This window comes from Pogoniulus pusillus, chromosome 7 (assembly GCF_015220805.1).
Source record: "Pogoniulus pusillus isolate bPogPus1 chromosome 7, bPogPus1.pri, whole genome shotgun sequence".
In the NCBI taxonomy this organism is placed as follows: Eukaryota; Metazoa; Chordata; class Aves; order Piciformes; family Lybiidae; genus Pogoniulus; species Pogoniulus pusillus.
In genome coordinates this window covers 12,420,623-12,548,878 of record NC_087270.1, presented here as the reverse complement: position 1 = coordinate 12,548,878, position 128,256 = coordinate 12,420,623, and the positions used below count along the sequence as shown (strand labels likewise).

The following is a 128,256-nucleotide window of genomic DNA, read 5'->3' as shown; positions in this document are numbered from 1 at the left end:
TAACGGTCATGGACTTTTAGGAACAAATTGTGGATTCTCTGAAGTTAGATTCTTCAGCTGTACACTGAAAGTCACTCCACTTACAAGCGTTTCCAAAGAGCACAATCAGCCAAATTGCCTGCTGAATGGATCAAAACAGAAGAATAAAAAGCTGCAGAGCAAGTACACAGGGTCAGTAAAAAGCAAAAGAAAACAGGGCAGAGTCAGAGCATTGAAAATGCAAGCATATAAACTGGAGAAAGCAACCAAAAAAAGATATGAACAGTTGTTTTGTGGAATCACAACTATTCCAAGAAGAAAAAAGATGCAAGATATGGTGGAGCTGGAGGATGCAGGTATGCCCAGTGGAAGTTGTTCAGAAAACATTTTGGTTTTTCTGAAAGTCACATATTCACACTTGTACTCTTTACTTGCTTTGGGCTCTGGGCTATGTCCTGAAAATGTTGCCCATTTTGCTAAGTAATTTAGGCTGGGAAGCTTTAATCTTACATTAGCTTCAAATGTGTCCTGCTTTTATGATCTACAAATATGAAAATCTTAAGATTACTAAGTCAAAGAATGTCTCACTGAAAAAAAAGCCACAAATTCTGTCTCTTCCTCCACACCAGACATTAAGACTGGACACACACTTCCCATCGAGCACAACTGAAGAACAACCTTATGTACTGTTGTGATTAGTATGTTACCTTCTCCAGCCCCCAAAACAGTGTGTGTTGTACAACCTCTGTAGGCACCTGTAATTTCGCTCGAGCCTCTCATTTTCATTTCACAGTCAAAAGAGTGAGCGTGCCCTGAAGCACATGTGAATGTACTTTGCACCCGATTCCTCTGGTGATGCTTGCTGTCCGGCTATGTCTCACTAATAGCTCTGGGCACTGAGTAATCCTAGTGTTTTCAAGGATACCACCAGCAGCAGCAGGGAGGTCACTGGGGTGACCACAGAACTAACTGCTTCAAATTACACTTTATGGAACACTCTTAGATTAGGTCCTTACTATGTTTATTTGTCGTTAAAATGAGGCATCCATTTATATGCAGAGCTTACTTATACTGGCACCAGTGCTATTAGCTGCTTTTTTCCCCCCCATTTTTGTGGTGATCATGAGTTGCCTGTGCTTGTTCTTAAATGCTTTTGTTATTGAATTAATATAAGTAAATGTGTTATATTCAATGGGATCTGAACAGATGCTGTTAGTGAATAATACGGTTTATAAAGCCCAAACTACTTAGTGACTCTGCTAACATCACTTCTACATCATTCTTCACTGACCATGGGTTTTATAAAGAGAGAACAGAAGTGTGCAAGTCTTTACTGCATTTACACGTGCAGGAGATGTATCAAAATGGAATCAGGTTTGATCACCACACATGTAAATCTCTCTCTCCGTGGACGAAGTTGTCTTTGCCAGAGACATCATTCCTAGAGAGATTTATGGCCCACATGCAATGAAACTTAAGATACATTTTTCCATTGTAGCATTAACACAAAAGATCAGTGTGTGCATACGTGCACAGAATCTTAAATTATGAAAAGTGCTGCCTCACAAAATCCCTGGCCATGCCCCAGAGCCCTCAGGCTCTGCCCAGATGGATGCCCAAGATGTGTGAGCCACATTCGTATTTAATCAGATCAATGTTGACACCTCCACCAACAAACATGTTTAAGCCTAGGTAGAAGCAAGGTCTCCACTCTGATGCAAGTAGTATCTACCCTTATTGCTAAACCAGACATTTTGTCTCTTCTGGCTATAACACACAGCATCCATTCACCTCTCATGTACCCAGGCACATTTTTAATCTCCTCTGATTAAAAATGCTGATGCCATAAAAATGCATGTTTCCTAAGAAAATATAGATCAGGCGAGAATTTTTGTGGTATGCTTCTCAGACCAAAACCAAACTTTATCTTCTAGCTCTCATTTCACTAATGCTTTCAGTAAACGGCAAAAAGAAAAGGTCACAGTAAGGTCTAGTTTTACTGTGCCACCCAGGAAACTACCATCTCAACAGTAATAGCAGCAAATCTAATTTAAGCCCATTCAGGGGAAACTTATTTCTGTCGGGAGTCATTTTTTTCTTATTTTAATCTTAGCTATTTCTTAAAAAATTTTAAAAAAAAAAGACAGTTAATCTTCTGCCATTCACTTCTCCTTATCCCACTCTTTCTCACTTGCACTATCTATGGCTATCAGAATGCATGTGAGGGCCATTTCTGAAGAGAAATTGAATTTCCATCCCAAGAGGCAGGTCTGGAACATGCTGTCTAGAAGAATAATTCGTTCCGGGAGGAAAGAGTGATCTTTTAAAGTGATTGCATTTACTGTAGGACAGATGATGCAAAATGTTTTTAAAATTTTGCAGAATCACAGAATCATAGAAACATAGAATAGCTCAAGTTAGAAGGGACATTTAAAGATCATCTAGCTTCAACACCCCTGCCATGAGCAGGGACACCTACTAGATCAGGCTGTTCTAAGCCTCATCAAGCTTGGAAGTCAGGGAAAGATGATATTGTATTTTCTTATAATATAAGTATAACAATGTAAAGAGAAATAATAACTAGAGAAGGAAGGAAGGAAAAAAAAAGAAAACAATACAATAACCTTAAGGGAGATGGGGAAGGGGTCAAGCAGTGGCGAAGCAGCAGAAGCAGCAGTAGCCAAAACAGCAGCCGGGGAAGATAGGCAGCAGCAGAAGCCAGCGGGTGAAGGGGGAGAACAAACTGTGCTTCTAGACATTAAGTTCTTGATGCTCCAATGAAATTATATTAATTTATCTATTGTTGCCATTTATGTGGCCTCTCCCTGGAATGTTCATCTCTCCCCTATGTCTGAGCTAGAGGATCAGCTCAAACGGCCACACTTGGTTTTAAACTTTTGCGGCGATGAGGCATCCACAACTTCTCTGGGCAGCGCCTTCCAGTGTCTCACTCCCTCCATAGTGAGATACTAGGTAAGATACTAGGGGTTTGTATTCGTAATTTACATGTCTGTGGATGACTCTAGGCCGTTTTGAACTGCCTGGGATAAAAAGAGAATCGTTTTCAGGAAAGGTAATTAAATCAGCAAGAAGCAACAGCAGTATCCATGGCAAAAGTAGGGGCTCTGATCAGACACGCTGACTCAGGCGAGGCTGCTAGCACTGCACATGATGTGATCTTATCAGCAGATAGGGATCACGCAAACCATCCCATGGTGCAATCTTGTCTACACACGATCAGAAGATGTCTGAGCAGACGTGCTTAGCACCCTGGGAATTATTGTCCTTGCATGCCCCTGTTTGGAAACCCTTGTCTAATCCTTCGTTTTTCAAACTGCACTTTGAATCCCTAGGCATACGGTGTGCACGCTTAGATGCTGGTTACAAATAAGCCACAGATGAAAGGTAAAATCTATGTGCTGCTTGCTATCAGGTGGGAGGCAGCGGGGCTGCCTGCTGCCGCCTGCTCCTCGCCGGGGCCGGGGCCGGGGCCGGGGCCAGCTCCTGCGGGAACTCTAAACCGGCAGGGAGCGGGGCGCGGCGGCCTCTCGGAGCGGCAGCGCCCGGCGGCAGCGCTCCGCCTCCGCGGAGCTCGCTTGGCCTGCGGGAGGTAAGAGTGGGCTTCCGCCGGAACCGGGCGCCCGGCCGCAGACGCCGGGGAGGGCGCCGGGCTCGCTGCTGAGTAAGGGAATGGAACATCTTTCTTACGAGGAGAGACTGAGGGAGCTGGGGCACTTTAGCTTGGAGAAGGGGAGACCTCCTTAATCTTTGTAAGCGTGTAAAGGGTGAGTGCCAAGCGCATGGAGCCTGGCTCTGCTCGGTGATGTCCAGTGGGTGCAAGCTGAGGCAGGATTTTTTTCACTGTGAGGGTGACAGAACAGTGGAACAGGCTGCCCAGAGAACATGTGGAATCTCTCTCTCTGGAGATATCCAAAACCCAACTAGAAGCATTACTACATGATTTGCTATAGGTGATTCTGCTCTGGTGGGGGCTTGGACTGGATGAGCTTTTGAGGTCCCTGGCAGCCCCTGACATTCTGTGATTAAATGATCTGTTTTAAACATCCCTAACCCTATCACACTGAAGTCAAAAGGAACTATGACTTTAATGAGCAAGACTTCAAATTTGGTGTATGCGACAAGTTCCTGACCAGCCTTTAAAGAGGATGTCCCATGTGTTCTTTGCAAGTCTGTCCTTACTTCCAAGCTAAGGCATAACTTTCCAAGTCATTGATTTAGCCTTTGCTTGGGCTTCTTTATCCCAGTAGACCTTTTGAACACTGAAATGTGACTCCCAGCCTTCTGTTATGACCCTCTTAACCACAAACTTTTCCAGTCCCCAGTGTTCACATGAAGGACCAATGCTTCAACTTCCAGGCCACTAGGTTTCACCTTCCTTGATATTTCAGTAACACAAATTTATAGCAATCAAATGAAAAGAACACCTTGAATTTAAAAAACAAACAAACAAACAAACAAACAAAACAAACCAGAAAACAGAAAATTGAATTAGGAGTTATTCAAGAACCTTCTAATATTTTGGTTTTTAAATCTAAGATGTTTTGTTTTTTAAATCTAAGACCTAAACACTTTGTGCCTTGAAAAGGAATGGCAGGAAAAACATTGAGAATCGTAGAGCTGTTGAAGTTGGACAAGACCCTTGAGAAAAGGATGAAAAGGTGCAGGACTTTACACTTGCTCTCATGAAGTTCAACAAGGGCAAGTGAAGAATCCTTCACCTGCACCAGTACAGCTTGACCTGATGGAAAGTAGCTCTGTGGAAAAAGACCTGGGAGTGCTGGTGGACAGGTACTTTACCATGAGCCAGCAATGTGTCCTCATGGCCAAGAATCCAAAGGTTAAAAAGCGTGGCCAGCAGGTGAAAGGAGATTCTCCTCCTGCTCTGCTCTGTCCTGGTGAGGTCACATATGGACTATTGTGTCCAGTTCTGGGCTACTCAGTTCAAGAGGGATAAGGAAGTACTGGAGAAAGTCTGATGGAGAGCCACAAGGATGGTGAATGGACTGAAACATCTCTCTTGTGAAGCGAGGTTGAACCTGGGGCTGGTTACCCTGGATGATCTTGAAGGTATTTTCAACCTGGTTAATTCTGTGATTCTGTGAAAAGAGCAGGCTGAGTGGGAATCTCATCACTATCTAAAGGGTGGAGGTCATGAGGATGGGGCTGGGTTCTTTTCAGTGGTGCCCAATGAGAGGACAAGGGGCAATAGGCACAAACTAGAACAAGGGAGGTTCCACTTAAGGAAAATCTTTCTTTTGAGGGTACTGGAGTGCCACAGACTTCAATGCCATGGGCATCAGAAGAAGAGATGGGGAGAAGACCTGACACAAGCCAATCCATTCCATTTATTGCATTCCAAACATGTGTTTATATACCTTTCATCAGAAGGCTACAAATTGTATTAAACTGCAACTGGTTACATGTACTTGCATTAGAAATCACATACTAATTAGTGTAGACATTCATCATAGTCTCTCAGTAACACGTACATTGTGTCTAAGCAGTCTAAGTCAGCAGAGATAGGCAAAAACCACAGGCTCCAGCCTTACATTTGTTTATATTTGTTACACCATTCTCTAAGGTCATTCCAACCTTCCATTTTATCTCAACTCAGCACTTGTCTCATGCACTCTCGCCTGTCCATGGCTTATGTTCCAGTGTATAATATTCAGACAATTCTATAGAATTACTACATTTAATATTTCTATTCCCAACACTGGAGCACTGAACCAGGCACTGCATTTGTCCCTTAAGCAGGCTCTACTTTGCTTACTTACTGTAGAATGATAGAATCAACCAGGTTGGAAGATACCTCCAAGATCATCCAGTCCAACCTATCCCCCAGCCCTATCCAGTCAACTAAGTGCCTCATCCAGTCTTTCTTGAACACCTCCAGGGACGGTGCCTCCACCACCTCCATTGGCAGCCCATTCCGATGGCAAATCACTCTCTCTGTGAATAACTTCTTCCTAACATCCAGCCTATACCTCCCCCGGCACAACTTGAGACTGTGTCCCCTTGTTCTGTTGCTGATTGCCTGGGAGAAGAGACTGACCCCCACCTGCCTACAACCTCCCTTCAGGTAGTTGTAGACAGCAATGAGGTCACCCCTGAGCCTTCTCTTCAGGCTAAACAACCCCAGCTCCCTCAGCCTCTCCTCACAGGGTTTGTGTTCCAGGCCCCTCATCAGCTTTGTCACTCTTCTCTGGACACATTTCAGTATCTCAACATCTCTCTTGAATTGAGGGGCCCAGAACTGGGCACAGTACTCAAGGTGTGGCCTGACCAGTGTCGTGTACAGGGGAATCAAACTATAGTAAGTTAATTTTGCACCAGATCTGCCATTTTACTGAAAGCTAAGACCATGATGACTAAAGTAGACCATTTCTGTCCCAGATTGTATCAGGCTGGTAAAGTTGCTAATGATTCGCCTTTTAGGCTTGTGAGGTATCTTGCCTATGCTAGTTATCTAGGCTCACTATTCTTAACAATATGGGCCTTTCCAAAGGGCCATGATGACAAAACAATAGAAATATTGGCTGGAGGGGATGTCTGAAGGCCTCTTGACCAGCTTCCTGCCTAGACAAGGACTATTGCCAGCACTATCTCATATCAGCCACAGCTTTGTCTAATTGAATTTTGAGAATCATTTAGAAAGAGGTTTCCCAGCACTTCCATCAAACTTGTGCCAGAGCCACACCAACATCCTGGTAAGCAATACTTTTACATAATATCCAATCTGAACTTTTCAATTCACAATTCATGACCATTGCACCTTGTTATATATAAATCATCTGCCATTGTAAAAAATTATTTTGCCTTACCAGCTTTTGTTCAAAGTGTCCTGGGTTGCTGTTGGATCACAAACTTGCACCCACTTTACCAGATGAAGCAAGCCCAGAACCTTCAGCCTGTGATCATAGGTCATGTACTCAAGATCACTGGATATTGTTGTGGTAGGCCTGATATGCCAAAATAGGCTTATACATGTCCTGGCTTGACCAGACATGTTTCTCAGCTCTCCCTCCTTCTGTTTTGGGGACAAGCAACTGGGGGAAAGAGGACAAAGAACCTGGAGCCATTGAGTCTAAGGACTCTGGCCTGCCCAGACCTGTTTTGCTCCTATGGTAAACAAGGTACACATGCTTAGCTTGTGCCTGCCTTGTGCAAGGCCTATGCTTTTCCCAAATTTGGGTAAAGCAAGCTTATGGTTTCACCTAATGTGGTCAAGCTTGGATAACTGCCATTCTGATTGGCTATTCTGTGTCCAAAGACCCATTAGTCTTAGGTTGTATTGATAAAAGGAATTGAGCAGGTAATGCAACATGCTCTGCTGTTGTACTCATGCTTGCATGACTGCTGTTGTCATTGCTTACTGCCTCAGTGTGTCCTGAATTGCCTGGAAACGCCACTGCCTTGAGTTTACCAGGAACAGGCTCTAAATGCCTTCACACAATTGGCCTCTGTAGCCAGCGTGACATCATGCTAAGACTGCACATTGCAAGACATCCTGCCTACACCTGGAAGTCTCCTGCCAAGACAGGAAGTCCAGAGGAGCCAAGAGACAAGGTCATAGATTGTCTGCCTCCTTTCCCCAGAAGCCTGGGAAGAATCAGAAGCCTCAATGTCTGAGAAGACAGAATTACCTGAAAGCATTTTGGGTACTGTCTGAAGCTGTAGCTAGCCCTGTGAGTCAGGAAATAGTATTTTGTCAGTAAATACTTAAAGCCTCTCGTAATTCACCAATTGCCTTCTGCCATAAGCAGAAAGGTGCTCCTTGAGTCCATCTAGTGGGCAAGCAGTATATTGACTGCAAGTGGTACATTGGCTGCAAGAACCTTCTCTTCCAGTTCAATTAATGTTTATATGTTTTTGCATGATATTTCTAGATCTAGTTATTCCTCTGTATAATGTTTCCATGACTGTGTAAAGAACCCATTATTATTAAAATTAGTGGGTGTGGTGGTGAGAGTTCTGAATAACAAAATTAACAAACAATATTAATTTTGGAAAAATATCATCTCTCATTAATTACCTCTCCATTACAGATGTCTTGGTGATTCTTTGGTTTCTCCTCATCCTCCCATGCACAGAATCTGATGTCTCCTCCCAGGCGGGACCTCACATGCATCAGATGAAGAGGAAAGAAGCTTCCCTTGATCTTCTGACACTGTTTCTCCTGATGTTATTCTTTTAAAATCAAGCACAGGAAACATTTGCACTGTTCTAGAGAGTTCAACACTGTCTGTAGGACCCTTCTTAGAATTTGGTATCCCATGGACAGGAGTGGATGGGGCTCTCTGGGACTCAGCAGCCAGGAGTGGGAAAACTGGAGGGGACTGGAGCAGCCCCAGCTTCAGACATTGAGCATCTCCTTGGTGTGGATTGGGATAAGACAAGGCTGGATCATGATTTTGATGTGTGAGCTAGTGTTGCAATCTGGCTTACTGATGGAACTGGGATTCACAGACACAGCTGTGGGGTGGCTGTGCTAGCCTGTGGGGATGGGTCTGAGTTTAGGCCAGGATGGAAATTGCAGTTAGCCTAAAAGTAGGTCTGCTTGCCCTTACAGGGAGTCCCAGCTTTCTCCACAGCAGCTGCTCCTTCCCAGGCTGATCTTGCATCCTACCAGCCAGGCTCCTGGATCAAGGTGCCCAGGATCCCGACAATATTCATCTGGGAAATGGGCACAGTCCTGCTGCCTTTGCCAGAGAAGGCACTGGGGTTTATGTCTGTAAAACACATGGTTGGGCAGCTCTGATCCTTGCTGAGGCCTCCAGGCACAGCTGTAGTACAAATAATAGCCTGGAATCTTTTCTGGGTGAGGTATTTCCTCAGTGTAGTCAAGGGATTAAACTAATAACACCCAATTTCCCGTTATGCTGATATTAAGGAAAATTACTCTGTGGGAAAACAGAAGGTGATTGGTTTGAGCACATTTTCCTTTGAGAAAGTGTCTTCAGGAGAGTTTTCTTATTTTCTTTTATCACTACAGGTCAACTCTTCCATTAGGTATGTCAGCTGGCTATTGAGGAAAACTTTTTTCTTACATTTTAAGTAGTTTTCCAAAGCAGGGCTGTATTTATTTATTTATTTTAAAATGTTAAGTTAAGGATTTTTTCTTAGTATATAGTTACAGAAAACAGGAGTACACAACCCAGGTTATCCTATTGTGTTGTTTACTTTTCAAGCCTGACTTCACTATCCAGTACAGGCTGGTAAGTGTTTTATCTACAGCTTGTTGCTTGTGACAGTTGTGTAGGATCAATAAGAAAACCCTAACAATATAGATACGGGCTTACTTAAGATGTGAAGAGTATCTTCCCTTGAACACATACAGTAGCACCAGGCAGCCTGGCTCAAGAGAGGATTCAGAGATCATTTGAAAGTCAAACATTTCCTTTTTTAACAGTTTATACAGAACCTGTTCCAATAATTTCTTAAGAAATTTTAAAATGCACGTTCAGGTGACCTGCAAGATGTGGGACCAATAAAGATGCCTTAGCACATTCCAGTGCTAGGTACACTCTTGTTTGAGATTGGAAGGAATCTTCTTTTCATAATCTAACTGGCAAAGGAGTAATTTCCCCCCGAAATGTTTATTATAGTCAGGAAAGGATAATGGCAGCTTATAAAGATATTAACATCCCTTTCCCAACTGACAGGAAAAAGGATGTGTGAGTCTGGCTTCCGTGAAGAGAATATCCTCAATCTCCTTTGCTGAGCTGACAGATATAAACACTTGAATGCTCACAGTCAGAAAAGAAGTTATATGACAGAATCGCAGATTAGTAGGGGGTGTAAGGGACCTCTAGAGATCATCTAGTCCAAACACCCAGCCTAAGGCAAGTTGTACAGGAACATGGCCAGGTGGGTTTTGAAAGTTTCCAGAAGAGAATCCACAACCTCTCCGAACAGCCTTTTTCAATGCTGCGGCACTCTCACAAGCAAGACATTTTTCCTTATGTTTAAGTGAAATCTGTGTTTAAGTTTGTGCCCATTGCCCCTTGTCTTACCACTGATCTTTACTCAAAAGAGCTCAGCCCCATTCTCTTGGTCTCCACCCTTTAGGTATTTACATGCACTGAGGAGATTCATTCTATTCCACAGGTTGAAGAGTCCCAAGTCTCTCAATTTCTCCTCACAGGAGAGATGCTCCACTTGCCTCACCTTTATGGCCTCCATTGGACTCTGCTGTAACTCCCTGTCCCACTTCACACACACACAGTATCACACAGTATCACACAGTATCACCAAGGTTGGAAGAGACCTCATAGATCATCAAGTCCAACCTTTTACCACAGAGCTCAAGGCTAGACCATGGCACCAAGTGCCACATCCAATCCTGCCTTGAACAGCTCCAGGGACAGTGACTCCACCACCTCCCCGGGCAGCCCATTCCAGTGCCCAATGACTCTCTCAGTGAAGAACTTTCTCCTCACCTCGAGCCTAAATTTCCCCTGGCACAGACTGAGGCTGTGTCCTCTCATTCTGGCACTGGCCACCTGAGAGAAGAGAGCAACCTCCTCCTGGCCACAACCACCCCTCAGGTAGTTGTAGACAGCAATAAGGTCACCCCTGAGCCTCCTCTTCTCCAGGCTAAACAATCCCAGCTCCCTCAGCCTCTCCTCATAGGGCTGTGCTCAAGGCCTCTCACCAGCCTCGTCGCCCTTCTCTGGACACGCTCAAGCATCTCAATGTCCCTTCTAAACTGGGGGGCCCAGAACTGAACACAGTACTCAAGGTGTGGTCTAACCAGTGCAGAGTACAGGGGCAGAATGACCTCCCTGCTCCTGCTGACCACACCCTTCCTGATGCAGGCCAGGATGCCACTGGCTCTCTTGGCCACCTGGGCACACTGCTGGCTCATGTTCAGGTGGGTATCGATCAGCATCCCCAGATCCCTCTCTGTCTGGCTGCTCTCCAGCCACTCTGACCCCAGCCTGTATCTCTGCATGGGGTTGTTGCGGCCAAAGTGCAGCACCCACACTTGGAGCTATTGAACCCCATCCCATTGGACTCTGCCCATCTGTCCAGGTGGTCAAGGTCCCGCTGCAGAGCCCTTCTGCCCTCCAACCCAGCCACATCTGCCCCCAGCTTGATGTCATCTGCAAACTTGCTGATGACTGACTCGACACTTGAACTAGGGAGCTGAGGACTGGACCTAGTACTCCAGGTGTGGCCTCACCAGGGCACAGCAGTTTGGGAGAAGAACCTCTTTTGACTTGCTGGCCACACTCAGGGATACCTTTTGCCTTCTTTGCCACCAGGGGAAAGGTATATTGCCTGTGATTGATCTGACTAGGAAGAAAAATTATGTATTTCAAGAACCATGTATCTGAGTATCGCATAAACTTTCCTGGGTAGTTGAGAAAAACTTATGAGTATGCTTTTTTGCATCTAAGTAACTGATTAGGCTGATAACCTGAATTTAGCGTACTTGCTGTCACACTGTTCAGCTACCCTATGACAATCAATGAGTATGTGTGACAGAAATAAAAGGTAAGATTATAGGCTTTCAAAATCAGTTTGAGCTATTCTTCTGCCTTAAAAAAAATCAGATGTGTTTAAGCTTTTAGGTTCCTGTGTTGGTATATTATAATTAAAACACTTTAAATATATATATTTATGGTGACTTTTTATTGATTATTTTGATAACTTTCTCCTCTTAACTGTTACTGTTAACCAAAATGGTCCTCTATAATTCACTAGGTCAACGATTCTGTGTCTGCCAAAGTCAATGCAAAATGTTTCCCTTATCAGGTACCTGAAGATTTAATGCTTTGACATACTGAAATGTCCTGAATGCCTCATTTTGTATCCAGAGACAGAATGCTAACATGGAGAAATCAATGAGGATTTGATGTTTTCTTTCTTACATCTGAAATTTTAGAAAACCAAAAAATAAAAAGTATTAACAATTTGTTATTTTAGAAATGTATTTCTCTTCAGCAAAGCAAAGGCTGTAGCACTGATTTACTAGTATGGAATAAAACCAGCAAGTGGCAGTATTTGACAAAAATCTGAGAGGTAAGTAGGAAACTTTTAGAAGCAAATGGAGATATATGCTATATCTAACTATAAGGAGAACAGTTCTCCTAGCATTCAGAAAGAGAGATACCTTGCTTCCAGCATAAATATGTTATTTTTTTGTTAACTCAGCCCCTCAACTACAGAAATTAGAAGCAGAAATTCCCCATGGACATTTATATGCAGAGTCAATAAAAATGACCCCTAAGCCCTCTTTTATGAAAACTGGCTAAGAATATAAAAATATATCAAAACAATTTGAAGTCTTAGTTATCAGAAAACTTTTCTGCCACCGATTTATAATAGCATAGAATGAATATTTAAATTATAGAATAGTTTAGATTGAAAAGACCTTTGTGATCGAGTCCAACCATAAATCAAACACCTCATACTTTATCAGAGTCCACAGGGTATGAAAAAAAAGTCTATTTTAAAAGAGGCATCAATCTATTAACCAAGAGCCTGGTGGTTACATGTAATTTAAATGGCAAGAATGCCATGTACCATGTTAAGGCTAATTAATGAAATATCTATGTCCTTTTTTCTATCACTCTCAGAATTACAAATGTATAGTGCAGATACTTCCAACACACAGCACAACAGTCTAGCAAGTCTTCAAATGCCCCCAAACTTTTCAGAGTAACTTTTATTTCCTATAGAAAACTATCAGGTTTGACTACATACTTTATTTCTAAAATAAATTGCCATAAAGCACTGAAATGCCACAAAATAAACAGTCATCATATTTTCTTAAATGCTATCAGCCTTTCAGTTGAGTGATATCTCTGTATGACTATGTGTGACTATCTAACCTCAGATGTTCTGCTGTTCCTAGCAGGGGTGCTGCAGGAAGACAGATTTACAACCACCAAGATGCTCTAATGTGAGTGGCATTTCCGGGATGAAAAATTGCTTGTGCCAACACTTGCACTTTGTAGGTCACAAGTGCCTGAGCTTTTCCTGGACCGGGAAGCAAAGTTAGTTTTCAGATTAAGCCATACAGAAGTCCCAATGCTGATTACAAATGCAGAGGTGAAAAACATAGCAGCCACTTGCAGAACTGACATTGATATGATGACTGTTTTTGAATTGTTTCTTCTGTAAACTCTCTTCTACTTCAGGCTGCTGTCCTCTACTGCAAAACAGCTGCTGTGTAGGCACGTGAGTTACCGAGCAGCTTTATGTGTTGAAATAGCAGATTAAGCTCAGCTCTGCAACAGTATTTACAAATGTACCTAATTTAGAAGTATAGCAAAATGGTAAGAGTATTACAGGAATCTCTGTCTACTCTAGAAACTCAGTGATGACACTACTGATGGCAGCATGGTAAACCTTCCCCATATCCAGACACAGACTTAAGCCTGCAGTTTGTCTGCCTCCCGTTCACTAGGAGGTGGAGGTAAATGTTACAGGATCTGGGACTCCTTAAAACAAAAGAAAACAAACAAAAAGCCTTCTAATATTCTGTTAGTCAAGTCTTTGTTAAGATACAAAGTCATGTTTTGCTTTAGAGGAGAGAGTAGCTCAAGAAACATGTAGTCTAATAGTACTTCTGCAGGCAGCCACACATCTGCATATTTTGATTCTGGGTCCAGCACTTGTGGCATATTTCCTACATGAGATGTTTGCTAAGAAAAACCCAAAATTCATTGGCTGACTTCTGTGCTAAACCCAACTTTTCACAGTGGAATTCAGAGGATTACTAGTAGTTAACGTGGCAGCCAAGAATGGCCTCTGGTTTATTCCTTGAAGGCATCCAGGCAACCCTGCAGAAGTGACATGGTTTATTTCTAGGGTGGAATTAGGATGCTGGCACCCATTGTTTTTTAAGAGAACATGTTGTTACACATAATGTGTTAGGTGTGGTCACTGCCATTGTCACCATAAAAATGACAATGTTTTCATCTGGGATAATCATAGCATGAAGAGGGCTGGACTTGACATCCCATAAGAATGACAACACATCTGGGGCAACATTAGAAATCTCGAAGGTAATCTAGCTTTGTTCTTTCATGCAAAATCTGTGTTGAGAAAGTGTTAAGATCACAGCAGCTAAGGCCGCAACCATTACTGTTCTAAGTACAGTCATATTCTGGTGATTTCTGTACACCCTCTTGACAGTGTACAAACACAGAACTGTCAGCTGGACACAACTCAGAGAAAATCCAATGGATTTTCCTAGTTTAGCAGTAAAAGTTGAAGCACTAAGAAGGTGTAGTCCAAGTGCTATGTATGTCTTCCAGTTTCCCTTTTCTTTCCCCCCTCATCTTTTCTCTTTGCTTTCTGTTCTCCTTCCCCTCTTTTTTCCCTTCTCTTTCCTTTTCATCCCCCCCTTCCCCCTCCCCGCCCCGTTTCTTCCCTTTCCCCCCTTCTTTCCGTTTTGTTTTGTTTTGTTTTGTTTTGTTTTGTTTCCTCTTCCCTTTTTCTCTCCATTCATTTTACCTGCCCAACTCCTCTCCCTTCCACTCATTTCCCCTTCCGTTCCCTTTCCTCCCGAGGCGCCCACGCCTGTTCGTCTCAGAGGGTCCCTGCACCCTTCTCCCTTCCCGGGGATGAAGGAGACAGCCGAGGAACAGCAGTAGCCGCCGGGCTGACGCCGGAGCCCAGACTCCACTCCGCGGTCGCTGGGATGCGAGAAGCCCCGTAAAGGCACCGGCCACACGTCCTGGCCCATCCCTCAGCGGCCGGGGCGGGCCCATCTCCGTCCCCTCCTCCAGTTTGCGCTGCGGGGTCGGGATTACCCCGCCGCCGATCAGAGCGGCGGCTGCGGCCGGGGAGTGAAGCGGGAGCGTCGCAGAGCTGCCAGATCCGTTTTCCTCCTCCTCCTGCCCCGCAGCATGGCCCGGCGCGACGCGGGGACCGCCCCCGGCCTCTGCCTCCTGCTGCTGCTGTTCCTCGGCAGCCAGAGGCTTGGCCCCGCCGCCGCGCAGCCCCCGCCGCCTCAGCGCGGGAGCGTGTGGTGCCCCAGCCGCTGCCTTTGCTTCCGCACCACCGTGCGCTGCATGCATCTGATGCTGGAAAGCGTCCCCGCCGTGTCCCCCCAGACCACCATCCTGTGAGTAGCCCCTGTCGGGCAGGGAGAATGGGCGGAGGGCAGAAGAGGGGATGTACCTGGAGTGGGAAGCACTTTGGGTGGCAGTGAAGCCTCAGCCCTTTGTTTGCGGTCGAGGGAGGGGTGTGGGGGGTGTTGCACCCGCTGGTGACTGGGCGGACCGGGGCTACTGCGCCTCAGTGGGGATGGGCTCGCCGCCTCCTACCCGGGCTGAGCTGCCCGTTGGGCCCCGGCTCTGGTCTGCCCCGAGTGGTGGTGCCTGGGTTTGGCGGTGCTCCGATGTGCTCCTGCTCGGCTGCGGCAGCGCCGGAGGCGGGCGGAGTCTGGCCCGTACCCCAGCGTTTCGAGGGGCGCTTGGATGGGGATATTCTGGTCAACATGCGGGCATTGTGTCTCCACCGTAGTCGTGCCTAGGAGGATTTTGCCGCTTCCTTAAATAGCCTGCTTAAAAGCGAATGGAGTTGGCAGGACGATCGTCAGGCATGTGTGTGTAGCACTTTGTGTTTAGTGCAAAGACATACGTGGTAGGGGATGTGAGAGCAAACTGGGGCCCCAGACCCTGGGTTGACTGGAAACGAGCTCGGTTCAAGTTCCTGCAGAGACTTGTGGACGTTATGCCCCAGCATGGTAGGGGTTGGAAAAGACCTCTGAAGATCGTCTAGTCCAGCCTCCTGCTAGAGCAAGATCACTTAAGAGCAAGTCACACAGGAACACATCTAGGCGGGTTTTAAATGCCTCCAGAAATGGAGACTCCTCTCTGGCCAGCCTGTTCCAGTGCTCTGCCACCCTCACGGTGAAGAACTTTTTCACATTTACGTGGAACTTGCAGTGTTCCAGTGCGTGTCCGCTGCCCCTGCCCTGTCGCGGGACACCGCTGAGCAGAGCCTGGCTCCATCCTCCTGACACTCGCTCTTTAGAGATTTAAGTTTTTAAATTAGAATCACAGAATCATAAAACGCATCGGGTTGGAAGAGACCCTTAGAAGTCATCTTATTCAAGATTAAGGCACTAATATGTCAGCTGGAGTGTCCAGCAATTTCCTCTGTAGGGTCTGGTCACTCTTTTGAGTGGGATAGTGTTGGTAATAAAATTCAGTACATTTAATTCATGTTGATTTTTTTGAAACAGTTATCTTCCCAGCTTTATTTGCCTGTGTAAATGCAAGATTCTAAATAACTATCCCGCGGTATTCTGCTTCGGGGCTTACTGTGAGGAATGCATTTGTTCCACTGGCCCGGTTGAATGTTGCTTGGGCAGCCCTGGCACCAGCCCTGTCTTTCCCTTACACACGTGCAGCCGTGGAAGCTGAACAGAGCTCGGCCCTGGGAATTTTCTGCGGGGCCTCCTGTAGTAAATCGATTTGTGACTTTGTCAGGTATTTTCGAAAGGGATTTCTAAAGCCTTGGTGTGTTTCAGCTTCCAAATGTTATTTAATGTGAAGAGTACAGTCATTTACCATTAACTGAGTCCCTCTTAGACAAGAAGTGCAGCCTTCTGGTGGATAGGATTAGCCCTGCTGTACTTGTAAACCTTTCAGGGAACAATGCAGGAAGTGGGTGGTTAATGTTTCTTACATTTGAAACAAAGTACATTTACAGAACACCTTTTGCCTTGGGATTACAGGAACCTGCGTAGAGCTAGTTGTGTGAATCATCTGAACGGTGAAAAATGACAGAAAGAGAAACCCTTTGGAGTATGAAGTCAAGTCTTAATGTCTTGGCTTTGTGTTAGAGGTAGAAGGGCCTGCAAAGAGCAGAAAGTATTAAATTAAACCCTAGCCGGGGTGGAGATCCTTTTTGGTGAGTGTTTATAATCTTGCAGTGAGCCAGAGGAGAATGTATGCACAATGCCAGCATTTATGCTCATCTGTTCCTGCTACTGTATCAAATTGTCTGCTGTTTGGTTTATCATCCTGGTACAGTGCAAGCTACACTGCAGCAGAAGTAGGCGGGGGGGAGGGGGAGGGAGGGGAAGTTAAAAACGTTTTTGCAGTTTGACAAAGAACAGTAATTCTCAAAATAAGCCTGTGGATGACCAGCATTCTTCCAAACATAGTGGTGGCCTTACTTGTCATCTGGTAATAGCTATGCTCCTTTTATCACCAATTGTCTCTAGGGGATTGAAAACAGCCAGGCAGTATGGATCCCAGGGACAAACAACGGTACGATATATTTAGTAATCAGAAGTTTGAAGGTACCACTTATCCTATATGAATTCCCTACCTTTAGCTGCAGGATGTACTTTCAGTGTAATTATTATGTCTGAGGTACATATTGGATTACCAGATGATTTACTTCTCATTTTTACCTTACTGGTATGGAGACCTGCAGGTCTACACAGCAGTGTTGAGCTTCATGGAGGTAGTCCATCACTCACAGGAGGTTTTCTACACTCTAAAATAATTTATTTTTTAAGCCTGAAAACAAGCAGCAGTTATTTCATATCTGGTTTGACTCTCACAGTTTGTCTTTCCTGTGGAGGCTGGCTATTAAATGTATTTTCTTTAGTAGTAGTGTTGATAGCTAGATAATTAAAAACAATGAATTAATTTCAATGGAAATATCTACTTACAAAATCCTGCAGTGTGTTGGTTGTGGGTTGAGTCTGTTTTTGCTGGCATCAGTAAATTCCACATTCTTGTCTGTTTTATTTCTTCTTAGGACAGAGATTGACCAAGGAAAGTACTTTTGTAGGAAACCATCATTGCTAAGTTTTTACTCATTTGTTAAGTGTGTAGCTGTTCTTTGCTGAGCGCAGGTTCTGAAATCTGTCCCACTTTGGAAGCTGTGTTGACTTTGCTCTGCTTCACATATAATTTGTTATATGGAGTAAAGCAGCATAGGGTCCAGACCAACAGTGCAGCCAAATGTTTTTCCCCACATATCAAAAAAAAGTCTATTCCTAATCTCAGTCTCTTTTTTGAAAACTGTTCATAACATTACTGGTTGCTGACCTTGCCAGTGCTACTTCTGGCTGTACATTTTCTCACTCTCCTGCTTTCCCCACCTTCTGGCACTTTCCCCTGCCCTGCTGCAGGCTGGGATCCATGGCTTAGATTTTGGAGGGTGGATTCTGCCAGGATCGAAAGTGCTCATACAGCCTTATATGAGCACGTGGTTTCACTCAAAATGAGATTATTGCCCAGACTCTTGGTAGGACTAGGGCCAGCATCCCCGTCAGCAGATCCTGTGCTGTCTTCCCTTAAGAATGGAGACCCACCTCCAAAGTGGTTTGCAAAACCACTTCATGCCTTAAGTACAGTCCTGGAAGTTTCCTTTCATCTCTGACTAAATATAGAGTGCTCATGTATTCATGGAAATTGCTGAACGTATCACAGTATCATCAAGGTTGGAAGAGACCTCATAGATCATCAAGTCCAACCTTTTACCACAGAGCTCAAGGCTAGACCATGGCACCAAGTGCCACGTCCAATCCTGCCTTGAACAGCTCCAGGGATGGCGACTCCACCACCTTCCTGGGCAGCCCATTCCAGTGTCCAATGACTCTATCAGTGAAGAACTTTCTCCTCACCTCGAGCCTAAATTTCCCCTGGCGCAGCCTGAGGCTGTGTCCTCTCATTCTGGCACTGGCCACCTGAGAGAAGAGAGCAACCTCCTCCTGGCCACAACCACCCCTCAGGTAGTTGTAGACAGCAATAAGGTCACCCCTGAGCCTCCTCTTCTCCAGGCTAAACAATCCCAGCTCCCTCAGCCTCTCCTCATAGGGCTGTGCTCAAGGCCTCTCCCCAGCCTCGTCGCCCTTCTCTGGACACGCTCAAGCATCTCAATGTCCCTTCTAAACTGGGGGGCCCAGAACTGAACACAGTACTCAAGGTGTGGTCTAACCAGTGCAGAGTACAGGGGCAGAATGACCTCCCTGCTCCTGCTGACCACACCCTTCCTGATGCAGGCCAGGATGCCACTGGCTCTCTTGGCCACCTGGGCACACTGCTGGCTCATGTTCAGGCGGGTATCAATCAGCACCCCCAGATCTCTCTCTGTCTGGCTGCTCTCCAGCCACTCCGACCCCAGCCTGTATCTCTGCATAGGGTTGCTGTGGCCAAAGTGCAGCACCCTGCACTTGGAGCTATTGAACCCCATCCCATTGGACTCTGCCCATCTGTCCAGGCGGTCAAGGTTCCGCTGCAGAGCCCTTCTGCCCTCCAACTCAGTCACATCTGCCCCCAGCTTGGTGTCATCTGCAAACGTGCTGATGACTGACTCGATGCCCTCATCCAGATCATCTATGAAGACTGAAATGGTTGAGGAATGTAAAATTCTAGATACAGGACTACTGATGTCTTCTCTTCCCTGAACTGCATCCTGCCTTTCATTTATTTAGGGGATTTTTGTATTCTGCAGCCATTTCTAATTCACCTTGTTTGTGATTCTGACAGAGGTTGTTTGAGTATTGATGCAGTGTGTTGCTATTTGTATCTTGCCTAAAGATGACCAAACTCCAAACTTGTCTCCAGGACTGGTGACACACACTCAGACCAATACTAACATTTGTTCAGAGCTTTTCTTGGCAGCACCTGGATGCTCTCTGTTTTGTTTTGTTTTGTTTTTCCTAACAAGCTGTACAAGCATAGTTGACTTCACTGCAGTTGAATCTCAAAGACTGAGTAAGGATAGAAACAAGTGTTCTGTTTTAAGCAGAAAAACTAAAAATTGGTTAGGTTACTGTGCATACCTATGTATTTATTTGTTTCTAGTTTGTCAAATACTCATCCAAAGGGAAAGGAGAAAGAATTAGCTGTTTAATTCTGTGCTGACTTTCTTGACAGAAAAAAAATATATTTTATATATGTGTATTTTTTTTCATGTCTCTATGAGAATTTTTGTGGAATATGATGTTTGCTTACTATGCCAGTAAGAAGCATTACTGGTGCTTTTCAAGAGCATTTATTTTAATATCATTAAACACACACATACCCCCTACTCCCCAAAAAAACAACCAACCAAACAAAAAAATCAATGGTATAAGTGACACATCTGTTTAGAGTGTACATGAATTGCTAACAAGAGAAGGGTAATGGAAACATAATGGCATTTTGCATTTCACTTTTGATTTGTGATAACATTATGGCTCTTAACAGAGGCATTTAGGGAACAGAAGTGGGTGATACATATAAATTCTGTCAAAGCAGGAGTCTCTGGGCTAACATAGCAGGAGGATACATGCTATGTGCAGATCTGCTGCTTGTGAAGGATGCGTTACCAGTCAGCAAACCACCAGCTCATTGTCATCTGAAAAATGCAGGATCCAATTATATCTTTGAAACCCTTCAAGAAAACTTCCAGTAGATTAAGCAGTTAAGACAGCAAATAAATACATCTTGACACTGTGAAGGGCACAGGATTTTAGTGTGCAGTCTGGACTAAGTAAACTCCACTGCTGAGCATTGGTTTACATATCAGAGGCAGCTGAGACATGACATTGATGTAAGATTTTAGTTAAGGCATAGAGATTTGTATGTAGCAACTGTTCAAAAAAGAACAGATGCTGATGGTTTACTTGAAGTGGGAGTAACTGAATCTCACAGCTGAGCAGCAGACTGTGTTAGATGGCAGTGATGTTTTGCTTGAATTGCCCAAAGCAAGGGCGAAAGCATAAGATTATTTCAATAAAAATTATCTTAAGTCATCCTTCATGGAAATTTGATGACCAGAATTCAATTTGAGATTAAACTACCTACATTTAGGTCTATATACACAGGAGTCTACAGCCACATTTGAAGTTTAAGTGATACTCACTCCCAGTGAGTATCAGTTTAGCCAATACTGCCTGGAGCAGGACTCAGCTCACCTAAAAGGAGACACAGGACTTGGTTCATTGCCTAACTATGGTATCTAGCACCATTTGAATTCCCTTGAGAAAATACTCCCACTGGGCCTGTTTTATGCCTGCTTGCTCCCAACAAATGTCTCAGATAACCTAGGACATCTAAGTCGGCAGAAGGCACCACTGTTAAGACAACTGAATGAGGCTGCTACTCTTTGGGCACTTTATTCATTCTCCAGCATCAGTGTGTTGACTTGTATTTCTGTTGACAATAACAGGAGTTTAAACATTGGTCTGTGAATGTTGATATTTATGCACCTAAACAAAAGCTTACAATATTTTTTTCAGAAGATAGCCTTTCTGTGATATTTTCAAGAGAAAGAGACTACTTGCAAAAATCAAGCTAAGGAGTTACACACAGTGCAGAAAGTGACTGCTAATTCTTGCTACCCGAGACTGTTTCTCTTGAGTACTAACGAATTAAATGGATACTGCAAAAGATAACCAAACCTCCCTAGCAAGGCAATCATGCAGGGTGTGTAGGATGTGAACCCTGCTAAATACCGTTCCCAGGCAATCTGTCTGCTGCTGATGGAAAGAGCCAGGACCAAGGCATGAATGTATTAAAGAGACATTTGCAGAGCTTGCAGAATGTTCTTGGTTGTTATCAATGGGCAGAAGGACCACAACATTGGTACACTGTTTGGCATTTACTGGGAGACATTAGGCAAATCTTCTGAGAGATGCAGCAGAAGGGACAAATGAGTTTCTGTTTCAAGTCGCTAGATGTACTAGAGGGGAAGGTTTTTTGTCATCTCAGCAACAACTTCAGCCTCATTTTTTTTTTTTTTTTTGAGTAATGGCTAAATATGTGGAGCAAAATCATACTCATCATTTCCTGCAAATATCTTACTGTGTATTTAACACATTGTCACCAAGGGAATACACTGTCTTATATTACAGTTAATAAATATAACATTTCTGTTGTTTTGGTTTTTTTCTAAGATGTATTCATGATCTGTAAACACTTAACATTTGAGTGTTGAAATGCTAAATATGTATTTATTTACAGAAGGATGTCTATAGTGAGTAAAAACTAAAGATCTGTTTGACCTAATATCTGTTCTTTGAGAGTGACTGAAAGAGCAGTTTATAAACAGCTAGACAGCATAAAGCAGCATTAAAGATTTTTTTCTGAACTAATTACTATTTCCATATTATGTGTAAATCTTAATGGCTTTTTCATCCACAAATTGTTTAATTTCTTCTTTTCAACTAATTCAGCCTTTACACTGTCAATTTTTTGATGACTGGGAGTACTACACAAACTGCGTGGTGCAAATTGCTCTTTTCTTTTGCTCGAAGCCTGCAAGTTGCTAATTTCACTTGATGTTCCCCATGTTATCTGTGGGAAGAGACAGTGAATACTTGATCCCTCTCTATTGTCTTGATAGCAGCCATGAATTTGTGACCTTTGATCCTAAGAGCCTTCATTCCTATTTTTTTGATGTTAAGGAGCCTTCTCACTGAAAGAATAATATTCTTAAGGTCTTGTCATCTGAATTGCTCCTTCCCCATCCTGCTGTGTTTTGAGGTGTGGGAATGACATATATAGATGGGCAGATCTGGTATGTGGGCAGCATTAGGGGCACCTCTGGTGTTGTTTCCTATTCTTTTCATAAGAATTCTCAACATCGTATTTCTTTCTCTTCAGCTGTTGCTTTCATTAAATTATCACAGGTAGCTTAAGGTCTTCTCCATAAGTAGTAATGATCAGTTCTAGGCCCACTATTTTACTTGGAAAGTTTGGTTTTCTCCATATGCCTTACTTTATGTTAATATGGATTAGAGATACATTTTGATAGCCATTTGTGGACTGTTGACAGGTCTTTTTGCTGTTCTTCCTGGTCAGGCTTTGTTAAAAATAAATCAGTATAAGGAAATCTTTATTCTCTCTGTTTTTATTTGCTCTCTTGCCTATGAGTAAATTGAACAATGAAGAACCCATCACAGCTCTCTGAAAGTGCTGGTGACTTTCCACCACTATGAAAAATTGCCATTTACTACCAACATCTCTTTACATGTTCATCTGAACTGTGTGGGATATTTGCTCACTAGCTGTTTCAAAAAGATTGTCTTCCAGTTCATAACACTGTCAGAACTTAGAATATTTTTTTTCTACTGAAACGTTTTAGAAAGCCATAAATCAGTGGGTTGCTTCATATTGTTGTCTAGGTCCCCACTTCAAAGTCACAGTTATAAACCTTTTTCTGTCTTCCTGATTCTGCTAACACCTTCAAGTGCCTCTCCTAGTACTCAGTTTTTCCAAATAACATCAAAATTAAAAGTGACAAGTTCAATCAAATTTCATCATTAGGGAATTTAAGGGCATGAAAGACACTGAATAAGAACCTTTTGAGTAGCAGAGACAAACAAGGGATTACTCACTGGAAAGATTAAGAAATGGATACTTGGATGTGAGTAAATGTACTCTTTCTCTTCTACTTCCCAAAGAAAGTTGGTGAAAAAATAACAAGGAAGTGCCTGTTCCTTACATCATCAGAAGGTTCTGGATCTGTGGCACAAGGAGAGGGGTGATTGTCTTGTCTGACATTGTAGTAAACACATGCCTAAGAGAAAAGTATGACTAATAAATTTTCCAGCCTCCCCCATTTTTCTGAGTAGCTCTTAGTGATTTCTTTCCCAGGTCAGGTCAATGCTCATTAGGAAATGAGATGGGTATGTCATTAACCAGTGGAAAACTGGGGCATTTAGATATTAAATAAATATCAGGGTGCCCAGGTGTACTTATGGATTGGCTTGTAAGTGAACTAAGTTTAAATTAAAAGATTAGGGAAAAGAAAAAAACCTACAAAGTATAGCCAGTAAATAAGAGCTCAGGGTAAATACAGAAGGAAGCTGTGGAAAGAATACACCATAATGCAGTAGAAGAAATTGCTATGGTAATGTGAAAAAAATCACAGACAACTGTTCAAAAATAATAAATTGAGAAGAGAAATAGTGCATCATGTGTAAAATTGCATAATAATTTATTCTTTTTTAGCTAAAACTGTGCTTTTACAGGAATAGTTGGCGGTGTCTATTGGGTAAAATGTAAATGCTAGATAAATGTTTTCAGGCCACCATTGTGTTTTGAGCACAGAAAAAAAACAAATTGTAAATTTTCACCCATCTTGATTCACTTCTCCAAATGGTACAGTTTCAATTCTTTCTTTTTTGACTGAAATTTCTGAGACATTCAATGCTTATTGTAGTATATTTGCAGAACTTTTACCAAATTAATATATTATTTTATGGTTGAATATTTGGTGCACTCAAGATCTCATTTCACAAATGTGAGCTTGTGCTTTGTATACATGAGCAGTCCCCAGGCTTCTGATTCTTGGCTTGGACATTTGCTGAGTCTCTTTCTAGCAAGCCAAAGTGTTTACAGCCTTATAGGCTAAGACTTCACTTAGTGAAAAGGTCCATTTATAAAGCTGACATTTAAAATCTATATCACACAAGTTAAATATTTATAGTTGCTTGTCTTCCTAGAGAAGTTTATGTATAAAAAAAGGTAACTATTTTAAAAACTTGTGTGTGTCTGTATTTAGATATATATAAATAGAGAGGGCCTGGTAGGGGATGTGGTGGTTGGAGGCTGCCTGGGGTCCAGTGACCATGAAATTATAGAGTTTTCAATACATGGAGAAACCAGGAGGGGCATCAACAGAACCTCCACACTGGAGTTCTGAAGGGCAGACTTCAGCCTATTTAAGGAACTAATTCAGAAAGTTCCTTGGGAAAAAGCCCCTGAAAACAAAGGGGTCCAGGAAGGTTGGAGCTACTCCAAGAAAGAACTCCTGCAGGCACAGGAGCAGCTGTGCCATTGAGCCGGAAGATGAGCCAATGAGAGAGGCAGCCAGGCTGGATGGGCAGGATGCTACTGAAGGAATAAAAGATTAAAAAGAGAGTGTAACACCTTTGGAAAAGAGGGGAGGTGTCCCAGGAAAAGTTCAAGGAAGTTGCTAGGTCTTGTAGAGGAAAAATTAGACAGGCAAAAGCCCACTTGGAGCTCAGGCTGGCCACGGCTGTCAAGGAAGATAAAAAATGTTTCTATAAATATATGAATGGCAAGAGAAGGGCCAAGGACAACCTGCAGTCCTTACTAGATAGAGAGGGGAATATAGTGACAAAGGATGAGGAAAAGGCAGAGGTGCTTAACACCTTCTTTGCCTCAAACTTCACTAGTGGGACAGGTTGTCTCCAGGACAGCTGCACTCCTGAAGTGGCGGATGGAGGCAGGGACCAGTATAGTCCCCTTCTAATCCATGAGGGAGAAGTAAGGGACCTGCTGCGTCATTTGGATCCTCACAAGTCCAATGGAACCAGATGGGATTCATCCTAGGGTGCTGAGAGAGCTGGCAGCTGAGCTGGCCAAGCCACTCTCCATCATTTATCAGCAGTCCTGGCTCACTGGAGAGGTCCCCGAGGACTGGAAGCTGGCCAATGTGATTCCCATCCACAAGAAGGGTCGTAAGGAGGAGCCAGAAAACTACAGACCTGTCAGCCTGACCTCAGTGCCAGGCAAGGTGATGGAACAGGTCCTCTTGATTGCCATCACAAAGCACCTACAGGATGGCCAAGGGATCAGGCCCAGCCAGCATGGGTTTAGGAAGGGCAGGTCCTGTCTCACCAACCTGATCTCCTTTTATGATCAGGCTACCTGCCTGGTGAATGTGGGGAAGGCTGTGGATGTAGTCTACCTGAACTTCAGCAAAGCCTTTGACACTGTCTGCCACAAGAAGCTCCTAGCCAAGCTGGCAGCTCATGGTTTGGACAGATGCACTCTGTGCTGGGTCAAGAACTGGCAGGATGGCAGAGCCCAGAGAGTGGTGGTGAATGGTGCCACATCCAGTTGGCAGCTGTCACTAGTGGTGTTCCCCAAGGATCAGTGCTGGGCCCAGTCCTGTTCAATATCTTTACTGATGATCTGGATGAGGGGATTGAGTCCAGCATCAGTAAGTTTGCAGATGACACCAAGCTAGGAGCAGGTGTTGATCTGTTGGAAGGTAGGAGAGCCCTGCAGAGTGACCTGGACAGGCTGGATAGGTGGGCAGAGGCCAACAGGATGAGATTTAACAAGTCCAAGTGCAGGGTTCTGCACTTTGGCCACAACAACCCCAAGCAGCACTACAGGCTGGGGACAGAGTGGCTGGAGAGCAGCCAGGAGGAAAGGGACCTGGAGGTACTGATAGATAGTAAGCTGAAGATGAGCCAGCAGTGTGCCCAGGTGGGCAGGAGAGCCAATGGCATCCTGGCCTGGATCAGGAACAGTGTGGCCAGTAGGACAAGGGAGGTTATTCTTCCCCTGTACTCAGCACTGGTCAGGCCACACCTTGAGTTCCGTGTCCAGTTCTGGGCCCCTCAATTCAGGAGAGATGTTGAGGTGCTGGAACGTGTCCAGAGAAGGGCGACAAAGCTGGTGAGGGGCCTGGAACACAAACCCTATGAGGAGAGACTGAGGGAGCTGGGGTTGTTTAGCATGGAGAAGAGGAGGCTCAGGGGTGACCTCATTGCTGTCTACAACTACCTGAAGGGAGGCTGTAGCCAGGTGGGGGTTGGCTTCTTCTCCCAGGCAACGAGCAACAGAACAAGGGGACACACTCAAGTTGTGCCGGGGGAAGTATAGGCTGGATGTTAGGAGGAAGTTGTTGCCAGAGAGAGTGATTGGCATTGGAATGGGCTGCCCAGGGAGGTGGTGGAGGCACCATCCCTGGTGGTGTTCAAGAAAAGCCTGGATGAGGCACTTGGTGCCATGGTCTAGTTGACTGGATAGGGCTGGGTGATAGGTTGGACTGGATGATCTTGGAGGACTCTTCCAACCTGGTTGATTCTATGATTCTATGATTCTGCACACACACATGCTATACTTAATGTGTATATGTGTGTGTATATATACACAGTAAAATGGAAACAACTAAGCCAAATTGTCTTTTTCATTTGCTCCATTTGGCTTTGATGAAAAAACAAAAACAAAAATAGCTTTACAGTCTTTATTTTTGAAAATATGGGCAGGGTTTCAAGATGATCCAAAGAGCTGGCTGAGCTGGAATGGAGTGACTCAAATATTTCCTTTTCCTTCCTTTGCTTATCAGACTGCCAAATTTGATTTATTTTTGGTATGCAATTACTACTGTTGCTAAGAAGAGTTAAGTGATTCTTGTAAAAAGAAAACTGAATGAAAAATTGTTGCAAATAACAAAGATTCTCAAACTTTTTGGGAAAGGCTCCTGAGAAAGAAACCACTGCAAGCTTTCATTTTCATGTCTTTTTTTGTTTAAGATTAGGACATTGGAGAGATTGTGCAGTGCCTGGCAGGATTTCTTGAACATTGAAAAAGTTAATGGGATCAGAACTCTGAAGTTTGATACAATGTAGCATTGTGATTTGATCCCCCCCCCCCCAGTGTTTTCCTAAGAAAAATGATGTGCAGATGTATTTAGTTTCAAAATTGATTTTAAGGACACTGACATTGTTCCCTTTTCTCTTGTGCTCTCTTGTTGTTCAGACTTCCAGGTCTTTTATTCTCCTTCCAGATGCCACTCCCCAGATCTTTCAGAAACGTTCTCTTTCAGCATTCTTTCCCCTTAAATCACTTATTACAACAGTCTGCTTATTGCCTGGCTGATCTAAAAAAGGAAAAGAATATGACTTGGTACATAGCGTTACCTTAACTGATGACTGCTTTTGGTAAACAGGATGATGACTGCTGTTCCTTGCATTGTGTTAGCCAGACTGATGGATTTAATAGCCTTTTATTAGCCATATGTCTGCCCACTTCATAGGAGAAAAACTGCAGAATAAGCAAGTCAATGCTTGCTTTGACTTATCTTCCGTCAGTGTGTGGCAGGGCTGGGGCAGCATGAAATTCAGTACTGCCTCCTCAAAAGAGTTGAATTCTGAGGCTTATAGACTCTGTCCAAGGTCCACCATGCTCTACACAGGATAAGTATTTTGTTTTTACATGTGTTTGATCATCTACTTTGGTATAAAATCTTGCTTTGATATCTTATGGTGACTTCTGTTTAATGAGTGATTGTCATGATAATCAGGTAAACTTCATGATCATAGAATCATAGAATCATAGAATCAACCAGGTTGGAAGAGACCTCCAAGATCATCTAGTCCAACCTATCACCCAGCCTTATCCAATCAACTAGACCATGGCACTAAGTGCCTCATCCAGTCTTTTCTTGAAGACCCCCAGGGACGGTGCCTCCACCACCTCCCTGGGCAGCCCATTCCAATGGCAAATCACTCTCTCTGTGAAGAACTTCTTCCTAATATCCAGCCTATACCTACCCTGGCACAACTTGAGACTGTGTCCCCTTGTTCTATTGCTGGTTACCTGAGAGAAGAGGCCACCCCCCAGCTGGCTACAATGTCCCTTCAGGTAGTTGTAGACAGTAATAAGATCACCCCTGAGCCTCCTCTTCTCCAGGCTAAACAGGCCCAGCTCCCATGATAATCAATTTATCATGTTAATCAGATAATTTTGTGATCAGATGAAATCTGTCATTGATCTTCATATCTTTAAAGTGTATCAAAATCAAAGGCTTATAGTATTTTAGTGGCGAATGAGGGAAAAACATACATGGGGCAGAGTGTGGTTTGATGTGCAGATAACTGTAGTGAGCCATTAAAACTCAGAGTAAATACAATTATGTGCCCCATTACATTGTGTACCAAGATAGTGCAAAAAGCTGGAGCAGCAGTGAGATAGTATGGCATATGTGTATTAGAAACACACAGTTGTTTATTGTTGCAAAACTGCCTGTCAAAGCAGGATGCATTTTAAGGACTATTTTGTCATTCTTAGGGTAAATTACAAATTTGGGTAGGATAAATGTTTGGGTTTATGGCATTTTTGTAAACTTTGAGAAATACAACAGGTGAGAGTATTTGAAATTATTTTTTGAAGGCATCAACCGAATCATAAAATTCAGGTCCTAGAATAGGTAGCATTCCCAGTCCCCAGTAAAAAAGATCCAGGCAGTTGTTTTAAAGTACCAGGGAAAGGATAGACCTTCCTAGGACAGGAAGAGCTACAGAACTGCAAGCAGTGCTGGAAGAGCTCTGATTCTGTGAGTCAGTGGTTTGCTTTGGCCAGATTCAAGTCATTAACTTTCTGATTTAATTTTATTAGTCTGGGCAAAGCTTAAGTGTAATAACACCTATGTAGGGGGTAGAATCAGCTAAAGTAAGTCAATTAAATTGTTCACTATGCATGCATGAGGCATGTTTTGTGAGCAGATTGGAGATGTAACTGCTAGAAGTGTAAATAATTGCTACCAGGAAATTATTAAAGGTCTGTAAAGACCTTTCTTAATATAGAAACACCTCCTGTACCTTAATTAAAATAATTTTTAGAAGTCATACTTTCTCATTTTGTTTTGTTGTTTGGTTGTGTGGTTGTTTTTTTTTCCTGAGTGCTCTCTGGATAAGCTAATTCACCTGAAATTTCTAAAATATTGAAACAAGTCAAAACATCTTTGTTGATTCAGTGAATGACAGTTTTGAAAACTTAGAAAATCTGATCTTCTCCTTATGATGTAAGTATTTTCTGCAATGTTTTATACTGTGCTGGCTTCGTGTTCTTTCATTATACATTTAGGATACATCTTGCATGTGAAGAATTGCATAGAAGTAGTAGAAACAGGAGAAATACTTTCTAAAATGTAAAAATAGTCTAAGACATAGTACTCATTGGAGATTTCCAGTTGAACAGTTTGGCAAAGTAATTTTAAGTGGCAGTAAGCAATATAACAATAAAACAATATTAACCAGCATTCAGTGTCAATCCTCAGAGCAGTCATATCTGTTTAAAAGAGTTCTGTCTAGCAGTGGATGTAAGACAACAATCTTTTGAAGAAATTTGTGGTATGCCAAAGACTTTGGATAATAGAGGGGGAGTTTTCCATTTTTTAATGAGCTTGTAGTATGGACAACACCTAGAGAGCAGAGATAAGAGCTAGGTAAATAACTTGTGCACAGCCCTCCCACGCAAGTGTGTTCTGTAGGTGATTTCTGTAACTCCATGTCATGTGTTTATCATCCCACGATGATTAAAGCAAGAATAAGAACTGGTTGTGCTTTGGCACTCGCCATTCAACAATATCAAATTGAATTCAAACTAGTTTGTCTTTTCAGTGTTGGTAAAATTTTGAATTCCCAAAATATATATGAAACTAGTAATACCTGTGCAACTCAGATGCTTCAGGTAACAGTTTTTCATTACTTCTCATGTACATATTTTCTGCAGATAGCCATGAGGAATTGTTTTGTAGTAGTATTAGTACCCAGCATGTACCTGTCTTGCTTGTCAGATATTGTGTATGACAGAATTTGTATTCTGGTTGGTCGTTGGTTTTGTTTTGGTTTGGGTGGGGTTTTTTTTTCAGCCACAATGCCCTTCCCAAACTATTTTCCTATGTTTTTAGCAAAATATATATCTCACTATTGGTCTATTATAATAAATACATCTTAGCTAAAGTAGAATTTGCATTTATATGATCCTTAAATATTAAAGTATCTATTATTTACATACTGTTTTTTGAGGGCTGATATTTCATTTTTCAGGAGCCAGTCTCTTGGACAGGATAAACAAAGGAAAACCAGCTTTTGAAACAAGCTGATGATTAGAGTGGAATTAATTAATATTTTTTTTTTAAGTTTGAACTTTGGAGAAAATTGGACATTATGGTAGATGCCTGTAAAAGAAAATATGTAAGAAATTTCCAGTGGCATTAGGATTTAAAAAACTTTGTGAATGCCTTTAAATTTTGTTTTGTTTTCTCTTAGTGTCCCTCTCATTCCGTAAGTCTGTTCTAACTGTGTAGTAAGAAAGCTTTGTTGAATGCAAGATAAAATATCTATTCAATTTAGCTTTCTCTTTAGCTTTGTGGTTTGAACTTGGGAAGAATTTTTCCTTCCAGAGACCAGAGCCAAGTGTATAATCTCTTAGGAGGGGTTTCAGTCATGACAGTACTGTAGTAGTCTGATGTAACATCTACTGTAACATCTGATGCCTGAGGAAGTTTCACCCACAGAAGTTTATGCACTTAAGAATTAAGTGCTCAGCTTAAGGCTCGCACTCCTAAGCTTCTTAAAGTCTACTTAAGTATGTCTTTATTTATGGGAACCCCAGACATAAATTAGCATTTTTATGCCTCTAGATCAGAGGGTGTGTTTGTACTACTGGTCAGTCCTAGGGCAATAATAATTTAGCTGTGGGTCCAAGAAGATTCATTTCCAGGCGAACTTAGAACTTGGTGCATAATATTTGTGAAAAAGATTTTTTTCCCCTGGCTTTATAAGCCATATATATGACAGTATTGTTAGTCAAGCAGAGTACTAGTAGTTAATACATTTCCAAGACACATATTTCTGGGTAGAAGAAACATTCTAACAATCTATTATTCAAAGCTGAAAAGTAATTAATAGATATATCTGCTTATTGAAGCTAAGATATTTAAAACTTTTGGCTACAGGAAGTGAACTCCTTTTTGGCGACTCCTATTTGTGCTGCACACTGTAGGAAATGTGAATGTACTTAGGTCTGTTTAGTATAGTTAATGTTTTATTTCAGTTTCATGTTTTAATTTACACAACAGAAATTACACCCCTTTGCAGTTAAAAAACGCAACCCAGAGCACCCTGTGAGCGGCTCTTGGGTTTCTTTTCACTACTGGGTGCAAACAGTAGTGGCTCTCTTCAGCCTTCAGTTGTCTCAGTTCTCAGCTGAAACTTTGACTTGAATTGTAGTCTGTGGTGTCAGAAGACTTTTAAATGCAGCTGCTGATACTTCCTAGCAGAAGGGGACACTGGAATGGGCTGCCCGGGGAGGTGGTGGAGTCGCCGTCCCTGGCGCACTTCAAGGCAAGGTTGGACGTGGCACTTGGTGCCATGGTCTAGCCTAGAGCTCTGTGGTAAAGGGTTGGACTTGATGATCTGTGAGGTCTCTTCCAACCCTGATGATACTATGATACTATACTATAAGTCCCCTTGGGTTTTCCCTCCTTGCTGGGCTACTTAGCCCCCCACTCCATGCTTCCCTAGGCACACTTCTGCCTGGCAGCAAAAGCAAGTGTCTTTTTTTTTTTTTTTTGGAAATGTTTAGAATTTTTACTTTCCTGAATTATTTTCTTAATTAATCTCCCATGTATTGAGTTGTATGCTAGATACTTATTTTAAATCATATACAACCTCTTAGGAAAAGTAGTTAATTTAATATGTTAGAAATATTGCTTTTTTTTTTTCATTCTGCTTTAAAAAAAACCTGAATCAAATGTTTAGAATTTTTTCCATTTTCATGTATACGTGTTGCTGAAAACATTTTCCTTTCTGTTTGAACACTAAACCCCTTCAGAGTCCATGTTAGCTTTAATATATTACTGGGAAGCCTGTGAAATTCTTTTTCATGTGGCACAAATAGTATTTACATGGCCTGAGTCATAGCTATTTTGTGACTGATAAGGGGTGAAAACAAGAATGTGATTTGAAATGTGTTCAAAATGGAAAAATCAGATTGAATTATTACTTTTAAAATGACATTAAACTGTGATGACTGAAGTTGTACAGAACTGTCTTGTACTCAGAAATTAACTTGTTGGCCTTGGGCACAGCATGTTAAGTGTGTAAAAAATATTTTCCATCTAAAAGTGCTTATTGCTTCTTTCTCGTATTTTTAGTACTTTGTTAATGTGATGAACTTATTACAGAGATATTGAAAAGTGCTTTCTAATTAATTGTTGACTTAATACTGCCAATATTAGAACTACTAGGGAGAGGGTACCTGACTTAAAGCAAAACTGATATTCAGGAGACTGAGGACATGGGAATTTTAAATAGATACCCCCCCAGGACTAGTAACATTTGCCTGGAAATTTCAGACGTATCTGCAGTTTACAGCAATCCAGTTTTTAAAGTGTTGTGGGTTTAGTTTTGTTTTTGTTTTGTTTTGGTTTGGTTTTTTTTAATTAATCTGGTCAATCCAGAGTTACTTTGAGTAGAGAGAAAAGAAATGTACAGGGAAAGAAGCCATAGACCATTTATTTAGTTCAATCCTAATTCCAGCGTATGAGGTAAAATGAGAAGGATTTTGATTGAGTCAACATTTGTAGAAAATTATAATAATAAATATTGTGGTTTGTATTTTAAAATATTTTATTCTCTTAAAAATCTTCTGCAAGGTAACTTTTCCCCTAATGAGTAGGAAGCAGGAGTAAGAAATGAGGAGTAGCTCTAAAATGGCTTTAATTGTTTTTTGATTATAATGTTGACATTAATGTTAGGATGGACATAGCAAGAAGAAAATGCGAGAAATGATCTCTGTTCCCTGAGATTCCCTCCACTGAAAGTCATTCAGTTGAGTAATATAAAGTTGAATGTCTTTTTTCTAGTAGCCATTGCTAGTTGTAAGCAGAAAACAGATTCTCTTCTCCCAAGAGACAAGAACCCACAGATGGCTGTGCTGAGGCTGTCTGCACTGATGAGGAACGAGGAGATAAATACTGGAGGAGTCCTAACAGCCCCGTCACTCACAGTGCTTGTTCTGAGTCTGCTTTGCCAGGAGCAGGAGGAGCTGGAGGCAGAGCAAGAAGATAGCTAATTTATCTGCTCTGGCAGCCGGTTATTAACCTCAGGAAGCAGAGAATACGATTCCAAGTGCTGCAGCCCTTTCGGTGGGATGATCTGTTGTGGGAAGCTTTCTGTGATTTTCCATTAGGTAGAAGGAAGAGCTGTGGCATTTGTCTGAAACCAGGAAGCTTGTCTGCAGCTAAGTGATAGAGTACCTGCACTTCTGTTTGCATGCCTTTGCGTGGGACAGTAGTGCTTTCCATATTAATTGCAAAATGTGCTTGATGTTCCAGAAAAACAAATATCCAGATCAGTCAGTTCTAACACTCTAACACCACTTTTGAGTCTCTTTGAATCTAATAAGACAATCTCTGTACTGGGGACTGCGCAACAGTTGGAAATTCATTCTGACAGAATCAGCTTAGTAGGGGGGGAAGAGTGATGCACAGATTTGCAGTGAATAAAGGCACTTGAATCAAATTTAGATGTTACTTTTAGATGCACTAATTCCTTTAATTTTCCACATCCTTTGGCTTAGTGTTGATCTTGTACTGCAAAATTCGTTTTCAAACTGAAGGAGACAAAATGGGCATTCTTACTAAAGTCATTGTTGAAGATGCTAAACAACCCCAGCTCACTCAGTCTCTCCTCTTAGGGTTTCTGTTCCAGGCCCCTCACCAGCTTTGTTGCCCTTCTCTGAACATGTTCCAGCACCTCAACATCTCTCCTGAATTGAGGGGCCCAGAACTGGACACAGGACTCAAGGTGTGGCCTGACCAGTGCTGAGTACAGGGGAAGAATAACCTCCCTTGTCCTACTGGCCACACTGTTCCTGATGCAGGCCAGGATGCCATTGGCTCTCTTGGCCACCTGGGCACACTGCTGGCTCATCTTTAGCCTACTATCTATCAGTACCCCCAGGTCCCTTTCCTCCTGACTGCTCTCCAGCCACTCTGTCCCCAGCCTGTAGTGCTGCTTGGGGTTGTTGTGGCCAAAGTGCAGAACCCTGCACTTGGCCTTGTTAAATGTCATCTCGTTGGCCTCTGCCCACCCATCCAGCCTGTTCAGGTCCCTCTGCAGGGCTCTCCTACCTTCCAACAGATCAACACCCGCTCCTAGCTTGGTGTCATCTGCAAACTTACTGATGCTGGACTCAATCCTCTTGTCCAGATCATCAATAAAGATATTGAACAGGACTGGGCCCAGCACTGATCCTTGGGGAACACCACTAGTGACTGCCTGCCAACTGGATGTGGCATCATTCACCACCACTCTCTGAGCTCTGCCATGCAGCCAGTTCTTGACCCAGCACAGAGTGAATCTGTCCAAGCCATGAGCTGCCAGCTTGGCTCGGAGCTTCCTGTGGCAGACAGTGTCAAAGGCTTTGCTGAAGTTCAGGTAGACTACATCCACAGCCTTCCCCACATTCACCAGGCAGGTAGCCTGATCATAAAAGGAGATCAGGTTGGTGAGACAGGACCTGCCCTTCCTAAACCCATGCTGGCTGGGCCTGATCCCTTGGCCATCCTGTAGGTGCTTTGTGATGGCAATCAAGAGGACCTGTTCCATCACCTTGCCTGGCACTGAGGTCAGGCTGACAGGTCTGTAGTTTTCTGGCTCCTCCCTACGACCCTTCTTGTGGATGGGAATCACATTGGCCAGCTTCCAGTCTTCAGGGACCTCTCCAGTGAGCCAGGACTGCTGATAAATGATGGATAGTGGCTTGGCCAGCTCAGCTGCCAGCTCTCTCAGCACCCTAGGGTGGATCCCATCCGGTCCCATGGACTTGTGAGGATCCAAATGACGCAGCAGGTCCCTTACTGCTTCCTCATGGATTAGAAGGGGACTGTACTGGTCCCTGCCTCCATCCACCACTTCAGGAGTGCAGCTGTCCTGGAGACAACCTGTCCCACTCGTGAAGATTGAGACAAAGAAGGTGTTAAGCACCTCTGCCTTTTCCTCGTCCTTTGTCACTATATTCCCCTCTCTATCTAATAAGGACTGGAGGTTGTCCTTGGCCCTTCTATTGCCATTCATATATTTATAGAAACATTTTTTATTTTCCTTGGCAGCTGTGGCCAGCCTGAGCTCCAAGTGGGCTTTTGCCTGTCTAATTTTTCCTCTACAAGACCTAGCAACTTCCTTGAACTTTTCCTGGGACACCTCCCCTCTTTTCCAAAGGTGTTACACTCTCTTTTTAATCTTTAATTCCTTCAGCACCTCCCTGCCCATCCAGTCTGGCTGCCTCCCTCGTTGGCTGTCTTCTGGCTCAATGACACTGCCTGCTCCTGTGCCTGCAGGAGTTCTTTCTTGGAGTAGGTCCAACCTTCCTGGACCCCTTTGTTTTCAGGGGCTTTTTCCCAAGGAACTTTCTGAATTAGTTCCTTAAATAGGCTGAAGTCTGCCCTTCAGAAGTCCAACCAGGATATCAGTCTTGTTGGCCTTCCCCTTAATTCTCACCCATAATGACTCAACTTGATCATCCTTGATTTCCACCTCCATGACATCCAGAGCATCCCTAATATACAGAGCCACTCCCCCGCCCTTTCTCCCTTGTCTGTCTCTCCTGAAGAGTCGGTAGCATTGATTACAGCACTCCAATCATGTGAGCCATCCCACCACATTTCAGTGATGGTGACAATATCATAGTTTTCCTCCAGCACCAAAGCTTCCAGCTCCTCTTGTTTGTTACCCATACTGCGTGCGTTAGTGTACATGCACTTCAGCTGGGCTGCTGCTTTTACCCCTAGCTCTAGCCTACCATCCTCAAGTTCCTTTGATTTATCTCTGGTGCTGTCGTGTTTAACCCCCTCCCCCTTCCATTCTAGTTTAAAGCCCTCTCAACAAGCCCAGCCAGCTCATGTGCCAGGGTCCTTCTCCCCTTCTGTGTCAGTTGTATCCCACCTGTTGCTTGCAGACCTGTGGCAAGATGAAGTTCCCCAAGATCAAAGAATCCAAAGTTATGTTGGAGGCACCAACCTCTGAGCCACTTGTTCATCAAATACACTTTTCTATTCCTCTCTGTATTCCAACCTGTGACTAAGGGTATAGATGAAAAGACTACCTGTGCCCCTGCACCCTCAACTTCTTTCCCCAGTGTCGTAAAGTCCCTTTTGATAGCTTTTTGCCCTCTGTTATTAACCTCATCATTCCCTGCCTGTATAACTAATAAGGGATAGTAACCAGAGGGCTGCACTACAGTAGGCAGCCTCCTGGTAACATCCCTGACCAGGGCTCCAGGGAGGCAGCAGACCTCCCTGTGGAAGGGGTCTGGCCGGCCTATGGGGCCCTCTGTTCCCTGCAGAAGGGAGTCACCAATAACAATTACCCTCCTCTTTTTCTTCTGGGTACTTGTTCTGATGCGAGGGGGCAACTGATTTGTCTCAGTTGCCCTCCCAGCCGGTGATGCTTCTGCCTGCTCCAAGACCACCTCATCCTCAACCTCTAGTGCCCTATATCTGTTGTGTAAGGGCAGCTGAGGATGTGAAGATGGCTGGAAGGATTTACCCTGGCCCCTTCTGGCCGGCATCCTCTGCCTGCATCCATTCTCCTTGGTTGCTTAGTTCATCTCTGTCTGTCAAGGGGGACTGCAGAGCATGGTGCTCTCTTTTACATTCCCTTTCAGCCTTGAGGCGTTCCACCTCTCCCTTGAGTTCAGCCACCAGGTTAAGCAGACTATTAATCTGCTCACACCTAATGCAGCCAATGCCTGTGTCTCCATTGACTTCGAGTGCCAGGCTCCAACACTCCTCACATCCAGTCGCCTGGACACCTGCATTCCTACAGGTGGGCTCTGTTTGGGTGCCCACAGTTTTACAAGTATTGTACAACTTGGACCTAGTTTGCACCATGCTGTAGTTGAAAGTGGGGCTTGGTTTTATTTATTTAAAGTGGTGACCTTCTCTTTGTTTGTTCAAAAAGTGACCTTTTTTTTTTTTCACAAGGCAGTAGTTGAAGTAGCATTAAAGTGCCATTGACATCAACCAGTTACTATAGTGACTTGATTATATAACCTCTTTTGTGCAGTTTTCATGCTCTACTCTGTTTGAATGTTTTTACTATGCTGATGGCTGTTTTTCATTTCCTGCAGGGATGACCTTGAATAAAAAAAAAGAATAAGAATAAAGTAGACATATGCAATATTGTCTTGCTGGCATCTGCACATCTTTTGTTCTGTGTTGAGAAATGTAGCACTTTGGCGTCTACGGTATAGGTTAGTTCTGCTGAGTAGAAATTAATCTTCAATGGTTAGAAAAAGCCCAGTGGTTTACTCTTATGTTGTTCTTTTGAATTTGCCAATGGCAGAATGATCCAGTTATGACAATTCCTACCTTTATAAAAACATCTGAAGAGAGCTAAATGAAGGATTAATGTAAAGGTCACTCTTTAATTGAAATTATTAATTTAACCTATAAGAGCCCATAGATCTACAAAGTAATATTTATCTAATAAAATGCACCCTCTTTCTTTTAAAGGAAACTTAGATTAATTACTGCTTTTGTCCAGGGTTAGCATATGTCACACAGCTGAAGGAATTGTTTGGTTTCTGTTTTGTCAATCTTTGTGGCCAATCAGCATTTCTTAACTAGCCTTATGGATAAATAAGACTGCATTGTTTTCCACGTATGCATCTTTTTCTGACTTCTTAAATCTCTCAGTATCAGGAAGTTGGAACAAGGAGATATGCACCCTTTGAATGTTGGAGGGGTTTTTTGAAGTGTCCATAATTCCTGCTGATTCGTACCCAATCAAAGCCACCTCCTCCTTTAATTTATCAGATGATAGTTTAAAAGTTGATATTATGATAGTGTTTACAGCCACATGTAGAGGGAGAGTTTTAGCTTTGCATGGTTTTACTGGGTCTTTTAAAAGCTTCTACTTTTGATGAAGGGGGTTGGGCACTGCATTGTACTTTTGTGATCCACACTTAGCATTAAAGATCCTTTCAGGATTTATGATACTTAAGACAGTGGAATTGTGGAATAATTTTGGTTGGAAAACACCTTCAAGATCATCAAATCCACCCATTCTCTAACTCTACCAAGTCTGGTACTAAGTCGTGTCCCTCAGCATCATATCTGTGGTTTTTAAACACCTCCAGGGAAGGGGGTTCAGCCACCTCTCTGGGGAACCTGTTCCGTTCTTTGGGAGCCCTTTCAGTCAGGAAGTTTTTTCTAATATCCAACCTAAACCTCCTCTGGTGCAACTTCAGGCCATTTTCTCCCATCCTATCATTTGTTCCTCGGGAGAAGAGACCAACCCCCAGCATGCTCCAGCCTCCTTTCAAGGAGTTGTAGAGATTGAGAAGTCTCCCTTGAGTCTTCATTTTTGCGGAGTAAACAACCCTAGCTCTCTTAGCCAATTTTCACAAGATGTGTTCTCCAGACTATTCATCATCTTTGTTACTCTTCTCTGGACACAATGCAGCGTGTCAATATTTTTTCATGTAGTGAGAACCTCATAGTGGGGTTATTATGACCCAGGTGCAAGACTTGGCACTTGGCCTTGTTGAACCTCATACAATTGGCATTAGCCCACTGATCCAGCCTATCCAGGCTGTTTTTGGTGCTAAATTTGACACCATTTACTGTTAATATGGACAATCTTAAGAGTGGAAACAAATGGATAAAGTAAGTTTAAATACAAAATTTATTAGGAACATTGTTGTCCACCCAAAAAGTATCTGCAGCAGAGTTCTCCCTCGCTTTGTCAGAGGCAAGGTGATGTACCAATATTGTATTTTTTTATGTCATGTATCTAGATCTTACAGATTTTTAGAAAACCTCTTTACCTAACAGTGCATAGGAAGCCTGCTAAGCAACTGTGTATGTGTGCCCCCTTTGCTGTGTACTGCTTGGCATGTATCCTAACTCATCACTTTTGAGATGCTGTGGAACCCTGGCTGTTCCCATATGCTGGAATGTGACTCTCAGGAGCATACAATTGCTAAATAGTCAGCATGCTCCCTGGCACATTCTTGGCCCATGCAGCCTGGCACTGCTGAACGTTTCCCGGTTGTGTTCCATGAATTAGCACAGAGCAGATGACATGGGGCCCAGAAAATAATCTGAAGAGTATGGAGTTTACTAAACTTCATTGCCATGTTGTTTTCTTTGTGCCATTCAGGGGAGACATAATGCTTCAGAGCAACGAGTTTAGTTTTGGTGAAGGTCTGTAGGGATGAAGTGTTAAACTGTTATTGCATAGAGGGATGCAAAAAGGAGGGAAGTGGAAACCGTTGAAATTTACAGTCTTATTGCAAATTGACAGACACATTTTCGGGCTTTATGTAGAAATCAAAGTTCATTTCCATTGTGATGACTCTTAGTTTTTTACTTATGTATGTACATGTGGCAGTGTTTGAGAGCTAAGAGGTAACACTTAGCCAATTGTTTTGGGAGGTCAGGCAGAGAGTCAGCAGGCACAAACTAAACCACAGGAGGGTTCGCATGAACATAAAGAAAAACTTGTTAACTTGGAGAGTGCTGGAGCACTGGACCAAGTTGCCCAGACACGTTGTGTAATCTCCTTCTCTGGAGAGATTCCAAATCTGCATGGACATGCTCCTGTGCAGCCTGATCTAGGTGACTCTGCTCTGTCGTGGAGGTGGATAGATGATCTCCAGAGATCCCTTACAGCCTCCACCGTTCTGTGATTTTCTGAAGCTGTTTAGGTATAGAACCACAAGTTAAGTGCATTCAGTACAGCAAAAGTAGCAGTAGCATAGTCTTCCCTTAAAGTGTTAATATATTGTCTAGATATTAAGCACAAGTATTTTTACTGTGAGACACATAACGAAGGAGATAGTCTTAATTAAGTGTTAAGTATACTGGATTTTTATTTGGATAACTGAATGCATAACATTTAGGTTTGGATTATTAGGCAAATGTTACTACAGTACTCTGAAGTTGCGTGCCATCATCATAGCTATTTATATTACTTAGTTGTTTAACTTCTTATTTAGATGTTAGGAGGGGGACAATGACAACCAGAAACTAGGGTGGACCTCCTCAATCTACTGTTTTAATCTTTTGATGCACTCTGGGCTGACAGTGGAGGTCAGGTTTGCGGAGCATCCAGCCAGGGAGCAGTCAGCTTGTGAGAGCAAAACAAGGAACAGTGATAAAGGTGAAAGAGAAATGAATAGGCAGGCTACAGGCTTTTGTGAGCAAAAAGTCATGTGGTCGCATGGTTGGGCAGCAACTAATCTGAATAAAAATGAGATAAGAGACATCATCATGGTGACTAACCACACAGTTTTTCTACTACACAAAATACCTTTAAGATCTGGATCATATGGCCTCCTTGAGCTACCCTTACTCATTTTCCAGTCTAACACACTCCTCATTCCTGCCTTTCACTCTCAGAGGGGATGCTTCCTTGCACTCCAGTTACTCTTAGGCTCTCACTTTGAGCTCGTGTTCTGTCCGTTGAAATGTTCTAAGCTGGGTATGAGGTCTCTACCCTAGAAGGATGACATTTCAAACCTGAGAAATGGTGCTTTTGCTTAGTATGGGATATTTTATTTTCTGCAGTAGTGACTGAGGCTTTTAACATTTTCTTTCTACACCTACTGAAAGATTAATTGGCTATGACAGAACTGGTAGCTGTCTCATTCTTCCCTGTCTCATTGCTGTTCCATTAATTATTGCCACTTTTCAGGAATTTATTAGCTCGGGCTTGTTTCTAATCTCGGACATCTTCCAGCATAATTGCAGGCACTCAAATATGCCAAGATCTGTGAACTCCATTAGTTTATTTTTTTTCTTCTACCAACCTTGAATTAAATATATTTAAAATCTTATTTATTACTTTAAATATGTAATACTTTAAAGTACAGTACTGCCCAAGCCTACTTGCTACAACCTTTCAGTTCAATAGCTAGTCGTTGTTTGTCATTTTTCCGTCCAGTAGAACACTTTGTTTACAGAGATTTTCTCTGAATCATATTTTTCTGATCTGTTTATGTGAATGGCCTGTATCAAACCCCTTAAACTAATGTCTGCAATATATATTCTATTTCCTTTATCCAGTTGGCTTTATTACCCTGTTGCATAAGGAAATTATGACAGTTTGACAGAATTTCTTCTTGAGAAATCTGTAGTGGTTATGACTTAACATTTCTCTTCTGTGTACAAGAAATACCTTTTGAAGTAGAACTATCTTAATTTAGCAAACAAAAGAGATTGTGCATTTTTTATTTTAGACCCCCTACTCTTTATTTTGGATGATTTTGTGGTGGAAAATTAATGAAAAGAGTTAACAATTAGAAGTAGCACTTCCTTTGGAGAAAGAGCTCTTTGAAGGAATGAACCAACAATGTAATCTTGTATTTTGCTAAAATAAATAGCATTTCTTCCTCCAATTTTAATGTAATTGTAGCACTAATTTGTTCATATATATATATAAATGAATCTTTATAAATATGTTTCATGTACAGTTATGATGACAACAATACATTTTACCTGCAGATACCAAATACACTGAGCTCTAGAGAAAAACTGTGCTGTGTTTTATTATGCCTCTTTTTTAATGTCTTTGTGCAGAATGAAAACCAAAGGGTAGAGTTTGAAACGTGATGTATTATTTAGTATTGGAAACTTCATATGGGAAGGGCAATAGTGTCAGGAGTTGGGATATAATATCGCTACATGCAGTGACAGTAAAATAATATAAATTACTGTAATCGATGTTGCTAAACCCTGGTTCTGCTAGGGAGTTACTGCAGAATGGATCTGACACATTAGATGGTGCTCGTTTTGATGCTGACTCAAGAGGATTGGCTTCTTCATTGCATTCATGAAAGTTACATGTACAATGCTTTTGCTCACTGTAGGGAATAGGCTTGCTTTTCATATGCATGAATGCGTATTCTTTTATATCTGAAAAGACATTCTGCATTCTGTCTATGCCTGATTTAGGGATAGATTTTTTAAAAATTATGGTACTTCAAAAAAAAAAATCAAATTGAGAAGTTCAGTGTTGTTTCAGGAGCTAAATATTGCCAATGGTATTTTGAGGCTCCTGAAAAATGAGTCATGTGTCAGTACTCCATTCATTGATTCTGGATTTTTGCGCTTTTGATTATTGTAATAAAAGTTAAAGTGATTACTTGAAACACAGTTAACTTTCAGATAATCTAGATGTGCTAGTTTGAAGCAAGCTGGAATGTTTTGGTACAAGAACTAGATAACGGGCAGTGAAATGAAAACAATTGATGTCAACTTCTCTCACAGTCTCGCTGAGAACTCTGGGAAGAAGAAAGACTTTTTCTCCATTTTGTTTCTCACTCTTGCTTTTGCCTTAGACCTGGTCACATCTCATTAACCCTGCTCCCACTAACCTTGCTCCCTAACCTCTTGGCCGCACCTCTCTTCTTCCTGAGAACTGGGGTAAGGTTGAGAGGGCTGGGGGAGGTGTTGGGGTGGTTTGAGAGCCCCTCCTGGGGACTCAGGTTTCTGGGAGGGGAGTTGTGCTTTTGTATTGTTTATCCTTTGTATATTTCTGTATATAATTGTATATAACTGTATATATTGTAAATAGCTGCTTGTAAATTCTGCTAGCTGTAAATAAATTGCTTCATCTATATTCCCAGGGTCTGTCTGAGTTAGCTGGGGCAAATTCAAAAGTGTGGGGGGGCGGGGTAACCCCCAAACCATCACACTAGAAAAAGCTCCAATTTGTGCTCCTAAATCTGGAAATCCTCAGTTCAGCTGGGGATTGAATGAGGGGGCTGTCCTGCACGTCTACAGGCAGTTTCACTACACATCTAAATAAGGGATAGCAGTTTGCATCCCTCATTTATTCCAGTCACAGGTCAAATATTTTGGTGGACTGTAATGCAAGCAGAACCACATGTTTAATCCTTTCCTTGCAATAAACATCCTAAAGCACTTATGCAGAAAACAGTCCTTCTACAGTCATCATTCCAAAGCTGAATAAGCCCTGATTCGTGAAGAATGATGCTTAAGTATGCTCTTTTCAAAAGACTTAAGGCAACTATGCCCCCTCATTATGTACATCCTCAGCCACTCAGGTTTTAGGGGATTAGCAAGCAGATGACTTTTTGTCTGCTTTTCCATACTGAACACCAAACTGCAGAGAGATTTCTTGATAACATATTATCTGCTAAAGTGCAGTGCGTATTTGTGTTTTAATTAGGACTGGTGCAAAGATTGAAATTGTGACATATTTATGTCCTTCTTTTTGAAAGTAATTGATGAATGTGTGTTCTTGGAAAGACAGTGCAGTAGATGTGATCAGAGTCCTTCAGGATTATCACAGATCATACAATTATTTTGACTGGGAAAGATCTTTGACATCAGTAACTCCAACCATTACCTAGCTCTACCGTGTCTGGGGCTAAACATGTCCCTCAGCACCACATCTCTGCCTCTTTGAAATGCATCCAAGGATGGAGATTCAACCACCTTCCTGGAGAGAAATTCCAGTGTGTAAGAACCCTATCAGTCAAGAAATTTCTCCTAAAATACAACTTGAACCTCCTCTGGTGCAACTTGAGGTCATTAGCTCTCAGCCTATTTCTTGTTACTTGAGTAAAGAGACTGACACTTGCCTGACTTCAGCTTCCTTTCAGTGAGTTGTAGGGAGAGAAGATCTTCCCTCAGCCTCCTCTTGTCCAGACTAAACAGCACCAGTTCCTCAGCTGCTCCTTAGAAGTCCTGTTCTTCAGACACTTCAACAGGTTCTCTCTTCTCTGGAGTACTGACTTTCTGTTTGCTTCCCTTCTGTTTCCTTGCCAGAGACTGTAATGTCCTCGTGTCTTTGTTCTGCTCCTAGGGAAGAAAACACACCTGCTGCCCTCCTTTTCACTGGGTTCTGACCTTTGCTCGTAGTCTCATCTGTGTGGCCTCCCCGGCAATCCATTTAGTTTGCTAACCAGTCAGAAAACTATTTCCTGGGTTTTTTTGCATGGTTTTATTGCTGATCCTGACAGTTCATTAAAGGGCAAGTGTCAGGAGGATGGAGCCAGACTTTTCTCAGTGGTGTCTATGGACATTACAAGGGGATGAAAACTGAAACGCAGGAGGTTTCAAATAAACATAAGGAAACATTTCTTCACTTTGAGGATGGCAAAGCCCTGGACCAGGTTGCCCAGAGAAGCTGTGGAGTCTCCATCTCTGGAGACAGTCAAGGTCCACCTAGACACCTTCCTGTGTGATTTACTCGAGGTTATCCCGCTCTAGAAGGGAAGGGGTGATTTGGATGATCTTCAGAGGTCACTTTCTGGTTTCTGAGCCTCTGGGAATATGTCATATTATGCAAGCAAGTCAGATGTCCATGCAAGTTGGAGCCAGGGGAGGACAAGATACGGGCATAGGTGAGAAATTCTGCTGTCTTTCAGCAGCAGAGAGGCATGAGACTGGCATGGCTGTGGCATTTCCCCATTTGTGCTGCTCCCACCTTGCTCATTCTGCAGAACCTTGCTTGAGAAATTGGTTTCCTTAGTTGTTGGTGAAGTTCTCATTAAACTCCAAGTATCTAACAGGAAATGGAAGATAGTAAAACCTGGTAAAAAACTTAGAGAAAGTTAAACTAAAGAACAAAGCAGATAGCTCCAGGCAGCTGGATTTACAGATTTTGAAAGCAGGACCGCATTAAGTGCTTAAGTCTCCTTATCCAAAACGAGAGTGATGCTGCAGCTTAGAAGTTTTGAAAGCTGTCCCTTTTTCTCCTGAGGTTTTATCTGATGTAATTTTTTTCTATATTTGTTTATTTCCAAATATTTTCCTTTGCTGTATTATTTACAAGCAGCTTTTAAAATATGGAGACACTTCAATAAGTGATGTGCAGCCCACTACAAGTTGCTACACTTTATTACCACAGGTTCAACTTAAATACAGCCTTCTGCATTGACTGCTGAGGCTAAATGTGTCAAAAACGTGTTTTCTTTGGTCAAAAGCTATGGTGCATGGACAGAGGTGGTAACAAAAGACCTGCACTTAGTTTAATTTTTTCATATGAAAAAATACACCTGTTTTTTAAAATGATGTAATTCTTCCTTCTTTATTTTACAGAGACCTAAGATTTAATAGGATTAAAGAAATCCAACCTGGAGAGTTTAGGCGGCTTAAAAACCTGAACACACTGTAAGTTCTTTTGCAGTTCTAAGGCCCTTTTCCCTTTAAGATTTAATATGATTAATTTGTGCATGTGCCAAATCTGCTCACTCGTCACAGGTAAGCAGTCTCACTAATTAGAGCTGTAGTATTTACACAGGTGAGGGAAGTAGGGGTTAGTATTCGAATGCAAAAGCAGGTGGATGTCTGTTAAAGTAAAAAAGGAAATTATTTGTATCCTAATGTTTTATTAATATACTTTAATTGGAGGTATGAAAAATATAGGCTTTTACTGTATTTTTTTTTCCAAATTCTGCTAAATGACTGTGGTAAAATAGCACATAATTGACCATGGAGTTGATACAGAAGTGGTCAAAGGCTCAGATGTGTAAATATGCTGCAGTTACAAAATTTTAACAAACTAATGTTTTGAACTGTCCTGTTCTAATCTGTTCTCCAGAAATGGCAGAAGTCAGAAGGTTTTGTTCCTACTGAGCTGCAGTATCAGTGAGCTTTGGAACATTGTTATTTATTGATCCCACAAGCACAAAAAAAAAATGCATTGAGACATCTTGTACTGTATATCCACAATAGAGGAAATGATAAAAAAAATTGTCCCAATCTGTGCTGCCAAGATGTTGTACTAACTATCCCTACTTCCAGTCACAAAGGTGACTGGAAGATCATACCTCCGTTTGCAGTTGATACTCAGTTGTGAATTAGTTTGTTAGGTGTCCAGACTCAAAATTCAGCTGTCCCAAATAAAAGCAGGATTCATTAAGTTTGGATTCTCGTAATAAAACCACTGCATGAGGGATGAGTGCGATCTTGTGACTACAGACAGTTGTATTCCTCTGTGATGTAAAGCATTCAGTACCCAGAGTATTGCTAAGAGGCACCTGGGAAAAGTCATTTTAATGTACCTGCTAATGACAAATCTTTGTTATTGATTTTACCGGTTTCAAACTGATGTATGGACTTCAGAAAAAGTGTTTTTTTCCCCTTTATCTCCATCTTGGATGGCTACAAAAACCCATATTATTTCACATTCTAGAGTTATGTGGGTTTTGTTTTGTTTTCCCAGAGTTTTCTCCTGCAAGTTAGTGATTGAACACTTTTTTTTTTAAGTTTTCTTTTTAATACCATATTATACCTGCTGTTACACCTTTTTTCCTCCTGCTGTTCCTTTTTATTAAGATAAATGACATTTTATCTCTTTTTGTAGGCTTCTAAACAACAATCAAATCAAAAGAATACCAAGTGGGGCATTTGAAGACCTTGAAAATCTGAAATATCTGTAAGTTAGATGAATGTCACTTTTTCCATCAATATGCAACTGAGCTCCTTCACTGAGAAATTGTTGTCATCTGAGATTATGTTTTAATGTGACTCACTAAATTGCTTTGAAAATTTGTGAAATTAATGTATATGAGGATGAACAAGTTTCTATAAGTAGATGCTTGGAGATTTGCTAATACAAACCCATGATATCTGTAGGCAGTAGATTTTAAAGAACTTTTTAGTTGCTGTTTACTGTATGCAACTTGAGGGATAATTTCGAATGAGATATGTTGAAAGATGTGGGAAGTCATCTTTTTAAAGGTTCACTGAAACCTTCATTACAGGTAATTTTTGCGTTTTGTAAAGTGGTTTGAAGCAGCTAGTTCAGCACTTGTGTCTGTAGAAGCTTGTGTAACTGCTCCTAAATTGTTGACTGACAGTAGTATAAATTTTTAAGAAAAAAAAAAAAATCAAGCCAAACACAAAATGAAGAAGTATGTATGTGATCAGCCATAAGTTCTGTCTTCAGGCACCTCATATATTTATATGACAAACTCCGCCCAATTTTAAGAAACATGTCATAGTGTGAGAATTAACTAAATAAACAAGGTATCAAAAATGTTATTTGCATCTGTATAAAAGACTAAAGATGAATAGTAAGTTGCCATATATTCTCAGCTGCAGTCTTTGGAGTCCATCTTATATGCTGTCAGAAAAGTTTCACTCCATTGTTCTGCTGTATTGGTCATCACTTGAATATTGTGCAGAAACAAACAGTCACTTTAAGATATTGTTGTTTTGGAAACAATACAGAAGATTAATTTTCCATCTTGTTTTCAGTAATGCAGCATGGATAGCTCTAAGAAGGTGGGAGAAGGAAGGAAAATAAAAATCACATAAATCTATGCAAACACATTACCTGTTTTCCAAGCTTATATTTCCTGGTTCCGCTTTCATGTATATTATTTTTCAGTAATAAAAAAAAAAACCTATGTACAATATGAGGAAAAAGAATAGTGTACAGACAATCCTCAATGAATTGTTAAAATCCATAATGATTGTATTCATTACAAGATGTGTTTATATGGTGGATCTGGTAGTGCAGTGCATAAGGTCTATTCATTCAGGATGGTTAAGCTTCTTTCCACAGTCAGCAACTGTGCAAAAATACTACTTAGTTCTTACTACTCCTTTGTTTCCACATGCTTGCCTTTGCCTACCTGTAGTAGACCTTAGACAAAACTCAACTATCCACTCTGTTCAGTTCAATAAATGAGTGAAAAGAGATAATGGAACTGTGATATGTTCTTATATATATACACGTAGTGACGTTTATTTGTATTTAGGCTGGTTAAGAGGAGAATGTTTTTCCTTTACCTCTTGTTCCTGGAAAATTTTGAATGTAACATTGAATGTGGTATTTCATTCAGATAGAGAGAGCTCTTCTTTAAAGACATCCACCATTTTGTTAGAATAAACTTTGAAAAGATCTTTTAGCCTATTTTAACAGCTGTGATAAAAATATTTAGCTGTAAACTGTACAGCCTGAAAGATAAAAAAATGTTGATACTGGTTAATACAGAAGGCTTAAAGGTGCCAAATAAATACAGCACAGGTGTGAAAATGTCAGCTAAGTACATGCTAACCATATTCTGTGCAACAAAGGGAAGAAACCAGAACATTTCTCCCAGTAGTATCAACTGAAATAGAAATTAAGGGGGAGAGACTGTCCAAAATTTTAAGATGTTGTTCAGAATGTGGTATTAGAAAGCCAAAGGATCTGGATTATTCAAGATTTTGTATGGCTTGATCCAATGGATATTTGCAAACTCAACTTGTATTGTCAAGTTCCATAAAATGATGTCTTTTGTCCATGATCGTACTTGGGTTCTTATGAGAACTCAAGTGCTGGAGTGTAGATGGTTCTGAAAATTTGCTGAGTACTGCTAGTAGAATGTATCATGGAATGTTAGGAATTGGAAGGGACCTCCAGAGACTTAGCATTTCTCTGTGGCTTTGATTTAGCAAAATATTTCAGTAAATCTCAATACAAAATTCATAACTATTCACAAATATTAATGTATATCTATTTATAAAAAATTTGTAACTATATAGTTCTACAGAAAGTACATAAGTATAAAACATAATTCAGTCTCTTTATTTAAAAAAACCTCACACACCAGTGTCTGAGAATAGATGCTAAGGTCCATTCCTGTATCTCTGCTGAAGCTTTGTTTTTTCCTTCTCTGACAAAACTTTCCCAGTGAGCCCTAGACATTTCAAATGCTGCTTTGTACTCTTTCTATCTGAAATACAGATATGTTTTCAGAATTGTTTGTCTGAATAAGAAATTTCAACAGACTACTGATAATTTCTAACTTTTCTGTGCATGAAAAATAGTTGCAAAGGGTGGTCTTTACATTTCAAAATGAAATTTATGCACATGATCTTTGAAGATTATTTATTATGAATACCTGTTATCTTGTTCTTTATGTAGCTGAAATTTGGCAGTTCTGTCAGCAGTGTTGTGGGAAATTGCTGTGTGCTGTTTGTGGTAATAGTTTGTCTTAAATTTATATGCTAAGAGTTGGAAAGAAACAAATGTAATTGTTACTGTTTTACTGTGAAACTGAGAGGATGCTTATTTTTTCTGCCTTTTTGTCTTTCTGTCTGTCTGTCTTTATACTGGCAGTGTTGTTGTATAGTACTGATTAAAAATGCATCAGTAGTTTGGACCCCATCCATAGTATAGTTTGTTTCTGCTCTTCTGCATAATTTTGTGGGTCTCATATTCCCCCTTCTGAAAGGATACTGCAAATACACTGTCTAAAGTCAACTTTAAAAGCTGTTTACATATGAGCAAAATAATTGGTAGCAGGTTTGTATCTGTTATTTCTGATACAAAATATGTTAATATATATCTCTGTGCCCATGTGATGTATATGGGATATAAAATATTTTTAATTGACTTCTTGTGAGTTATTTGGTTTACTGACTAGAGATGGTACTACACAAAGGCAACAGAGAAAAGCTTCCCAACTCTATAATGTATTGATGAAGGCAGATTTGTGGAAGCTTAGTAAGATCCTTGATCTTGAAAGTCAACAGTGTGTTCTTGAGGAGAGAATTGGGAATTGAAGGTAGACGCAAACTACCATTTTAACATGCAGACTACTAAAAGATTTGGAATCAGTACTTGAAAAGAATAGGTTAAAAAGAAAGAATTTATGGTAGAGATACAGAAAAATATAAAATAGGATTGTCAACAACATTGATACATGTTCACTTAGTAAGAAATGGAGAAATAAGGAAACAGAAGGGATAACATTACAATAAACACACGATAAAGGGAAATTAAGACTGTATGAAATGTATTTGTTCTGCAAATACTAAAAAGGAACATGCAGGTTTTGTTTTACATTTAGTGAATGAAGTAATAGTGGTTGAAGATACATCTTAGGTTTGCCAAAGTTCTGAGTTGCTGACCTCGCAGTTCCAGAAATGGGATTAGGTCACGTTTCCTTCTGTCGCTTTGGTCAGTGTTCCTGTCATGGTCATTGTCCTTTGAACACCTCCAGTGATTCCAGACCTCATTTCTTTGTTTACTGCTTCCACCGTCTCCTCTATCTTTCTGCATAAATCATCTTTTGTCATGTTATTCCACTGTTTATTCATTCTTTGTAAGATTCTAGTGATTCCTTTCTGTAAGAGGTAAATAAAATATCTTGTTTTTTCCCTGATTATTCTCTAAATCTGTTGTCAGCTAATGTAACTGAGATACACTTTGAGAATTTAAAGGCTATTGCAGTGTTCACAGAGTGTAATTGGTTGGGCACAGTAGCGTTTTAGAAAGACAACATTTTTTATGAGTGCTACTGTTTTGCATTTTGTATTCTGTCACTTTCTCTTCATTAGGCAAATATGTATATATTTTTCTTTCTGTTACTGTCCTCAAAGAAACATCTACACAATTAAATAGAAGTCTAGTTAGCAGATTTGTCATAGGATGTATGCTTTCATAGCAGTGGGGTTGCTGGGGTTTCTCTGTGAAGTGGAAACGTGATGGACTGAGGTAATTTGTGTCTTACAGCTGAGAGCATTCTAATCAGAATGGAAAAAATAGCATTTTAAAGACAAATCATGAATAAAATTCCACCATAATAGCTTGGGAAGAGCTCCAAAAAGGGATATGAAAGGCTTCTCCCTTCCCTGCAGTATGTGGTAAAAAGTCTGCAAAACTGCAAAGTCATTATCCCAGCCTTCTTTTAACCCACCTTTGTTTTTCACTGCCTTATTTTGTCTGCAGAGAGTAAATAAATGTTAGAGTAGTGATTCTGTTAAAACTTAATCTGAATTAATTCTTTCTTTTTTTTTTTTAATTGAATAAAATTGCTCAAATGCCCACAAGAGATATTTATTAAAGGTTGGTTATTAAAATAATCTTAGCCCACTCTTGTTTCACTGCTCCCATCAGAAACTTGGTACACAGAAGAATAAGAGGAATTTCCAAATTGCCAGGTTGAAGGTATTAAGAAAGATGAAAAACACTTTAGCAGTTCAGTCCTTCTAATTTTCTAAGGGCTGAGAAGAAATGGTAGATTTAAATTTCTCACTGGAAAATATAATATTATCCAGAGGGGAGAATTAAGGAGAGACAAAATTGTAATGACTATGATCCTTGAATTAGTCAAAACAAGTATTATTTTTTCCAAATGTAATAAAACCCAATTCCATATCTCTCTCTTTTCAAATTATTTTAGAAGTTTTTGCAATAATTTCACGTGACAGTGTTTTTTTCCTGTTTAATGTGTTCATGTTTTTTAGTATTTTAAAAACCTCAGAATTAGTTACTTCATTGTTAACTCCATTATTGAAGGAAATCTGCTTTTTTTTTTCATATATATATATATATGTTAATTAAACATCTGAGTCTCTGTATGTGTTGGAATCTCAGCAAGAAATGCTTTGGAAAATTGTATTTAGACTCAAGGGAAGGATACCACTCCATACTGTCCCCCAAAACTGTCATCAGCTGAATATCAAAGACACAATTTTTTTCCTTGTTAGGTCCTATTGTGGAATGTTGCCTGTTGTCAAGTCAATGCAAAAACTGCCACCAGCACCAGAAGAGCCAGTATTTAAACTTTTACATCAAAAGAAGTATGCAGTATTTCTAGTCACAGAATCATAGAATATTAAGGATTGGAAAGGACCTTGAAAGATTATCTAGTTCAACCCTCTGCCAGAGAAGAGTCACCTAGAGTAAGTTACACAGGAAGACGTCCAGACAGGTTTTGAATGTCACCAGAGAACACGACTCCACAACCTCTCTGGGCAGCCTATTCTAGTGTTCTGTCATCACCACAGTGAAAAAGGTTTTCCTTTGGGTTACTTGGAACGTCCTGTGCTGCAGCTTGCATGCACTGCCCTTTGTCCTGTCATTGGACATCACTGGGAAGAGCCTGGCTCTGTCTTCCTGACACTAGCACTTCACATCTTCATAAACATGAATGAGCTCACCTCTCAGTCTCCCCTTCTCCAAGCTAAAGAGACCGAGCTCCCTTAGCCTTTCCTCGTAAGGGAGATGGTCCACTCCCTTAATCATCTTTGTGGCTCTACACTGGACTCTTTCAAGCAGTTCCCTTGAACCAAAGGGTCCAGAACTGGGCGCAGTATTCCGTATGTTGCCACAGCAGAGTAGAGGAGGAGGAAGCTACTGAACACTTTAACAGCAGAAAAGCCAAACCCACTACTAATGCCTTCTAATAAAGCCATTTGTGGTGCAAAGTCTCTTCATCCCATTTTCATAGAATTCCATGCCTTGTTAACTGAATTTGGAATCATCTGTCAAATAATTGTGAGTAAGTTCTTAACCACAAACCTGTTCCTAACCAAACATGAAAAAAGGGATTGACTGACACTGAACCACAGAAGTATTTTCATTTCCTACCTTTTCTAGAAACTGGAGTCATCAATTAAATGGCGATTTTCTTTTTCTCCAACAGCCTCTCACTAAGCCATCCTTGCTGTTAAAAGCATGATGAGCAGGAGCACATACATTAATCCATGCTGATTTATTTTAACTCTATAGAAAAGGTGCAGACAACATATGTGAAAACAGAGGTATTCTGCATATGTTTATTCTTTTTATATTAGAGACAGTGGGGACCTAGTGTCCCTCTTCTCCATCATATTCTGTGGATGTAATACCAATGTTCTATCTTTTTTGGCTTTTTTTTTGGTAAATATTCAAAAGATAATACCATTGAAGTTACAACAATTCTCACTTTGTCCTCCAAGTCCAGTCAAAAGACTTATTCCATCAAAATTTCAGTATTTGCACCAGTATTCAGATGAGATATTTTAAATAAAGCAAGAAACCCAAAGGCATTCTCATATGTTCTGGCAGCAGAATTCCTGATACAATTCTGTCCCACTGAGTTTAATTTATTTTGATTTTTGATGAGCCCATCAAGAAGCCAAGGGGCAAAGAAAAGAGTAAGTAACAGCAGTGAGCACTGGGAAGCCCCAGGCCATCCAGGTGACAGCCTACAAGGCTCCAGACTTTTGTCTTTCCTGATGAACATTTTGGAATGAAATCTCAAGGACAAAGTATTTTTATGTGTATATGTTTAGGTTTTGTTTTGTGGTTTTTTTTTTCCTAATATGTAGTTGAAAAACTGTCTTCATGTGTCAACTTAATTCTTCTTTTCCACCTTCATGTAGCTCTTGTTTGTGTACTAATATTACTGATTGTTTCTTGTTTCAGCTATTTGTACAAGAATGAAATCCAGTCAATTGACAGGCAAGCATTTAAAGGACTTGCCTCTCTAGAACAACTGTAAGTGCCTTTTCTCTTCTGTGCTGTCATCTCCATGGTTCCCTGCAGAGGAAAAGTGCACGCCTTGATCCACATATCCTGCCTGCATGCTCTGCATGACTACACTCCCTGGGTTGTTAGGCAGAGAACCCCATAATCATTTGCATGTGAAAACCCACAATTTATCTCTTGTGTCAAATTCCTCGTTTCTGTGTTTGTCTTTTACTTGTGGTTTGCATTCCCAGTGTCCCTCTACATTGTTATATAGCTTTGATGAAGAAGAAGCATTGTTGTGGGAAGTGGTGGAAATGAATGTGTATTACTCGAGCAAGATTCTAATTTAATTTCTGTAGGTTTTATGGCATTGCAATTTCTTTGACTGCAGCACTTATTTCATTTTATGCAGTATAACTAAAGCTGAATGAATCTGCTGAAGTTTAACCCAGTTTTGTTATAATTTAAAACAAGAAGAAGTTTTAAAAGTAAAAAACCCTTACTATTATTGGTGTGTTAATCATTTCCCTAAACAGATGTTTAAAAGCAAAATTCATTGTAGATATTTCAGTCTTATGGGAAGACCGATTAAAGTCATGTACCTTTTCCTGTATGACAACTGAAGAATAATTTCCATTAGAAAAGAATGAAAAATGCACTCCTTAGTGTAACAAAAACTGATGGTGTTGATTCAGTGAAGTTTAAGTATATTTTGTTCTATATTCAAAGAGCATTCATAGTACAAATGTTTAGAAAAAGAGTTATAAATTCATAACTGTTACACAATTTGATTGCTGAGTAGCAGTGCTAGACCAAAAAGTTTCGGAGCTTGCAAATTTTGAAGGCTGAACATTTTTCTTCTAGCATATTTTTTTACTCCTAACAATTTTTAGTGTGTTAAAATGTTTCTCTATCTACCAGTTTCCTTATTACTATAAACAGCTAGTGGATACTGGGGGACACGGTGTATATCTAAAATAGAGTAACACTTCAGAGAGGTACAAAATCATAGAAGTTTATTTTAGAGGGCAATAGATGCTTTTTGAAGGAAGAGCTTCCACATAAAATGAAAGTAATAATTATAAAACATATATAAATATGTAATTTATTTCCTTAATGTCTTTCTCTTCCTCCTACTCTAGAAATGATTACTGCAGCATATTGACAGCAACTGGTAGGGCTTACTTGCATGCTAATAGCAATACTTATTTTCTTTGTGGAATTTAAAATATTGAGCCCTATTTATTGAATTAGCAATGCATCCAAAATGATACTCTTCATCTTACTGCAAGCCTGATATGCTGCAAGTGCCAGCATTTACCCTTTCTTTTCCTTTTATTTCCTGTTGATCTATTTTATGACTGAAAAACATAGAATCGGTTCAGTTGGAAAAGACCTCTAGATCATTGAGTCCAACCGTTGACCTAACACCACCATGGCCACTTCAGAATTTCAATGCCTTCTGATAGTACTTTTCCCTAGTTATGGTTAAGCCTCTCTGCCTGCAGTAATACCATGGTAATCAGCTTAAGCTCAAACCAGAGACATCAGCATTGTTCTAGATTAAGTTTTACACAGGGTTTGAGTCTGGTCTCTGGTTGAAAAGTACAAAAATTAAACCTGGCACAGTCACTGCTCAGTGGCTGCCTTTGTATCATGGCACCAGTTGCCACAAGCAGCACCTACCTACAGCTAGTCTGGAGCCTGCTGGATGGGGGTTACTGCCCTCTTGGGTGCACATCAAAAAGCTTACTTCTTTTAGAGCCCTTCTGGACAGATCTTAAAAATGATTTGCCAAGTGGGAAAACAGGAGCACCAGATGCCAGTGGCAAGCCTGGAAATGAATTTACTGGAGTAGAACTCATTGAGATTTGTAGTTTAGGAAAGATTTGTTGTTTATACGTCATTAGCATAAAAACAGGTTCTGGCTCTACAGGGTCTGTTTTATCACATCGTCTTTGGAGAAATAGTCTGTTCACAAGACCAAAGTTAGTCTTTGTAAACAAGACCTGTAATTTCAGTCTGGGACAGTACTAACTATTCAGCAGACATTTCTGCACTTGAGTCTTCAATGGCCTCAAGTTATCAAATAGACTTTGCTACTGAATGCATTGACTCAGCCAAGTGCTCATCTCAAGGCTCGGCAGAGGTCTTAGTGCATCTCAGAGAAAGACTTGATTTGTAGTAATTTCTTCTGCCCCAGTGAACCATAATGGGGCTGGTAGTTGCTTTTTAAAAATAACCTGAACAGCAAAGCAAGCACTTTTCTGATTTGGTTTGTTTCTTTCTTTTTTTTTTTTTTTTTTTTTTTTTTTTTGGGTGTTTTTTTTTTTTTTTTGGGTTTGTTTATTTTGTTTTTTATTTGGTTGTTGTGGGAGGATTTTTTTTGTGTTTGTTTGTTTTTCTGTTGTCTTTTGAGAGACACTGCAAATATAGTACCATTTAGGAGGCCTATTGCATATATAAGGGAAGAAAAGCCTTATTATTTACTATGGCTGTTAAGAATCCTGAAACCTTTGCATCAGAATTCTTAGCTGCTGATGTAGTAGAAATATCCTTTTCTTTGGAAATTTCTGCCAAGGGAATAAGATCTATGAATCAGATCTTGAGACTCACTTGTGCTGGAGTAAATTCTGAAAAAAAATTGGCAGTTTTAGGTGTTCAGACACACTGAGCCACACATATTTCGTCACGTAAGTCATCAGTCATGCCAGGGCACAAAGGGAGAAAGTCAGCTGAGGAAAATGAGATGCTTAGTACCAGTTTAGACCCTGTTAAATCTGCAAGACATATGTTTGAGTCTGGCAAATGAGACACAAAGCTGCTGGAAACTTGCTTTTGTTTTGAAGCAACAGCCTGAAGGAAACAAAAGCCGCATGGATATGCTTGTGCTTAGACAACTGCTAGATGCCTTTATATGCCTGTGCTTAGACAACTGTATCCCACCTGAAATATGTCACAGGTTTGCTATAACTAGATCTTAAGATCAAGGTCCAAATGCAGTCTGTTTCCAGATGTGTGTACATCGCTTCTCTTCCAGATATCTACTCCCATTTTTCACATCTCAGCTTACAAACTGTGTGTGTCAGGGACAAAAAAAAATATTCTTTGCAGTTCTTAACTGGCAAGTTTCCCACATGCCAAAATAGTTATTTAAATCTGTTTAGTTAATCTTAGTCAAATACTAATGATGTGCTTTTTTCTTTTAACTTTCATATTAACATACTAATTTTCCTCTTTGGAAGCTGTTATTAGAGTAACACTGGAGTTTGTGTACAAACATGTACATTATTTGGGGGAAATAAGTAGAAAAAACATCCTGCACATAGCAATGCAACTTGCCATATTAATTTTATTTTCCCCAATCCAATTTTCAGTAGCTTTGAAATGCGATTTTTTTAAAGTTACATGTTATGAGGAATTTCTGGTTCTTGCATAACCATGTGAGCTGGTACGCACATTTAACGCAGCAGAAGCGGATTAAATTTTCATTGCCGTTAAAAATACATATGGTGAGGAATAATGAAAGAGAGTTCATTAATAAACAACCAGGCCCAAAAGGAATGAAAGAGGCCTTAAGAAGTACAGCCTTATTCTGAAATAAGGTCAGCTGGGGACAAAAAACTTAGGTGACTGGAAAAAGATATTTATTTTAGAAGTCTTTAAAAAGATTCCATAATCATAGAATCACAGAATCAACCAGGTTGGAAGAGACCTCCAAGATCATCCAGTCCAACCTAGCACCCTGCCCTATCTAATCAAACAGACCATGGCACTAAGTGCCTCATCCAGTCTTTTCTTGAAGACCCCCAGGGACGGTGCCTCCACCACCTCCCTGGGCAGCCCATTCCAATGGGAAATCACTCTCTCTGGCAAGAACTTCTTCCTAACATCCAGCCTATACCTGCCCTGGCACAACTTGATACCGTGTCCCCTTGTTCTATTGCTGGTTACCTGGGAGAAGAGGCCACCCCCCACCTGGCTACAATGTCCCTTCAGGTAGTTGTAGACAGTAATAAGATCACCCCTGAGCCTCCTCTTCTCCAGGCTGCACACCCCCAGCTCCCTCAACCTCTCCTCATAGGATTTGTGCTCCAGGCCCCTCACCAGCTTTGTTGCCCTTCTCTGGACATGTTCCAGCACCTCAACATCTCTCTTGAATTGAGGGGCCCAGAACTGGACACAGTACTCAAGGTGTGGCCTGACCAGTGCTGAGTACAGGGGAAGAATAACCTCCCTTGTCCTACTGGCCACACTGTTCCTGATGCAGGCCAGGATGCCATTGGCTCTCTTGCCCACCTGGGCACACTGCTGGCTCTCCTTAGGCATTCTCTTCCAATATTCTATATAGTTACTGTATATTCTTAACCACTTAAACTTGTGTGTTGAGCCTGTTTCTTCTTGTTGTACCCCTGGGCAGGGAAAACTCTTTGATAAGTGTGTGAAAAATATGTTTGTTCATTCTTTCAAATAAAGAGAATAGCAAGCATGCTACTGAAATATTCAGAACGTAGATTATTCCCAAATAACATGTTTTAAGTACTCACCCAAAGACATAGAAAAATATTAGAACTGAACAATTGGCATGTAAGATAAAACTAGTCATCTACAAAAATATTATGCTACAGAAGACAGTATCTTAAATCTAGTGCTGTGAAAAATGCTAATTGAACTGAATTTCACTGTGAATATTCATCCTTCAAGATTAATAAAAACAAAGAAAAAGTCTTTACCATGCTTATTCAATCAAGTCTTTATCTTTCTCTTGATGTGTTTGTTTTGGACTATTTTCCCTCTAAATATTTCCTCTCCTTCTGTTAATCCTTGCTAGTGAATTAAAAAAGAAACAAGGGTATTTAAAAATCATCTTGCATGCTTTCCCCTTAGATTTCCATTATGCAAGTCTTTTGTATCAAGTTCATTACATCATGTTACTATTTTAAAGAGAATTTTATACTCTGAGCAGTATATCTGTAAAGATGTTTCAGTGTGAGATTATTTCCTGAATATGATTACCTTTAAAGTGAATTTCCAGACCAAGAAATTCTCATATTAATTAGAATATTAAAAATACTTTCAGAAAGTATTTATGTGGTACATAGAATAAAAGAACGTGATAAGTGATAACATGTGATTAAATTGTAGGTTGTAAAGATGAGGACTTTTGATTCTTTGTATTGTAGACTTACAATGCAATCTTGTTTCTACACCTATTTTTCTTTAGTCTTACACTTGTTGCTGATCACTTTGTCCACACATTTAACACCTTGTTCTATTCCTAAGTTGCCTGACAAGTTGTCCAGAACTTCTTTTTTTTTCTTTTTTTGAGTAATAAAGACCTGCAAAACCCAACTGACTTGTCATATGAAGTAGTTGGACTTTGTGATTATTTTTTTTAGCTACTTTAGGTAGCATGATTTTTGATGAGGTACAGCCAGCTAACTGTTATAACAAGTTTCAGTGCCTATTCTAATTGTGTCTGTGGTGATTTGAAGTTATAAACATGGCTAGGTTTCTACCATAAGTATGTTTTAATTAGACTGATTAACTGTGTTGGAAAAACTAGATGAGTTTCCAAGTACATGAAGTATTATTTATATCTTTAATTATAGTAACCTTGAATACTAAACAGCAGCCTTGAGCTGCTGCTTTGCATTTAATTGTACATCACTTAAACCACCTGCGAGAGGTGTTCTTGCTTTTCCTTTCTTTGCTAATCTCACCTCTGATCCATGGACACGAAGGAGTTCTATGATTCAATGTGCCTGCTTTTCCTAGCATCACAGAATGGCAGAGATTTGAAAAGATCTCTCAAGGTCATTATTCCAATCCCCCTGCTACAGCGGGATCACCTAGAGGAGGAACACATCCAGACAGGTTTTGATTACCTCCAGAGACAGACTGCACAACCTCTCAGCCCAGCCAGAGGTCTATTGTTCTAGTAAGAGGTATACTGTTGCCTACAAATCCTTGCCTTGTTATTGCCCAAAGATGTACAAGAGATTAATTTACTGAGAAGATAATGAGATCTGTTTGCAAAGTACCCATGAATCACAACAAGGCAAATAGAATTAACAAGTGAAAAAGGGAAAGAAATCCTTGTTGCTCCAAGAAGAAGTAGTTGTATGTAATGTTTTTCCAAAATCAAAGTTGCTTCAGAAGAAGTAATGAACTCTATAGAGTTGTGCCTGATGTTTCCCTTTGTGTTATTTTACTTCATCAATCCCCACCTTGCCTTACACCCTCCCAAGTGATATTGGAGAAGTGGGTGAGCAGAACCTTGTTTCCTGGCAAGCTGTGCCTGCCTACTTCATGGCCAGGCCCTACCCGTGGAGCAGATACCAGCCCAGTTCTGCTGGTCCTTCCTTAGGACTGAACCTTATTGAAATTTCTCTTCAATCTGTTTCAAATGAGCCTCCAAGGAAATATCTGTGTCTAAGAAGTCTGTTGTTGATGGTTTTTTGGGGGTTTTTTTGTGTGTTTTTGTTGGTTTTTTTTTTAATTTGGACCAAATGGGCCTATATTTTCAAAAGGGAAATGAGGACTGGCAGGCTCGGAGTCAGAGAATTATAGAATTACTTTGATTGGAAAAGACCTTAAAGATTATTGAGTCCAAACATTATCTAACTCTACCAAGTCTGGTGCTAAACCGTGTCCCTCAGCGCCACATCCCTTGTGTCTTTGAAAGGCCACCAGGGATGGCAATTCAACCACCTCCATAGGGAGCCTCTTCTAGTCTTTGAGAACCCTTTTAGTGAAGAAGATTTTCCTGGTCTCCTAACTTAACTTCCTCTGGTGCATTTCTTCTCATCCTATCACTTGTTACTTGGGAGAAGAGATCAACCTCCACCTGGCTCCAGCTTCCTTTCAGCAAAGTGTAGAGAATGAGAAAGTCTCCCCTCAGCCTTCTTTTCTCCAGACTAAACAACCCCAGGTCGCTCCGCATGATTGCACACTTCTCATTTCCTTATGCAAGCAGGGCTCTTTGCTCACTGTGGCCCGTGGCCATGTGTTGCTCTGGCAATGAGCAAACTCGACCTCCTATGTGCCTGATCACATCCCATGCTGATTTATTGGCTTTTTCTCTGGTCCTCACTCACTGCTCCCTGGCATCGCTTGCTGGCTCCTGCTCAGGCTGTGCTGCTGCTGGCAGGGGAGCTGGGACACTGCCAGGCACGGGCCTGACTCCCCACCCTGCTCTGCTTCCAGGCCTCGCTGCAGTGGCTCTGCTGGAACCACAGCTGCTTCTTGCTTCCCTCTCTCTGTGCTCTGTGACAACCTCTCAGCTCAGGTCAAGCAGTAGGGCATGGGCAGTACTTCAGCACAAGGCACATCCCGTCTTTTTTTGTATTTCATGCTGAAGGATTGCATTTTTATTTGCTGTTTGTTTGTGTGTTGGGGGTTTTGGGGTTTTTTTGTGGGTTTTTTTTTTTTTAGTTTAGGTTTTGGTGGGGTTTTTAGGAGGTTTTGGGGTCTGAGATTTTCTCTTTGTTTTTAAGTGATGGGTTTTTTCTTTCTTTATCCCTCAGTGATTTCTATATGTGCATGTTCTCCAGATGTTCCTGAAGTTGTTAGAGGTCAAACAGAAAAACTTGAGGAGTTTTGGCTAAATTTGGATATATTCAGTAATCAAAGTCTATAAATAATTTTCATAGTTCCTTGTGCAAGTCATATTGATTACTTTTTATTTTCTCATCTACACAGTCGTGGAGAACACAGCATAGCTAACACTGGAATCATCCTGCTTTTGCACTCCATTGTCCCAGCAGTTACAGATTAATAATCTGGTTAATTAATCTTGTTTCGTTAGACTTTGTCAGTTTTACAGGATTAACAACTGTGTAACATTTACCATACACAGGCATCAACAGAGCATCAAACAGAGCACTGCTCTGGTGGTTAACTGAACATGAGTTGCTGGGAAGCCCTTTGTCTAAAAGGAGTGTGGTCAAACTTGGTTTTGGTTTGCAGATCTGTTTGTCTTTAGAGCTTCTGACAGTTCATAGCTTTAAATGCCAGTATTCATTGGACCAGAGGAGGTTACTTCTCAACATCTTTTGGAATTTCCATGCAGCGTGATAAACAATGGGAACAGTTGCCCACTAAACATGTTTGGAAAATGTTTTCTGAAAAAAATGCAATGTTTTCATGTAAAAAATAAATTTTGAAGTATTTTTTTCGCCCATATATGTTTATTCAGTCAGTATTATTTTGATTAATATTTTCCATCACAATCAAAACTGGACTTGGAAAAATTGTACTCAAAGTAGCATATCCAAAATCTTCATAAAGTAAGGGGTTTAAAACAATTATCTGCTCCCCCCCACTATCTACAGACACACACAGATACTATATAGTAATCTTCGACTGCTCTGGTAAAAATCATAGAGTCATATCATAGAATCAGACAGGTTGGAAGAGACCTCCAAGATCATCTAGTCCAACCTGTCACCCAGCCTTGTCCAGTCAACTAGACCGTGGCACTAAGTGCCTCATCCAGTCTTTTTCTGAACACTTCCAGGGATGGTGACTCCACCACCTCCCTGGGCAGCCCATTCCAGTGGTAAATCACTCTCTCTGTTAAGCTTCTACATCACTATCACCATTTACATGTGTAAAACAGTGTGTAAACAATAACAAATACTTTATAATATTTTATCTTCATTAAGAAAACTGTTCAGCATTTTTTTTCTCTTTAAAATATTTTCAGGTATCTGCACTTTAATCAAATAGAAACGTTGGAACCTGAATCCTTTACCCATCTTCCAAAACTTGAAAGGCTGTAAGTTTGTTTTTCTTGGAGTAAGCTTCAGATGTCAGTTTACTTCTTTGAATTAAAGTGAATGTTTGAAACAGGAAAATGGTATTTTTATCATTCCCACAGATTATTTCTAATCTAATTTTTTTTCATTGTAAATACAGCATATTTTTTTCCAAGAAACTTTGGTCAGGCTGACCTTAGAGTCAGGCAGAAGTGATCATTGCCTGTGATACATTTTTGTGTTGCAAAACTAATTCCCAAAGAGCTGTGATCAAGGCTTGGCCTAAAATAACTGTAATAAATGAAGAAACATAAGATTATGCTTTTTTTTTTTTTAGATTTCTCATTGAAATGCCTATGACCCCCATTGTTTTGGTACCTTTGTCTTTTTATGGCTTCTTTTTGCTTTGTATGGACATGTAAAATACAAATTTGAGGCCACTTAAATCAGTCACTGAATTCCTGAAAAATGTTGTTTGCTTCTTTTTTCTTCATTATTTTGTAAAACAACTTTTTCCTTAAAGGATTTTCAGAAGAATGTAAATTGAATCAGTGTGCCTCAAAATATGAATTGTTACATGAATATTTCTGTGCTTTTTAACAGATTTTTGCATAACAACAGAATAGCTCATTTGATTCCTGGAACATTTAGTGACTTAGAATCTATGAAGCGACTGTAAGTAAATTGAATTATTATTGTGCTAATGAAAGTTTAGTTATTTCTGTAATATTTATTTTCCCTGCAACTGCTTTTCATTGTGTAACTGGTTTAAATGTTCAATATTTTTTTCCTAAGCTGTGTTCTAGTTGTTCATGTACACAGATTGAGGCCACTGCTTCATATCCTACTGTCATTAATGACTGGCTAAAATCTTTTGTTTCCCATTTTGCAGTTATTTGTAATCATAAGGTCCAGTATCTGATTATGTCAGTATTTCCTTTTAGTTGTTTTACTTGTTCCTATCTGATGATAAAATCGTAGTTACAAAAAGGTGCTTGATGATTTAAGAGTACAAGTATTATTTTCTAAAGCAATTCCACAAGACAGTTCTCCTTGAAATGCCATTACCTTGGAAAATTAGAGGCTTCTTAGTCCCACAGTAGCATCTAGAAACTTGAACTCAGTAAGAGTACTCTAGTGAGGTGACTTTCTAAGGGTTATGTGTTGCTCACTTTGGATCTTCAACATTCTAGGATAAACATTTCTTAAGTTATCCAAGACAGCCATTTTGTGAAAGGCAGTCATGCATTCATACCCCCCTTTCTGGGTGGTCTGCTGAGGGTGTGCTTTACTGAGAAAAGTGATTGTAAAGGACATAACAGGAATGCAATCCTACTTGTTTAGGACAGTTGTGAAACCATGCCTTTAACTGTGGAGGAAGGGCAGAATGAAATAAGTTTGGATGCTATATGCACCTTCCAACAGTAGCTGCTTCACTCCTATCTCCCTTAATTTCTCATGGAGTTCAGGCAAAAAGAAAGGGATACTTACAGAATCATAGAATTGAATTGTTTTGGTTGGAAAAGACCTTTAATATGGTCGAGTGCAACTGTCAACCTAACTCCACCATGCCCATTAAATCATGTCCCAAAGCACCATGTTTACACTTCTTCATGTATCACACAGTATCACACCCACAGTATTATCTAGATAAAGAGGAATTTTAATAGTGGCTATTAGTGGAGAAGGACAGTGGGCTGAACTGACCAGGTCCTCTAACTGAGAACAGTTTATCCCTAATTTCAGATTTAAAATCTGCCAGTAACATCAGACATTTGTGCAGTAGCTTTAAAAACAGTTTTCCTTGTTATTGCCTATTTTTTGTAAGAGAAGAGGGAAAAATTGTGTTTAGACACTTATTCAATAGGTTAAAAAAATAATTAATAGGCAAAATGATAAAAAGTTTGCTACTTGCAAACATACACCAAACTGAGATTGTTTTGTCACTCGCAAACATGCACCAGACTGAGGTTGTTTTGTCACTTGCAAACATACACCAAACTGAGGTTGTTTTGTCACGCAATTTTATTTCCAATATCCCTAAAGATAGATTTAATAGCACATATTTTTATATTTAATATTTTCTTTTCCTACAGGGCCCTCCTCCAGAAAGTGCAGTGCTCCACCTAATAATAGGGCCCTTCACTACTGGAAAGTCAACAATTTATGAGTTCTCATTATCTGCAATAGGCAGGTACCTATGAAGTTACTGACCCACTGAACTCAAAGAGAGTTTAGTGCTTGAATAAAACTGTGGTCCTTTGTCTTAGTTGCCTGATCAGCAAAAATTGAAAGTTGTAAAAATGTCTGGTCAGCTACACGGCTAAGCATTAAAAAAAACCCAAAATTGTGGGGAGAATGGTGTCAGTTCCTTATTTAAGCAAAATTTGTTTAACGTAAAAAAAGAAAGACTTAATTCTGAATGCTGGGGTTAAAAAAGTAATGCTGTTGAAGTGTGTTGCTACACTGAACACAGTCCTACCTGTGCAATAAAAATAATACTTTTTTTTTTTCCTAGTAAAGCTTACCAGAACACATACGAGCAACTTGTGTTCCACATTGTCTGTTGTCTGTATTCGTAGATAAAGGCATTGATTCAAGCAAATCCTCAAAGATAACTAACAGATGTTGTGGCCTCTGCTTGTCTCGTGCAGGCGTTTGGATTCTAACGCTCTTCACTGTGATTGTGAAATCCTGTGGCTGGCAGAGCTGCTGAAAAGGTATGCGGAGTCGGGTAATGCTCAAGCAGCAGCTACCTGTGAGTATCCACGGAGGATCCAGGGAAGATCAGTGGCCACGATAACACCAGAAGAACTTAACTGTGGTGGGTTTGCCACTTCCTGATGATTTCTTCAGTGTGTGAAATATACTTAACTTTTGATTGTTTGGTTTTTGGTTGGTTGGTTTTGGAATTGTGGTGGTTTTTTTTTCAATTGCTGTTAGAATCTGGTTTTGTCTTCTCTTCAAAAACAACAACTGTCTCTGGTCAATATTGGTCATTTTCAGAAATCTCCCTCTGTTCCTTCTCAGTTTTTGTCATCTCCTGACAGAACTCATTGATTATTTTAACCCCTCAACCTATCTTTAGTGAAACAACTATACTCATATTTGAAATTTCTCCTTGAGGAAACTAATGTAATTATCTAAAAAAGTTTATTTTTCGTTTTTTATATTTCAGTTTGGATCATAAAAGGATTGTCAGCTAGCATGCTGTTATGTTAATATCACTTGGTGTCTTTATTCTCTTCTATCCAAAGGAAAGGGAAGAAAGAAACTATACAGAATTGGTCCCAAGATTGCAGATCTTATTACTGTAACTGAGGTTGGGTCACTGGGTTTCTTTTTCAATCAGCTGTACTAACAAGGAGTGAGTGCACTGCACAGGCACTGATATCATCTGTTGCCAAACAATTAATGGATAAGCACTTTTTTTTATGATCCTTTTGTTCATCTGTATTCCCTCAGCCTGGGTCTGGCTCCATAGGCACCCTGGGACTCAGCATCACGTTTATGCTGTTCCAAAATCAAAATGTGGATTTCTCATCAAGCTATGGGCATCTGCCCTAGCCACTTAATGAGGCCAAGTTACAATGCAATCATCCTTTTGGTTATGTGTTGGGTGTAATATAAGAGTTATCACCACAAGCATCTACAAAAATCTTGAGAAAAATGACAAAAAGGGTATTTCATAGAATCATAGAATGGTTTAGGTTGAAACCTTAAAGATCTTCTGATTCTAACCTCACTGGGCCTCAAAGTGGTAGAGGTGGGACTGATTGATCTCCTCCCCCAGCAACTTTAATGCAAGATTTGCAGGACTTTGTGCAAAGACTGGGTGCAAGAATAATTCAAGTGGGACCCTACTATTTCTCTGCACACTGTAAGGAGCCTGAACATGTAAATGTCAGGAAGGAAGCTGGACAAATTATTCTGTTAGGAGGCAGGTTGAGCACTGATACTTATCTAGCGGAAGTTATTTTAAATGGCCTTGTGCTTGCTGCTTTAATGTTTTTCCTTCATAAGCAAATTGAGCCTTTGTGCAAATAAATAAAACATCTATTTTATATCCTGATACAAATTTGCACAATATATGTCCAGACTTCTAAAAGGTCCTAAGGAACAAAGGCCTTGTGGGAAAAGTGTGTTTAATCCTGATTAAGCATAGAAATATTTAAAGTTCAAACATTTGTGGAAAATGGTATATGGAAATTTTTGTTATTTACCATTCTTCAGCAGTTTTAAAACAAGTAAGAGCTCCTTTCACATTTTGTTGTTGATACAGAGAGGCCAAGGATTACATCAGAGCCTCAGGATGTGGACGTTACCTCAGGGAATACAGTGTACTTTACTTGCAGAGCTGAAGGCAATCCTAAACCAGAAATTATCTGGCTTCGAAACAAGTAAGTTTGAAAGAGGAAGAGAGAAACCTGATGTAACTATGTTTGTCTTGGTGTGTGTGCATTTCTGAGTGCATGTCCACATGCATTACATGCTAATAAATGGAATAGCTGCAGCAGAAATATACTGTAATTAAAAGTATATAAACCAAGAATGACTCAGGTCTGATTCAGTAGTAGTTATAAACACTTAAACTTGAGAAAATAATATGACTATTGGTAAGATTTTCAGCTGATATACCTGCAGAGTTTCTCACACCTGTAAAACTAAAGTAAGTACCGGGCAAATCAACATGGACATGTTGCATGTGCAGTTTGTGGGTTAGCTAATGTTTGCATACATTTCAAGGCAGAGTGAAAGCTACACATGTAAAGCACTCTAGCTAGGTAAGAGTTAGGTTTCTTCCTTGAGCTCCAGCTCCTCAGAGGCAGTTTTCCTCTGAGGTGTTGCTCCGTTCCAGGAGAGGAACATCAGTTCCCGGGCTTGCCAGGCCAGTACATGGCGGCAGGCAGGTGCTTATGAGATTGTAGGTAATTCAGTTTGAAGAGGTTCTTGGGAGGTCTCTAGCACAGGCTTCTCAACAAAGCAGAATCATTCTATGTTGCACTATGGGTGTAGCACAAGCTCTCAGGATAAATCTGCTCTATTGCTTCTCCTCACTGCTTAGAGGATGGAGGGAATGGCCTATAAAGGATGAGTGTCTTTCAGCAGCCCAAGAGCCAGCCTGCTGCAGAGTAGCTACTCACGCTTTGCCCAGAGCCTGTCTCCTTCCAGTAGCACTGGGCACAGTGCAGCTGAACCCCTTCAATTGATATGAATTTACAATGGGGAAAAAAATTGTGAGTTTACCACTGACTTGATCAGATTTTCCTTAATAATGCTCTTATAAAAATGGGGAACCTGATCTGGAAAATACATTCCCTCACATTTTATATTAGCAAATGAACCATTTTAGATTGTTAGTTGCTGATAAAATGGAACAATGTGTTGTGGTTCTGTAGGTTTCTGCTGATGTCAGTGAGAAGCCCATGTGAAGCAAGGGAACAGCGTTTATGGAGTATGTCAAGAACAGAGCCTTAAACTTGGATGGTTTAATTATTTCGTTAAAATTTTCTTTGGCTTGTACATTTTATCATAAACAATTTATTCAGAATACACATATGAAAGAGTTTTAAGGAGAAATTTGAGCTTGGAGTGTGGCATTATTGACTCAGGCTTCCTTCCTGGCTGCATAGGTGAGAGCAAAGTTCTTTGCAAGGTAGTTGAATGTGTCAAGATTTCAGTCAAAAGCCATTGACCTGTCAAGTAGTATGTTGGATAGATCAACAGCCAGGCTGAGTTTTGTACACAGGGAGTGAGATGTCATCCCTCCTCTGCTTTCTTTGTCATGTAGTCAGGGATGGAGTGAGAAACAGTTCCTTTAATAAAACCTCCTCACCATTCTTAGTGTCATAGAATTGCATCCATCATATAGCCAAACAGAAAGAGATCTGGGGGTGCTGATTGATACCCGCCTGAACATGAGCCAGCAGTGTGCCCAGGTGGCCAAGAGAGCCAGTGGCATCCTGGCCTGCATCAGGAATGGTGTGGTCAGCAGGAGCAGGGAGGTCATTCTGCCCCTGTACTCTGCACTGGTTAGACCACACCTTGAGTACTGTGTTCAGTTCTGGGCCCCCCAGTTTAGGAAGGACATTGAGATGCTTGAGCATGTCCAGAGAAGGGCGATGAGGTTGGTGAGAGGCCTTGAGCACAAGCCCTACGAGGAGAGGCTGAGGGAGCTGGGATTGTTTAGCCTGGAGAAGAGGAGGCTCAGGGGTGACCTTATTGCTGTCTACAACTACCTGAGGGGTGGTTGTGGCCAGGAGGAGGTTGCTGTCTTCCCTCAGGTGGCCAGTGCCAGAATGAGAGGACACAGCCTCAGGCTGCGCCAGGGGAAATTTAGGCTTGAGGTGAGGAGAAAGTTCTTCACTGAGAGAGTCATTGGACACTGGAATGGGTTGCCTGGGGAGGTGGTGGAGTCGCCGTCCCTGGGACTGTTCAAGGCAGGATTGGACGTGGCACTTGGTGCTGTGGTCTAGCCTTGAGCTCTGTGGTAAAGGGTTGGACTTGATGATCTATGAGGTCTCTTCCAACCCTGATGATACTGTGATACTGTTATAGCCTAAATATTTGATCTTATTTTTCAAGCCAGTAGACATTATAATCAGGTCTGTTAGTGTTCATTGAGCAATCCAGACAGAGGTTGGCACAGGGATAGTTTTGTAACAGCTAACACCTCTCCTAATAGAAAGTATCTTGAGTGTTGAATTTGCATGATGTGCTTCCAGTGGAAACAAAATGATCTGCCAGTTAGAACAACCTTAAAGGGAAGTCAGAACAGCTATGTGTACTTTGCTCGCTATTTTCCCTGTAGGCTTTGTGATAAATAGGAGCATGATTCATGTTGGGAGGAAACAAAGGGGGGGGATGTTCCTCTGGGATGGAGAATTAGCTTGGGAACTGGCGCTTGCACTGGTGGGGTCAGAGTCAGGAGGACACACAAAGAAGACACCCAGAGGGGACTGGATGAGCGAGAACAGCCCAGATGACGCAGGCACATGAAAGATCTCTGGCATAGCAAGAATTTCAGTGACTTTTTTACATACTTGATACATATGCATAAACTGAGTGCATAAATGGGAGAGGATGCTATATGCAGCAATTAATTTTTTTGTTTCCTTCTTCTTCTTCAGAGAAAGCTAAAAGTTCTATTATTTTACTTATCACCATAATTCCCCCCCCCAAGTTTTGAACAATATGGTTTGGATTTTATTATTTGACAGTTTTCTGTGCTTGTGATTTAAAGGTTTAACTCCAGCAGATTCTTTTCTTCACAGTAATGAGCTCAGTATGAAAGAAGATTCCCGTCTAAACTTGCTAGATGATGGTACATTAATGATTCAGAATACTCAAGAAACAGACCAAGGCATTTACCAGTGCATGGCAAAAAATGTAGCTGGAGAAGTGAAAACTCAGGAAGTTACTCTTAGATACTTTGAGTCACCAGGTAACAAATGTCAAGTCTGAATTTTGCATTCATTTTTGAGAATTAGATGGCATAAAATGTTAATATGAATTTGTTTATCTTTGCTTAGAAGTACAAAAACCTTTTGAAACAGAGTTTGAATTGCTTTGACTCCTCTGTGCTCTTTACATTTAGATTTCTTGGGTGTCTAAAGATCATGAGGTTGTAATATTCTTAGAACAAAAATACAGACAAGCCAGTTAAACAGTATTTTTATTGTAGCATGCAACTCTACCTGCTGCCCGTTTTTTTAATTAGAAACTTTGCTGTGAGAAGATTTTGTTTTGACACTCAGCATCAGGTAAACTTAAAATGTCATGCAAAGCACAATTGTAGTTGGGAAAAGTTGCTAAAATCAGTTGCTTAAAAAAGGTTGCTTGGTCAATTTTGTCTTTTTGTGTGTTTGTGGCAAATTTTAGCCAGTTTATTGTCTGTGTCTTGGTGTCAAGGCTTCTGAAGAGATATTTGTGAAGATCAACAGATGAGAAGGAAATGTTTGAAAATTGTTTTAATGTGAGTGCAAAAAAAACCAGCACAATTTGATGACTTTTTTTTTTTTAATCTATTGATATTTATAAATGTCTGGAGCTAGCTAGCTAGATTAGGCTTAAAATTTGAACCAAGATTAGAAGTCTGTTGGAACAGAACCTCTCAAGATTTCAAAAGCTATTGCAATATTTAACTATGTGAACTAAAGGTCATATTTAGGCATTGCTCTCTTCTCACAGCCCGGCCAAGTTTTGTGATTCACCCACAAAATACTGAAGTACTAGTTGGAGAGAGTGTAACCTTGGAGTGTAGTGCAACTGGGCACCCTCAGCCACGAATTACCTGGACCAAAGGTGACAGAACCCCTTTACCAAGTGACCCTCGTGTCACAATAACTCCATCAGGAGGTCTTTACATACAGAATGTGAAGCAGGAGGACAGCGGCGAATATACCTGTTTCGCAACTAACAGCATAGATAATATCCATGCAACTGCATACATCATAGTCCAAGGTGAGTGATGTTGAGCTGTGTGTGGCATGCTGTAAAATACATTGGAAAAAGTATTTTTCTAGTTTCTGTGATTTTGGCCCTTTTTTTTCTGAACTGTCAGAGGTGAACTAACACCATAGATGTTTTAATTACATTACTGTAGTGTAGCACATAGGAAGGTTGCTGTGCATTTCACTCAGAGTAAGATGTCATTGAGGTCTTTTCCAGTCTGTGATTCTAAGGTTATCAAGTTTGACCATCAACCTAACACCACCATGGCCGTGAAACCATGTCCCAAAGTGTCTACACATTTTCAAACACCTTCACAGATGGTGACTCCACCACCTCCCTGGGCAGCCTTTTCCAATGCCTGACAAGTATTATTATTATACTGATTATCTGAAAGTTAACTTTCATTGATTGTGCTCAGAACTTAATCACTGCTGTTTCAAAATGTTAATTTCTTCTGTGCTGTTTTCTTCACCTGTAGGAATAAGTATGCACTGTCAAATTAATGGAGGGTTATCTTTTTTCTTTAACAGCAGAGACATTAGAATTTGTGCCCAGAGTATTAAAAAAGGAGTTTCACATACAGATCTCTGCAAACTTTCTTTTGTAAACACTTCAGTGGATATGAGATGTTTTCTGTTGAATTTCATGGAGCTATTGCTCTGCCAGCTGAGGCATTAGCATGGCTTTTCTAAAAAAAACAAAAGTCAAAGTGCTCTAATTTATGTGATCACAATAATTTTGGCATTGTATGTCAATAGTATGAATGTAAAGTATTGTAACAACAGCATATCAAAGCCTCCTATATCCACAGAGAATATTTTTTCACAAATGCTTCCATGCTGGAACTTCCATTTGCAAAACATTTTGAGTAAACATTAAATTTAAATTTGGTTCTGTTCTCAGGATAAGATCTCTAATTGGCTAACAGTCCAGGTTGCAAATGCTTTGTTAATGAGCTCCGTTTGTAAAGCTATGCAAAACTACATGTCCATGTGGTTTATTCATTTGTTATTCACTAATGGATGATTTTGGTTTGTGAGCTGAACAGATTATTTCTCAGACTGACAATTCTATTATTGGAAGTGGATTCCAGAAAATGCCTCATACACCATTCACTGCTTTCCTTTTGTGTAAAGAAAACAAGCAGCTCGAGAGATTCTTGACTACACTGCATTTTCTTCACAGTTCAGCTTTTTGAGGGAAAGAGAAGAAGGTGTTATAAATCCAAGGAACAATCAGTGTTTGATTACTTTTGGTTGGATTGATGGCACTAGATCCCAGAGGCCTTTGCTGAAATCAGGATCACGTTGTGAAGGAGATGTTCCTTTTTCATAAGTGGCTACCCTAACTCTTTATAAAGGTCACAATATAAAAGAGTCATATTTACTTGTTGTCTTTTCCTATCAGTATGAGCTATTCAAGTCACACAGGAAATGGTATATAATTTCAGACAGTGATACATTTTTCAGATGATTTTTTTTACCCCATATATTTTCTCTTTTGTAGCTCTACCTCAGTTTACTGTCACTCCTCAAGACAAAACAGTGATTGAGGGACAAACTGTTGACTTTCCTTGTGAAGCACAAGGCTATCCCCAGCCTGTTATTGCTTGGACTAAAGGGGGTAAGTGTGTTCTCTTTGTGCTTTCGAGCTACTAGTACAGTTTAGCTGTCATTTTGAAATCACTCATGCATTGAAAGGAATTGCATGGATTTATTTAGATGTTTCAGTCTGAAGGAAACAGGGCTCATCAATTCCTGCTCAAGCTGGAAAAGGCAGGGTGTCCCACAGAAGCTACCTGCTGGAGTGTTTCTGGTTATTCCATAAAAAAGAGTTACCATAGTAGATTCCTAATAATAAATATTTAAGAAATATGAGGCAAATGACATGTGGCAATATCTTCTGCTGTTTTACTGCAGAAGAAATGTAGCTGGCTGTCATTAACTGAAGATCTGAAGTCAGGTGGGATGTGCTTTACTTCAGAAACCATAACATTCCAAACTGGAACTGGCATCAGTATGACTGCGTTTGTGTCACTTAATGCACATTGAGAGGAACACTGAGGTGCACTCTGCTGACTGGCCATAACAGGTTATGGCTGTAAAGGCACTAAGCCAAAATCCAGCAAAAAGAAATACTGTAGTGAATATTTTATCAGCAAGTAAATATTCCAGATGAATCAAGTGAAATAGCTCTAGCAGGCAAATAACTCTTAGGAAATTCTAAATTATGGTAGGTAGAGCAGATTTCTAACAAACTCTTGACCATTTTGGTGCTGATAATGCCCCTGTTTTTCTGTCTACCAAGATTGCTCCAATCAAATGAAAGATCCAGAAAGGAAGAAAGGGATACAGCCACTGATGTGCTTTTTCTTTAATTTTAATTATATTCTATTTTTTCAGGGCTGTATATATTTGGCTGTGAATTCTCAAGATGCCTTAGGCACATAGGAATTGTCTTGCACACATGGCAGTAGTATGACATGAAGAGTAATACCCATTGGTGTTCTTATGACCACTTCCCACTTGAATGCTTTATCACAAGCTACAAACAGAGAAGAGATTAGGATTATGACTGTGTGCACATGCATGTGTCATTTGCTTTTTGCATGAAGTAAAAGTTTTGAGCTCTTTTTTTCTTTTAAGAGACAACTTTTCCCAGTGTTTTATCAAATCTAAACTCTTCTGCATTTCCCTTTTTCTGACACGAAGAGGCTGTGTTCTGCATTACTGTAAAGAGCAAATACTGTTGTTTTGTGTTTCAGGAGGCCAGTTGTCTGTTGACAGAAGACATTTAGTTCTTTCCTCTGGAACCCTGAGGATTTCCAGAGTTGCTCTGCATGACCAGGGACAGTATGAATGCCAGGCTGTTAACATCATTGGATCTCAGCGAATTGTCGTGTACCTGACCGTACAGCCTAGAGGTATGGTCTCCATTTACAGCTGTTGATGAAAAAGAAAAAGGTTTAAGCTCATATTGAAATACGCAATACTGAGTTTGATTTTCTTTTCTCCCTGAAATGTAAGATTGAGAATTGATTCTTTTTGATGGCACAAAAGTTCATATGAAGTAGTTTATCTTCATTTAAAAGTAAAAAAAAAACCTTTTGAGATAGATCTTAAATAGTGCCTGGGTTTTTTCTTCAGGACTTTTGGTGCATTTTACACTGACTGTATGTTGTTGGTTTTGAATTCTAAGTGTTCTATTAGGCTTTTTTTTTAGTATTGGCAGTTATTACAAATTGAGTATGTGGCACATTGTGCCCTGCTAGTCTCCAAGTGACTTGGGATGAAGTCTGTGTGAGCTTACAACTAAACAAGGTCTGTTTTGATGAAAGTTTGTTAGAATGAAGCAGTGTCTTTTGTTGTTTAACAAGCACAGAATCATAGAATCATTTTGGAAAAGATCTTTAAAGTCATCAAGTCCAACTATCAGCCCAACACCACCATGCCCACTAAACCATGCCCTGAAGTGAACTTGCTGTTCAGGATATTGCTAGCATTTCACATTTCATATATTTCTATCTATTTTAAATTCTAGGTGATTTTTTATAAATAATGTGGATTATTCATAATGTGATGGTTTGGCTGTTACCCGCCCCCCACACTTTAGAAGTCACCCAGACTAGTCTCAGCCGGCTCTGGGAATATAAGTGAAGCTATTTATTTACAGCTAACACAATATACAAGCAAATATTTGCAGTATATACAGTTATATACAGAAATATACAAGGTAAAAGTAATACAGAAGCACAACTCCCCTCCTCCCCTCCCAGAAACCTGAGTCCCCAGGAGGGGCTCTCAAGCACCCCTGCACCTTCCCCCTGCCCCTCTCAACCTTACCCCAGTCCTAAGGAAGAATAGAGGTTCAGCCAAGAGGTTAAGAAGCAAAGGTGAGTGGCAGGTGAGGTTAGGGAGCTGCAGCTCAGTCAGAAGCCCAAAGCAGAGTGCCACAAAATGACGAGAGTGTTATCTAATATTTTTTTGTTTCTTCTTCAGCAAGACTCTGAGGGGAGTAGACATCACCATTGTTTTCCTTTCACAGCCTATGATCTAGTTCCTCTCACCAAAACATTCTAGCTGGCTTCAAACTAGCACACATAAATACCATGTATGGATGTTTATCAATGTTTGTACAGAGTATTATTCCTATGGAGCAGTCAATCTTCTGTAAAAGAAGTTTATCGGATTTACTTTTACTAGTAAAGAATGCAGGTGTGTTTTAAGGATTTACTTTTACTAGTAAAGAATGCAGGTGTGTTTTAAGGATTTACTTTTACTAGTAAAGAATGCAGGTGTGTTTTAAGGATGACACTGTTCCTGTGCTTGGGAGTCTTACAAAACTGTGCTCTTAAATAAACAGTGTTATTAATATAATGTGTGCTCTCTCCCTGGAGGTGTTCAGGGCTAGGTTGGATGAGGCCTTGAGTGATCTGTTCCAGTGGGAGGTGTCTCTGCTTGTGGCAGGGGCTTGTAACTAGATGATCCTTAAGGTTGCTTCCAACCTGAACCATTCTATGAGTCTATGTCCAGAAACACAGCATTTTACTTTGCAACATGAGAATGACCTTCAGAATGAGAAGTCATTCCTTACAATTAAAATATGCTCACATAGGAAAGAATACAACACACCTCCATTTTTCTTAAGCTTATCTGTGAGTACACTCTTAAGCTACTTCTAGAATTAATTGGAATCATATTTATATTTGTAATCTAGTTATGTATTTTGGTATTTAAATAATTTCAAGAAGATTAAATATTCAATTCAAAGCATTTATTGTCAGTGACCTCATTTTAAATAGTATTGTAGTGAAAGAGCCTCAGAAAGCTTCCAAAGCTTAGATGCTTGTCAGAAAAAAATCCCGTTGTGTTTTTTTTTTTGCTTAAGAGTAATTCCGAGAGATTGATTTGTGAAAATGGAGATTTTTTTCCCCATTTTTTTTAAAATTGCTGACTCAAATACCATAAAATAAAACTAAATTAAAAAAAAAATTAACTATAGTCTTCTAGCTGTGTTATGCTTTTCTAAATTTGAGGAATATTTGATGATTTTTTATGTAACTCAGATCGCAAAATCCAGTCACCAAAAGTAAGACTGAAGGTTGCATGTGCAGCCTGAAATTGGAGCTCCCTCCATACATTCCACTGCAAGTGCTATTTTCAGTTGTGCAACAGAAAACTTTTTTCTCTGGGCTCCTAACAAAAGGGCTGTTCATCTGAGGAATGTCTACTCAGTGGTCACTGTGGCTGAATATGTATTCATTAGTTCAGATTAATAGTCCAGGTCTGTTTGCTGGCAAGATATGGTTCGCATCCACAAAACCAGACTGTCTTACCTCCCAGTGTTGGATGATTGCCTCTGGGTGCCTTATCTGAATTGTTTTCTGGTCACTGACAACCACTGTGTACAAATGAAGCTGAGTCTGGAGAAGTTGTCTGATGAGAAGTGGCTGAGTGAACTGCAGTTGTTCAGTATAGAGAAAAGGAGGCTGAGGGGAGACCTTTCTCTCTACAACTTCCTCAAAGGAGGTGGGAATGAGGTGGTGTTGGTCTCTTCTCTCTATTAAAAGATGGTAGGATATGGGGAAATGGCCTCAGGTTGCACCAGAGGAGGTTTAGATTGGATATGAGAAGAAACTGCTTGATTGAAAACGTTTTCAAAGACTGGAACAGGCTCCCCAGGGAAGTGGTTGAATCCCTATCCCTGGAAGTGTTTCAAAGGGGCAGAGTTGTGGTGTTGAGGGACATGGTTTAGCACCACACAGAATGACAGAATTGCCTAGATTGGAAAAGACTGTTGTGTGCAATCATTAACCTACCACTGACAAGTCCTTGACTAAGTCATATCCTTAAGCACTACATCTACATGACTCTTAAATACCTTCAGGGATGGGGACTCCACTCCTGTTCGGGCCAAGCCATTCCAATGCCTGATAACCCTCTAAGTAAAGAAATTCTTCCTAATATCGGGCCACTTGAGGCTGTTTCCTCACATTCTATGTCTTATCATTTGTTACAAGGGAGATGAAGCTGACCCTCACCACTCTTCATCCTCCTTTCAGGGAGCTATAGAGAATGACAAGATCTGTCCTCATCCTCCTGTTCTCCAGACTGAACAACCTCGGTTCTCTCAGCTGTTCCTCAGACGACATGTACTCTAAGCTCTTCAACAGATTTGTTGCCCTTATTTTAACATGCTCCAGTACCACAGTGTCTTGGTTAGAGTTAGATAATGGTTGGACTCAATGATCCTAAAGGTCTTTTCCAAATGAAGCAATTTAATGATTCTAATTCAATGTGAGAGTCAGATTTCATTGGTAATATAAATGAATGTTGCTTGCCCAAGTAGAATCATAGAATCAACCAGGTTGGAAGAGACCTCCAAGATTATACAGTCCAACCTATCCCCCAGCCCTATCCAGTCAACTAGACCATGGCACCAAGTGCCTCATCCAGTCTTTTCTTGAAGACCTCTAGGGACGGTGCCTCCACCACCTCCCTGGGCAGCCCATTCCAATGCCAATCACTCTCTCTGGCAAGAACTTCCTCCTCACATCCAGGCTATACTTCCCCTGGCAGAACTTGAGACTGTGTTCTATTGCTGATTGCCTGGGAGAAGAGACTAACCCCCACCTGGCTACAATCTCCCTTCAGGTAGTTGTAGATATCAATGAGGTCACCCTTGAGCCTCCTCTTCTCCATGATAAACAACCCCAGCTCCCTCAGTCTCTCCTCATAGGGTTTGTGTTCCAGGCCCCTCACCAGCTTTGTTGCCCTTCTCTGGACATGCTCCAGTACCTCAACATCTTTCTTGAATTGAGGGGCCCAGAACTGGACACAATATTCAAGGTGTGGCCTGACCAGTGCTGAGTACAGGAGAAGAATAACCTCCCTTGTCCTACTGGCCACACTGTTCCTGATGCAGGCCAGGATGCCATTGGCTCTCTTGGCCACCTGGGCACACTGCTGGCTCATCTTTAGCCTACTATCTATCAGTACCTCCAGGTCCCTTTCCTCCTGGCTGCTTTCCAGCCACTCTGTCCCCAGCCTGTAGTGCTACTTGGGGTTGTAGTGGCCAAAGTGCAGAACCCTGCACTTGGACTTGTTAAATCTCATCCCATTGGCCTCTGCCCACCTATCCAGCCTGTCCAGGTCACTCTGCAGGGCTCTCCTACCTTCCAACAGATCAACACCTGCTCCTAGCTTGGTGTCATCTGCAAACTTACTGATGCTGGACTCAATCCCCTCATCCAGATCATCAGTAAAGATATTGAACAGGACTGGGCCCAGCACTGATCCTTGGGGAACACCACCAGTGACTGCCTGCCAACTGGATGTGGCACCATTCACCACCACTCTCTAGGCTCTGCCATGCAGCCTGTTCTTGACCCAGCACAGAGTGAATTTGTCCAAGCCATGAGCTGCCAGCTTGGCTAGGAGCTTCTCGTGGCAGGCAGTGTCAAAGGCTTTGCTGTAGTCCAGGTAGACTACATCCACAGCCTTCCCCACATTCACCAGGCAGGTAACCTGATCATAAAAGGAGATCAGGTTGGTGAGACAGGACCTGCCCTTCCTAAACCCATGCTGGCTGGGCCTGATCCCTTGGCCATCCTGTAGGTGCTTTGTGATGGCAATCAAGAGGACCTGTTCCATGACCTTGCCTGGCACTGAGGTCAGGCTCACAGGTCTGTAGTTTTCTGGCTCCTCCCTACGACCCTTCTTGTGGATGGGAATCACATTGGCCAGCTTCCAGTCTTTGGGGACCTCTCCAGTGAGCCAGGACTGCTGATAAATGATGGAGAGTGGCTTGGCCAGCTCAGCTGCCAGCTCTCTCAGCACCCTAGGATGGATCCCATCTGGTCCCATGGACTTGTGAGGATCCAAATGACGCAGCAGGTCCCTTACTTCTTCCTCATGGATTAGAGGGGGACTGTACTGATCCCTGACTCCATCCACCACTTCAGGAGTCCAGCTGTCCTGGAGACAACCTGTCCCACTAGTGAAGATTGAGGCAAAGAAGGTGTTAAGCACCTCTGCCTTTTCCTCATCCTTTGTCACTATATCCCCCTCTCTATCTAACAAGGACTGGAGGTTGTCCTTGGCCCTTCTCTTGCCATTCATATATTTAAAGAAACATTTTTTATTTTCCTTGACAGCCGTGGCCAGCCTGAGCTCCAGATGGGCTTCTGCCTCTCTGACTTTTTTTCTACAAGGCCTTGCAACTTCCTTGAACTTTTCCTGGGACACTTCACCTCTTTTCCAAAGGTGATATTCCAAAGGTCTTTTTAATCTTTAATTCCTTCAGCAGCTCCCTGCCCATCCAGCCTGGCTGCCTCTCTCATTGGCTCATCTTCGGGCTCAATGGCACTTTTCTGCAAAAACATAGTGTCCTTCCACTCTCTCCAAAATACAGGTATTTTACAGCAGAACTGTAATTCTTAATCTCTTCATAATCTTGTATGTGCTGCGTATGTCTGAGTGATGGGTATCAATCTGGATTTCAAGGAAATTACTATTAAAAATGCATTCATTTTCTTTGCAGTACATTTAGGTAACTGTGTGCCCTGTGTCCTTAAACCTGAGGGTGATTTTTTGGTGGTTTAAGGCATAGGGCATTGTATTTTTTTAAGACATACAATGTTGTATTTCTGGACATAGACTCATTGGTGTCAGAGCAGGCTCTGTAAAGGCTTAGCATCTTAGCAAGTTTGCCTGGGGGGAATTACAGTTGAATGAGCTTTGGAAAGTTTTGGTTTTATTGTCTAAGAAATCTCTGTTGTTTATCTTAAAAAAAAAATAAAAGTGAAGTGTCCAAAAATTAACAAAAGTTGATAGGATCTTCGTTCCAGTGTCTTTGTTCAGATTTGGCAATTTGCTGGTTTTGTTTTGATCATGCAGGGACTGGAACAATGCTGAGACATCAATATGATGCATAAGTCGAACCTTTATTGCAGCTAAAAGTGATGCTTATATCAAGCTGTATTCTTTCAGCATACAACATTTTTAATTCTGATAGGTTGCATAACAGAGTATGGGTTGTCCACATGCCCTAGGAGCAAATTTGACTGGCTGGCCCCCTTAGTCCTCTCGCACAGCAAACTCTCTGCCAACTTCTTCAAGGTTGTTTTCCTCGATGCTGCACTCCTTATCTCACTTCCTTCTCTATGTCCTAATGTTACCCCTTATGTTCTCTTACTTCAGATCACTCAGCGCTGCCTAACCCCAACAGCAATTCATAGGTATTTTTCCAGAGCTTTTAATTTATGGAACTTAAGTAGTTTTGGCAACTATTATAAGCCTGTTCTGTGGAGGTTGAGAGTACTTAAAAATCAGACATCAGAAAGAAGGAATTTTGTCTCCAAGAAAAATTTATAAGTAGCTAAAAACTTGCAGACAAATGCAGTTATAGATTAAGAAATGTTGGGTAACTGAAAAAAATGTAACAGTGCTGACCTCCCTCTAGATCACTTTTGGACACCTTCTGTTTCATACTTTATCAATGTATCTTTTATTGTTTGTTTTTTTCAGTGACTCCTGTATTTGCCAGTGTTCCCAGTGACATGACAGTGGAGGTTGGCACAAACGTCCAGATCCCATGCAGTGCTCAAGGAGAGCCAGAGCCAGTAATTACTTGGAACAAGGTACTGGATATTTGTTTGGTTGTTGCAGAAATGGCCTTTTCATCCCTGCAGAACTAGCTATGACTATGTAACTGACAGAGTTTCTGGTAGGTTAATGGGTTGCTAATATTGATCTTCAGTTTTCCTGCTTACCATCTTCTGTTCAGTTGTTGAGCATTAGAGAGAGTATTTCAATGTACCTTAAGTAGAATCACACATGAAGAACTGATACATACAAAGCTCTTGAAGTCTTTAGTAGTTAATTGATTTGGAATAAAATCAGATCTGTATGTACTTAAGAGGTGCTTATATTCTGGGGTCTTACTTTTTTTGTGATGAGAGTCTATAGCTGTTAAAATACTTAGATTTATGATGGCTACTTTTAAAATAAATAAATACACTGTACAGTATAGGACTACATGCAACTCCTCCTGTCAACTTAGCAGTCTGTCAGGTTTTTGTATAATTTTCCTTAAATCTACTTGGCTATTACATTGGCATATATAATATAAAATGTAAAAATAAAAGAGGAAATGGATACAAAAGTTCAGGTTTGTAAACTAAAGAGTGTTTAGAAGAACTAAACATTGTGCTTTGCTGCAGGACGGAGTACAGGTAACTGAGAGTGGAAAATTTCATGTTAGTCCAGAGGGATTTCTTACCATTCGGGATGTTGGAACAGCTGATGAAGGTCGATATGAATGTGTTGCCCGGAATACCATAGGATACTCCTCTGTTAGTATGGTGCTTAGTGTTAATGGTAAGGTGAATGAAGCAAATATGTGAATTAGGTTATTATTTTTGTTCTAATTACTCAATCTCTTAGCTACAAGAAAGGTTAATCAAATATTAAATTATTGCTTTTATTCTTCTCCCATAATACTCTTTATTTTTCCTTTCTTCACATGATTGAGGCAGCTGTCTGCACACAAGTAAGGTGGGACATCAGCCAGAATGTTTCTAAGACTTAAGCACTGAGCTCCAGTTAGTCATACTACTTCTCTCTTGAGATGCTATTTTGACATTCCAGATTTTGTTAGCAGAATACAGAGTCTAATCTTTAGGGATAACTTGATGTGAAGTCCTGTGGCATCTTTAAATGGGCATTTACAGCACTTGGTTGAAAATTGGGCTGCAGCCGTTGTGAAAGAATTCAGGAAAGTCATAATGAATGAGAAAACAAAGAAAAGGGGAATATTATTCTAATTATTTGAAAGTTATATTGGCCAATAATAGTTACTAATGTGTAATGATTGCTAATAGAGCATCCAAAGAGGCTAAGGAATTAACTTTCCTACATACATTGACCCTGATGCTTTTCTGTCTGATTAAGCTGCTGACTTTTCAGACTCATTTTGAATGCAACTATTAAGAAAATGGATTTTTCATCTTTCAGTAAGAAATATGACACAATATTTTTATATCACTGAAAAATTAGTATTGAGCAGTGATTTCTTTAATGTATTGGATATTTTTCCCAAGTGTTATGTCTGTATTACTAAATTAATAAAATCAGTGATTTTTCTAATGTATTGCTTACCATGATATCAATCACAAGGTATCAATAGAACTAAGATGTTTCCTAGCTTAGGTTGCTTTTCGTAGAGTGTTTGTCTATCACCCTCTCCATCAAAAATAATATTTCTTCAATCTGTAAAGATGGTTTCTGAGAGAAAAATTGGAAGACTGGGAATCATTCAGTGATAAAGTTTCATCTGTGAATATTAAGCCTACAAATGAAAGAAAGTCGATAAATCTTGGTCACTTTAGAGGTGCATAGAAGAAACCAAACAACAACAATAATAATAGTAATTATTATTATTATTAAAATTTATTAGACAGATCAAATCAATAAGAGCTCTGATAAATAAAATCATAAATTTAACTATAATCTCAATGGAAACCAGTTTCATTTTCTTTGGTGCATCAACTGCTCATTCTCATCTACTGAAATGTAAACTACAGAACTTGCTGCTCACTCATCTGCAGTATTTAACTGTGATGTTTTCTTGTAAACTGTAGCATCAATAAAAGTATAGTTAGTGAAACTGTCCTTGATTAAACTACATGCAGTTCGGATCTCTAAACGATGTTTCCTCTTAAAACTAATGGCATCTCAACTACTGTTTGTCTGTGATTGCTATGTAAATGAAGTTGTCAGAGAAGCAAGGAGGACAAGTGGATAGACTCTAGGTACTGTATGGGTAGTGTTAATAGTCACATAGCCATAAATGCCAAAAAACTTGTCTGACAACATTTCTTTTAAGCAAACTTAGTGTTTTATGTATGTTCCTATATATAAATATCTTAACATTGGGACTGAATAAAGGAAATTGTATAGAAAATCTGGAGCAGGGAGCAGGTTTTGCTGGCTTTATTTGATGGTGTTTTAAAGATGGTTTTCTTCTGCCACTTTCTTCTGTCCTTTAATGTTTTGTAAACATCTGTGGATTAAGTGTAGTCCAGGATGTCTGTGGGTTATGTTTTCAATGCTCGAAAGAACTGTCATTCCACACCACTATCCCCCTCTGCCAAGTTACTGTATGAAAGGCTCGCAAGGAGCTTCATCTTTTAATAGTTATCAGCCTGAAAAGAGAGCCATTGGCAGCAAATAGTCTAAACAAAAAATAAAGTACAGTATATTTTACATCAGACCAAAATTTCTGATTCAGCCCATGTGTACCACTAATCAGAAAGATAACCGCAAAACATAGGTGAAGATCAAGATTGCATCTATTTTAGATAGCTCTAGCGAGGGGAACCAACAACTGCTTTTGAAAACTGCAGTTTTAAGGTAGTTCATGGCATGCAACCACTCACTGAAACAGCTGAGCATAACTGATCACTAAATGCTATTTCTCCTTAAAATGTGTTGGTTGTCTGATGATGCTTCTGTATGAGGATGTCAAGTGAATGGGGCAAGTGGTAATTACGGCAGCTGAGGGACTATTGCTGTTAAGCACCGTGGAAAGGATCATCTGGTTTTGGATGCTTGGAGTTTGTTGTCAGCAGCCCAAGGCAGCTGGCCTCAGGGCAGAGAAAGGACCTTCAGCTCCATTTATAGAGTGCCAGGGACTGTTTTATTTGACAGTATAGATGGTTAAATTTGATTATGCAAGTCTAGACTCATAGACACAACCTAAGCTGGCAGTTATGAAGGCATAATGAAATATCACCTAGAAAAGACATCCTCCCCCCTCCAAAAAAAAGTCATAAAAAGCCTGCAATCAATGTTTTTTATGTCCACTGATTTTGGACATTTGCTGATTTTATTCCACTATATTTGCTTTGGACTTTTCCCCTCCTTTAGCCTTCTCCCTGTGTGACTTTTCCAATCTAAACATACTCTGGAAATTGTTAGCCGTTGCCCCTGGATCTGGTAGTTCTTGGTTTTGACTGGAAGGAAGGTTATTAACCTTAGATACATTGTATAAACATACAGCTGCAAGTGTAAAAAATCAAATGAATAGGACTATGCATTAGTGAATTCCCAGGATTTTGCAGAGCTGTTAAATAGCTTTTAAGCCTATGATTTTTTTTTTTCACTCAGTGTTAAAAGAGATAGCTCATTGGAAAGTAGAAAACAAAGTCATCATGAAAATAAATAAAATATTTGTAGACCTTTTAAATTATTGTGTGCTGCTTGCGAGATGAAGGTCAGTAGTGGAACAGTGTTAATTTACAGAAGCTGTGCAGCAGTCTGTGGATTTCTCTTAAGTTTTTGTGAGTCGTTTTTTGTGTATGTGAAATCTCTCTTAAGTTTTATGGTGCATATGTTCTAAAAAGGCAAACTAATCCTGTCAGTATTTTCCACTTGTAACACTTTCCTCTAAACTCTTTAATTTCTTCCACCTAATTAAGTACCAATTCATTACTAACTGAAATTGAAGGGAATACTTGCAAGCTGTTGTTAGCAACACCAGAAAGCTGTTGTGTGTTAGCAACATCACAACAGGGGAAAAAAAAAATCAAAACAACCTGGGGGTAGTTTTTATTTGAAACTATAATTAACGGACAGTTGCACACTGTGTGAATTTACCTTCATTGTGTTTATTCTGGTTTCATAGGATTATAAGCAAGCTTACTTTTATGTTAACTCATTTGAAATGAGTTTTGTTCTGCTGTAATATTCTTTGATAGAATTTCAAAATGGTTAAGGAATTTGTACATGCATGAACTACTGCTTAAAGAACAGAAGTTTACTTTATACAACTGAAATGATGTCGTGTCTAGACTCTGTTTTATAGAAATATCTTTTTGTGTGTGGACATTTTTGCAATAACATGTGGATTCCTCTTTCTACAGTCCCTAATGTCAGCCGAAATGGAGATCCTTTTGTACAAACATCGATTGTGGAAGCAATTGCGACTGTGGACAGAGCAATAAATTCAACACGTACGCATCTGTTTGACAGGTATCCCTTTCTTCTTCATTTTCTTTTTCCTATTGAGAAGTCAAACTTAATCATGTGTATGCTGGAAATAATGGAGGATTTATTAAGCAAGAAGCCATTTTGTTCTTGAAGTGACATTGTTTACATCTGATTAGTTCTGGGAGTACTAACAGGGAAACATGTAAGGATTCCTGTGGTTCAGACACTCCTGTTGAGATCTGTATGTACTGCATCATTTTTTCTGTTGAGATGATGTGTATTAAAAGACTACTAAATATTTAATTGCTAGTAAATGTTTGTCTTACTATTTCATTAAATCTATTATTTTTTGTTTGCCTTCCATTTTGAGATGAGTAACCCAGGTACGTATTACTCCTGTTGCTGACTGTGTACATGATGTATGTACTACTGTTATTTTGTAACTCCTGTGTACACTTACTATTTTTTTCAAATTATCTGTCAGTCGTCCTCGTTCTCCAAATGATTTGCTAGCCTTATTTCGATACCCAAGGGATCCATACACTGTTGAACAAGCAAGAGCTGGGGAAATATTTGAAAGGACATTACAGCTTATTCAAGATCATGTACAAGATGGTCTGATGGTTGACCTGAATGGAACAAGTCAGTACTGTTTCTTTATTTTTAATGTGTTGAAGTGTATTTGCCTTCTTAAGTCATTATACTTCAAGAGAGATTTGTTTTCTGAGTCTGGGTCCCAGTTGTAGAACTCTATTACATTGAGAGCTGTGGAGTATTTGACTTTGCAGAATTTTACCAATTATATGTTTGCCCAATTCAGTCCTTGGTTTGTGCATGGCCTGGTTTGTTTGAGCCTTTTGAGCAAAGTGGCTTTATTTTTCCTTATGCTGAGATACTAAGGAAAAAAAACACATGCACGTTCTTTTACTGGTCAAGTTTGAGATAATGGAAGTGTGTAGTACATCCTGTTTGCTAACTCCCTCTGTGTCAGTTAATTAGGACCATTGTTTCATAGCGGAACAGGCTTTTCTGTTAGGTATTAAAATTAATCAGTATTTTGTTCAAGTTTCTTTAACTGAAACCATTAAGTGTCAGTGTGCCTTGGCAAGGATAAAAAATTGATAGAGCAAGAGGGGTTTGCATACTTTACAAGCCAAGGTTTCTGCAAGTACAACAGTACTCAGTCGTTTGCCACAGATTTTACTGTGTGTCAAACTAACCAAATTGGTTCAGTTAATACTGCTATGATGTAATGAGAAATACAACTTCTGCTTATTTTTATGAATAGCAGAAAAATGTGAGGTTTAATGTTACAGCATTTTAGTTATTGAAGTCCAAGTTCAAATTCATGAAGTCCAGCTGGAGCATATACAACTAGTGCGTAAAAATGTGTGTGTACAGGATAGAGACATAGGAGGCAATGATAGAGTTTTAGCAGAGTATTTGAAACTTGGGATGTTGTTGTGGAGGCAGGAATTAATGTGTGGCCGAGTCGGGAATTTTATACAAAAATAGTTATTTTATTTTCCCCAAAACCTGCCCCCAAAACTATATATACAAAGATTAATTTAGTTTAGTTAGCAGATTCAGTCGCATGAGAATTATCTACAGGGATACCATCAATAATCTGACTATTTTGGAAGTCAGAAGTTGGAAAAGGCTTTAGCTATTAATTAATAGCGGGTTTCTTACTAATAAAGTTGAGCCAAAATAACTCACGATCAGGCTGGCTTCCTGGTGAGGTTTGTCTCTCTCTTTCTCCTGCAGAAGCTGTCGGAGAGTCGTTAAGAGGTATTCAGCTCTTACAAAGGTGTCAGTGGGGAAACAATCCTTTGAAGCTTTCTGTATTCACCTTAAGCGAGTGAGGGGGGGGAGTCTCTGGCAGACACGAACGTCCAGGCAGTAACCAAGTCCAAGGCGGAAACCCCCAAAGGCGGGAAGCCCCCCAGTTTATACCCTTGCTAGACAAAGGGCAGAGTTACCACACCTTAGGCGCGAAAGCGCACAGCCAATCCCGGCTCGATCCCAGCATGGGCACTGCACGGGGCACTCCTCGTGCGGGCAGCACCCCTTTGCTCACCCCCTTCACGCGGGGCGGGGAACCAGGCGGCTTTCCCCCTCCCATTCAAGCCACGGAGAGAGAGGAATTTAGGGGTACACAGGACTTCCAGGACAGATGTAGCCAAGAGCTACACTGGAAATCTAGAGGAAATATTTTTACTTACTATATTCTTTTTGATGTTTATAATTCAGTATTTATTGAAACTTCCAAAAACTAACTCTGACTGTGAACTAGGCAAGTCTTTAGAAGACCAAAGACTGCAGGCTTTGTGGAGCTCTCTAACATCTTCTAGTAAAAGAAGCTGGTTACTCATTATTAGAGCTGAGTAAATAATTTGTGATGAACAGTTGTTTGCCACAAAAACTTACTCAAAATTATTTGAAAGCTTGTGTTTTCTAAGAGCAACCTGATTCAATGTGGTTCTGTGATTAGGTGCATATGCAAGCATATTGTATATAATACTGCATGATAATATATAGTAATACAGTGCATGTGAGAGAATTGCTTGACTGTTTCTCACTAAGACTTGTAATAGTGTGATTCAGTCACTTAAAGTTTACCAAAAATTGACATTAAAGCATACATATACAAATTAATGAACATAAAAAAGGAGTTTTCTGTGGTACTGGAAGTTCTGTTCACAACCACAGCTTGCTTCTCAGCCCTCCAAAATCCATTGAAACCTGGCTTTTAGGGAAACTTGAATAATAAAAGAACTCAGTTTTCATTGAAATAGCCTAATACCTAGATTTTAATACTCATGTTTGTTCTTATTTGGTTTTATTTCAAAATGCAGAGCCAAATGGAAGGTGTTATTTAGCACTTCTGCATTGAGAACAGTTTAAAAAAGTGGCAATTTCCCATTCAGAAACTTTTTTTCTTAATGTTAAATCTTGGAATATTCCAAGTCAAGACTATGAAGCCAAATTCTCTTCTGCAGTGCCAGAATGGATAACAAGGGAAATTACCACAAATTACTGCTTGGGAAGTTCAAATTAGATGTTAGGAAACAATTTTTCCCCAGGAGGCCAGTGCAGCAACGGAACAACCTGTCTAGAAAGACTGAGGAGTCTCAGTCTTTGAAGGTTTTCAAGCCTGCTGGACAGGGATACAACTTTGCTGAGCAGTGCTGAAGATAGAGGAGCTTGATCTGAATAAGAGGTCCCTTCTAAAAGATGTTTCTAAGACTCTGTGAAACAAATAAAGAAAGAAATTATGTGAATTGAAGTAGCTGTCTTCTGAACTCTGGAAATGCCCAGTACCCAAGCTTTTAGAAAGCAGAGCCAGTTAGCACCTATCGATCCAGGGAGACTGGCATTTATAGCAGCTTCAACTGTGCTCAGAAAGGCATTAGGGCAATCTGATCAATAGATGAGACTTTGCCGCCCACTGGAACTTGTAAACAGAGAAGCTGAATCTTTTATTTCAAACTGGTGATGAAGGTTATTCCACCCAAAACATTCACTGTTGAGCTTTGCTCACAACTTGATTTCAAAAATGTGGGTGGCAACCAGAATAACAGACAAATGTTTAAGTGAAGGGTGCATGAGTAATGATCATAAGAACTCTATGATGAACGAAGATGGTTTAAAAAAGAGTGTTTTTTATAGAGAACATATGTTTTGTGCATGTAGTTTAAAATTAAACTGCCTTAGTAGCCAGCTTATTAAAACACATTATCAATGTCTTCAAAGGATGTGTTTTGCTACCTTACCCAGTGACACTTGCTAGTTTAACTCTGTGGTTTATTTTTCATTTTCCTGATCTGGAGTATTCCATAAATTAATTCATGTATGTCTACAGGAACAGGTTGGGTTTGCCCTAAGGCAATCACTGGGTTTCTAATATCTTTTCTTTGACTTTTAAACCATTGGAGTGCACATAGCCCGAGGCTGAGAAAACATAGATCCCTCAGCTGAGCACGTGTCCTGTCCCAGTTGAACAGCTATGAGCAATCCACTCCCTTTCAAGGGAAAGACAAAGAGGGGCTTTAGGTGGTTTGTTTGAAACTGGCCTGCATTGTAGAAATGGGCAGAGAGCCAGTATGTCTAACACACATCTATGTACTGAATGCAGATAAAGGTCAGTGTCTTTGCAGACAGACTGAGCCTGAGGTGAGGACTAAAAGGAGCAATTAGCCTGCACAGACCTCTTGCAAAACAGCATTCAGTTGATATTCTTGAATGGTAGGAACCCTGTGAGTCTGTCAAATGCAGTATTATCTCATTTTTTCCTTCTGCCTTTATTCTGCACGTTAAGTTTTACTGCTGACTGCAAGCTTTCCAGGTCAAGAACCATTGTGTATGATGCTTCATAGTTGGCTAAAAGTACATATACACTACCAATTATTCTACCTCCTGGACTCTCTCCTGAATCCTAGAACCTTGCTCATCCACACAATGCTTTGAGTCAAGCATAGTGAGTTAAACAGAATCTCCTAGTTCTCGCCATGTAGAGTGGTTTGTGTGAGTTGTAGTATGGTCTTGAACAGCATGAATTATTTTCAAATTAAGTTAAAAATGTGGTCTAGGGCCATATTCAGTCCAGGAGCACAAAGTAAAGCTTTTCTGAAAGAAACTTTTCCTACTGCTTAGTGCATACCATAGAGGCATGTCTTTCTCAGCATCAAAAATTTCACTCTACAAACACATTTCTGCTGATCTGCACAAGTTGTTCATGTGGGTCGTCAACTCAATTGTGAGTTTTTTTCTTCTGAAATGAAGCCCAAATGTTTTTAATAAAAGTTCACTTTTAGAGGAACTTCTAGTAGGCACAGCCTGAATGTTCTGATAGTTGCAATCACCTAACACTGTATTAGAAGACCCTGTGGTCTTCAATCCTTCTACATGCCATACCACAGCAAAGATCAAGCAGCACATAGCCCCAGTTTCTAGTTATAAAAACATGATTTTAATGAAAGATGGTATATGTTTTGTTTATATTATTTTATTTGTGAACTGAGAAAAAAATACAGAAGAACTTTAAGTATGTTGTAGTCCCAGAGGTGAATCATATAGATTGCAAAAGAAACCTCTGCCAAGTGTTATTCAAACACCATTTTTCTTTAGAAACTAGCTTTGGGTAATGTAAATGTAAGTTACTCCATTTGTCCTAGATATCACTTCTCTGTTCAGGTATATTGCCTGTGGATATTTTCCTTTGTGTTTTTTGTTGTCTTTTTTTCCCCCTTAAAATTCTGCAATTGTCACTGTAATAAAGCAAACCAAAGCAGTCATGTTCAGTGAATTACCAAGCCTCAGAAGAAAAAGTCTCAAAATCCATGTAAAAGCTGATGGCAATTTTTAAAATGTTTTTACTAAAATGGACACATTTTTCCATTTGGATATAAGGCTTTTATTTCTGAAAATACCTCTGCTTCCTTAAGTGCCCAATTAAATAATGAATCACAGAATCACAGAGTGTTAGAGCTTGGAAGAGGCCTCCAGAGATCACCCAGTCCAAGCCCTTGCCAAAAGCAGGATCACCTAGGGTAGTCCAAACAGGAACACATCTAGGCATGTTTTGAAAGTCTCCAGAGAAAAACTTCACAACCCCTGTGGGTAGCCTGTTCCAGTGCTCCATCACCCTCACTATAAAGAAGTTCCTCCTCATGTTGAGGTGAAACCTTCTATGTTCAACCTTGTATCGATTGTTCCTTGTCTTATTACTGTGCACCACCCAAAAGAGATTGGCCCCATCCACTTGGCACCCACCCCTCAGATATTTGTACACATTGATCAGATCCCCTCTCAGTCTTCTCTTTTTGTAAAAGTTGTGCTTGAACTGGCATTTTACCAAGCTCTTTCCTCACCTAAGACTGATGGTTGCTCAAATGCCCTAATGGTCTAATATACATAACATGATTATTATTGTTCTTTATAAACAAAAGGAATATTTTATTATATTGCATTTGTCAATTGATTAAATTTATTCATGATCCATGGGGACCAAGAGTCTGATTTTTTCTCTCTCTCTCTCTTCTGGTTTTAGGTTATCATTATAATGACCTTGTATCTCCACAGTACTTGAACCTGATAGCTAATCTTTCAGGCTGTACAGCACATCGACGAGTGAATAACTGCTCAGATATGTGCTTCCACCAGAAGTATAGGACACATGATGGAACATGCAACAACCTCCAGCATCCCATGTGGGGAGCTTCTCTGACAGCCTTCGAACGACTGCTGAAGTCTGTCTACGAAAATGGATTTAACTTGCCCCGGGGAATTGAACCCAGGAGGCTCTCGAATGGCTATAGTCTCCCAATGCCTCGCTTGGTTTCAACTACTCTGATCGGAACGGAAACAATAACTCCTGATGACCAGTACACTCACATGCTCATGCAGTGGGGTCAGTTTCTTGACCACGACCTTGACCTCACTGTAGCTGCCCTAAGCGAGGCCAGGTTTTCAGATGGTCAGCATTGCAGTTCAGTTTGTACAAATGATCCTCCATGCTTTTCAATCATGATACCACCAAATGACCCCAGAGTTCGGAATGGTGCGCGCTGCATGTTTTTTGTACGCTCCAGTCCAGTTTGTGGAAGTGGCATGACCTCTCTCCTGATGAATTCTGTATACCCACGAGAACAGATCAACCAGCTGACTTCATACATCGATGCTTCCAATGTGTATGGCAGTTCGGACCATGAAGCACTGGAGATCAGAGACTTGGCAAGTCAAAAGGGTCTTCTGAGACAGGGCATTGTACAGCGATCTGGCAAACCCCTTCTTCCATTCGCTACTGGCCCACCAACGGAATGTATGAGAGATGAAAATGAGAGCCCCATTCCCTGCTTTTTAGCTGGTGATCAGCGTTCTAACGAACAGCTGGGTCTTACCAGCATCCATACGCTGTGGTTTAGAGAACACAACAGAATTGCCACAGAGCTACTGAAACTCAATCCTCACTGGGATGGTGACACAATATATCACGAAACACGCAAAATTGTTGGTGCAGAAATGCAGCACATAACATTTAGCCACTGGCTACCTAAGATCTTTGGAGAGGTAGGCATGAAGATGCTTGGCGAATATAAGGGTTATGATCCCAGTGTTAATTCTGGCATAACTAATGAGTTTGCAACTGCCGCTTTTAGGTTTGGTCACACACTCATTAATCCTTTTCTGTACCGACTGGATGAAAACTTTGAACCTATTCCACAAGGCCATCTACCTCTTCATAAGGCATTCTTCTCTCCATTTCGGATTGTAAATGAAGGCGGCATTGATCCACTTCTAAGGGGATTGTTTGGTGTTGCTGGTAAGATGCGTGTCCCATCACAATTACTCAATACAGAGTTAACAGAAAGACTCTTCTCCATGGCACGTACTGTGGCTTTAGATCTGGCAGCTATGAATATTCAGAGAGGCAGAGATCATGGAATTCCTCCCTACCATGATTTTAGAGTTTACTGTAACCTTTCTTCAGCTCAGACTTTTGAAGATCTGAAAAATGAAATTAAGAATCCTGAAATCAGGGAGAAACTTAGCAGGTGAGCCTGAGGTGAAGAAAACCATTCAACTATCTGCATGTGCATGCAAAATTAGTAGTCTTATCTAGAACACAATGCTTGTTGAGAAAGCGGTGAAAGGATTTTTAAAAGAAACATCCATCTGTACCAGCAAATAGATGTGGAAAACTCTCATGTGCAGATAATTGCTCAACTTCTAGATCTCTGCGAACCAAAAGAAATTAACATATGCCATATCTTTCCATAAAATAATTAATTTGAAATGTCTGGTTTTATAAATGCTGTCAAATATGCATGTTATTTCAATGTAAGGTCAGATTTAATGGCTGTCTCATGCAAGGATTTCTGTGTTCTGTTCCATCCATTCTGTACCTGAAAACAAATGGGAATATCGTTCAGTGTATTTTCATGTAGACATCCTTCACTACCAGTAATTGTAGAATCCTAGAATTCCTCTGTTCTTGAAAGCTTCAGGGTTTGGAAATAAGTCTTCATCTACCTGTCAGCTCAAATTTATCTACACAAAATCAAAGACAGCCATGATAAAAAAAGTGTATAGAGGTGTAGGGAAGAGAAGTTAGTTTGAACGAAACAGTTCTGAGAAATCAGAAGGAAGCTACTGGGAGAAAGGAAATTCTGGGGAATACCTTCAGGCCCCTATGATGTTTCAGACACGTACAACCTGCATTGCAGGATTTCTTGCATATGCACTCACAAATTGTCCACAAAAGATGAAGTACCATCACTGTCATTTTAACTCTTGAGTGGTTCATATCTCTCTTTTTTTTTTTTTTTTTTTTTTTTGGAAGAATCTTGCAAAATGTTGGTTTCAGTCTAGAAAGTGTCCCCAGCAGCTGTGCTCTCATTCTTTCTTTTTTCATATGAGATTTTAATTCAGCATAAACCAAAACATTTGGCATGTTTCCGAATCTAAAAACCTTGTCTGTGGACACCTAGTGAGGTTATCAAAGACATTTAAATGAAGCATTTGAGTAACTGAAGTGGTACATGTTGGTTATTTTGTAAATGCATAATAATTTCTATTAAATAGTTGTGGTTTTCTGTTTACAGGTTGTATGGTTCCCCACTGAACATAGACCTTTTTCCTGCTCTCATGGTAGAAGATTTAGTTCCAGGAAGCCGACTGGGGCCTACTTTGATGTGTCTGTTAAGCACACAGTTTAGGCGTATTCGGGATGGAGACAGGTAAATTGACATAGCATGGCAGACAAGATTAATTTTAAATTGAAAATGGTTAATGACAGTGCAATGCCTGTTTGTTACAGCATACTTTCAACAGTCATTTAGAATCTGAAAATCAACTTTTCTTTTCAGCTTCATCAGAATTTGTGACCTAGCATCCCGGTTTTTTTGCATGGCATGAGGTTGAAAAGACCTAAGCTGATTAGCCTCATCCTAGTGAAAGGGAAACATAGGAAGAACTAGGAACAGTGATGTCTAATGTTGTTTGCTTTATGTAAATTATAAAATTGCTGATTAAGATAGTATAGAGGCCTTTTTTCTTATATAAAATCTGTTTAAAAAATAAGCTGTGAAACATGAAGCTGTCCTGTCTGGAGGCAGAGGGAGTGAAGAGAGGAATGTAAGCAGTATAAGCTTACACATATGTATTTGTTTCACAACAAAATAATGATAATACTTTTTACTGTATGTGTTTTCATTTTTCCAGCAAAATCTTGTTTCCCCTTTTTTTGTTTATTTCATTTTGGCTCGGTGGGGCTGTTGTTGTTTGTTTCTTTTTTCTGTTTAGGGACTGTAGGAAAACATTCAATATTTAGGAAATGGGGTTTTGCTATCCACAGAATGCAAATGTTTTGAAGCAACGTGTGAACAAATATTGAATATTATTAGATGTCATGAGAGCAACTCTCACTTTGCAAAGCCTTTAATATGAGCAGAGGATCAAAGCTGCCAGCACCATGCAAAACAAATATGCCTGTGCAGGGAAAAGAAGTGATGCTTGAAGCGAGGCTAACTACATGTCAAGATGGAAATTTCAGAATCTCTTGTTTTGATCCCAGTACTTGGGAATTCATTGCCCAGTGTCTAATGCCTTATTAAAATAATATTTATAATAATTATATTGTTAATAATTCTTCTAAGTCTAGTATAAGATTGTTACTGATTTTTTTCATAAAGCCTAAAGATCCTCCTACTTGGTTTTGGTTGAAATAGGTGGGAAAATGTACTTATGTAGAATTAAAATTTCACTGTTTTGTGAGATGTAAACAATATCACAGTGAACAACTCTTACATGTTAGAATAGTGTAAAATGTTTTCAAATCCTGGACAATAATTTAAAATATTTTCTTTTCCAAGGAAATAAAACATTTCAGGCTTACTTTTTAAAGTAATGTATTATTTGTGTTTTCTACTGATAAGAGCATTTAGCCCTTTATGTAAGAAAAATAAATTAAAAGTGCAGTATTTCCTCCTTGAAAATAATGAATTAACTGAGCATATATTAATGAGTTTCTGAACTAGCATAGTCAATAAAATAGTTCAATGGAAAAACATTTTCTTAGTAAATTAAACCATCTCACTTATCTTGGTAATGATCTAGATGTAGATTGACCATTCTTCTAATCTCAGACATTCTATCAACATTTTTTTCTTAGCCATAGGAAAGTTGCCTGGAGAAAGAAATATATGGTGACTTAAGTCTCTACCTTAAAAGAACCCTGAACTTGATAGTCTATGTCCATTTTCAATGTCCAAAGATATCCAAGACTTTGAAACAGAACTAGAAGAGAAATCAAAGGATTTGTTGAAGATTTTAGTGCTTTCAGAGTGTCAACATGACAAGGAGTAAGCCTGAAGTGACAGCAAGCCCTTAGATTTTGTCATCTAAATCACACCCTCAGATACAATGTGTGAAATTGAGAACAGAATTTATGGAAAAACTAATTTCATTATAAATACAATATTGCATGTTCTTTCTTTCTAAGACTATACATTTTGATTTTTCAATAGCAAACTTGTCTTTTCTGTGAGATTACAGGTTATGGTATGAGAACCCAGGTGTGTTCACACCTGCTCAGCTCACTCAGATCAAGCAGACATCTCTCGCCAGAGTTTTGTGTGACAATGGTGACAACATAACCAGAGTACAACATGATGTCTTTAAGGTGGCTGAATTCCCACATGGATATAGTAGCTGTGAAGATATTCCTAAACTGGACCTCAGGATGTGGCAAGATTGCTGTGAAGGTCTGTGCATTAATAATAGGCTTTGTTTAGTGTCTGTTCTTTTTAAAATGGAAGGCCCTGCACCTGGGTTGGAGCAATCTCAAGCACAAATATAGGCCAGGGCAGATGTGGCTTAAGAGCACTACTGAGGAGAAGGACTTGAGGGTGTTGCCTGTCAGAGGTCAGAGACTGGTGCGACGAGAGATCGGGGCACTGAGAGGCAACTCTGTGGCTGCTGTGCAGCAGTGCGTTTTATTAGGGTGATGCAGCGATTTTTGTAGCCCCAAAAAGGGGTGTACACAACTAACTTGGCTTGAGATTGGTACAAGTGGAAGGTACAGATTGGCTCCAAGTTAAGCGTAAGGCAGAGATAGGTTGTGTCCACCCCAGGGGCCGGCAGATTCCACCCCCTGACAGCTGTGCGTGGGTTGCTCATAGTTCTCAGCCTAGGCCCCTGGGAGCCTGTAAGGCTCCAAGGACACTTCCCATCACAGGGTTTGATGTTTACATTCCATACCTTGTTGCAGGAGAAAGCTACCCGCAGTTGCCTGCTGAAAAAATCAGCATAAGCCAGCAATGTATGCTTGAAGATCAGATGGCCAGACAGCAAACTTCTCTGTAAAACTGTAATTATCTACTTGTCAAACAAATTACTAACTAGAAAAAAAATGCTCTTATTAGAGAGGCTAATGATACAATTGGTTGACAATTATTAGAATCTTATAATTTAGTAAGCTAGAAAGCTAGTAAAAACTTAGCTTTTCAAAAACAGTAGGATTGCTTATGAAAAGTATCCAGATCTGAGGTCTTCATTTTTTCTACTGCTAATTCTCTTGACTACTGCTGAGCAGGCTTTTGGTATTCTGTCAAAACAGATGCACAAATAAAGAACCAGTGTGCTGTATTTCTTACACTAGTGTCCATTTAACTCTATTGATGAGATGTAATTGTCCCTGTTGACAGAGAGTCTTCTGGAGATGAAGCTCAGAACTTCAGGTATTAGCCAAGTTTGGGCTTTTCTTCTAGGTTAAACAGATTCATTAAACAGTATTTACCAGGTTTGGCATTTCCAAACAGGTGGCAATACCTTATAAAACTCCAGATATGGCTGACACATTATGATTTTAATGCAAAGTCTTTCAGAGTCTCTTCAAAATAACCCTGACCTGCCAGAAACATTGAGAGAAAAATGGAATTATTACTCTTCAAATGCTTTACCATAAAGAAATAAATCATATTCTTCCAGTTCAAAGTTCATTTTGCCATGGTTCATGAAGCTTGACAGTTTACAAATACATTCATTTATTGATTTGGAAAGATTGTAAAGCTGTTCTGAGAAGTTATGAGTTGATTCTGTAAATGTTATGTTATCACTGAGCCTTCTAGAGCAGATGTTATCTTTGGAAGGTCTTTAGAGTATTCAGACTTTCTACATGCCAGCTTGTGTTTTCATTCAAGAATATTACTACAAGAGAGAACTACTGGATGTAGTGCAGTTAGACAACTGCCAAGCAAAAGAAAGGGTTCTTTTAAAAATTGCCTATCTGTATCCCCTCTTTCTGAACTCTTTTGAAGTCTGTGTAGAGCTTAATGGAGAAAAAACTAAGTATGCATGGCTCAAACTGTTTTCTTGCATGGATGACTGCACATGATGTGTTCTGTGTGAATTCAGGTTTAAGCAATTACTTTAAAAAAGTTGTTTCATTCTGTGGCACTGAAGAGTCACACTACTCCTTGGTGGGGAGCATACTCAGCGTACATTCTGGGACAACATTTACTTTAAGCTAGATAAATTCTGGATTTTTTTTTTCTTTAAGTTTATTCTTGGGTGTTTAGGTTTTTGGGGGCTTCTGTTTGTTTTGTTTGGATTGTCTTGTTTTAATTCAAGTGATTCTCCACATTTCAAGTACTTCTGGTTATTCTGTAACTAAAGTTATCCTTGGTTAGAATTTAGACTACAGAGTACTGTTCATTGCAATTTATGTATGTTTAATAAGTCACCCCTATGTCCATCTGTTTCAGCCTGGTTAAAAAACACATCTGTTTTTGCTATCCTTCCTGTTTTGTTCAGTTCAAAATACTTTTCCATGAAGAGAAATGAAAAATTCTTAGTTACAAAAATCTGTTACTCAGATTTCTCAAGTACAGCTAGTATTTATTTCTTATAAAGCAGAACATTATTCCATTTTATAATAACAATACCAGATTATTTTAGATTTCAATAAACTAATTTTACAACATAATTATTAGATTATGGTGGGGAAAAAATGGCATTCCACTGAGGTACATAAGTTTTCCTTCTGTTTTCCTTCACTTTCTACCTCTCTTTGTCTTGTCAGACATTTTGAGGACTTACTGCAAATGTATTGTAGCTCTTTATTTGAGCAAAGAGTATCCAAGCTTCAGAATTTCCAGAAAAGAAACTTTGGTGCCTTTTTCTTGTGTGGGAAAAAAAACAAAAACAAAACCTACACAAACAAAACAACTTAAGACTTCTTCTTATTTTACCTAAATGCTCAGTGTACATTTCAGTGATTAATGGGCTGCCCAGGGAGGTGGTGGAGGCACCGTCCCTGGGGGTCTTCAAGAAAAGACTGGTTGAGTCACTTAGTGCCATGGTCTAGTTGACTGGATAGGGCTGGGTGATAGGTTGGACTGGATGATCTTGGAGGTCTCTTCCAATCTGGTTGATTCTATGATTGTACTATGATTGTACTTCTACTGACAATGTATCACAGTTCTGAATCCAAAACACGCAAATGTGTGATGGTTTGGGTGTTACCTGCCCCTCCCCCCCCCCACTTAAGAAAATCACTTAGACTAGACTCAGCTGGATGAAAGTTAAGGAATGAAGCTATATTTACACCTTAGCACAATTTACAAGCATATGTATATATATACACATATATAGTTATATACAAGTTAAAAGTAATACAGAAACACAGTACCTCTCCCAGAAATCAGAGTCCCCAGGAGGGCACCCGACCCAATCCCCCCTCCCCCCTCCCTCTTTCCCTCCCTTCAGAAATAACCAGATCAACCCACATATATCTCACATGATAAATCTGGAGATCTGAGGCGAGATGTCAGAAAGAGGAAAAGGCGGCTAGAGGAGAAAGAGTTAGGGCAGATTACAGTTAAGGCAGATACAGCCACAGAGACCAGACCACCAGAAAGCAGGAACAGAAGTGAGAGCTAACTGAGCAGTGTGTGAGAAGTGACTTATCTATATTTTGCCTAGTAGCATTTCTGAGCAGGAGAATGAGTGATATAGGGTACTGCTGTTTTTTTTTCCTTTCCTCTCGCAGCTGAGGACTTAATTTCTCTGAGTAAAATATTCCAGTTAGCCTGAAACCAGCACAAAATGATAAACCCCTCTTCCCTAAGTTGTAAGCATATTGTTATGATAATGCCAAATAATGAACTATGTTAAAAAAATGGAAAAAAAAATGAAAACAAACTAGAAAATAGACACAAAGACATGGCTCAAATACAATCCTCCAAATATGTAAATTCAAATTGTTTTCCATTTTGAGTCTTTAAGTTTCACATCTTCCTCCTCCTTTTTTTTTTTTTTTTTAATTAATAAAACAAACAAACAAAAATATTTCAAATAACAGAATAGTGGAGGTTGGAAGGGACCTCTGAAGATCATCCAGTCCATCTCTCTTAGAGTAGTTTCACCTAGATCAAATTTCACAGGATGTATGTCCATACAGGTTTTCTAAGTCTCCAGAGGAGACTCCACCACCTCTCTGGGCAGCCTATTCCAGTGCTCCAGCAGTCACAAAGGAAAGAAGCTTTTCCTTGTGATTTGATGAAGTGTCTCTAGTTTGTCTGCATTGCCCTTTATACTATCGTTTGGCACAGCTGAAAAGACCTCAAAAATGATGGAGGGTGGCTTAACAGTAGCATTCTGCCAGCTCCACTTGTGTGTACATTCCATTGTGGCCCATAGATTGCCAAATTTCTGTGGATTTTCACTCTGCCTGAAATGATTTTTTTATCTTTGATATTTATATTCAAAAATGTGTATAGTTTTTATCTGCAACCCTTTCTAACTAGTCCTGTTTAATTTTTCTGCTGAGGAGGTGAGATTTGCTTTGCTTGATGTGAAGAAGCTAGTAGTTCTCCTTTATCTTCTTGCAGTCCATCCAAAACCTATTCAGATCACAAAGACACAATTCAATGTAAAAAGTCTTTAGGCTACTATTAGCTGTTCCTTAGCAATTTGTATAGTTATGTTTTGTAAATTATTTGAATATTTGCTTTTCTCAGTGTCTGAGCTTTCTAGTTTTGGTAGTATCAGACTGAATTTCAAGATGAACCACAGAGAACATCTTTATTAGTAGTATTCTCCAGCACATCAGCTAAGAGGTGGCAGTCTGTGTTGCCTCTTTTACTTGCTATCATAGGTGCCACCCAGATGTTTAAATAATGTTTGTGGAAAATGCATCTATTCTAATCTGAGAAGATTACTACTGAATTTTAGACCAACACATTGCAGTTTTTGCTGCTATTTAATTTATCATTTACTGGAAAGTCTTATTCAACAGAAAAAATGAGGAGGTGTGATGTAATAGCCTATTTAGCAATAAAAAAGTTATTATGAGTTAAAGCTTCTTTTTTGAGTGAAAAGTCTTTTTCCTATGTTGTGTAATTTTTAAGTAGCTGCCTTGTGAAAACATCTACTAAAAAAAAATCAACTTTTTAGATGTTTTCACTGCTCCTCCTCCCTTTTACTGCTCCCACTGGCATGATTAGAAGTTCTTAGCTACATATCGATGTTTACTATAAGAGTAACTTAATTCACTGTGATAAATCTTAGAGAACAAAGGTAGTGTCAAATAGAAGCAATAGCTATAGCAATGTGCTTTTCTTCACATTCCCTAAATCTCTCAAGTTGTTTTCATGTAAGGTACTGTTAGCGTAGTTCTCCTTGACTTAGATTTTGAAAGGTGATTCAGTGGGAATGAAGAGTGCTTAATAGCTGTAAATATCAGGGGATTTTCTATCCAGTTTACCTTGTGGGAAATGGGATTTTCTGAAGATGTGAACAAGATTTCCACATAGAGATGATTTGTCTTCACAGTATCACAGTATCATCAGGGTTGGAAGAGACCTCACAGATCAAGTCCAACCCTTTACCACAGAGCTCAAGGCTAGACCATGGCACCAAGTGCCACGTCCAACCTTGCCTTGAACAGCCCCAGGGATGGCGACTCCACCACCTCCCCGGGCAGCCCATTCCAGTGTCCAATGACTCTCTCAGTGAAGAACTTTCTCCTCACCTCCAGCCTAAATCTCCCCTGGCGCAGCCTGAGGCTGTGTCCTCTCGTTCTGACGCTGGCCACCTGAGAGAAGAGAGCAACCTCCTCCTGGCCACAACCGCCCCTCAGGTAGTTGTAGACAGCAATAAGGTCACCCCTGAGCCTCCTCTTCTCCAGGCTAAACAATCCCAGCTCCCTCAGCCTCTCCTCATAGGGCTGTGCTCAAGGCCTCTCACCAGCCTCGTCGCCCTTCTCTGGACACGCTCAAGCATCTCAATGTCCCTTCTAAACTGGGGGGCCCAGAACTGAACACAGTACTCAAGGTGTGGTCTAACCAGTGCAAAGTACAGGGGCAGAACAACCTCCCTGCTCCCGCTGACCACACCATTCCTGATGCAGGCCAGGATGCCACTGGCTCTCTTGGCCACCTGGGCACACTGCTGGCAGTGTAACAGTACCTGGCTTCTAATAGCAAAGATCCATAGAGAAAAAGTATTCTTTAGGTCGCTTTAAAATTTTCAACTTCTGTGCAGAAAATGAGTTGAACTGGGTATAGGTAATATGGGGAAATTCTGGGCAGGCTGAAAAAAAAGCAGAATTTTTTGTTCATTTTTCTTGTCTACTACTACCGGTAAGGTATTCTTCAGTTTAGAAGAACCCAGACCAAACCCAGATAAACTTCCTGGTTTTTTCTTTCTGAAATCTATAGCATCCTGTCCTGCACCCCTCAGCAGTGCCAATCTTGTCCTTGTGCCTGAAACAGAAACCAAGCCCAGCTTGTTCATTTAACAAGTTGATGTATTAGAGTCTTTGAAAAATACAGAAATGTTGGGTCCGTGTACTTGAAGCTGCCACTGAACATGTGGTTCTCATATTTACCAGCCTGAGGTGATAAAACTTTCCCAGGATTTCTGACCTTTGTTTCTAAAAACCAGCCTAGGAATAAAAGCACAATAGACCATTGTATTATGGTACCAAAACAACAAAAGAAAAGGTAAAATTACCTTAGCAGTTACTAAATAAAAGAGGAGAGCAGACTTTTTTTTCACAAATTGCTTCCAGGAGAAAATAATTTTTTTGTGATGCTTAAGAAAGCTTTAAGCAGCAGTTTGCTTTAAGAAGAAAATTCCTCTGACCAAAACTAGTTCCTCCTGCAGTGGCCTTTCAGAGTGTGACAACCCCTTTTCTCATCATGCTAAATACAGAAGTGTCTAAAGGTGATCAAAAATGCCTTCAGTGCCAAGCATCTCACAGACTGTTTTTTTTTGTCAGATTGGTGGAGTGGTTTTTTTTGTTTGTTTGTTTGTTTGCTTTTTTTCCCTATGGATATTAATTGGTTGTGTTTTTGTTTTTCTATTGTTATTTAATTGATATTAAACTTTGAACAAAATAGTTTTTTTCCTCCTAACAGGGAAATTGTGGTAGTTGAGTTTAAGGAAAAGTTCAATATACTGAAAAGTAGCCAAGCCTTTTTATTTGTGTGTTTGTTTGTAGAATCACAGTGCAACTTTGTTTGTTTCTCATGTTACTCAGTTCAACAACGTTTTGTTTCTCTTTTGTTGACTTGAAAATTGTGCAGTCATTTGTGCTAATACTTCAGAGGTTTGATCTAGCTACTACTAAATGCCAGGAAAACACGTCATAAAATGTTACCTACTTTCTGAATGGAATCGTTGTGATGCAAGTTAAGGAAAACATTAGGTGTGCTAGTTTGAAGCAAGCTAGAATGTTTTGGTGAGAGAAAGTAGATAATTGGCTGTGAAAGGAAAACAGTGGTGATGTCTCCTTCCCTCAGAGTCTCGCTGAAGAAGAATGTAAACATTAGATAACACTCTAGCCATTTTTTTGTCTTCACTCTCGGGCTGGGCTTTGGCTGAGCTACATCTCCCTAACCTCACCTTTGCTTCTTAACCTCTTGGCTGCACCTCTATTCTTCCTTAGGACTGGGGTAAGGTTGAGAGGGGCAGGGGGAAGGTGCAGGGGTGCTTGAGAGCCCCTCCTGGGGACTCAGCCTTCTGGGAGGGGAGTTGTGCTTCTGTATTATTTTTACCTTGTATATTTTTGTATATTTCTGTATATATTGTAAATATCTGCTTGTACATTGTGTTAGCTGTAAACAAATAGCTTCATTTATATTCCCAGAACTGGCTGAGTCTAGTTTGGGTACCTTCTAAAGTGGAGGGGGACGGGGAAAACCCAAACCACCACATTAGGGGAAATTGCTTCTTCCCCTTTTCAGTTGCTTTCATGGCTCATTCTGCTAATAGCAGACATCGCTGGGATATGTCCATGGGATTCTGCGTTTCAGCTTTTCCTTCTGTTTTCTTAGCAGACTCTTTGTTGAACATGCTGTTGGTTCCTGCTGTAGCTTGGCCTGTTACAACTTTTTGGTTTGAGAATTTCACTCTGTGGTGGAAAGTGTGTCGGGGTCTAAGTGCCTGGTGATACCTTCAAATCCCTTGAATCTTGAAGTTTGTCTGAAAATATTCTCCAGGATTTAATTAAAGGTTCTCTTTCAGATCCCGAGATAGATGAGTAGGCAATAGGCTGTCTTTTCTATCATTGTTTTCCTCCATATGTAACTACCTCATTCCAAAAAGAATTCAAAGCTAAGAGAGTGGAAATTTCTGAAGTGAAATGAATAGTTAAAGCATCAGTGGTATATTTATGAAATTAATTTTTGTTCCTTTGTTCTTTACCAAAAAAAGTGTCTGCAAATAGTCAAATTCTCTCCATCCAACTGGCTTAAATGTTGTATTGCTGAGACAGGTTCAGCTCTAATCAAACTGATTCAAGAGGCTGAATGTATGAACTGCCTTTGCCAATGCAGAAGACACTGTAAAACTACCTTAATATTATAACTTCTGAATTATGCTGTGGTTTATAATGTGTAATTTCTTATTTCAGACTGTAGAACTAGAGGACAGTTCAATGCTTTTTCATATCACTTTCGGGGAAGACGTTCTCTTGATTACAGCTTTCAGGAGGACAAGCCAATGAAGAAAGTGAAAATGTCCAAAGCAATAAGGTGAGATTTTTATTTTAAAAAAAGAAAAAAGTTATGAAAAAAAGCCATTTGTTTTCAAATTTGAGTGCAAATGAATGATTTCTTTGTGAGCACATATGTCTTCTCTGAGATGACCAGGTAAAGTCTACTCACTCTGGCAAGGAAAGTTACTAGACAGGTATGTGTAAAGGTAAATTTATTTCAGAAGCTTCAAATACTCATGCAGATATTATGATGCTAAAGGAGTGCCACCGTTGTATTTCACTTAATTGATAAGAAGCTGTCCTCAAGTAACAGAATCTCTGCACGTTAAGGATTTCAAACAGGAGAATACAGTAGCCAGATATCAACAACAGGACAAGAAAGATTCCTTTAAAGTAATACTTGAAGAAGGATGTTTCATCTGCCTTTGCAAGTGAAGTCTTAGAAGTTTTTAAATTATGAAAGAGCAATTCACTTCTTAAAGATGCTAGTTCCAAAATTCTGAAACTGCACAAGAGTTAAATTCCATAAAAATAAAATCAAGAAAAAGTAAATGCTGCTATCTGAGAAGCAGCCCATTTCCATTAATGTGCTGTTTGACCTTGTTTCAGAAAAGCTCTAAAACCTACGCCAGGCCTGTTAATAATTGGGACTATGGAAAAGTAGATTGACAATACTTTATTTATAAATAAAGAAAGATAAAGCAAACTCAGTCCTTTAACGTTCTCGCACTCCTTGTATTTAAATTGCATTCATGATGAGAAGGTATTTTTTTCTTTTTTTTTCCCCATCTCATTTTCAATAACTTGAGCAGGTGGGGAAGTTAAACAAGCAGCTGGTTTACTTGAATTTTGGCATGTTATGTTATCTAGAGTTCTTTTTCTTTAATTTAGATGAAAAACTATGGGAAACTAAGTAGCTTGAACACTTGCCAGCAAGTGCTGGCTTAATTTTTTCAGAATTATTTTTTTTTTGTATGAGAAAGGATTTCATTTCAGTTCATTCTTTGGGCATTGCTTAGTTCTGAAGAAAGCAGGAATGCTTGTATGAATTCCAAGGATCTTAATGTAATAAGTGGCTGCATAATTAGTGTTATCCTTGGGTTTGAATACAAGCTTTCTTAAGTGGTGCCAAATGGTGTCTTATTAGTTGTGGACAGCTCCTTTGATAACTGTTTCCTGTCCACAGATTGAACTTATTAACACAACCTAATGTTGTACAGTTCTTAGCAGATATGAGCTAGAAAATGCTCATTGACAAAAAGAATAGATTTTGTGTATTAGTATTGCTTCCAAATGTTAGTTAAATTGGGAAACAGGAATATGTTAATATCTGAAAGTTTACAAAACCATTTTTTTTCTTTTTTTGAAGTCATACTTCTTTCAACATGTTTTGCTAATGAACATGTAGAGGGAGAAACCAGCAATCTGAACATGAAATGTGATTATCTGCTTTCACATCAGAGGTTCAAGAGGTTTCCCACTGACTTCAAAGTGATGCTTTACAGTGTCACTTGTGACAACCTTGTGTGTGTCCTGCTGTATGAAATGCATACATTATTCTTCTAAGTAGAAGAAATTCCCCATTGCTCCTGATGTAAACAGTAATCTACGGCTCACCAGGCCCAAGTTTGTCCTCATCACCAGTGGGTCTTTGTATGCTGTGGTAGTAAACACACTTGTTGGTTGTTTTTCTTTTAAATTTGTTGATAATCTTTCTAAAACATCTGTCCATGTAAAAATTACTTAGCTAAATATCCTGTCTTGGCACATATTTTTTGCAGTGCTGTGAAACAGCGTAAATTTTTTCTCAACACCACATCAGCAGCTAATGAAAATCAAAATGTACTAGCAGTGAATGACTTCAAAGAATTTGTTTTGGAAATGCAAAAAACTATTTCAAGCCTCAGAAACCAGGTAAGGTGCTACGCTGAATAGTTAGTAATTGTAGATTTAATTTGTAACGTTTTCCTAACATCACTGCCCTCATTTTTAGTAGACATCCACTTCACTCCAAACCCACTACCACACTGTATCTCAAATAAAACACAACACAGAACATGGTGTGTTCTTACTCTTTATTTCTATTATTCTTTTGAAATCATATTGAAACGTTCCCATAATTAGACTCTCTTGACAAGCCTGAAGGCTTGTGTAACCATTATGTACTAAATGTGAAAGTGGTCTTGCTCTATAAACTTGCAAGAGGACACAGCCTCAGGCTGTGCCAGGGGAGATTTAGGCTGGAGGTGAGGAGAAAGTTCTTCACTGAGAGAGTCATTGGACACTGGAATGGGCTGCCCGGGGAGGTGGTGGAGTCGCCGTCCCTGGGGCACTTCAAGGCAAGGTTGGACGTGGCACTTGGTGCCATGGTCTAGCCTTGAGCTCTGTGGTAAAGGGTTGGACTTGATGATCTGTGAGGTCTCTTCCAACCCTGATGATACTGTGATACTGTGATAATAACATCTTTTTTCCCCCATCTGAACTGGGTAGTAGGATCTATGTAAAACTATGATTAGAATCTAGACTTTGTAAGAAGTGACGTGACAGATTACATTTGTAAGGTCCAGATTTATAGTTGCAAATCATATATTTAGTTGCATAGTAATTTGATTTGATCATTGGTATTATTTAATCATTCATTTTGACAGTGGAAGAACTATGTTAAGACTTCCTACATTTCAGTAAGTTCTTCCATCTTTTTGGACAGAAAAGTGTCTGAGGGCTTTTTCAAAATTGTACCTTCCTAACTGTTGTTTCAAAAAGCACAAAATCAACAAGGTAAACTAATTGTATTACTGCTTCTCTATTTTTTTTTTTGTTGATGATCATTAAGGAAAACATAGATAATTGAAAATTCAATCAAACATTTTTAATTAAGTTGGGGTTTGTTTTTTTCTCATCTCCTTTTCATTCTAAGTGTTTTGAGAGTTTAGAAGCTAACTGGCTTCGCTTTGTATGTTCCAGTTGTATATTCCAACAGCAGGAGAGATCTGTGATTAGTTGTCATTTGAAAGGCTGTTTCCGTGTGTATTACCTCTTTCAAGTCTTTTAGCATTGTGAAAACGAAGCAGCAAGAAGGAAAACACAGATAATACTGGTCATTGATTATGTAGCATAAAAGGAAGAACAAAAGGCCTTTCACCAATATTTTTTTCTGTTTTTTATTCAGCTGTTCATATATTTTTTATGTTTTTAGATAAAAAAACTTGAATTGCGCCTCAGTAAAACTGATTGCACTGATGAAGAGGGTAAATCACATTCCAGCAATGAAACCTGGAAAAGGGACCCTTGTACTGTGTGTGAATGCAAAGTAAGTTTATGGATATCCACTTTCAAATCATGTTGGATTCTGCTTCTAAACTAGCACTTCCGGTTTTGTGCCTGCTAATTTCTGGGTAATAGCTGCTAATTGTTGGGGTTTTTTAATGGATATCTTGTTAAAAAAAAAATAAATGCACTGTTCAGATATCCGTGCCCTTGACATTGGTTTTCAGTCCAACCTTTATGTACTTGTATTTCCATTTTCATTGCTGGCAAAATGAACTGCTAAGTGAGAGACTTCATGACAAAGCCTGCTAAAATGCATTAAAAAACATAAGTAAAAGCTCATCTAACTTGGTACTAGATTTAAACTTTCTCCTTGTCATGGTGAACTTTCCAAAAAGGTAGTAAAAGAAATATGTCAGTACTTGATATCCTAGAGTTTCATTCCTGAAGGTTAGCTAAAATGGCATACTGGTCCATTGAAGATGGTAGAGTACAAAGAGACTTCTCAATATAAGTATATGCAGCTGCCATGGACCCAGCTAGGTTGAGGACCGTGAGGGAATACAAGAAAGAGATAGACCCTTGGAGTCAGCCCCTGCCATCCCAGAGACCAACCCAACAGACAAATGGAGTTTGTCATTCAAAGAACTCCCTGTCCTCTCTCCACCAAACTTGGTGACTTAGAGAATAGTGGGCAATGGGAACAAATTGCTGCTTGGCCCAACCGGCACTGCAGACATTTCATCCTGGCAGCTGCCCCACCTTCACACGTGTGCAGTGCTCTATAGGGGGAAATGAAGGATGGCAAGGATGATGGTTCAACCAGCTTGAAGGTGTTGCTGACATTTAATCATTCTACAATCTGCTTCAAAACATTTTTACTGAAGAATAACAGATGGGTCACTGTCATAGGTGACTCACTTCTGAAGGGGGCAGTGGATGGATGGGCAAAGGATAATTGTATGAGATTCAACAGGGTCAAGTGCTAGGTCCTGCACTTACATCAAAGTAACTGAAGTGGCCAGGAAGGTGACCTCTGAGAAAGATGTGAGGGTGTTGCTCAACACCCAGCTGAGTATGAGCCAGCAGTGTGCTTGGGTGGCCAAGAAGGCCAACAGCATCCTGGCTTGTATCAGGAATAGTGTGACAGCAGGACCAGTGAAGTAATTGTCCCCCTGTACTCAGCAGTGGTAATGCCACACCTTGAGTACTGGGTTAAGTTTTGGGCCTCTCACTACAAGAAAAACATTGAGATGTTGGAGTGGGTCCAGAGAAGGGCAACAAAGTTGGTTAAAGGTCTGGAACCAGTTTTTTGAGAAGCAGCTGAGGGAACTGGGGCTGTTTAATCTGGAGAAAAGGAGGCCGAGAGGAAATCTTACTGCTCTCTACAACTCTCTGAAAGGAGTTACTTCTCCCAAGTAACAAATGGTTGGATGAGAGGAAATGTCTTCAAGTTGCACCACAGGACGTTTAGGTTGCATATTAGAAAAAACTTACTGACTGAAAGGGTTCTCAAAGTCTGGAACAGGCTCCCCAGGGAGGTGGCTGAATCCCCGTCCCTGAAGGTGTTTCAGAGACACAAAGATGTGGAGCTGAGGGACATGGTTTAGCATTAGACTTGATAGAGTTACATAATGTTTGGACTTGATGATCCTAAAAGTCTGATCCAGCCAAAACAATTTTATGGTTCTAAAAATGTGTCTCTATTTTGGAACATGTAGCTAACTGTGTTCTGGGTTTGTTATTGTTTTTCCTGACACAGGTTGGCCAGGTTACTTGTTTTGTGGAATCCTGCCTGCCGCCTGACTGCGAAACACCTGTGAAGGTTGAAGGAGAATGCTGTTCAGTCTGCTTAAAACAAAATATTACTAAAGAGAAGCCATAAGCCTGCTTTTTATGAATTTAGGGTGCACACTCCTCAAAAATAATATCAGTGCCTACTGATGGCAAAACCAGGTAACTCCAGTCTTAACAGCAGCAAGAAATCAAGATTTACAGTATTCTAATGGTGCTGTAGCAGTATAACATAATGTATAATTTTATTCTCTGCCCATGAAGGTAACCATAATGCAAAAATTAACAAAAGGGAAATTAGCAAACAGGTCAAAGTTAGTTATGTGTTGAACTTCTCAGGTTAGACAAACTCAAAACTGGTGCTACTTTAAAAAAACGCTGTCAGGTAGTTTTAGGTACCCAAAATGACTGGGCTTTTAAGCCTTACTTTAAAATGAACACTTTGTTTACTGTCTCTAATTAGGAACATGAAGAGTTTACTGTCCCTTTTCAGGATTGGTCTGACTTGATATTTAGCAATTTGTTGTGTAGATGCAGGGAAAAGTCACTGTGCCCATAGCAATGTCTAGAGGGCCAGTTTCTATAAACACCAATGTGTGGAAGTTCTGTTGAATCACACTATCATTTCTGCACCTGGACCAGCAGAGAAGTCAGGAGAACTACATGACACCTTTCAACATCCTTTCATTAATTCAAAGAGCAAAATTAATAAAAAATTTCAAACCAAAGAAGTAAGGAAACTTATGACTTAGTAAGGAAATATAAATAAATGGAATTGGAAAATACAAAGAGCAACTGGATGGCTATTACAGGTGTACTTGACAGTGTTCCTCATTCTAGAAAAACATATAGGACAGAGTAGCATTTCATCTGAAATGGAACATAAGAACTTTTTGTCAAACATATATAATTGCTTGGCAACTTTGTTGTTGTTCATTTATTTTTAAGTCATTGTGACATGACTATCCAGTTTCCTTCCAGCCAGTTTTAAAGTGTGCTTCTCTTGAGCTCAGAGGAGCTCAAATATTTGTATGGCCCTGTTTTGAAAATGTGAACAGATGTCACGTGCCATTTTGTATACAATTCCTACTGATTCCTTGTGCATATTGTCCATGGACATATATTTCTGATTATATTGTAGCACTCTTTGTTGGAAAAAAAAAAAAGAAAAAACCCCAAACAATCAAAATGAAGCATCATGATTAATTGTGGGTTGACTACTTTTTCTGACAAGGTTTTTTTTTTTCCAGTTTCATCTAATGCATATATATTTTTACCTCAATATTTTTGTCATTCATGTTAAAAGTGGTTTGCAAATGGACTTTTATCTCCCATGTAATAAATGTTTAACATTATAGAGTATAGGTCTACACTAGTATTTCAAAGTTATGTACTTTTTAGAAGACAAACTCCATTTGACCAGGAATTACATTCAGTGAAGGACAACTATCATACCTCATTTTACAGTTTGTTTGTTTGTTTTGTGCTTACATAAAATTGGGTCTTTCCCTGAATACTTAATATGTTACAATTTATTGCTCTGTCCTTGAAACCTAAATCAGGACTATCTAGAACTAGGGCTCTTCTTTGATTACACAGTCCGCTGACTTCTGAAGTTATTGTTCAAATTTAGGGAACAGAGATTTGGATATCGAAGAAATCTACACAAAATTAAGCATTCTTATATTAAACATTTCAGGTGATGCAAACAGACTGAATACTTAATTATTGCATGGTAGATCAAATACTTGTCTAATAACTAACCTTGCAGCAACAATATGTGTTCCACTGTAATATTCTGGCACGTAATTTCTCTGATTAATAACAGCAATAATTTCTAATTTGAATAAACTGATACCATGACACACTTTCAAACTTTGCATTTTTAAAGCTTACTCCAGAAACTTATTTCATACTATGGTAGGAGCAATATGTACACGAGTGGTGTGTTAAAGGTGTGTGGTAGAGGTACATATGGAATTATGATTTATATTTTTAAGAATATTTTAATTGGTTTTATGTACAGTGTTCTGATTCTTGTAATTTCTTTGTTAATACTTTTAGAAATGGTGTGTGGCAAGCATATTTGAGTATCATATGGTTCCTAGAGATTGTCATTCCTGTACTTCTTTGATACTCTGGTGTTTTGCTGACTTCCCTTAAGAGTCCAAGCCACATGTCTCATCCTGTAATTCCAACTCTGATGGAAATCCTTTTGACCTATAGCAGGAGTTCCTCATAGAGGAAGGATTGCAAAGCTAGCCCAAATATAATTGAATTGTCTAACCAGTTAACTAAAGCAGCAATACACACAGCACGTTACTGCTTGCATTCTTTGATTCCAGTTTTCTATTAAATACACTTTCTGACAGTCTGCGAGAGCTGGGGCTTCTCAGCCCGGAGAAGGCTTTGAGGAGATCTTGTAATAGCTTTCCAGTATCTGAAGGGAGCCTACAGGAGGGCTGGTAAGGGACTACTTACAAGGTCTTGTAATGACAGGACAAAGAGTAATGGGTTTAAACTGGAAGATGGGAGATTGAAACTAGATGTTGGGAAGATCTTTACAGTGAGGGGGGTGAGACACTGCAACAGGTTGCCCAGGGAGACTGTGGATGCTCCCTCCCTGGAGGTGTTCAAGGTTGGATAAGGCTTTGAGCAACATGTTCTAGTGGGAGGTGTCCCTGCCTATTGTGAGGGCTTGGAACTAGATGATCTTTGAGGTCCCTTCCAACCTAAAGCATTCTGTAATTCTATGAGTCAAGATTTCTGCTTCTAGGAGAAGAAAGTTTCCATTTATACATTATAAAATAGTACCTTATATCTGATGTTCCTTTTCTCCATTCTCCTGAGTAAAATGTGAGGTTTCCTTCATTGTTCACTGTTTATTTGTGTGGTATATAAAATGGGCCTGTGAGTCTGGATATGCTTAAGCAAGTGTAATATTAAGTGATTTTCAGCCATCCATCTTGTTGCAAACCATTCAGGAAGAACAGGTCTTTATCCATAGTTTAAAATGTAATCAGTCATAGGTTGTATTAACTTAGTTTTCTTGCAGTGCCCACAGAATCAGCATTGTTTTTAACACATCTGAAGCAGTGGCCAATGGCTAGGTGACCATTTCCTCGGTATCCACTCTGAGAATATTGCTGTAATATGTTGCAAGTTTTACATATTTATTTTCTTTTTGAATGTTACCTAAAACAAAGCCTTTGCTGTTTCTACTTTAAACAGTAAATTTACCAAAGAACTGTTTGCACTGTATAATGAATGCTTTTCAGTTAAAATAAAATGGGCCACATTTCCAAGTATATTTCAAGTGATTTCTTCTTCATGCACGCATTGTTTAGATAATTTGCCAAAGATTCTATCAAAAATCTGTATTACCTTTTGCAGGATTGTCATGGTCAAGTCTCCATTTATGAGAACTAAGCATTGTGCTAGCAAATCATGTAGATTCAGCAAGCTCTTAGATACTACAACACACTCAGTTGAATTCACTGATCTTATCTAGGTGATGGGGGAAAATGCACATAGACTCAGAATGACTATTTAAAAGCAGACATATTTTTTAGCACAAACGTATATTTGTAAGCTGAACAGATTTTTCCCATTTTTATGGGAATGTCATAGCACAGACATCCTGTTCTTACACCACTTCATGCAATCTCAGCTCAAAATGAGCTTTCTCTGCAGAAGAGAGCTTATTTAGCTCTTTTTGTATCTCTATAACAGATTATGAATTACTGCTGCATACATCATGAGTTACTGTTATCCTTTGCTAAGGTAATGAGTCAGTTCCTTTGTTAGATGCACATGACATTCTTCTGTTTCTTCACCACTGCATAGGGTAAAGCATTTTGTGACATGATATTATTTCAGTTTGTATACTTCTAAGCTTCCTCACAGGAAAGTTGGAAGTTCAACTACTTGAAAAGAAATTGTAGCACGGCGGGTGTTGATCTCTTCTTCCAAGGAACAAGTGATAAGACAAGAAGAAATGCCCTTGAGTTGCATTAGGGGAGGTTTAGGTTGAATATCAGAAGAAAATTCTTGACTGAAAAGGTTCTCAAAGACTGGAACAGGTTCCCCAGAGAGGTGGTTGTATCACCATCCCTGGAGGTGTTGAAAAGGCAAGGGACACAGTTTAGCACCAGACTTGGTAGAGTTAGATAATGGTTGGACTTAATGATCTTAAAGGTCTTTTTCAACTGAAATGCTTCCATAATTCTAAGTTATAGATGGACTCCACAGAGATAAGAATCATTGTCAGGTTCCAGCTAACTCTGGGTCACTATGGTTTGAGTAAGGCAAATCTAGAAAATCAGAACTGCAGGAGGTTCATTTATGTGTTTTCTAGTAGGCTGCCGAAATATCCTACTGCTCGTCCCAAATTTTGATGAGTATTCAGATACTACTCCATCAAATTCTAGGGCAATCAGATTACTTTTTAATCCAAATTCAGATAATTCATGATAGATGTCTTTCTAGTAACTTGGATAAGTAATACAATCTTCTTGTGAGAGACTAAATTCCTACATTTCAAGGCCTAATCTAATAATCTCCTAATATTTACTTTTCAACAATTTGGAGTGGTTTTTTTTTTTGTTTGTTTGGTTTTGTTTTTTTGTTGTTGGTTGTGGGGTTTTTATTTATTTTAGTCTTTTTCACCATGAGACTAAAACAGGCAGAAAGTTGGAGAGAAGGTTTGGGTTTTGTATATAACATTGTGTCTGAACAAGACAAAAGCTAGGGTTCAATATGGAAAATCACCAAGAAGTTTGATAATATTTATTTTAAAAAAAGAAGGCCACAAAGTTTAGACATTTAGAACAAAAGTCTTGGACTGATACTGACATATTTTGAGAAAGAATCAGTTATATTTGAAGCAACCTGAGTAAATTGACTTTATTTCTTTTGAGTGATTACAGGTAAGAATCATTTGGCCACAGTGGGACACCTTGAGTACTGTGTCCAGTTCTGGGCTCCTCAATTCAAGAAGGATGTTGAGGTGCTGGAACATGTCCAGAGAAGGGCAACAAAGCTGGTGAGGGGCCTGGAGCACAAATCCTATGAGGAGAGGTTGAGGGAGCTGGGGTTGTTTAGCCTGGAGAAGAGGAGGCTCAGGGGTGATCTTATTGCTGTCTACAACTACCTGAAGGGACATTGTAGCCAGGTGGGGGGTGGCCTCTTCTCCCAGGTAACCAGCAATAGAACAAAGGGACACAGGCTCAAGTTGTGCCAGGGTAGGTATAGGCTGGATATTAGGAAGAAGTTCTTCACAGAGAGAGTGATTTCCCATTGGAATGGGCTGCCCAGGGAGGTGGTGGAGGCACCGTCCCTGGGAGTCTTCAAGAAAAGCCTGGATGAGGCACTTAGTGCCATGGTCTAGTTGATTGGATAGGGCTGGGTGCTAGGTTGGACTGGATGATCTTGGAGGTCTCTTCCAACCTGGTTGATTCTATGATTCTATGATTGAGAATGACCTCCCATAGGCAGTAACTTTCTTTTGTAAAATAGTATTTTGCTGCCAGAGTGTATATCATTATATGATCTGAAATACTTTTCCTGATATTATTTTTAGTTCCCTACTAATTTAATATGTTTCCTCTGTAGTACTTATCAAATCAGTAATTTTGGCAGTGAGATTTTTCAACATCTTGGGACTGTTCCATGGCTTTAGGTTGGAAACTAAAAGTATCAAAAGCTGGTACATTTGAGTAATTTTCTCAATCTTTCTGCATTATTATGTTGTCATATTGTTAAAATATATTAAATGTTCTCCATGCGTAGGATAATACAATTATGAAATTACCAGTAGATAGAAAGATGTTATTGATGGTCACTCATCTGCAATATGGGGTTCAGAGATGTACATTTCAAGTCTCACTGCAAGAAAAAAAATGAGATCTGATATGACAGATCTCATTGTTAGAATATGTTAGCAAAAATACCAATATGAGCATTTGCATACATCTTATTAATGGAGCAAAGCTGGAAATGGGTAGGTTCAGACTGGATGTGAGGAGGAAGTTCTTCACCATGACAGTAGTGAGACCCTGGAATGGGTTGCCCAGGGAGGTGGTTGAGGCCCCATCCCTGGAGGTGTTTAAGGCCAGACTGGATGAGGCTGTGGGCAGCCTGATCTAGGGTAGAGTGTCCCTGCCCATGGAAGGGGGGGTGCAACTAGATCATCTTTGAGGTCCCTTCCAACCCTGACTGATTCTATCACCTCTGCTAGAAGGCAAGTCACTCGTACTGTGGAACACATTCTTCTTGCTACACTTGAGAAGCAAGTGTGACAGCTTTCATAGATAGAGAATAATCCCAGCTGTTGAAGAAATATCTGAGCTGTTTTATTCAAGGGTTTCCTTTCCCTCTGGGAGAAATTAAGTTATTTTGCAACCTATGCTTTCATTTAAAACTTCAAATGCTGTCACAGAAAAGGAGGAGAAAAATGTATTTTTAAATAAAGCTTTGTAGAAAGGACCTTCTTAAATGCAGTGCAGCAGACTGGAGGCATTGTAGGAGTGGAATAAATGTTTTCTTTGCCCTGAAATAGCTTGGCATGATCGCATACAGCCTCACTTGTTTCCAGACTGTTCTCTTATACTGAGAGTATTTAAAGATTGCCATGGGATTATTTGGATTTTCTTCTATATCAACATTCAATTTGGGCAATAACAAACAATAATTGCCTTGAGGCCAGAAAATGCCAGCTTGTTTCTGGTGCTGGCAAATGTTGGTATGGATTTTTAAACTGTCATCTTACATTCTTTTTTTTTTTTCCCTGACTACTGAATCTTAGCTGGGGTGAGTATAATTTTGTATAATTTTCATTGACATTGGTACAGGTTTCATTAAATCTGTTTTCATTTCAACCTGTGAGTGTCCTTTTCCCAGTTCGCTCTTCTTTGCTGGGGAAGGGTCATCAGGTGATAGAGGAACTACTGAGGTTTAGCCCCAAGTATGGGCTAAACATAGTCAAAAGTAAAGGAAAACTGAAGGCTGAGTTGCTGTAGTGAGGAGGGTTTTTTACCAAAGGAAAAAGGCTGTTGACCACCACTGCTGGTTCCTGTCCCTGTCTGCTACTGTTGCTCTTGATGTGCTACTTAAAAAGTATGAAAGCTTCAAGAGAAGGCTTTGATTGGAAAGTCAGGATTTACACCATAGTAACATACTGTGCAGGTTGTGTGTTTCTAGTGATAGTCTGGTCTTTGCCTTTCAGGGCATAGGCTTTTCTTGTATTGTGTAGTTCTGAGTTTAAAACAGGAATAGCCCACAGCTATAAAAGAGTAGAAAAAAATATAGGTAGAGAAAATGAAGCTTAAAGAGTTTGGGCCACGTAACTGTGGTCAGGATATCTGCATGTTTTAGTGTTAGGTTTGCGTCACTGGAAAATAAATGTCTGGTTGACTTTTTGAACAGCCCTGGTTTTCATTTTTGAGAAACTTTCTAGTTCTGGTGAGCAAGAGCTTGCCAGCTCTGTAAAACTATTTAGACATAGATGGGAACTGGAGTTCATTCAGCCCTTGGTGTCTGAGACTGACAGTGGAAGTAAATAGCAGTCTTGGTGGGCTTTGTGATAACTGTTTGCAAGGATGTAGAAGAAATTATCACTTTCTTCTGTTTAGTATTACTGACAATGTATTTACTTCTCTGGTAAAAACCTTGCAAGTCATTGTACTTCTAGAAACATGCATGCATCATATGACTAAGAGCACCTTATTTAAAAAAAAAAAAAAGTGGTTTTTTGGAACATTTTTGCATTGGAACATTTGTTATCTTGAACGCTTGTATATACACAGAAAAGTTCCTTGCGTAGTGTTATTCACAGTTAATTACTATAAATGGTCAAAATGAACAAGATATATTAGAATAAAGAAAATATAAATATCACAACAAGCTCACATTTATAAACCAAAGATTGAGTGGTTGACTGCATACCAGTACAATGCAGACTTTATGGAAAATGTCATAGGGCTACTTTCACAAACTCTTGCAAAGCAAATGAAGAGTGGTTCTGAATCTGGTCTGAGGAAAGCTGACAGTAGTGGCTATGGCAGCTCATTTCAGCTGGTTTACAATCATGTTCTTTAATTTTCTTGAGGCATTATGGGAAAGTCAAGCTTTTAGTTAAAAGCATTTTAGTAAGGTATGATCTTACAAGTGTTGTAGAAACTCTTTCCCTCCATTGGCCATAATTTTCTCTTTAGCCTTCCTATCTTCATCCAGCCGGGTGTCTTTTTTCGTTCTGAAATCCCATAAAAATCCATTAACAGGAGATAAAGGACATGACTGGAAATTTGCCTCCATTAAGCAGGTGTGGTAATGTCATCAACATTGCATGGCCAGTCCTGGGAAGGACCCTCGTTGGGTCTGGATTTTGCCCTAAATGATCCAATGAATATTCTCATAGTTCTGTGTTTTCTGTTAAGAGGAAGAAGCAATTTGTTATCCAAGATACAAGATCAGGAGATTTCAGTTATGTCAGTCTACTCCATGCCAATACAACAGCACTGAACAATATATTTTATTGGGAAGAAATACTGTCATCTCTATCATCCCAGACCTGCATCCTGTCTCTTGCTTCTTCCCATATATCCAGTACAACAGCCTCAATTAAGCAGATGTTACAGTTACAGATGTAGTTCCAGAATGCAGAAGTATCCCAATAGCCACTTGGGAACAATATACTTACAAATCTTTCCTAATTGGCCTGCTAGGAATAGTATCTGTAGTAGGTTCTGCAGGAACTTTGAACACCGGCGAGGAACAGCCTCTACCTGGATGGTGCTTGCTTTGGCTTCTTTTGAAGGTCAGAAGAGGCCACTGGGGTCCAGCCAGAGACCCAGGGGAGGGAGCGGGGCTGGCTGCTGCCGCCTGCTCCTCGCCAGAGCTGGGGCGGGGCCAGCTCCTGCGGGAACTTTAAACTGGCAGGGAGCAGCGTGCGGCAGCCTTTCGGAGCGGCAGCGACCAGCGGCAGCGCTCCGCCTGAACAGAGCTGGCTTGGGCTTCATTGAGCGGTAAGACTGGACTTCATCTTTATTCACAACCTTGATGAAGACATAGAGTGCCTTATCAGTAAGATCACAGACGACTCTGACTTAGGTGGCAGTGTCGGTCATAAGGGTAAGGAGGGACTTGGATAGATTGGATCCATGGGCCAATGTTAATGGCATGAGCTTCAACAAGGTCCCGCACTTGGACCACAGCCACAACAACCCCAAGCAATGCTACAGGCTTGAGGAAGTGTAGCTGGAAAGTTGTCTAGCTGGAAGGTTATCATTGACAAGCAACTGAATATGAGTAAGCAGTGGGCCCAGGTGGCAAGGAAAGACAATGGCATCCTGGCTTAGAATAGAAATGCTGTATCCAGCAGGAGTAGGGATGTGATTGTCCCCTTTTACTTGGCTCTGGTGAGGCCACATTTAGAGTATTGTGTTTGGTTTTGGGTACCCCATTACAAGAGGGATGTGGAGGTGCTGGAGACAGTGCAGAGGAGGGCAATGGAGCTGGTGAAGGGCCTGGAGAATAAATCTTAGGAGGAGTGACTGAAGGAGCTGGGGATGATTAGTTTGAAAAAGAGGAAGCTGAAGGGAGACCTCATTGTTGTCTACAGCTACCTGAAAGGATGTTATGGAGAGGTTGGTGCTGGTCTCCTCTTACAGGTAAGTAGTGATAGAACAAGAGAGAATGGCCTCAAGCTGCAACTGCTGTGTTTAGACTAGATATTAAGGATTTTTTTTTCCCAGTAAAAGTGGTCAGGCATTGGAATGGGCTGCCCAGGGAGGTGATTGAGTCACCAACCCTGGATGTGTTTAGAAGTTGTTTGGATGTAGTGCCTGGGGATATAGTTCAGGGTGCACTTTGTAGAGTAGTATTATTGGTTGGACGTGGTGATCCTGAGCATCTTTTCCAACCCGAATCTTTCTGTGAATTTAAGGACAGAATTTCACTAAAGGAATTTATTTCATAGTTGTTTTCATGCAATTGTTTTGGCTGGTAAAGACCTGTAAGATTGAGTCCACCCATCAACCATTTGTCACTTTGTAATAACAATCTTGCTGAAATTTTCCTAGAAAGAGCTTCCTTCCTTCCTTCCTTCCTTCCTTCCTTCCTTCCTTCCTTCCTTCCTTCCTTCCTTCCTTCCTTCCTTCCTTCCTTCCTTCCTTCCTTCCTTCCTTCCTTCCTTCCTTCCTTCCTTCCTTCCTTCCTTCCTTCCTTCCTTCCTTCCTTCCTTCCTTCCTTCCTTCCTTCCTGTTGTTATTGCATGCAGTCCAGTCCTGTGAGTGCCTTGCTACAAATGAAATTGAAATCCATGTAAAAGCTAACTTACAGCTTTTTGGCCAGATTTTGGGATCTCATTCACTTTAGAGAATATCCATAATGCTCCCAGCAGATACAGTGAATACTCCTAGGCAACTTGCCAAGCTGTCAGGATGCTGGCTGCTATCTCAGATCTGTTTGCACATTTTGGTCTTCAGTGAAGATTCCCAAAACTTGTTACATCAGTCTTGGCACAGCACAACGAGGAAACATGCACTGGATCATGGCTTACATGGACACAGTTTTCTCTCAGGCCCTCAATAAAATCTCTGGCAATCAGGCAGAAAAACCATACTTCCTTTTCTTCTTGTAAACCTGAGAGCAGATTAGTTAAAATATCTCTATGGAATACATGAATTTCTAGCTGTAGGCAAGAAGGAAACTTCCACTGAGTATGGTATTCCTTTACTGCGTGAATTTTGTGTTAATTATGAAATGTTTTGTGTTAATTATGAAATGTTTTGTGTTGTGGTGAATTTAAGTCTCTGCAGTGGTTTCATATACTCTAGTTACTCTAGTCCTGTGGTGCGTATGATGTTTCTTATGCCTGTCTAGTGACATCTATAGTCCTCCTGTCTCTCTTGCACCTATAACAAAGGTATCAAAATTAAATCTAAGAGGAAAACAGCATTGGTGATAGCACAGGACTGTTTTAATGAGGGAGATAAAACCAGCTTTTGCCAAACTGCCATCATCAGGCAACCAAATGAAGCAACAAATCTCAGTAATTTTGAAGGAAATAGTTGGAAAATTAAAGGAAAGGGTTGTTTCAAGTGGTTTGAATATAATGAAGTTTTGGAGGAAAAGTGTTAATGAGCATTGATAACTTTATTCAGTTTCTCAAAGGGTGGAGTAAACTAAAGATTTTTTTTTTTTTTAGTTCATGGCAAAATTTCCTCAAAATGTGTGGAGTGCACAAAAAAACCCTCCAAACATTCAATTCTTGGAAATTAGCAAGTTTTCTGTATACACCACACTTCATATTAATTTAATACTGATATTTTAATCAGAATCTAGAAAGTTCCATTCCTTGAGTGGAATAACATAGTGTAAGAATTATCAGAAGTATTTCAAAAGGGAGAGAGCCTAAGTTGCTATTAGTATGTTAGTAAATGTTAAGCTCCTTTGTGAATTATATAGAAATGGAAACATTAATTAGGAGTCTTGTTCCTAGTACCTGATATGAAGGGTTTCTGGGGTTGGTTGTTTGTTTGTTTGAATTGTTTTTACAGAGATCCATATTTTAGTTGACTCAGTAACTGGCTTTTTATATTCTCTCTAACAATTCCTGGGATAAGCCTTGTGTCTTTTTAGGACCATGGAGTACAGATCTCCAAGATGTCCAGAGTGGCCAGGAGTAGAAGAAAAAGGAGAGAAGAAAAGGAGTTCTGGGGTTTTGGTCTGCTTGGAGGGAGGTTTGGAGATTGTTTGGGCTTGGTGTGATTCTATGGGTATTCCGTATGCTTCTGCACTGCTTTGCATTGTAGTTTGTAGTTATTCCTTCAGTTTAGTCTTTGAATGTACTCTGTTTCTATCCAATCCCATGTGCAGGGTTTTTCTCTTGTTACTTCAAAAGTAATTTTAGAGCTCTGTCTTCCTCCACTGCCCCTTTTAACCTGAAGGAAGGCAGCACAGATGTGCACGCTCATTAGTAGAAATACAGTTTTCCAATACTCTGCAGTCTGTCTACAATATCCTGTATTTGGTTTTTTTTATTGCCTCAAAACACTATGTGTAGCAAGGCAGGGCTGATAGTCCTTAATGACTTTACTGTCTTAAACGAGGTGTGACATACATGCTCTGACAGTGGTTTTAATTGTCTTTAAAAGCCCTCACAGATGGCTGCTGGCCTGGCAGATTGGTTTAACCAGGAAAAGAGATAATGTCTGCAAAGGTGGGAATTCCCTCTTTTAACTCCTGCAAGAGTGCCATTTGACATACCTCACTTGTGCACTTCTCTCTTCGTGATTTGAGAGCCCAACCCTCCCCTGCCAAAAGGGTATAAAAAGGCTGCAACTTCTGGGGTCCATGTGTTGCATCTAATAGGAAGACCCCACTGGGGTGTACATTCACCACCAAAAAACTTGGGACTATGACCCTGAGGCCTTGACAGAACTGATCTTTCTCTCTTCTTAAATCTCTTTCTCTCTTTATTTTCTCTCCTATTTTTCCCTATTTTCCCCCTGCTCCAGTTCAAACTAATACACCTAACTCACTAGGTGTTGATTTGCTTTAATTTACTCCAAGGGAATTTTCCCTAGGCTGAAAAGTCTTGGTTCTCTCAGTTTTTCATCCTAGGGCAGATGTTCCAGTCCCTTAATTACTAGCACATGGTCAGTGTGATGTCTACCAGGACTCCTAGGTCCTCTTCTGCAAATATGCTCTCCAACTGGTGTCGTTGAGGGGATTTCTCTTATTCCTCCCCTGTTAGGGGGAGGTGAGAAATTAATTTGAGGAGGTGTTATTTTTTTATAAAATTATTTATTAAAATTAATATTTACAAATCTGCCACCCCCAAGCACTGAATAATTAAGTTCGTTGTGCAAAGTTATGAAAACAGTTGGGATATATTCACAGGGATTGGATTATTAAATGGAAATATCAAATTATCAACAACTATAGACAGAGAGAAAGGTTCCCTTAGGCTTAATGCCTCTTAACAACTATACTGTTTGCCCAGCAAGGGCTGAGACTGTGTGTGCTCTTCAGACAGAGGTAACTTATTTTACAAATGAATTAAAGCTTGCTTAGATGTGTTGCCCTTAAGTATTAGTTATTAATCACCCTCCCGGGATTGTGTCACAGTGTGTGCCCAGTATTCGGGTCTTGGTGAAGCTGGAATCTGTCCCGGCTTGCAGGTGAATGATAAATGTTCCCAGTCTCTGGGGTAAACAGGATTTCTCTGACCTTCTCTCCTGGACTGAAGTGGTCTCTGCCTTGGTGCTGCTGCTTCTGGATGCCATGTGTGCCCAGGGATGATCAGCTGGCAGGGTTTCCAGGTGCAGGAGAAGGATTTGTCCGTGCAGCTTCTAGCACAGTCACCTCACAGCTAGCAGGCTGTGTTTTGTAGGTTTGCAGACAGTCTGGAAGGTCTGCTGAGCCTGGGTTCTCCAGGCTTACAGGGCAGCTGGCAAGCAGGGTCTGCCGGGCTGCAGGGAGACTTGAGCTCCATAGATAAATGCAGGATAGCAGCCAGTGTGTACAGCTGCTCTAGGCTTAGGCAGGGGGCTCTTGGCTCCCCATCTATGTATGGAGTGCAGGTGTGCATGCGCTCTGCTTCTCAAAGGGTTTGCAGACAGCTTAGCTGCACCTTGAGATCAATGCAAGAGGTCTGAGCCTCATAAGTATGCAAGTGAGGCCTGATCCTGTGTCTAGGCCATGCAAGCAGATCTGTGCTGCTATGTGGATCTGAACAGCTAAGTCTGGACTTCTGAACACTCTGAACATGTAGTGCTCCTTTGCACCCCTCTTTATAGACTCTGAGCTGAGATTCATGCCTCATTTGGCCATCTAAAGTGACCAATCAGGCTGGCAGTAAGCCAAAGCTTACCTTAATAGGCAGTCGCTGTTTGCCTGGACCCTCCCAATTAAGAGATTACCTGGGCAGACCCCAGGGGTACACGGACTGGGTGTGTGTTTGTTACACAACCTGTTTACTGCCATGGGTCCTGGCAGAAGAACATGTCCAGGCATGTAGAGGCATAGAGAGGACTCAGTTTTGGGGCTGCTGCCCCTCCACCACAACTGGGTGGCCTATAGCATGCATTAGTCCCTGAGATTGTTCTTCCTTGGGTGAAATACCTAGCAATTTTCCTTGTTGAATTTCATGGGACTCCTGTTAGCCTATTCTCCAGCCTGTCATGATCCCTCTGAATGACACCATAGCTCTTTGGTGTACCATTTGGTTCCTCCATTTTTGTCATCTGCAACTTGCTGAGGGGATGCTCTGCCTCATCATCCAGATCACTGATCATATTAAACAACATTCATCTTTGTTTCACCTACATTCTGTTCATTTATACTTAAACTGATTGGTCATTGTCCTCTGAATAAATTAATGGTTCAAATTGGAAGTGTGAAGGTTCTAATAGTGTGGAGAGGTCAGCTCAATAGCTGACTAAAATTTAAAAAATACTTAAAAGCAACCATCTTAAAAGGAAGAAAACTTCTTAAATATTTATCTCTGAAGTGTTTGAGTCCTGCAAAAGTGTCTGAAATCTAAGTGCTGGATATTAAGCTTAGTATAATGGGTAATGAGAGCTAAGAAACTGAAAATGAGATGTATGAAAAACCAGAAAATGCTGAGCAGTGATGGGACACCCTGGGAATAAGGCTCTGTATTAAATATCACCCCCGTCTGGACTTTATATCACATTTGCCATGGTGTCCAAAGCCTCATGCCTTGTTCCAAGGAACAGCACTGAGCATACACTTTAACTGTGCTTTGAAAACAGTCACATCTGTGAATTCCCCTTTTCCTTCTTATATAACAGAAAAGATGTGCTACTGCTAATTTTCAGCTACTTGCTAACATTTGTTTTAAAGTTCCACTGAGATATTTTTCTCTAGTGTCTTCAGAGTAATTTGATGACTTGTAAAGTAGCAGAGGAGCACTTGATGGGCTGAGAACTAGGTGTTGTCTATTATGGAATATTAATGGAATGAACACAGAGAAAATTCACAGCAAGTCTTCTAATGAAAACAACCCAAGGCCAAGATGCTCTAAATGTTAGAAGAGCTGATGGTTTGCCAAGGCAGTTATGCTCGTATGCAGCTGACTCCAAGGGACCAGAATGATGAAGCTCTGTATGACAGTAAATAAAACAAAAGTGAAGCTCTATGCCTGCAAACTTGAGTGTTTTGTTAGAATCTGCAGACTTCCAGCTCATTCCAGCTAGTGCTTTCCAAAAACTTAGCACAACCAGGCCAATGAATTTTAAAGGGTAAAAATTCCTAGATCTCTAAAAACTAACGAACTAGATGACACCTATGTTAAGTAACAATTATGTTAGCTGCATGAAAGCCACAGTTCTACTTAATTCCCGTGTTGCTTACGTGGATTTAGTTCTGCTGTTATTTCTCTGCTCCTTTCTTGGAAGCAGAATTGTAAAACAGATTTTTTTTGTTGTTGGGAAAGACCTTTGAAATTATAGAGTCCAACCACTTTCCAGTTCTATCAAGCCTAGTGCTTGCTTGCTCTGCTCTGCCGCCTTGGTACTTTATTTTTCATCTTAATCCTTTTACTTGCTTTAGCTTTTTATACATGTCTGCTCATCTCACCCCAACTTTGGTTCCAGGTTGAGCTTCAGATGAAGAATCAGGCTTGTCAACAGGCTCCCAGCAGAGCTATTTTGAGTTTAATGTAAGCAGACATTTCCTGTAAACCTCATACCTGGATTATTTCCATGTTACAAGGATGACAAATGGCTCACTAAATAATAGACTTTATAAATGCATTATCATTTTAATAAAATGTGTCAGAGCATTTCTGAAAGGGCAATAGAAGTGAGCTGTATGAGCTGCAGTGCTGTTCTTTGCTGAGCTGTACAGCCAGACCTAGTTATAGGCCCATGTAAGATGCTGGAAAAGAAACGGGGACATGACATCATCACCAGATGTTGAATATATAACTTGATGAATTTCTTGTGGTTAGTGGGCTGAAGAGCTGATTGAACCATTATTCCCCTTTGTGTAGGGGCAGTGATACATCTGCTAGAAATTAAAGTAGGACCTCTGAGATTTTCCAAAGCAGCAATGCAGTTTTACAGGTATACAGTACCACTGGCAATTACACATGGAGAAATAATGAAGATTTAGATTTTTGGTGGTGAAGGAAGAGGAATATATTCTGTGTTTTATTTTCTTAATTCTAGCTCACTTTGCAAAGGGAAAGCTTTAAAAAGAAACACTTTATTCAGTTAATTTTGGTTTAAGTGCCAACTGCTCTCATTGCTCTCTTTACACAGCATTTACCATGTAAATGTCACAAAATTTCAAAGGTAGGATAAACAGCCTGTGGCAAAGAGATGATCCTATGCAATGGCCAGCTCACAAGAACAGTGCAAGAATTTTGATAGTGATGCATTAAAGTTTGTTACAAACCCACTCACTAATCAATGTGATTCAGTTTCTAAAATGTCGAGGAAAAAAACTTCAGCTCAACTGAGAGATGATAGAAGCTGGTTGTTTTCTTTGAAATAGCAAAGAAATGCAAAATATCATTTCAGTGGAAGATAGAGGGTGAAGCTGTTCTCTTTATAAATCCTCATGTATTATGGCTTGGAGCCAAACTGTTGCGTGTAAAGGACAAGCAGATTCAGGATTATAAAGCCTGCAAGCACAGCTGGTCAGAGTTGTCTCCCTTAAAACATTATCTACCCAAACATGCCATTTTTAGGCAGCAGCTTAGGATATTTGGTGAGACAACTGTTTTCTGCATTTGCTGCTGAAATGTGTGTATCTTGGACAGAATCTCTTGTCTCTGACAAATGGAGATTTTTGCTGTATTTACTATCTCCCCTCTATTCCCAGCAGTAGTTAAGAAACACCTTACCTCATTTACTAAAGAGTGGTGACATTTAAGGTCAATATGTGAAATCAATTCAGACAATACCTGTTACATCTTAATGTGGGAAAGTTGTGAGTAGCTCATGAAGACATTTTAAAAGACTTTATGAAAGTACTAAGTCTCTCCTTGACCATCTGAGAAATCACCAAAGTCAGGTTTCAGTCAAAAAAAGAAGGTGAAGATCAATCATTTGCTCAAAGAGGTCTTCTAACTGATTTGGTTGTCTGATTCTTGGATCCTAATGCAGTACCATGGTTCATAACCTGTCAGCATAAAAGGTGTGGTTAAATCAACTGATAGGCTCATCTTCTCTGGACACGTTCCAGCACCTCACATCTCTCTTGAATTGAGGGGCCCAGAACTGGACACAGTACTCAAGGTGTGGCCTGACCAGTGCTGAGTACAGGAGAAGAATAACCTCCCTTGTCCTACTGGCTACACTGTTCCTGATCCAGGCCAGGATGCCATTGGCTCTCTTGGCCACCTGGGCACACTGCTGGCTCATCTTTAGCCTACTATCTATCAGTACCCCCAGGTCCCTTTCCTCCTGGCTGCTCTCCAGCCACTCAGTCCCCAGCCTGTAGTGCTGCTTGGGAAAGCTTTATCTAATGGTATGGCTGGTAATCTTGGTGTATATGGGAAGTAGTTTGCCTGTTAATTTCAAGAATATTTGCAACCAGCTGAATAGTCGCTGATTAAAACAAATGAACAAGCCACCCAAAATCAATCTGTTAAACAAAGAAAACCCCACAAAACAAAACAAACAACCAAAAACCAAACAAAACACCACTACCACCCACCCTCAAGAAAAACAAAATATTCTCTGGGTTGCCATTTGACCTTGGCCATTTTTTTGTTTTAGTGCAGATTTTTTCTTTTCCACCTGAAGTGTATACTCCATATGTGTCTTTTCCCCAGTAAAAGAACATAAGAACCTGAAGCAGCCTCCTGAATTTCCTCTAACTCCTACTAAATCTGTCTAGTTTACACTGAATTGCACACAAGTTTGAGGCTTTTCTCTTCAGTTTCAAATTTGCAGGATAGGACTGAAAAACACATTCCCAAATCCTTGATGTACCACTGAAGCAGAACATGAGGCAAAATACTGTGTTAATTTGAAGCCTTGCAAGTCTCCTGACATTTTTATTTTCTTGAAAGAAAGCAGCAATTATATGCTTAGCAGTTGGGGGGAAAAAAAGAGAAGAAGGAAAAAAAGAAGGGAAATATTTTTTCTCTTATTAACCAGACCAGTTTGAGGACACCAGGGAGTCCTTATAAACCTGATTTTCTCAATATTTTACTTTCTTCCAGGTGGCTGAGGAAAATAATGCATCTGTTCCAAATATCAGCAGACCCACACATTACAGATGTCACCAGAGCCCTAAAACAAACATGTGTAAAGCTGGAAACGTTTCAAGAGGTCTCAAAACTATGAATTCATCTGATACTCACTTGAGAAACGTAACAGCTTGAAGCAAATTATCTTTTCTAAGCTAGCTAGCTGTAGCTGGGTTTTCTTCTGTGTACATGTGGAAGTGGGTAAGAAGGCAGTGAGGGAGACAGATGGGTTGCACAGTGTAAGCAAAAAAAGGGCAGAAGAGGTTCGTGGCAGCCCAAGATCTATGATTAGGAATGGGGCAAAAATTACCAATCCCAGGTTTTCCTGTGGTGGCTTGAATTATAATACCCATTCATTGGAATTGCCAGCAAAAGATACATGAGGAGAGGGAGCAAGTCTTCAATAACTTCAAGCAGATTCCTTCTGCCAGAATTGCCTTTTGCTTACTTTATTGAAGCTATTTATACGTTATTTCATCAGGAAAATCCCCTTTGTGTAACACATTTTCAAGGAGGTCCCGGGAAATCATTATGACCTCATGGTGTGTATTTGGTCAGGCCACACCTTGAGTACTGTGTCCAGTTCTGGACCCTTCAATTTAAGAGAGATATTGAGATACTGGAACGTGCCCAGAGAAGGGCAACAAAGCTGGTGAAAGGCCTGGAACACAAACCCTATGAGGAGGGTTGTTTAGCCTGGAGAAGAGGAGGCTCAGGGGCATCCTCATTGCTGACTACAACTACCTGAAGGGAGGCTGTAGCCAGGTGGGGGTCGATCTCTTCTCCCAGGCAACCAGCAATAGAACAAAGGGACACAGGCTCAAGCTGTGTCGGGGAGGTCTAGGCTGGGTGTTAGGAGGAAGTTCTTCACAGAGAGAGTGATTTCCCATTGGAATGGGCTGCCCAGGGAGGGGTGGAGTCTCTGTCACTGGAGGTGTTCAAGAAAAGCCTGGATGAGGCACTTGGTGCCATGGTCTAGTTGACTGGCTAGGGCTGGGTGCTAGGTTGGACTGGATGATCTTGGAGGTCTCTTCCAACCTGGTTGATTCTACAATTCTATCTTG

At 40.1% G+C, this 128,256-nt stretch overlaps 1 protein-coding gene across 3 annotated transcripts; it reads left to right on the top strand.

The window, feature by feature from the left end:
* Positions 1–14,664: 14,664 nt before the first annotated feature.
* Positions 14,665–110,835, top strand: PXDN (peroxidasin). 3 transcript variants are annotated; one of them, XM_064145906.1, is made up of 23 exons: positions 14,665–15,085; positions 45,550–45,621; positions 46,817–46,888; positions 53,642–53,713; positions 62,397–62,468; positions 63,052–63,123; positions 65,103–65,272; positions 66,731–66,848; positions 69,723–69,892; positions 70,639–70,911; positions 72,409–72,525; positions 73,667–73,825; positions 80,430–80,542; positions 81,125–81,281; positions 84,827–84,935; positions 85,378–85,535; positions 90,946–92,449; positions 93,500–93,634; positions 95,451–95,659; positions 103,816–103,936; positions 105,681–105,813; positions 107,096–107,209; positions 108,929–110,835. In XM_064145906.1, the coding sequence occupies exons 1-23, from the start codon at positions 14,868–14,870 to the stop codon at positions 109,049–109,051; spliced, it is 4,461 nt and encodes a 1,486-aa protein (XP_064001976.1). In that variant the 5' UTR covers positions 14,665–14,867; the 3' UTR covers positions 109,052–110,835. The 3 variants fall into 3 exon arrangements, with proteins under 3 accessions (XP_064001976.1, XP_064001978.1, XP_064001977.1); XM_064145907.1 differs by lacking the exon at positions 14,665–15,085 and adding an exon at positions 30,068–30,152; XM_064145908.1 differs by lacking the exons at positions 103,816–103,936; positions 105,681–105,813; positions 107,096–107,209; positions 108,929–110,835 and having other exon boundaries at positions 95,444–95,544.
* Positions 110,836–128,256: the final 17,421 nt, after the last annotated feature.

Coding starts and splice junctions, on each gene's coding strand:
- PXDN (XM_064145906.1), top strand. CDS start 14,868: ATGGCCCGGCGCGACGCGGGGACCGCCCCCGGCCTCTGCCTCCTGCTG. Junction 66,849..69,722: donor ATTATCTGGCTTCGAAACAA/GTAAGTTTGAAA, acceptor TTTTCTTCACAG/TAATGAGCTCAGTATGAAAG. Junction 73,826..80,429: donor CCTGACCGTACAGCCTAGAG/GTATGGTCTCCA, acceptor TGTTTTTTTCAG/TGACTCCTGTATTTGCCAGT.